This window comes from Chelonoidis abingdonii, chromosome 1 (assembly GCF_003597395.2).
Source record: "Chelonoidis abingdonii isolate Lonesome George chromosome 1, CheloAbing_2.0, whole genome shotgun sequence".
Lineage (NCBI taxonomy): Eukaryota > Metazoa > Chordata > Testudines > Testudinidae > Chelonoidis > Chelonoidis abingdonii.
The window spans coordinates 78,031,865-78,164,883 of record NC_133769.1 but is presented as its reverse complement, the minus strand read 5'-3'; the positions used below and the strand labels follow the sequence as shown (position 1 = coordinate 78,164,883).

At 41.4% G+C, this 133,019-nt stretch overlaps 2 protein-coding genes across 3 annotated transcripts in view; one reads left to right on the top strand and one right to left on the bottom strand.

Annotated features, from left to right (window-relative positions):
* PPFIA2 (PTPRF interacting protein alpha 2) overlaps positions 1–5,718 on the top strand; it is a 647,901-nt gene extending 642,183 nt beyond the window's left edge. Inside the window, exon 33 of the mRNA XM_075066795.1 lies at positions 4,112–5,718. The gene's annotated coding sequence lies outside the window, so the exon portion shown is untranslated. The remainder of the gene's footprint in view (positions 1–4,111) is intronic.
* A 5,905-nt stretch (positions 5,719–11,623) lies between these two features.
* ACSS3 (acyl-CoA synthetase short chain family member 3) lies at positions 11,624–125,069 on the bottom strand. 2 transcript variants are annotated; one of them, XM_032768209.2, is made up of 15 exons: positions 124,989–125,069; positions 112,492–112,680; positions 104,222–104,356; positions 103,796–103,936; positions 100,625–100,705; positions 100,439–100,534; positions 84,587–84,738; positions 74,831–74,934; positions 49,151–49,246; positions 43,490–43,553; positions 25,124–25,205; positions 23,945–24,067; positions 13,504–13,603; positions 13,232–13,407; positions 11,624–12,934 (listed from the first exon to the last, which is right to left on the bottom strand). In XM_032768209.2, the coding sequence occupies exons 2-15, from the start codon at positions 112,657–112,659 to the stop codon at positions 12,866–12,868; spliced, it is 1,587 nt and encodes a 528-aa protein (XP_032624100.2). In that variant the 5' UTR covers positions 112,660–112,680; positions 124,989–125,069; the 3' UTR covers positions 11,624–12,865. The 2 variants fall into 2 exon arrangements, with proteins under 2 accessions (XP_032624100.2, XP_032624101.1); XM_032768210.2 differs by lacking the exons at positions 104,222–104,356; positions 112,492–112,680; positions 124,989–125,069 and adding an exon at positions 102,458–102,621 and having other exon boundaries at positions 103,796–103,870.
* Positions 125,070–133,019: the final 7,950 nt, after the last annotated feature.

The window sequence follows — 133,019 nt, the reverse complement described above, 5'->3', positions numbered from 1 at the left end:
GACGAGAGAATGTCCACAACAGGATCCTCAACTTCTGGAACCTCCTCCGCCTGGAGGTTGATGCTCAATGCAACTCGGCGGAGCAGGTCCTGGTGGGCGCGAAGGTCGATGGGGGCGGGCCTGATGTTGAAGTGCCCGCCACTGCCTTGTCCGGTGAGGAGGAGGAGGAGAGTCCGGGAACCACAGGCTCCTCCTGAGGTTCTTGCTCTGGAGGGGGGGCCGTTTCTGGGGCGGCCTCAGGGTCCCGGGTCGCAGTTGATCTATCGTCATCTTGCGGTGGGTGACTGACAGTGGCCTCCTGCACTCGACGGGTGGCAGATGCACACCGGACCGGTGGGATGAGATCGCCTTGGGCTTGATGGTAGGCCCAAGGCATCCAGAAGGACCACTGCTGCGGCTGTTCCAGACCTTGGTTTTCCGCCACATCCCCATAGAGGGCGCTGTCCGGGCGAGACGAGCCCGAGGGATGTCTCGACGGCCAGGGTGGAGCGGATAGTTCATGAGCCTGGTACCGGGCGTCGGGTTGTGTTGGCGAACGGTGCTGGGAGTCGTGCCGGGCGGTCGACCGGGACCGGGACCTGCGACCAGCACGGTGCCGGGAGGTCGACTGGGATCTCGAGTAGCGACGGTAAGGGCTCCATTGAGGGCGGTGCCGGGAGGTAGACCGTCGGGTTGAGTAGCGGTCCGGTGATCTGGACCGGTGCCGCGAGTACGACCGGCGCCGAGAGAAGGATCGGTGCCGGGACTGTGAGCGGAGTCGCGAGGGAGATCGGCGGTGCGAGCGGGAGCGGTGCCGTGATCTCGATCGTTGTTTGTCCTCTGCTCCGAGGGACAGTGGCCTAAGCATCGCTGGCTTCCCTGCCAACGGGAGGACCCGCACCGGCGGTGCCGGGGGTTGAGGTAGGGAAGGCTCAGTGAAGGCTATAAGTTCCCTCGCCGACGCAAAGGTCTCCGGCGTAGTGGGAACGGTGAGCTCGACCAGGGCATCCGCCGGGGAGCTGTCCTGCACCGGACTCGACGGCTCTTGCCTGGCCGGAGTCGACGGTGCTGGGATAACCGGTGCCGTGACAGATGACGGTGCCGGCCGGAACGGTTTCCCATGCTCAGACTGCAGTGCTGTAGTCGCAGCCGCAGGAGCCTTCAACTTCTTCGCCTTCGGCGAAAGGGAGCGGTGCCGGGCTGGCTTCTGCGCCGGAGACTGGTGACGCGGTGTTCTGGCGGTACCGGTCATCTCCAGTGCCGATGAAGAGCTTCTTCCCGGTGTGGATGGTGCGCTCGGTGCCGGAGCTGCAGGGGTCAGCGCCGCTTCCATAAGGAGCTGTTTTAAGCGCAAGTCCCGCTCCTTTTTTGTCCGGGGCTTAAACGACTTACAGATCCGGCACTTGTCAGTCAGATGGGATTCCCCCAAGCACTTTAAGCAGCGATCATGGGGGTCTCCCGTTGGCATCGGCCGACGGCAGGCCGAGCACTGCTTGAAGCCGGGAGAGCCAGGCATGAGCCTGGGTCCCGGGAGGGGTGAGGAGGATTAAACCTCAGCCCTCAACTATATACAAAAACTAATCTAACTACTAGAACTAACAACTATAAATTAACACTAACTACAGAAGTAACTGTGAACTAGAGATGAGAAAAAACGGGTGAAACGCTAGGGAAGTGGAGGTCAGCAAGCCGCACTCCACTGTTCCAACGACCGACACGGGCGGTAAGAAGGAACTGAGGAGCAGAGGGGTTGGCAGGGGTATATACGCGGTGCCGCAAGGGCGCCACGCCAGGGGGCGCCTGCCGACCCGCCGGGTGTTGCTAGGGGAAAATTCTTCCGACGAACGTGCACGCGGCGCGCGCACACCTACTTGGAATCGATATGAGCAAGCACTCGAAGAACTTCCAATTATCTGATCAGTTTGTTACTGCTGGAGCTCTGTTATTGCCCAAGAACCCAAAATAGATAAGCAGCAGCAAAAAAATCACTGGAGCTGCACCGTGTTGTGTTTTAAACAAAATACATTTATAGAATATTATAAAATTAAGTTTAATATACTCTGTAGGAGTATTGCTGCTACCTTGAGAATGAGTGATGTCTAATGGGTTAATGCCTTTGGCCAGTCATTTGCAATTACATGTTTATTACAAGTCATCTTTCCAGTGAGAAGGATCAATAATTTCTTCCTTTAATTTCCAGTTGCCCCTCCCTAACATGTGAATGACTAAAATGTTACTAATGTAATACTAGTTTTACTGATTTCCAGCCCACTTTTTATAGAGGGAATATGCTACAGTAATTATTCAGATGGTCTCATTTACTGTTATTATATGCAACTGCAAAAATTTCAAGGAGGCTAGGAAATGATCTTAATAAAAATGTATATAAAAGCAAATGTGATAACTGTAGCTACAGACAAGCTATATAAAACAAAGGTGAGGATTCTGTTGCATTGTACTGTTAGTGGTATATTTCTCTTGTAAGGTTAATTAGTCTACATAAAAGGGATGACATCCACAGTTGTACTGACCCAGCAGAGTACCCAAATCCAAGCTAATCATATCTGAGGTGATATACAGTTGGTTCAGAGAGGGTAGAAATTAGAATTCTAGCAACATGTGAGGCAATGGGAACACTATACTAGGGCAAACCAAGCTTCCTAGGGAATGAAGAGTTTCCTCAAGAGAAGGAGATAAGTGCCATTTGGACAAAAGGAAAGACTTCAGCAACTTCAGATGAAGAAGATAACTGGAAACTAGATTCTCATAGGCTCTGATTTGCCAAAGAATACATTTGACTAGGTCAGGATCGGGAACAAAGCTCAGTAGGACTTGTAACCTGGCTCAGAAGACAAAACACTTTTATTAGTCAGGTGGTGAGGACCATTCACAGCGAAGGCTTGCAGCACTTGCTCAGTTACCGGTGGATACTGGATTTTTCTGAGACAATAAAGGGACTTGGTTACAGATAACACCCAAGTAGAGATGTACCCTTTCCCATGATTAGCAATGAGATCTACAAGGATCTTCATAAAAAACTGAGGGAGCAGGAGAGTCCTGAAAAGATGGGTGTGAACTGGCAACAACTGTCTCATAGCTCAAAGCATTGGTAGCCTAGGTGACTAGAGACACAAGGTAAATGTACTCAAGCTCCATTGAACAAAGGAAATCACAGTGAAGCATCGACCTAGGATGGCTACTCATATGCAACTTGGGCAGCTCACTATTGATTAGACAACAGTCCAAGATATGGATGAATGACTACCTCCCTCTCAATGCTTAGTCACATGAAGAACTAGTAGGAGTAAACTAAACATACACACTTGTCTTGTCTCACTGAGACAGGAAATGGGTGACTTGCATGCTAGAGGGTCTCAGACCATGCAAGACCATCCAATCCTCAAGCAAATGGTACCCGAGAGCCCCATGAAATGGGAGGTGAAGTGATGGGTTTTCTGGTTCTCTTTCCCATGGAGCAAGTTCCAAAGCTTGAAACAGGGAATTGTCTCTCTCCCTCTTCTTTTTCTTTCTTCTCAACTAATCTGCAATTCTGGATTTTTGGAATATTTTTTCTCTTTGGTCCCAAAGAGAAGGAACTTGAATTAGGAGAAGGAGCATTGATGTGCAGACTTTAAGCTTCTAGGCAAAAGAATTAGGTTCTGCAGTGGATGGACCAAGACTTCATACATAACTAACAGCTTTTGCTTCCTGGTTCAAGTACGTGGAGCCCTAATGCTGTCCGTCCTTGACTATCTGCAGGATGGAGGACATACAATTTAGTGTGTGTAGAGTAAAGATTTTAAGTGTACACAACTTTTTTATACTGGAAGGCCTCATATGCTAAATCTATAAGTTATTGTTTGAAAAATAATTTCTATGTTAGTAAATGATTAATGTGAAGATTTACAGCTAAATTCCATTCTCTCCTATACATTCACAGAAAGAGATGTAAGATTTACAATAAATGAAAATTTAATCTCTCTCTCAAACTCAAGTTTTGGCAAAACAAGGAAGATGGTATGAAGTGTTGTTATATGTCCAGTGGGCTCACTGTAAATCAAGTCAGGGGAAAAAGGATATAATCAAGAATCTTGCTAATTAATGTTTTGTTTTTTTTTATTTTTGTCTTTAGATATCATCTCTTTCTTCTACTTTACCTGAAGTGCACTACCACTATTTTAGGGGAAAGGAGCAGTAAAGATCTCTTCAGAACAGGGTAATAAGGAAGAGAACACAAAGTTTTATCAAGCTAAAAAAATGTGATGTTCTTTTCATGTATTAAGTTATTGGTTAGTTTAATTGGTTAGAGTAATAAAATACCTAAATCATTTACAAAACAAAAAAAACCTAAGCATCTCTGTCATCATAAATTTGGCAGTAGTGCACAACCAATGGTTTTATCCACTGGAGCCACTCATTTTTTACATTGTTCATCTGTTTTATTGTAATATACTAGCCATCTATGTATTTACTGTGTATTTCTTTTAAAATGTGTATGTAAAGGAATATAAATGATTTTTTAAAAATAAAATCTATGGTACATGGGGTCCCAGTGCAAACACTTGAGAATACAGTGTCAACAATAATGTTTGTATCTTTCCATTCCACCATTTTTATAGTTTTTTGATTGTAACAGTCAAATTAATATGTTTAGCAGAGTTAGAAGCTACAACCTGTTCCTGCTTAAAAATCTGTCAATATTTAAAGCTGAACACCTGCCTCTGATGATGTATGAAAGGATGATTTAAACTGGAACTGGAGCCAAAATGGACCTATAAAGTCAAGCAGAAACGTCAGATACCTGTAGAAAAGCACTGTGATGGCTCTCCTCTTAAAAACAAAAACAACAAAACTGTTTACAAGAGTCAAAAGCAATTACCGAAAAAATATGTATTTAAAAAAAACAAACATTCTCCTGTGTTACCTGTGGACCAAGAAGAACCTTGCTTGACCAAGAGCCATCTTTTTGTTCCAGCCAGCGTGGGATGTAAAAATCTGAACGTTGCAAAGAAGCTGATGTTCAAGTTTTCTATTAAAAAGAAAATTAAAAAAACGCCAAACCCCACCATTTCTTCATTGTAACAGGGCATTAGACAAATTCCTGTCTAACGTTATGCTTTTAGCCAAGATGGCCTTGCTGAGACTTCTTGCAAGTCAGTTTTATCAGAGGAAATAACTGAAAGACAGAATGATACTATATAGTGTATAAAAGAGCAATTATTACCTACTGTGGCTTTATTTGGTGGTGTTAGTGGTGTTTATTCTTTGTTTATATGGGAAGTTCCAAAGTAAAACCTATTTAATAATGTCATTGACCTATCTGCAAATTTTCTGCTGCTTGATACTATCTCAAGATCTGTCTTTTAGTTATTTCTTTTAGCATTTTAATCTGCAATGTTTGCACGTACCTAAACATTTGTTTTATTGTCTATTTTCATTTGACAGATTTCAGTCAATCAAATGGTGACAGATTTTTCTCACCCATTGTCAATAAAAATATTCAGTGCTATTTGTGTTTAATATCTATAAGGCTGGGTATATGGTAGCATGGAAAAGCAGTTCGGATGACTGGCACATCTCAAAGCATAAGAATTTTTTCCAAGGCAAAGATTATCAACATGAGCTTAGTCTGCCATGAGAGGGAGCACTAAACTTGCTTACATGTAGGATATGGTGAATTTGATCAAACTGTCAAGACAGTAAAGCTATAGTATAAAGCCATTCCTCAGCCTTAACTAGTTTTCATGTTAATGTTTTCCCCCCTTTTGATTGTTTTAGTGAAAAACAGTGCAAACGCCAACATTTTCAGTAGTTCTTGTCTCTTTTGAGCAAACCCCTCATTATGTTCCAGTCCAGTATTTATTGGGTTTTTTTGCAGTTTTCACAGGGTCTCAGCCCAAACCAGGAGCAACACACAGGAGAAATCCCTGTGAATTGAACAATAAGTTACATGCCTGTAGAAAACTAACCCCTAAATCTCTTACTGTGGAAGATCGGGGGGCGGGGAGGGGGAAACTCATAAAAGCTTAAAGCTGGATGTGAACAGTTCTGACCCAGAGTCTCTAATTATTTCCCCCTGCTGCTGAGTTAGATTGCCATTCTCAAGAAAAACATTAAAAACGTGCAACTGTGGTAGCCGTTCAGACCCATTCTCAGCTATCCAAGTGTCCAGGGTTTTAGAGTGTTCTTTGGCTGGTATAGTTCACAAAGATGTGTCTACCTTATGTATGATTTAGGCTGGCTAAGATAAATGTTCCAGAATCTAAGATGGCCACGGCTGATGTCACAATATCATTTTACACTCCTTTAGCACACAGACAAAATAGTATAGGGGGTTCAAACAAACAGTAGACTTGAACAAAACTTTGAAAGTTGGTATTCACAGTCTTTTTTTTTTTTTTTTAAATTTTAAATCACTGCTCTCCTAGTTTCAGGGTACTTAAACTTTTGATAATCAGCCAGTAGCCATGCTGTGCAAGGAGCTACATTGTGCTTGGCGGAGGACGTTACCCCCTATACAAAGGGCCCTCACAGGGTTGTGCGTTTCATAGACCACCAAACAGTAGTATAAATGAAATACAGTCTGAAACCATATCATCATGGCCTTTTGTATCACCAGTAAAATTCCAGAAACACTTTATAAACAATTTAATTCCTTAATGCACTAGTGAAAATTATCAATTTTGCATCTCTGAGCACCTATTTATCTCTACATTAATGCACCGCCAAGAGTAGTGGTGCAAGTATAATGCATCTCAACCTTGGCAGAAAAAGGAAAAGCCGCCAATTAAAGGAATTTCATTTAAAGGGCCCATTGCATTCTCAGATTACCCTTTCTTGGAACCAGCCAAGAAATAACCACCAAAAAAAAAAAAAGGTCAAACCGAAACAGTATTGAGATTTGATTTATTGCTTGTTTCCATTATTTGTGCACTTATACTCCCATGCACATTCCATTCATGCTGGTGACAGGCTGCAGAGATGGGTGTTACTTTAGATCTTAGATGACTCAGGCTGGCCAGGTTCCAACTTCCCAGAGATCGAACTGCTAGGCGACGGGAACCCTCGACGTTCCTTTGGAGCTACTGCTTCCGGTCCAGTCCTGAGTGTCTGCTATCATGGGTTACATCTCTCTCCGGCTGCTACTACTGTAGGTTTATATACAGTTCCAGTTACACCTTGATTAGCCTTACACAGTAATATTTTGGTTCAAGCCTTGTGATTGGTTTCTTACACTCATACTATCTTACTCATTCCTTACGTATTGATAAGCATGAATACAGTTGGTAATATAACTTAAGCTAGCCTCTCACATCGGCAAGGACTCCCACTGCCATTCTATTTACAAAAGAAAAAAATTAACCCAAAAGACTATAATTTACTTTTAAATGTTCATCAATTACACAGGAAAGCAACTAGCATACAACTCTACAGTCCAAACTAATTATCTGAATAAAGTACAAACAAAACTAGCCTGCTATACTGAATTTTTCACATTCACAAAAAAATTTGGAATCTGATTTGGTATCATTTTCCCCACCGATCTAAACAAGATGCAAGGCAGTGGTGAAGAAGGCTCTAGGTTTATATTAACAGCTGCCATATTTGTTGTACAGTGCTCTGCTGTTAGTGTCAATAATTTAGATTTTCTGCAATTTTATACTTCAGAGTTTGACACTACTCTTCAGAAGGGGCAACTTTTGGAGCTTTTCATTCACTCCCTATTAGGCAGTACACTTTAGGTTAACATTAGTTAGCTAATGAAGCCAAGGTAGACAGATACCACTGCAGCATTCATAGGGACATCTCTGTCTTCCCTCCAAAGCTACAAAATACATGCACAGAGATCATCTTAGATACCTACAAAGAGCCAGCAAATGCAGTAGAAAGAGAAAAGTGCAAAATGTCATTTTTATAGCCAAACTCAGGAAATTAAGGAGCTGATCCTGCAAACACCTAGGTGAGTAATTTACTGAAGTCAACAGTACTACTCACATGAGCAAACTTACTCACATCCCTGTCTCATGAGTGAAAATTTAAAACCTGTGCAGAAGGCCTATCCCTATGTAAGTCCCGCCCTACCCTTTATTTTGAGGTCTTAGATAGTGGCTAGTCCTTTTGCTAAACCATGCATGGGTGGTGGATTTCACCTGAATCGAACAGGAGAGCAGGATTGTTAATTTATTCATCCTGCTTGGTAAAGCATAAAATTAAATATGGACTCAATTATTATGTGACTCTACTCATTCTAGCTGATAAATATAGTGGTTTCTTCCAACATATTTCATCCCAGTCTCACTATTTCATTGCTTTGGTCCAAGGTCTTCACTGCAAGGCAAAAACTTTCCGGAATATTTTACAGTTCCCAGCTCTGACTCCAGTTCTGCAAATTGTTCTGCAAAGGCAGAGCTCCTCACTCACCCAGCAGTTTGCAGGTGCCAGGCCCAAGAGAACATTCAAATGGGAGTCACCTTTATATATATATGGCAGCCTCCCAGCTGTTATGATCAGCCTGCTGTTTTATCTGGTTCTAGTACTGTGTCACTTAACAGCCTCCTACCTTTATTCCTTAGTTGATGGCTACTTCCTGGATGTCTTCTTTTTTTGAGGAGATACTGCCCATAGCAAAAAATAAGGTGTAGTCTTTATAAAAAGAACGAGGAGCCCGGTGGCACCTTAAAGACAAACAGATTTATTTGGGCATAAGATTTCGTGGGTAAAAAAACACCCTTCTTTAGATGCATGGAGTGAAAATTACAGATTGGGCATTATATAATGACCTCATAAGTGGAGAACCTGATTGAATTGGCCCTGTCAACACTGGTTCTCCACTTGTGAGGTCATTATATAATGCCCACACCTGTAATTATCACTCCATGCATCTGAAGAAGTGTTTTTTTTTACCCATGAAAGCTTATGCCCAAATAAATCTGTTAGTCTTTAAGGTGCCACTGGACTCCTGGCTACAGGCTAACACGGCCACCCCCTGCTACATAAATCCCTATAGATACTCTTTAAAACAAAATATATTCCTCAGCTATGGACCAAACTGGAGATCCCTAAACTTTCTTCACTAAGGGACTCTCCCTTAGTGAAGCTATGCTAAGTGAGTCTCTCATTCATTACAGCAACTTTTGAATTCACATATTGCTTAGTGTCATTTTGTATTTCATTACGCATTAAAAACTACCACTTGAAATGTAGAACACACTCAAATGTACAGGCTCTCTCCTTTGACTGGGTTAGCAGCTGCAGCCTGCAATGACCTCACAAATGCATAGGGGTGTTCAAACAACTCACCGTGCTATTTAGCACCTTATGAGACTGACTGCACCACAACTAAGATGGGGCTGAATTTGTCTGGGGCGTACCCAAGAAGAACAGCTCTGCTTTATTGGGGGAGGGGGAAGAAAAGGGGGTCAGAAACTTCTGTAAAAAAGGTGCTCGGTGGCTCTTGTTTGTCAACAATTAGCCAACAGTTATCATGTTACTGGGTAGCTGCCAGTGTTTCACTGCAAGCCTGAAGCATGTGGTTAGCTCAGCAGCAATATACACACACAGAATCTGTTATCCCTTTCATTATCTTAAGAGCGGCACACACTGTAAAAGGCCAGAAAGTTCCAAATGTCGATGATCAAGTCAACCTTCTGTATCTTATTTCTTTTTAAAATGATACGAATTAAGGCTATAGTGATGGTCATCCATAATCAGATGTTCACAGACTTTAAAGTTGGAAGGGACTATTATGATTATCTACAATTACCTCCTGCATAACACAGCCCATAGAGCCTCACTCAGTAATTTCTGCATCAAGCCCATAACTTCTGTATGAGTTGGAGATATATTTTAGAAAGCTATTCAGTCCTAATTCAGTCTTTGTCTTTCCTTCCTTCTTTCCCATCTATTTGTGACATAACTTTAAAGTAAAGATACATATGAAAAGCATCAGGCAAATTAGCATGCTCCACCACCAAGTCAATGGCCAAAAAGCCGTAAGTCCACAATCAATAAAGATAAAAACTTTGGCTAAAAGCCCATCTTAATTCAGTGGCAAAGTGAAGGCAGCAATTAGGAATAAAAGAAGATCAACATACAACAAATGGAAAAAGAGGAGGAATAGCAATTGATATAAATTAGAATGTGTGAAGTGTAGAAAATGGATAAGGGAAGCTAAAAACATCGGGAAATCCATGGCTGCTAGGGCTAAGGACAATAAGAAGGCATTTTTAAGGTACATTAGTCATAAAAGAAATCCTAGCAATGGTTTAGGCCCATTACTAGGTGAAGATGGTAAAATTGTTAATACTGCTGCAGAAAAGGCAGAAGTGTTAAATAAATATCTGCGTTTTATATTTGAATTCAAGCAAGATTATGCACTTGTATTGTCCAGTCCATTAGTCCAGAGGATGTTAAGCGACATCTACTAGTGATTAACATTTTCAATTCAGTAGGCCTGGATAACTTTCAAGAAACTTCCAGAAGAGCGGAGGAATGTGCCAATATTCAAAAAGGACAAGTAAGATGAACTGGGTAAATATAGGCCAATTATCCAGAACTCAGTGCTGGAGGAACTAAAGGAAAAGCTGACACAAGATTCAACAGATAAAGAATTGAAGGATAGGAGTGTAATTAATGCTAGGTAAAATGGTTTTATGAAATTAGGTCTTGTCAAACAAACCTGATTTCCTTTGAAAAAGTTTACAAGTTTGGTTGACAAAAGTAACAGCAAAATATGTAAGTGATTTTGACAAAGTATCATATGACATTCTGATTAAAACAATTAACAGTATATGATTATCAATAAAGCACAGCTAAATGAATTAAGAACTGGCTAAAAGACATCTGTCAAAAAGTAATTGTCAATGCGGAATCATCATCAAATGGAGATATTTCCAGTGGGAATCCACTGGGATCAATGATACCTGATCCAATTCAACATTTTCATCAGTGAGCTGAAAGTAAATATAAAAATCACTAGGGATCCAATTTGCAGATAACATAAAGATTGGTGAAATGGTAAATAATGAGGAGGACTGGGCAGTCATGCAAAGCAATCTGGATAATTTGGTAACTGGGGACTATGCAAACAAAATGCATCCAAATACAGACAAATGCAAAGTTATACATCTAAGAACAAGTACTCCTGGTGGAATTCTGCGCTACTGTGTGTGCGCACATTTAATGAGCCCCACACAGTTCTAATTTTTCATGTAGAAAGAGCTTCTGCCAAAATATTGTTGCAGTTCCACCTTTTCCCACCAGAGGGTGCTGTGGTGACAGAACAAAGTTGCAGCTCCAGACCAGCGAGGGAAGAGAGAGAGCTGCCTTTGCAGGGCTTCTCACACCAGGTCAGGAGACAGGGCTGTGTGTGTGAGGGGTCAGACAGGGACTCATAAGGGCTAGTGGGGGAGGACTGGGGCAGGGGCTGAATGGAAGTGGAGGTGCAGAGACACATGGAGACAAGGGGAGGTGGGGCAGAGCTGCATAGGAATGGGGAGTGGCTGGGTGAGGGCACAGAGACTGGGGTGGATGTGCCTGACTGAATGGGAGAGGCCAGGGGTCAGCCAGGGTCTGCATGCATTCCCTCCCTGCCTCCCCCCCCACAAACCCCTCCCCCCACAACCCTGTTTCATACTTTTCCCACCCACACCCAACAACTCTCCAAGTTCACATCCAGATTCCTTCCCAGCAATTTACCTCCCTCTCACTCAGCTCCTCTGTTACCCCTGACTCCCCCAAGCCTTTGCTCTGCTTCAGAGGGGTGTAGGCAATATGGTTCTGTATTGTAGTTTAAATGAATTATTACTTAAAGTTCTGTATTAATATGCATAGTAAGGAATGTGTCAAAAAACATTTCCTGAGTCTTTTTTTGTTGTTGTCTGCATTGTTACGGACATACTTGTTGACAGGTATTTTGAAATAAATGACCAAAAATAACTGAAACTGGTGTGATTATATTATTGTGACAAAATATGCAGAATTGTAAAATATTGTGCGCAGAATGTTTAAGTTTTTGGTGGAGAATTCTACCAGGAGTAGAACAAGGAAAGCAGGCCAGACTTATAGCATGGGAGTCTGTATCCTGGAAAGGGTTTAGGGGTCATAGTAGAGCAAATCAACATAAGCTCCCAGTGCAATGCTGTGGCAAAAAGTGCTAATGTGATCTTTGTATATATAAACAGGGAGTAGGAGTTGGGAGGTGATTTTATCTCTTCATGCAGCACTGGTGAAACTGATATTGAGATAATGCATACAGTTCTGGTGTCGCATTTTAAAAAGAAGCTGAAAATTTGTGGAGACATGCAGAAAAGAGACACAAAATTGAATCAAGGGCTGGAGAAAATGCCATATAGTGAAAGTCTTAGCTCAATCTGTTTAGTTTATCAAAAAAAAGGTTGAGAAGTGACCAAGGGAAGTTGTGGATTCTCGAAATCATCTAATCGAGTCTGGATACTTTTCTGGAAGATCTGCTCTAGCCAAACAAGTTATTGTGCTCAATGCAGGGGTTACTGGGTGAAATTAAGAACTTATGTTATACGGTAGTCAGACTGTATGATCTGATGGTCCCCTCTGGCCTTGAACTCGATGAATTTATGAACCCTCTTTACAGGGCTCTGTTAAAACTCTCTACTGTAAGTACTTCTTATCTGTCTAAAACTTCCAATATAATACAAATGACAAAGGCTGTCAAAACTCAAAATGTTTCACTGTCCATGATATGACATGACAGAGAAAGCAGCAACAGTTTTGTAGTAATAAGATTAGCACCAGGTTATTTCAGACTTCTAAAATATGTTCCATAACTATGTTACCAAAATTTCTTCATGTATTCCAGATGTTCGGAAGTTTACCATTAAAAGACACTGTATGATGGATAAAAGTCACATTATTTTTTTTTCTTCAGTACTTCTTCTACATGTTTAAACACACCAGGATCCTCAATGGTTGGAGTTATCTGAGAGAAGAACATATATAAATATATGATAGAGAATTGCCAAACACCACATACAGTAAAGGAGAAATTGGTTCAGTATCTCTTCTAATGCTAATTTTCTAAAGTAATCAAGAAGAAAGCATTGTCCTTAGCCTTATAAAGATTCTGAAGATAAAATATATCAGGCAAAAATAAAATGACATTACAATATTAGATATTATAAACCAATAGTAAAATACATTAAAGAACCAAAAGTTTAAGACACTTCTGCTGATGTGCTAGCGTCCCTTGTTAGAATAAAGAGCACCTGTAGCTTACCTGATAAGGTTTGCCATTGACAAGAGCAGAAAGAGCAGAACGTGGTATTTTGCCAGAACGTGTCTTTGGTATCTGTTTCACAAACACTGCCTTTCGGAAAGCTGCCACTGGGCCAATGCTTTCTCGAACACGCTTAACAATTTCTTCCAAAACTTTCTCCTCCTCTATCTTTATACCTGGTGAGGAATTTCAGACGCTGTTAACTACTTTACAACATTATACAAATCTTAGTGACACAAGACACGAGTCTATGAACAGTAATGAGCTCTCACCATTTCTTAATACACATAGCGCTAATGGGACAAGACCTTTTAAGGCATCTTCTTGGCCAACAACAGCACAATCAGCCACAGCTCCATAGGAAAGAACAGTCTGATGGAGAAAACAAAACAAAACAAAAACTCAAATAGCTGAATATATATTCTATTGTAATTAATACGCAGGGAGCATAGACAATCTAGTGTTTGGATGGAAATAAGAACAATTCCTAGGTAATGCAACATACAATTGAAAAGGTAATAAAATGTCATCTTTCAGCAATGTTAAAATGACAATGTCACATTTTAACACATTCCACAAGACCTTAGCTGGAAAATGTTATGTTGATACAATATTCACACAGTTATGCAGGAAGGAAAGAGCAAGTGAGTGTAGGTACATTCTTGAATAGCTGATCTATCACAATTCAGATACGTAATCTACCTGTAATCTTTCCAATTGTATGGAAAGCAGAGACTTGGAACTAAAGAGCCTCTTCAACCATAACTAGAGACTACAACTCCATAATGAAACACAAACTGCAGTATGTTAATAAGTGTCACCCCTTTGGGGTTTAGAGAGAGCATTGCCCCTTTAAATATTTTTCCTGAGGGGGGAAGTGCTGATAGTTCCAGAAGGAGGAAGTGCTATTGGTAGGTGAGGAAGCAGAGAGAAGGGAAGAGAGCAACAGGGGGTGTGTCTGAGTTCCAGATAGAAGAGCTGCAGCAAGCAGGCCCCTCAAAGAATGAAGCAGTCAAGAACCTGCCTGAAGCCTGGGAGGGACAGAGCAGCTGACTGGGGACACCCCAGGACAGGAGCCAGGAGGAGCACTGTGCCAGGGAGAAATCGCCCAAGGACAAACTGGAGCTGGAACCAGTATCACTGCTGTCCAGAGCTGCATGGGGCTGTGAGTTCTGGGGCTTTTGACTTTGCATTGGGAATAATTAGGGAGGCTGTTAGCTAGTTAAGTGGGGAGGTTGCCGCTCTGCATGGCTTTGCAGAGTGGCAGAAGGGGGCACCGGAGGGGATTGTTGGGGGAAGTTTACTGGCACCAAAGATGACAAGGAGCACCCAAGACTCACCGCTGGACTGGAGCTTTGCCCAGGACTCCTGAGCTCTGTGTGCAGACACATTGCTCAGTGTCTGCCCTTTCAGACTGTGGTACCACTAAGCCTGTGGGGCCTTGAGTTGAATGCAACCCTGTTTTATCGCTCCCCCTATATTTCCCCATTGTTTTTTTCCTTTCATCCCTCTGTAAACAAACATTTCCCTTTCCTATATTCATTGTACTTTTCCGGTGTGTGTGTTTACTCTGGGAGGGTTGGAACAGGTGCCCCTGGGGTGAAAGGGACTTTCCCTGCTGCATCCTGCACGCTTCTCTTGGACCGAGCTGCCTGCAGAGCAGACTCCACTTGACCACAAGGGCACTAAAGTTACATAAGTAATTTATCTGAAATTTTATTATCTGCCAATCCAAACCAGCAACAATAAACCCACAAGTTACACTGGTCTACAATTTTTGAGAAGTTGTCTGCTTCAGAGATAAAAATGTGGTATTTATTATGTATTTTGATGTGCTGAATTCAAATATGACAATTAAAACAACTGATTGGCTACTGTTTCTAAGATATTTAAGTTTTTACAGTTTATGTACTCTATGTATCTTAGGCTTGGCCACTTAACCTTCACGGAATGTTTGCGCAGCAAGGTACTAGGTTAATGAAAGGGCGCTCTTGTTATTGTCAATAGCCCCTTTGACAACAAGTTTTCATCAGAGCCGCAGGGGCTATAAAGATGGGGTGTACAGGGTGGTAACCAAAATCTTTCGCTTGGATTGCAAGGCAAGTGGTCGGACTGCGAGGAATACTGAAGTGGCTAATTTGTGCCCCGTAGCGGGCACATGGGAAGTGCGGCCTCTAGGCGCGAGTAATCCCCTGAGACAGAGTGGCCGCTACGTGAGACCAAGGGTGTGACGCTCGAGTACCAAGGGTACTTCTGATCGCGAAGGTGGAGGGCTGCCCTAGGTGAGGGGGCCCGGAAAGGAGGCCCTAAAGTTAGGGCCACTTTGAAATGGGTTTGGGCCCTAAGTAGGGCCCGCTCTTGCAGGCGAGGAAATGGGGGGACTGGCACTATGGAGCGCCCTTACGGTTACCGAGCCTGAATAGAAGCGAGGTTGGGCCCTGAGGGAGTAAGACCCCGGAAAGGGTAGGCGGGTCACGTCTTGTCCCGGGTTACGTAGCACATTCCGGAAGGGGGTCAGGGCCTCAACAGGTGTGGGCGCCGCACGAACACGGAGAACGCACACTGAGAGGATTGGGGTTGGCCCTATGGTAGAGAGCCGCGGAAACGAGAGACTGGGGCCTCTACGAGGAGGCGCCTCCAGGAATAGGGTATTTGCGGGCCCTGCTAGTAGATGGCCACCGGAAATGGGGTATATTGGCCATAGGCTGGCCCCTGATAGCCGGACGTTTGGCCATGTGTAGAGTCCCTGGCAATGAAGGGTGGATGCCGAGGAGGTCCTCCGGACATACAGGTTTGAGTTTTGCACGCTCAAAAGTTGTTTCATGTGGTCATAGGTTTCCTTTATACGGACTGGCATGACCAACTGGAATTGATGGCAAAACATTCGCCATTTAGCCCAAACAGCTTTAAAGAGCTCTCTTCAATGAATTAATGAACAGTCTCCATCCGCGGATCATGAACGATGTTGCGGCTGGGCCATCTACCCATCGAGATGTTGTTGGCAAGCTACACAGATCACCTTCCTATGAAGAAGGAATAGGGAGCAAGATCGCTTTTGATTTGACGGTCACGATGGACAGGGAAACCCTAACCATCACCTGGCCAGGAGATTCCACCGCTGTAGTCTGGAGCCTAACAGCTAGACTAGAGCCAATCAACAATTTTAAGTATCATTTTCGTTCTCAGTGACCCAGAATTAGTAAAGTTTGACTACATTTATTTCAGAAGCATTTTGGCTGTAGAGCAGTGATTACTGCTTCACATTTGTCAGTCAAGTTGAAGTATCAAATTATCATATACAAAAATGTGTCTCCTTCCCTCCTAGTCACATCTCCTGCTTAGGGAACTTTCCTAATCATACAAAAGAAAACACCATAATGGCCTGTATAATCTCCCCATTATTCATTGGTGACCTCTTAAAGAGGAAAAAGGGAGACTGAAATTGAGGAGAAGAGTGCTCACTGATGGATCACAATCAGAGAAAAAATTAATCTGCTATCTTTAGGGACCTTTAGGTAGATGAAGACTGTTAGGGGGTGCACTAGGTGCTGTGCAAACACATGTGAAGACAAAATTCCTGCCTCAAAAAGCCTGCATGGAGCAACACTATGGAGTGCTATAAGAATTTGCTAATGAGTAAGAACCTGCACATGAATGTTGCAGTTGAAGGAAGCTAAAATGAATGAATGCACAAACCTTCATCTACTATCTTTCAGGTATCTCAGAGTCCTCTCCATAATGTAGTCAAAACTCAGGTAAAATGAGACCTCAATTTGTCTGGGCAAGAAACACTTCAGCTTTCCAAAACAGATATCCTGACTATAGCCCCTGAAGTACTCTGTTTTGCTCTTCATATATAACTAGGGATCTAGGTGTCCAAAATGATTATAAAAACTATAGGATACGCATCCTTGATTTCTCTCCTAAGAAACTCTTTGGATCCACTGGTGTTAATGGTCCAACTCTTAATCAAACCCTTCCTGTAGGAATTATAGTAGTGATATATCCATTAATGCTTTCCTCATTGCTGATAAAATAGTATGCAAAATGTACCCAAAATTCACCATGCGTTAACATTGTCCCAAGCCACTGTTTTTTAAAAGAATTAAAGCAAGAAGGCGAAAGAATAAACCATGAGCATGAGCCAACACTTCTTTAAGAAACAGCCTATTGCAAAAACAAAGATTCGTTCCCACACTAATGACGGATAGTAATCTAAATCCAATAATATATGTCTCAGGTTGCTGGGAAGCTGTCATAAAGTATGTGAAACCTGCTCACACAAACACACTGAACGTTCCTTTGCTTCCTAGTTTGTATGTTCAATTGACACTATTTTTTCAGCACACACGTACATGATATCAACACGCTGAAGCTTTCCATACTTTTAAGGTAGCAGTGATTATATATGCATATTTTGCCTTAACTGGCACAGCATTAAGATAAATATCCTGTTAGTTATGGAATTAGGTTATTTGCAATAATATGAAAAGCAGAGTGCAGAGAAAAGATACAACAGACATAGCTTGGTTGTAGCCATCAATGAAGGGGTGATCATTCTGTGGATGTTTGGATAGTAAACTGACCTGATCCAGGACTGAAGAGGTCTCACCCTCAGTCTGGCAAAGGGTGTGTTATGAGTACTTGAGACCAATCTCAGGCTTGAAAATAGATATGAGAGAGAAATTCTGGAACTTCTCCTGAGGCAGGGATGTATGCCTAGGAATTGTATGGACTGAGATTGAGCCTGAGATTGAACTTTAGAACCAAGTTTGAGAACACATGTAGATTCGATCTTACTGACTCTGAGACCTGTTGAGTTGATCTTCCCTCATTAACTAATTGTGAAGAGACAGGTAAACATAAATCCCTCAATGATTAAGATGGGCAGATACTAACAACAGACATTTTGTAAACACTTGGAGTGCAGTTGAGAGTCTGAACAGAAAGACCTGTAATTGATGATGATTGCGTAGTACTTGGGAAATAAAAACATTTCTTGTGCAAAGGATGTATTGCACTGAACCGAGTGTACAGAACCAATCGAGTGTACTGAACCAATCCATGGGATATAAAGAAGGTATGATGGATTCCAGAGTCACCATGCAGAATTTTGTATGAGTGATGACAGTGTTGAGGAGCCTGTGGTCTACTGTGGAGCACTTGGTCTAGTATACTTTTTTGGTATAAGAAAGTATGGGGAATAAAATCCCTTTCCCCCAAAGGCTACAGGAACCAAAACATTTCCACTAACTCCAGTAGTGACAGCTTTTCTTGATGCATGAGAATGGTCCCCAAAAAAGTATGGGGAAGGTACATGAGGGGGAAAATGGTATGGAATTGGAGGGTGTATCCTGTCTGGATGACCCAAAAGTGCAATGTCATTGAAGTCCAAGCACTCTTGAAAGAAGAAAGGCAGGTCCCAAAAAGGGGAAGGGAAGGGTACCAATCCACATAGTCTAGTATAGTAACCTCCACTGAAGTATCAAAACTGTTGCTTCTGAGAACGAGATGGTTGAGTAGAGAATGAAGAGGACAGTCTTCTCTTTTGGAATCTCTGACTCTTCTGATAAAAAATTAGGATAAAACAAAATACATGGTTGAGATCTCTGCCTTGACGAGAACCATGACTGCAATTTTGTCCCATTGTATATAACTGTATTTGGTTAGCATAGCTAAGTAGTTTGCAATCCTGGCCTGAAGAGATGCCACTGAATAACCCTTATGACCAAACAGATCCAATTTCTTTGTCTCTTTTTCTCATGGGATGGTCTTCATTAGCTGCAGTGACTACTAGAGATGGTGGTGCCAAGTGACATAATATCTTTTATCAGACCAACTTTTGTTGGTGAAAGGTACAAGCTTTCGAACAACACACAGCTCTTCTTCATGTCTGGGGAAGGAAACAGATGATGGCAGCAGATGTCAATAAAAATACTCTAACCCTTTAAGGGGACCTTCATACTTTTGTTCTATTCTCTTTCAGGTTGCTGAGATGCTGGAGTAGTCTATAATTTCTTTTGCAGGTTCAAGAATTCCCTCATTACAAGGAAGGGCTATTCTGCCCTGACTGTTGGGTTTCAAAATGTCAAATTTCCATTAAAGGAAGTCTTTGTCTATCATTTAATGGCACCCCCTGAAGACTCTTTTGCCTGCTCAGTTAGGAGTATTAGTGGACATAGCTGCTTTTTGTATATATCAAGGAAAATCCAAGTAAGTGGGTAAAGAAAAGAATATAACACATAAATGGAGACAACCACTAGAAAAGTGAACACGCACAAAAGGAAAAGGTAAAATCTTAATCAATTAAACCCTTGGGATTGGGATATAAAAATGAAGTCAAAGCAGAGAAAATATCATGAAAAATTCAGTGCACCTCAGGGAAACATAACACACTGATACAACAGAGAAACCATACAAAAAACAGTTGTAACCCTGAACTTGACATTATGGTCCCAGCTCCTGCCATTAGGTTCCTGAAGTCGTCAGCCTCCCATTTTTTGCCTATGGACTAGGCCCTTCTAAACCACTACTCCCAATGCAGTCTTTCAGGCCCCACACCTGGTCTTGGATCAGGTACCCTCCACGGAGTTCAAAAAGTTTATAGATAATTCTGAAGAAGAGTGAAGGGTTCCATATTCATAAGAACCAGATAAGAGCTTTAAAAATTAGTAGAAAGTTTCTAAAAAATACAATAAAATTTTAAAAAACATGCAAAATAGAAATATGGAAAATAGAAACAGCCACAAGTTATTCAAAAGCTGTAAAACTAAGAAACAAAAAAAAATAAAGAGGCAGTGTTTCTAGAATGGTAGTTACTGAAACAGGATGCATTTCTGTTTTCTACAGCAGCAGCAGCCAGACAGTCAGGAGGGCACTAGTCATGCTAAATCCCTTTAGTATTAATCCTTTGCTTCAGAGAAAAGGCGAGCAATGCCAGCTGAAAGAGACACAAACACACTGAACACAAGATGGAAGCTGAAATTAACACAAATATGTAAAAACTACTCATTGAGCCATAGGATAAATGGTAACTTCTGTAGTTTCACAGGGGCCTGATGATGCTTCTAGAAAATCTTGGTGAAATAAACAACTCTTATTGTTGAGATTTATAGTCAAAATCTGAGGAAAAACTTGCTCAACTACCAGTAACTATAATGGAAAGAGATAAATATGCATACTCGACCAGGTGACTGTCATTTAATTAAAGGAAGATTCACTGAGCTTCTAATTCTGTTTCTACTGATCTTACTGAAAAGTTAATTGTGTTGTTGTTAATGTTTTCTCATTTAAATAGCAGTTTGCTCTGTAAACTAACTACAGTCTAGCCTTTTTTAGCTTGGTTTAAAAGGTGAATTGAAAAACTAAGTATTTTCTTGTGATTATGTGTATATTGTTTTCAGGGGAACAAAATTACAAAACAGTAGGGAAGAAGACAGAGAAACAAGTGACTGAAATTAAAGAAAGAAGAAAGCTCACATGGTACACACTGATAAAGTAGTACAAAATTAAACATCAGGGAATTCACACCACCAGCCATTTTATCAACTTCAGATCCAGTCTGAAAGATAAGGAACAACACTTGAATAATTTGTTTAACGATACAAAAGTAAAAGACCAGTGGCGAGATTCTGTGTTGTGTGTCTTCAAACCATCTTTGTGCCCTGCTAACCCTGGGTTGCTCTAGGGGCCCGTATGGTCCCTTGAATAACTAAACATTGAGGGGCAGCCTAAATTAGCACAATCCCTGAAGTGCTGCGCTGCTGCTGTTCCCCCCACTGCTCCCAGGGGTTTGAGGCATGGGTCATGTATTGTATGGCCACATAAATTACCTTGTGCAAAGTCCATACCGGCTGTGTGTGTGTGATTAGATCCTCCCCACCTAGATCTGGTGTTGTGACATCTCTTAAACTAAAAGGCCATAATGGAGGGAAGAATCCCTTCCCAGATGCTGTGCTCATTACAGGATTGTGGAGTGGGAGGGGAAGGTGGCTTTTTGCGACATTTACATTCTCCCAATTCTGAGTCAACATACACTAGCCTAGCACTCTTACATTAAAGAAGCTCTATTTTAAGCCAGATTATTCCCAGATCTAAGAGGACATTCCAGTATCTTGGGAGCACCAGGGAGCAGGGATCCCCAGTAATGTCCCTGGAGGATGAGATGGCATGGTGCAGATCTTTTAATACCACTCTACTCCTCACAGAGATTCCCCTTATATCAGAGGTGGGCAAACTATGGCCTGTGGGACCTTCCTGCCCGGCCCCTGAGCTCCTGGCCCAGGAGGTTAGCCCCCGGCCCCTCCCCTACTGTTCCCCTCCCCCACAGCCTCAGCTCACTCTGCCACTGGTGCAATGCTCTGGACAGCAGGGCTCCGAGCTTCTAGGGCAGTGCAGCTGCAGAGCCTGGCCTGACCCGATGCTCTGTGCTGTGCGTGACTGGCTCCAGCGGGTTGAATGGGGGCAGGGGTTCCCCGGGGCCAGTCAGGAAGGAGAGGGGGCTTGGATGGGGCGGTGGGGGGCCGTCAGGGGAAGGGGTTCCGGGGGCGGTCATGGGACAGGGAGAAGGGGTGGTTGGATGAGGCAGAGGTCCCGGGAGGAGGTGAGGGTTGGATGGGGCGGCAGGGGGCAGTCAGGGGCAGGGGTTTCAGAGGCGGTCAGAGGACAGGGAATATGGGGTGGATGGGGCAGGGGTCCCAGGGGGGGCACCATCAGGGAATGGGGGGATGCTGTCAGGGGGAGAGAAGCAGGGAGGTTCGGATAGCCACGCCTGGCTGTTTGGGGATGCACAGCCTCCCCTAACTCGCCCTCCATACAATTTCCGAAACCTGATGCGGCCCTCAGGCCAAAAAGTTTGCCTGCCCCTGCCTTATATAATGCAAATGCTCAGGAAGGCAGATCCACTGGGTTTATGCAACCCAAATGGCTTGTGCAGCCAGAAAGTCCAAAAATCTGTACTCTGGCTTTTTTCCAGGTTTTCTACGCTTTAAAATCCAAAATGTTAAATAAAATATGCAGGTCAGCATACAGGTTGCAAACAGAATTTTGTAAAGCAAAATGCTACAAAATCAGTTCTCCTTTGACTCAACTGCTAAGTTTAGAGTCTAGAGAAAAGTACAACATGCCTACTACCAAATAAGCAGAATTTTCTTGTACTCCCTACATGGCTTCCTGCACTTGCAAGATCTTCTGGCAATTACAGTAGATCTGGACAGGTCAGTGAATCAGGAAATGAGTCTCAAAATGCTATTTTAAAATGCATAGTTTTAACTTTTGGAGTTACCTGTATATTACATTAGTGAGCTAGGATGTGAGGGTGAAATTTTCAGAGGGTTTACTGTTGGCTTAACTCTGCTCTGACTGAAGCCAATGACAAAACTCCTAATGATTTCAACGGGAGCAGAATTTAAGCCAACACTGAGCGCTTTTTGAAATCCACCCTAAAATTACTTTTAAAAAACGTTCCAAACGTTTTAATCTTAGAAATGTGATATTAAACACCCTACTCCCAAAGAAAACAAAACCAACAAGTACACAGCCGAAAAGAAAAAAAAACAAAACATATTTTTATTGAAGTTTTCAGTCTCTGTGGACACATCTACACAGTGAGCAGCAGCCTTGCAGCCCTGCTCCCTGCCCCCTTACCGCACTGCAGGCAGTGAGTCTTAAAGCCTGGCTTGACAGACATGGACTCACAGGGCTCATGCTCTGTCGCTTAAAATAGTTGTCTAGATGTTGTGACTCGGATTAGAGGTTGGGCTCTGAAGCTCACCCCCACCTTCTGCTTCAGAGCCCAAGCCACAATGTCTACATAGTTATTTTAAGCACCTTAGCCTGAGCCCCACAAACGTGAGTCTGTCAACCTGGGCTCTAAGCATACCCACTTCATCGGATGCAATAGAATGGAACGTATAGTGAGGAGATATATATACCTACAGAGAGCATGAAAAGGTGGGAGTTCCCCTACCAACTCTAAGAGGTAAATTAACTATCAACAGGAAGAAGAAAACTTTTGTAGTGATACTCAAGATAGCTCATTTAAGGCAGTTTGACAAGAAGATGTGAGGATTCCGGGGGCGGTCATGGGGAAATAGATTCAATGTGTGTAATGGCTCAGCCATTCCCAGTCTTTATTTAAGCCTAAATTGATAGTATCTAGTTTGCATATTAATTCAAGTTCAGCAGTTTCTAGCTGGAGTCTGTTTTTGAAGCTTTTCTGTTGCAAAATCACCACCTTTAAATCTGTTACTGAATAGCCAGAGAGGTTGAAGAGTTCTCCTACGTTTTTGAATGTTATGATTTCTGATGTCAGATGTGTGTCCATTTATTCTTTTGCATAGAGACTGGGCTATCGTGATTATCAGTTTTTTTCTCCTGCTGACAATAGCTCATCTTAATTAAGCCTTTTAGAGTTGGTAGGGGGACTCCCACCTTTTCATGTTCTCTGTATGTATATATATATTCTCACTATATGTTCCATTCTATGCATCTGATGAAGTGGACTGTGGCCCATGAAAGCTTATGCTCAAATAAATTTGTTAGTCCCTAAGGTGCCGCAAGTACTCCTGTTCTTTTTGCGGATACAGACTAATATGGCTGCTACTCTGAAACCTGGGCTCTGAGACTCACTTCCACAGTCTCCCTCTCAATGTGTAGATGTACCTGTGATGCCAGCTTTTTTGTACCCATTTTCACTGTTAAGTTTGTGCTCACCTCCTCAATTGCACCTGCAGAAATTCTATGACCTGCAACATTGATCACGTCATCAACTCGAGACATGACATATAAGTAGCCATCTTCATCCATGCACCCAGCATCCATGGTATCATAGTATCCCTGAAAATAAAACCACAAGCAATAAATTGGTATTAATGCTAGGGTCATCAGCAATGTTTACCAGCAAAATGGATGAGTGACTCACTCAAAATGAAAAAAGTTACTAGCCTATTTAATATAGTCACCTCCCACCTAAAGTTTACGCATCAAAAATTATCAACATATTTACCTTCACGGTGCAAAATAGGATCACATCAACTTTAAAACTGAAAAATCTTTATAAACTCTGAAGTTCCTTCTTTTCCCAATTATTATTTTTTCATTACATGGATTTTATTCTGAAACACTTTATTCACTGTTCTTATTTCATAATACAGCTTGAGTTCCCCTCCCTGAGTGAACTTGGTGGGGTCAGCAGGAACAGTATATGCCCTGCAAGTCCACTCACACCTTTTCCAGCCTGTTCACTGCTCCCTCAGAACCCCTGGAAGATGGGGCTCTCCTGAGTCCAGAGGAAGAGGTGGGGTTGTCTCTAAAGGATGGGGCAGCAAAGTTGAACTCAAATTCTCATGATATTTCTGTTTCTTTTGGGAATATCTTGACCCAGAAGCATGATAGCGACACCTTGCCAGACCACAAAATGACAACTTGTCCTCACATAAATCTGTTCCCTCACCTATTTCCACCCTTGAACCAAATCTTCCTTCTTGGTCATGCATAGGACACATACACACTCTCTCTCTCTCTCTCTCTCTCTCTCGTGTAGGGAGGAGATCAGCTTATGTACAATCTCTTCCATGTGCGGATCTGATGGGGAAAGTGTAATTTATTCATCTATTTACTGATTCCCTTCCCTGGTCATGCTCCCCTCCTGCATATGTTACCCCACACAGAAGACAAACTGTATTTTTTAGATTTTCTTAAAAGAGAGTGACTACATTCTAATATTCTGCACAATGAAAGGTTTAACTTTAAATGATTTTAATCTTATGTGGACATACATATCAAAGCTTTCTCATCAAAAGAAGAAATGACAGAATCCTATAACTACTAACTAAGATCGTTCAATGCCATAGCATTACTGGTAGTTTATATAGTTCCTTTTGCAATTCTTACGGGAAATTTTTGGAAATATAACTCCTTGAACGTTTCCTGATTTTTCCAGAGACCCGAGAAGGCTCCAGGAGGCAAAGGCAACCTTACATTAAAAAGGAAAATAGTGCAGTAGTTAGAATAATAAGATACAAACTTAAAAACTTCAATAATGCACAGTATAATAGATAATCACAATGTGATAGAACTGCACTCAGGTCGCATAGTAAGGTAAACATATGAGAATTATGCAACTGGATGACAGTTCCCTTAACACCTACATTGCTTAGTGACAGATGATCCTGAAAGTTATGTATTTCATAAACTATTGTTAAATCACATTCATATAGTTCTAAACTTGAAGATACTGCTAGCTGATACATTTTATAGAACACTACTGCCTCCAACTTCTAGTAAAATAAAGTTTGCTCTAGTAAATGTGAAAAAAGTGCTATAAAAATCTATCATCATCATTCAGTTTAAAACATTGCCCAAGATAAAGCACCTGGCACAAATACATATAATATCTTCTATATGGATACAGACATTTTATAATACATACAATACATACGTACCTGCATGCATGTATGCATGCACACACACACGCACACACACACATGATCAGACCCTCAGTTTATGTAAATTGCCCCAGCACCATTGACTTCAAAGTCATGAGGATCTGGATCACAGTATTTTCAGGTGGTTATATTTATTTTAATTGTACAAAAATGAAGTGAAATTATGCAGATTAAACTGCAGTAATTATTGGGGGGAGGAAGATGGAAAAAGGTAAAAACCTATATTTTCAAAAATAAAATAATTTGGGTTTAATTCATAGAAGAAAAGAGAAATGACAAAAGTTAAAATGCACCATGAGCTGAATTATCAACATGTGCTCCTTTCTGCCACTTTAGTCAGCATCTGAATGTGATGAAGATGAGAGAAGGAGCATTCCACATAAATAATATCTGTCACATGGGAAGAAGTGGCAAAGCTTCTTGGGCTGACAAGGAGAAATGGTGATTTTTTAAATTTCACAGTGTTGACTGTAAGATAAAAAGTTTAAGGAAACTGGGTTTAACCCTATAAGATATAAATTCGGAGGGGAGAGAGGTTGAACTGAGATTCTATAAAGGTTAACCCTGAAAGCAGATTTGCAGGAGAGAGAATGCACGAGAGGAGAGAGCAAGTGTGCATGCATATATTAGAGCGATTATATTGTGTGGTATAAAAGGTCTCCTGGTATGAGTATGGGATGAATGTATTACTCACAAGTAATCCCTCATACTTGGGATCTTCACTTTCATCCTGGCAGTCACCAAACCCTGCCAAATGCCACTATGATTCATAATACTATCCAAAGGACAATATCTCCAGCACTGAAACATTCCCCAGTAGTGTGGCAGTGTCCATATTGATAAAATATAAACTGCATGTCGGATTTTAGCCCACAGGAAATGGTGTTAGCAGGTCAACCATATCTATACTACAGGCATTACTTTTATCAGCACAAAAGGACAATTTCCTTCTTTCTATAGAAAGTATTGACAGAATAAGCCATGGCAAAACAAGCTAAATCATCACTATTCTTCCTAAGATGGTGGGGGCCTCTCAGGGTCAGACTCAGCTATGCTCCATGTGATTCACTTTAAGAGGACCAGAAGGGTGTATTTGGCAACAGGATGTGGTCAAGGGTTCAGATGATGGAACGCTTCCCAGTAAACTGCATGAGCATCCATGGGGTATCTAGCCACTCCCCACATTGCCCATTTTGGCGGGTTTATTGGACAGCTTAAGGTGCCCAGAGTGGGAGTACTAGTTGCTTTGCAAAAGAGTAACTCCATTTTTATGGACATCTTGCTTGAAGAAACCCAGGAATAGATCAAGCCATGTGTTTGGAAATGTGAGAGCTTTAAAGAAAAAATTCTTGTTCAGATTCAAGAGAAACCACGAGAGAATGGTAATTACCATGTTTGTTGCCTGACTGCTAACTGTGTAAGAATTCATAACAGGTATTGCAGTTGCAGATTTTGCACCTTTAATTTATTTAATTGTCTGAGATATCCTTATGATAGAGAGAAAGGATACTACACATTGACAGTCATTAATGATTTCTCCAGAGCTGCATTCAAACGCCCCCAATTAAGTGATTAAATAGAAGAACCCATCATATTTCTAAAATAAGAACCTCATTTTGCTGTTTTGTAAATACGATTTCTGAAAATTAAAACCAGAAGAAATATGTAACATATGACATCAGGGAATCCTGATTTCTTGATTGGTCAATAGCAGTAGATCAGTACTTTACTGATTAAACTACCTTATGCGTAGCACCAGGTCATTTGTATAAGTCATGGTTACTGACCACTTAGAGTGCAAGAATTTCTAAAGACATTAGTAATAATGTCAGGATTGTGTGTGGGTTTTTTGTTTGTTGTTTGAAATCCACAAACAAAATTACTGGCTTTTTTGATCTGCCCTATCCCTCTTTTCATACTTCTTCCTCCTTGTTTTGTATTTATTTTTATTTGTATTTTACGAGTCTGACAGCATATTATTTCTCTGGAACACATTAGATTTACCTCTACACTTTTGCTCCAGCTCCCTCTTCTTTCTGTCTCATCTCCCTTGCTTTTTTCCCCTTCCATCACTCCTTTCCCTCATGCTTCTGCCTTCCCTCTATTTGTCCCTACCATCTCAGTTTTCCGTTATTTTACCTGGGATTCGGTGTTGGTTTAACAAGAATCAGATTAAAAAAGCACAGCTGACCTAAAGGACAGGATGGAAAAAGAACAAAATGACTAACAGTGGCTTGCCATGGCTCTCAGCAGCACTTTAGTCACAGATGAGAACCAAGAGAACTTACCCTACATGTATGCACAGGGAGTCCTTGGGATTATAACACAATTCATTCCTCAGAATTGTGTTATAAGTCGAAACATAAGTCAAAACTGTTCTTCCCATAGGAATCAATGGTATAAAGCGGGGATTGGTTCCTGAACCAAAGCCTGATACACTATTGTCACCACAACAACCCAGATTTTTGTACTAAATGAATGATAGATGTCTAATGTAGCACCATCAATGTATTTATTTGGTAAACAACATTCAAATAAACAAATAAAATCACATATTTTGACTTTCCAGAACTTTTTGAAGGGCTCTTGGCTGGGGGCTTCTCTAAAGTCTTCTCTGGAGTCTTAAAGAAAGTGTCTAAGGAAGTTTGGCCAGATGTTCTCCTCTTCTCCTTGTAAATTTCTCTGTAGCAGCTGTACATGTTGTATATGCCCCTATCCACAGATGCACTGAGTTCAATGTTGGGAGACATGGTGGACAGACAGTCGGGGGTGCGGGGGCAGACAGCAAGGCAGGCAGCTGCTCAGAATGCTGGCAACATACAACGGAGAACTGGGCTTGCTTTTCACAGTGTTTCTTGTAAATAACTTTGTGGTCACGTTACAATGAATGGAGCTGGAAAGAGGTCCCTTGCAATTACTTGTCTGATTGGCTTCCACAGCCAGGGTAGCTTGTTGCCAGGTAGCCTTGATAATTGTATTTGATTGGCTCCCAGACCCCAGCTCAGACAATCAGAAAGCTTGAACAGTGAAATCCATGATTGGCTGAGGCTCAGCATGTGATGTGTATGTTCTCCCTGCTGGCTTTCATCGTAAGGACGAAACAAGTGTTGTGGGGGCGAAACGAGCAGTCAATTGAAAAGCGTTGTAAGTGGCATCCAACTAAGTTGGGCATCATAAGTCCGAGGAGTCCCTGTACGTCATCTTTCATGCCAAAGGATTCCAAAACAATATTTACACTGGAACCACTCCTGTCACCAGTAATGTGTTCCACCTCTAATGTCACATAACAGGACACATTTAGGTCAGGAAAAGAAAATGAATCCCATAAACTACAGAGGAAAGTCACCTGATCAGGATATACATGTATACACTGGAATTTTGAATTGACATCCAAAGAGCCAAATCTCCATCCCATAGATGTCAATGAGCATTTTGCCACAGATTTTAACAGCAGCAGGATTGGGACCTTAAGAGCCAGAGGATGAAAAATCAAATGGTCAAGCGCTCTATTTTGTGTTTCCTCTGAAAGAGCCCTTCACATAATAAAGTGTAACCTAGCACCATGGGAGGGCACCGGTTCCGTTCTGAGATACTGGAGAGAGAAAAGGCATTTGCCCATCTTCCTGTAGCATCCTCGGTTTCCTTGGAGCTCTCCTATCTCAATACAGACCAGGCCTGACCTTGCTCAGCTTGAGAAATCTGACAAGAACATAATCCAAGGTGATCTGATTGAGAAAGTTCAGTTCCAGATTTGTAAATTAAAATAAAACATAGCCTCCCAAACACGAGGAAACGGATGCAATGCTGCTACTGGGAAGGGATGGTTATTAGACCTTTACTACTGCCAAGATTTCTCCCAGGGTGCTTCACAGCAAGGATGCAAAAATAGCTATATAAATATTAGGGGAGAACTACCATACTGAGATCAGAAGCATTGACACAGAGCTGCACGAGAGGCTCTAGTGGGAGATCAGCTGTTAGACACCGCTGTCCGTATGATACGATTGTGTGTCCTCCCATAGTGTTCTGGCGTGATGTAAAGCAGTGGTGGGCAACCTGAGGCCCATCAGTGTAATCTGAATGTGGGCTGTGCAACATCTTGCTGATGTTGACCATCTGCAGGCATGGCCCCCAATAGCTTCCTGTGGCTGCAGTTTGCCGTTTCTGGCCAATGGGAGCTGTGGAAAGCAGTGGCCAGCATGTCCCTGCAACCTGTCGCTTCCCACAGCCCCCACTGACCGAGAACGGCAAACCACAGCCACTGGGAACTGCAGGGGGCCATGCTCTGTGGATGGTCAACGTCAACAAAATGTCTCACAGCCCACAATAGATTACCCTGATGGGCCACATGTTGCCCACTGCTGGTGTAAAGAGTGATGGTAGCCAGGGAGACAGAAGTACTGGCAATTGCCTCTAAAAATAAATACAGAAGGCTTGTGACATTTACAGTCTACAGATACACGGATTCTGAGTTTCCTCCAGCAGTGGAATTTTCACTTGATTTTTCGTTGCTAATGTTCATTATGAGAACAGACAACATTCTGTTTTGCTAATAATAATGGTTACACATATAAGCATGCAGATATATATGCATATTATATATAATCTCAGAAAGGTCAGACTCCGTGTTAAAATGTCGGTCTCGTCATCGGGCTGCCCTTGCTAATGGAAGCTGGAGGTCATTACAACAATCATTTCAAAATGAACCCTCAGTTAATTAACCTTCATGTCCAAAGATTTTAGCTCACAGAAGAAGAAACAGAGACACAAGTTGCCTCGTCCTAATTTCATAAAATCATAGAACTGGAAGGGACCTTGAAAGGTCATCTAGTCCAGTCCCCTGCACTCAGGGCAGAACTAAGTATTATCTAGACCAGAGGTGGGCAAACTACGGTGGCTTGCGGGACCGTACTGCCCAGCCTCAGAGTTCCTGGCCTGGGAGGCTCGCCCCCGGCCCCTCTCCTGCTGTTCTCCCTCCCCTGCAGCCTCAGCTTACTGTGCCGCAGGCACAATGCTCTGGGTAACGGAGCTGCGCGCTCCTGGGGTAGCACAGCTGCAGAGCCCGGCCTGACCCGGTGCTTGTGCTGCACGGCTGGAGCACCGCCAGCCACCAGTGCTTCAGGCAGCACAGTAAGGAGGCAGGGAGGGGAGGAGGGGCAGTTGGCTAGAGGGCAGGGGAGTTCGGGGGCTGGTCAAGGGCCAGGGATGTGGATGGGGTGGGGGTGGTCAGAAGGCAGGGAACAGGGGGGTTGAATGGGGTCGGGGGTTCCAGGGGCAGTCAGAGAGAAGGGGTGGTTGGATGGGGCAGGGGTCCCAGGGGGGCAGTCAGAAAGGAGAGAAGGGGTTGGATGGGGTGGTGGGGGGCAGTCAGGAAGGAGGTGGGGTTGGTTTCTCGGGTATGAGAGGGATCGCAAGCCATTACTACAGGCTCTCTAAAGTTCTGTTCAAATAGTAGGTAGAAAGGCGATTTAGGCTTTTAACTGTTTTGTTTTACCTATTTGCACATGTGGATCGGGCTGTTACTTTATATGTGTAGTTGCTGGAATATTTGGATTTGGTATGTGGTACTGGAGGAAGGGTTCTTCCTTTGTCTGTAAACTATAGGACCCGTAATATTTAATCTTGAGTTACAGAGATAATCTTACTTTTCCTTTCTTTATTAAACATTCTTTAGAGAACCTGATGATTTTTTCTTGTTTTCTGTTTTATCCAGAAGAGTTAGGTGTAACAGGACTGGTGGGGGAGAAGGGAGGGGGAGAGAGGCTAATTTTCTCTGTGCAGGAATACTGTCGCTCTCAGGGAAAAGTCTGGGGGGGAGGGGCAAATGGTTTATTTCTCCTTGTTTTAAGAATCCAAGGGATTTTGGGTCTTGGGGTCCCCAGGGAAGCTGGGAGGTCAGAGGCCCAAAAACTATATTTTTTGGGTGGTGGCAAGCTAGCAGATCTAAGCTGGGTATAAGCTTAGAGGTTTCATGCGAGGTACCCATTTTGACGCTAAGGCTTAGATTGGAAAATATCCTTAGACAGGACAGAGAGCAGGAGGGCTGAATGGGGCAGTGGTGGGGCTGTCAGGCGCGAAAAGCGGGAAGTGATAGGGGGCAGGGGCCGGGGCCATGTTCACGTTTGGGGAGGCACAGCCTCCCGACTGGCCCTCATCAATATCTGAAATCGGATGCAGGCCTCAAGTCAAAGTTTGCGTGCTCCTGATAGACGCATCCCGGATAGGTTTTTGTCCAGCCTGACTTCAAATCCGCAATGATGGAGAGTCACCACCCACAGCATTTATTCCAGTGCTTAACCACTTTCAGGAGCTTTCTAATGTCGCAACCTAAACCGCTCGCTGCAATTTAAGCCCTGCTTCTTGTCTATCCCACAGGTAAGATACATTTTCTCCTTCTCCTTGTTAAAGTTTTATGTACTTGAAAACTGTTATTATTTCTCCTGTCTTCTCTCTCTAGAGAAACAAGCAATTTGTCAATCTTCCCGTCACAGGTCATTTTTTCTAGACCTTTAATCATTTTGTGGCTCTTCCTGGGCTTTCGCCCAATTCGGTCCATCTTTCCTGAATGTGCCTCAGAACTGGACATAATACCCAGTTAAGGTTGATCAGCTGAGTAGAGCAGAAGAATTACTTCTCATGTTGTGTTGCTACAATACTCTGCAAATACATCCCAGATATGGCTTTTTTTGCATACGTAGCGGTTACAACTGAACGAGTTGACTCTAATAGTTGTAGGCTTTTATCCACTATGTTGGCCCAATGATCCCTGTTCCGACCAATTCTCCTTCCATAGACAGCCGAGTCCCTATTTGGTATGTGATGCAATCTGATTGTCGCTTCTTAGGGTGTACGTTACAGTCGCCTATATTGAATTTCATCGCATTATTTGCAGAGCCATGTTCTCTGCCAGTTTCTCCTAGACTTTTTTAATTGTTAACTTCCAATCTCCAATCCCTCCTCAGTCTATCCACAAAACTTTTAAAGTGACTCTCCCATTATCTCTCTCTCTCTCAAATATATTGACATCGTGGACCCAGACCTAGATCACTGGTGTCACTCTCTGACTGATTAATGCCTTCCAGTCGGCGTGACTACCTCTGGAATTGATTTCGACCAGCTCATAGCTACATAGCCCACCTTACAGTAGCCACGATACTTAGGGTGTGTCTATTTTCTAGATTGTATGAGAAGGTCATACGAGACAGAGTATAACAAAATAGCCTTATGATACAGTCAAGATGGAAATGTATATCATTGTTCACCACCTCCTACCATCTCTTCAAGAATCTGTACGCTGGTCAACAAAGCGATATATGTTGGTTAGACATCTGATAACTTGTTGTCTTTGACCAATCCCATAGCTTTTATTTCTCTTTCACTACTTATCATAATACTGGGTGGTCTGCCAAGATTGATTGCTAATTATTGGCATCCATTATCTTTCTGACAGAAGGTATTACATACACAGGCAGGCGTCCCCTATCACATCGCGCCTGGCTTATTAATTATCTTATTCAGGCACGGTCAAGAAGACCAACATCTTTCAGTTTCTCTGCAAAATCAAATGTGGGCAAATGTAATTGTGAACTGCGCTTGACTAGTCTTGTTTTATTGGGTTATTAAATTAATGGTTGGTTATATGGGTAATTGAATAATTATGTGACTTAGCAAAGTATCTTCTTCCCAGTGGACGGATTCGTCTGCTACAATCCTCTTTGTTCCTAGGCACAGCATCGTCTTTCCTGCATTGCTAAATAAAAATACGTGTTTACCAAGTTGACTCTATACATGTTCGTTTTTAAAAGATCCATAAAAAATTAAGACCAGTATCCTCCCAATTTTGACTTACCATAAGGTCTGAATTCTAATACTCATTTTAAGAATAAATTTTTTAATGATGATATTACTCTCCCCTTGATTTTAATGGAGTTTATCCTGATTTGATACTCTACAAATATCACACACACTTTGTTTCAAATGACTGGAGATTTTTCAGAGGAATTATTTTTACCATCTCTTCGTTGTAGTATGGGCAGTACAGGCAAAGTCCGTTCCATATCTGTTGTCATAGGTTTTTAAAAGTTTGACGTCGATTAAATATGTTTTAGTTTAAAAGAACAACCTTGATAGTGATGAGTTTTCATATAGTTTTGACTTCAGTCTGATAATCTCTTGGTTTTAAAGAACTTTTAATATTCTCAAGTAAGCTGCCTAGGTGCTGTAGTCATAATAAATTAATAAACAGTGTCTTGTATCATGTAATTCAAAGACATGTAGGTCTGAAGACCTCGGGCAAGAGGCTTATCTGATCCTCCCCTATCTTGATCCAGGGAAAATAAAATTCCCAGTGCCACTAAAAATTGTGGTGAAGAATGCTTTTCTTCTGAGGAAGCCTTTCTAAAGAATTTACGAATGACCATGTTCATCCTATATTGTAATATAACATGACATTAAGGAAAAACCAAACTAAGGAACTACTTGCTTGGTGCTATGGGGGATACGAAATTACTGCGGCAATCCTACTCCAGGAAGAGGTCTTCTCCCTCAGTCACCTTCTGTATGCCACTTGCAGACACCAATCTTTGAAAGTAAATTTGTCTGTCCTTGAATAATCACCATTTATTTAGGAGATTGACCGTTCCTTTCGATTGGTCTTGCTTACAATACTCCTGCTAATACATCCCAGAATGATGTTTGCTTTTTTGCAACAGCGTTACACTGTTGACTCATATTTAGCTTGTGATCCACTATGATTCCCAGATCCCTTTCCACAGTACTCCTTCCTAGACAGCCATTTCCCATTTTGTATGTGTGCAACTGATTGTTCCTTCTTAAGTGGAGTACTTTACATGTCCTTATTGAATTTCATCCTATTTATTTCAGACCATTTCTCCAGTTTCTCCAGATCATTTTGAATTGTAACCTTCCAAAGCACATGCAATCCCTCCCAGCTTGGTATCGTCCACAAACTTTATAAGTGTACTTTCTATCCCATTATCTAAATCACTAATGAAGATATTGAACAGAACTGGACCCAGAACTGATCCCTGTGGGACCCTACTCATTATGCCCTTCCAGAATGACTATGAACCACTGACAACTACTCTCTGGGAATGATTTTCCAACCAGTTAATACACCCACCTTACAGTAGCTCCATCTAGGTTGTATTTTCCTAGTTTGTTTATGAGAAGGTCATACGAGACAGTAACAAAAGCCTTATTAAAGTCAAGATATACCACATCTACCACTTCCCCCCATCCACAAGACTTGTTACGCTGTCAAACAAAGCTATTAGGTTGGTTTGACATGATTTGTTCTTGACAAATCCATGCTGTTATTTATCACCTTATTATCTTCTAGTTGTTTGCAAATTGATTGCTTAATTATTTGCTCCATTATCTTTCTGGGTACAGAAGTTAAACAGACTGGTCTGTAATTCCCCGGGTTGCCCTTATTTCCCTTTTTATAGATGGGCACTAGATTTGACCTTTTCCAGTCTTCTGGAATGTCTCACGCCTTCCATGACTCTTAAAAGATAATTGATAATGGCTTAGATATCTCCTCAGTCAGCTCCTTGAGTATTCTAGGTTGCATTTCATCAGGCCATGGTGATTTGAAGACATCTAACTTGTCTAAGTAATTTTTGACTTGTTCTTTCCCTATTTTAGACTCTGCTCCTACCTCACTTTCACAGGAATTCTTTATTTTATATGTCCCATCACCACCAATCTTCTCGGTGAAAACCATACAAACAAGTCATTAAGCACCTCTGCTATTTCCACATTGTCTGTTATTGTCTTACCCTCCTCATTGAGTAACGGGTATACTCTGTCCTTGGTCTTCCTCTTGCTTCTAATGTATTTGTAGAATGTTTTATTTTTTCCTTTTATTTCCCTAGCTAGTTTGATCTCGTTTTGTGCCTTGCTTTTCTAATTTTGCCCTACATACTTGTGTTATTTGTTTATACCCATCCTCTGTAGTTTGACCGAGTTTCCACTTTTTGTAGAACTCTTTTTTGAACTGTAGATCATAGAAGATCTCCTGATTAAGCCAAGGTGGTCTCTTGCTATACTTCCTATCTTTCTTACGCAATGGAATAGATTGCTCTTGTGCCCTTAATAATGTCTCTTTGAAAAACTGCCAACTTCCCCTCACTTCAGCGTAGCTTAGTAGGTAGAGCACTACAGTGGGACTTGTGAGATCTGGGTTATATTTCCAGCTCTGATATAGGAATGCTGGGTGATCTTGGGCAAGTCACTTTCCCCCTCTGTGTCTCAGTTTCCCCATCTGTAAAATGTGGATAATGATAGTGACCTTCTTTTGTAAAGCACTTTGAGACTTAAACATAAAAAGTGCTATTGTAAACATAGAAGGGTTCCTACAGTATGAGTTTTGCAACTGTGCACATTAGAGTTCCCAACTATACAGTAATTGTAATAATACTGGGCCTGATCTTGGGACAAGAACCTGTCAAACCTCAAAGTGATAAGTGGGAATCCTTAAGTAATCAATATAATATATAGATTATGTATTAATCAGACTACAACAGCATGAAAACAAGGAACAAACTGCTACATCCTTTTAAAAGGTGCAATACTCCTCCACAGGCTAATGCATTGGAGACACAAGGCCATGACTATGCCTATTCTCCCAATGCTTTATGGTGCTGTGCTCCTTATTAGCCCTGCACTCTCCCAACAACATGGGTTGCCTTTCTGAAGTATCTTTATGGGATCTGTGCGAGGTCAGGGTGAGAAAAGATCTCTTTTTCCTCACCATTCAGAAGGGACAGTCAATCTCTAGCCTTAAATGAAAAAAAAAATTGTAGTGTGCCAGCATTTCAGAGTTTTTCTAGTACACAAAGGCTGTGCTGGAAACAGCAGCAAATGAGTTGAGGATTTACATTCCCTAACAACCCCAAATTTTTAGTTTAATATTAGTAAAACCTGTTAAAAACTGCCAAGAAGATGTCATATTATTAGAATTAAAGTTGGAGAAAAATGCTGAGATTGCTGACCATAATTTCTACAAATGTGTTTCCACTCAGCAGCATCCAAGTTGCAACTTCACAAGCAAGTAGCGTAATGGTCATCATTCACCCTTCTCCACTTCACTAATGTTTTTTCTTACATTTCCATAGTTTCACCTAATAGAATACAATTTAAAAGGGACACTGGATCCAAGTGACTATATCAAAAGAAGAGGGGGGAAAAACAACCTACTTCACAAGCGATCCCATGTTGTTTCCTAAGGATTCTTGGTGTATAATTTATTTTCTGATTCTCCCCCCACCATACTATGAGGGAGTGGTGGGGTATATAAGCCCTGCAACACGGAATAAAGAGTTAACGAGCAACTCTGGGCCCAGATGCCCTGCCCAGTCACATCTGCTGGGCACGATCACAATGGTGGCATAGCTCAAAAGGCAGAAGCCCATCCCCGTCAGGGTGGACAGAGCAAGGGAACTCCTAGGCTTGTAGCTCCTCCAGAGAGGCCACAGGAGTTCCTCAACACCTGGACCAGACCCCACTGTTGAGATGCCGAAGGCACCATGAAGACTGACCAAAGCGGGGCCTGACTGAAGGAGAATAGCCTCCGGATCAGAGTCAATGAGAAACCTCAGTGTAAGTCAATAAGCCAAACCCTGTGGAGACTTTGGCAGAAACCACGGTAGGAAGAGACCCAGGAAAGAGATTTGGTGGTGACCACCCTCAGGGCACATATCCGACCTGCTTGGAACCATGTGGAGCAGGGAGGCCCCAGGGTTCCCCTACCACTGACCCTAAGGACTCTTGCCACCTGGTGATACAGCCACAGACTCTTGCCACTAAGCGATACAGCTGGACGCCGATCCAACCCCCCGCGGCCACCGCTGACAGAAGGCCAAACTGCTACAATAGAGGATAGTGTACTGGCATTCTACCAGGAATTACAGAGTACGAAAAGTATTCAGAATCCCCACCCATGCCTTCTCCACCAACTCATCCAAATGCAGCAGAAGTCAAGATGGGGGTTGGGAGGACAGAATAAAAACCCACAATACAAATACCCTTAGAATCTTTAAAGCTCTTTAAAAAGGGAAACTTGTTAAGAAAGCTCACTTTTGGCTTTACCAAGGCTGGCACTGACACTTTAAATGGTCCCCTACAGTATAGGCCATTAATGACAAGAACCTAGAATAAAAGGTGATACAAATGCAGAAATAGCTGTACATGAATATATAACAAATAAATGTAGTTCAGCTTAACTGCCACAAAGTCACAAAATTCACCAATGAGTACTCCTCCTCTACCACTTTTGGGGAAAACAGTCAAGAGCTTCAAAATATTTTGTTGAGTGTTGGTATTTGGGGAAAAAACAGTTACTAACCTGTTCAGTAATTGTTGTTCTGGACGTACTGCACATGTCCAATCCAATCTTGATGTTTGTCTGCCCAGAGTAAAGTCATTGGAAACTTTTCCCCTCAATAGTACCCACTGAGTAGCTTGAGCTCCTCCTGCTGGCACACACCACTGCATGCAGGTATAAAGGACAGAGCGGCCCCAGTCCCCCCTCAGTTGTATCTTGCCAGACCTCCAACACAGAGGGTTAGGAGGGAGAGTCATGAGTGAAGAACAACTCACTCAACCCTAGCATTGTCTCTCAAATCCTGAGCAACACCACAACAGGAAAAAAATGGGTTGACTGAGGACTAGGTTGCCAATCTACAACTGTGGCTTTGGGCAAAATGCAGATAAGTAAATTGGCTGGCTGATATGGAAAGATGAGATCACCTTTGGCACAAACCTCAAATGAGGCTGCAAGTAAACCTTGTTCTTAAAGAAGATTGTATAGAGAGGGCCATCCATTAAGTCATGCAACTATCCTACTCTTCTGGCCAAGGTAATGGCAACCAAAACTGCCATCTTCATTCATAGATGTAGCCAAAGGCTCATACAGGGAGACCCATAAGTCTGGAAGGCATTAAATTTAGATTGCTTGGGAGAAGATGGTTTTGCAACCAAGGATACAATTTGACTAGCCCTTTCAAAAACCTTGTGAACATGTGGTTAGAGAAAACAGACCAATTATCCACTTTGGGCTGGAAAGCTTATTCCTGGGGGATTCCTGCGCAATGCGGAATTTGCACAGAAGTAATGTTCTGCACAGAATTTAATTTTTTCCCACATAACTGGTGCTGCAGAGCTGCTATTAGGGACTGCTGGACCTGACAGAGCCCGGCTCCCCAAATCGCAATGCACCAGGGCAAGCGGCATGCACGAGGCTGCAGTTCCCAGCATGCCCTGAACAAAGAAGATGGCATGTGAGCCAGGGCTGCACAATAAGCAGAGTTTGCCGGTCCTGCTTGGTCACATGGTGTGGCCAGGCCCCCTCCCTGAGCAACAGCTGCTGGAGTCGGCAACCTGCACCCTCCAGGGAGAAGCAGAAGCAACAGCTGAAAGCTGCAGGGAGGGATCACTGCTTTCCAAGAGGGGAGACTGAAGGTAACGGGGGGGGCCTCTCAGAAGGGGGCATGACTTGACCTGTTCTGGGAGACGACCAAATCTTTACCTTTTGCCTCCCCCATCAATAGATATGGGTTGTCTCTGCCCATAAAAAAACAATAACAAATGCTGCCTGGAGTGGAGACTGAAGCTGGGCTCTGGAGGGAGGGGGTGCGGGTGTCTGGCCCCACAGCTGAACTCTGGGGGGAAAGGGGGTGTAGGTGTCGGGCTAGGAAGCCCTGTGCAGCTAACTCCAGCCCCCCCTCTCAACTGTACCCCTGCAACTCCCTCTCGCCCTGGCAGTGTCCTGTGTTTGGGAACTTGAAATATGGTAACCTATGGAGGCAGGGTAAAAAAAATCAGAATTGACTGAAAGACCAGAGGGGCAGAGTTTTCCCCCAAGCTGTGCCGAGCTGGCATATGTGACACACCCAGACTGAGACGCCTGACAAAAGCATAACCAAGAAATAGGAACTGAGTTGTCATAAGGGTTTCTTTAGCTTTCTACTCCTGAGGGACTCTTTTTTATTGTCTGTATGGTTCAGACATACTTGCTGACAGGTATTTTGAAATAAATGACCAAAATAATTGAAACTGGCCTGATTATATTGTGTTATTTTTACAATTAAAATATTCAGAATTTTGTAGCATTTTAAAATATTGTATGCAGAGTTTTTAATTTTTTTTGGTGCCGAATTTTTTATTTTTTTGGCACAGAATTCCCCCAAGAGTAAATGCTGAAATAGCTGCCTGATATACCTTGACAGAACTAGCAGTCAAACCTCAGTGTTTCAGGTACAATAAGTAATCTAGTAGCTTTTGAACCAAAAAAAGGAATGGTGATGCTGCCTGCCTGATCACAGTAGTAAGAATGCATCTGTCAGGGAACCCAGGCTGTGATCTTGTAGGGAACAGAACTGCTAACACTTTCTGTTGATCCTTGTCGCAAATATGTTTATGGAAACCCCCACCGATGGAAGATATATCTGGCCAGATGTGGACAAAGAGACCACTCATGGTGTCTTGTAAATGATCTGCTCAGGTGATCTGCCAGATTGTTTTGGACCCCAGTAGATAAGAAGCTTCTAGACCTATTGAGTTGGCAGTGCAAAGCTCACAAAGCAGTGTGGCCTCTTGACAGAGCGGGCTCCTCCCTGCTTGCTGAGGTAGAGAATTGCTGCTGTGTTTTCTGTGAGGACTAAAAGGCAGGGCCGCCCAGAGGATTCAGGGGGCCTCTGGTCTTTGGCGGCAGGGGGCCCCTGCTTCGGCAGTAATTCGGCGGCAGGAGGGTCCTTCCGCTCCGGGACCCGCCACCAAAATGCCCCAAAGACCCGCGGTGGGCCTCCCCGCCGCCGAATTACTGCCAAAGTGAGACCTCCGCCAAAGAGCTGGGTCTTCGGCAGTAATTTGGGGGCAGAGGGTCTTCCACTCCGGAGTGGAAGGACCCCATGCCGCCAAAGACCTGGAGAGCAAGAAGCTCCAGGGGCCCAGGCCCTGTGAGAGTTTTCCAGGGCTCCTAGAGCAAGTGAAGGATCCCGCTCCAGAGGCCCTGAAAAACTTTTGTGGGGGCCCCTTCGGGGCCTGGAGCAAATTGCCCCACTTGCCCCTATCTCTCCCCCGCCCCTTCTGGGCAGCCCTGCTAAAAGGTTGTTTCCCTTTATCTGTAGCAGAAAAACTTGGCAGGCCAATCTAACAGCTTTCAACTTTCTGACCTTGATGTGAAAAGCCAATTCCTCTGCAGACCTAAATTCTGAGTCTGTAGAGAATGCAGATGGGTCCTCCAACCAAGGGCAGACACATCGATCACTAACATGAGCATCTGTTGCTGGCAGACAAAGGGACTCCCATACATACGTTGGCTGGAACTGTCCATCAAGCTATGGAGATGAGGGCGTGAGAGGTCACCTTCACTACTGAGTCCAGATGGTGACAGCACAGTGAGTAGCCAACCCTGTAGAATAATGAGGTGCAGTCTGGCATTTTGAACCACGTAAGTGCACAAGGCCACATGTCCCAGAAGCCTCAAACAGTTTCATGCTGTTGTGACTGGATGAGCTTTGTGATCTATAGCAATAGACTGAACCGTCTGAAACCTCAAGTTCAGATCATATGTCTCTACTGCTATACCACAATGGTGCCACTTCGGCACCAGAGAGGGCACCATCAAGTCCAGTGCCGACTTAGGCATTGATTTGGAGGAGAAATGCTTGGATTTCAGATATATTCTACTCAACTCCCTCTCATCCCTCTTTTCAGGCTTTGAGGGTGGATATCTTCTCCTGGTGGGTGCCTTTTTTGAAGACACATGCTTGTTGCTAGGCACAAGGGAAGGAGATGAGTGCCGGGACTCTGACAACGTTGGAGCAGGACAGCTCAAGCGTGGTCTGAGTACCACCTCCATCAACAGGAACTTCAGCCTAGCCTCCCTAGGCTTGAATTTACAGCAAATCTGGCACCGGTCTTTCACGTGCTTCGCCCTGGCACTTAAGACAACAACTGTGCGGATCACTCACTAGCAACAATGACATGGCATGAAGCCTGGCAAATGGGGCATTCCTAAGTGCTGGTGGTAGAACCCCAAAACATGGAAAACAATAAAAAATTTGCACATAACAACCAAACTTATTAACTAACTACAATTATACTTTACACACAGAGCAGAGAGAAAACTTCTGGTAATGAACAGGGATTCCAACGACTGTTGTGAAAAGTAAGAAGGAACTGAAGAGGGGCATGGGTGCAGCTCTGCCCTTAAATACCTGCAAACAGCAGTGCCCAGAGCAGAAGATGCTCGAGCTGCCCAATGGGAAAAAGTTTCTGATGGCCATATGTCAAAGTGTCCATTTTCTGACTGCAAATGAGATTTTAAATAGAGAGAGGAAAAGAGGTAGGATGTCCCACAAGTTAAGGCACTGGCTTGAGATGTGGGAGAACCAAGTTCAAGTGCTTGCTCTGCATGAACCAAAGTGGAGTTTTTCATCCCAGATCACACAATCAGGGAGAACAGGGACTTGAACCTGGGTCTCCCACATCTCCAACCAATGCCCTAACCACCCACCGACAGTATGTCAGTCAGTCATGCTTTCCTTCCCCTTCTCTCCAGATTTCCCAACAAAAACTCAGTTGAAACAGATATGTCTGCACAAAACATTTTGACTTTGAGCACATCTCAAGGAAATTTCATTTAGCCAGAAATCTTTCAATCAGTTCTAGTGCAGGCCAATGTTAAACTTCCAGTATGTTACTTATCAGCCCTCTAAAGAATGTTTTTGACCTAGCACTGCTCTCCTAGTTTTACTGAAACAACAGTGAGTTGGTGCATTGTCATAGGGGCCTGTGTTTGCTGAGAGTCAGACTAGCTTGTAAGTCAGAAAGGGGTACCTGGCTGACCAAAAGGACAGTAACCCCAAGTATTACCTGTAAATCAGCCAAGAAATGCAACAGGCATGTGCCATGGGAGCAGACACAATGGAAGCTCAAGATGATGAGAAAGCAGAAAAGGAGATAAGAGAAAAGCAGTCAGTATTTAGAGAGGTTTTAAGCTAAAAATCTCCTCTGGGGACTAGAGTGGGAAGGTATAAAAAAGGGTGTGCATTTTAAAGTGACTTTTAATGTTTATGAAACACACCAGACTGGAAAGACAAAGGAGTTTGCTATCAAGTGTTATCAAAGAGAAGACACAGCAAGGAGAACACCAATGATTCTCTTGCCTATGGAGTCTTTCAATACATGTTCCTCATCTGACCTGTAGCCATTCTGGGACAAGTCATCCTCTCCATACAAACCACACTTTCAGATAACAGAAGGGCTCTTGCTTTAGTAGGATGAGGAAACCTAAAGAATTTTCAAATATTGCTTTAGGTTGAGCTAGCTAGACAAAGAAGCAGCAAGCAGTCATTACTTCATCCTCCCAGAAATCAAGCATGTAATTCTGTGATTCTCCAGACCTCCACGGAATCAGAAGGAAGTCGGAGACCTGGCAGTGTTCTCTTGTATCACAGTAATTAGGCTTGTTCTTATACCAGCAAATAAGAAACAAGGCAAAGAAGTCTGCCATTAAGGAAAAAAAGCAGTGTAGAGTTTGTTTTAACCCTTTTGTACCAGGTAAGCTGAGTGCTCCCATATCAGTGTTGCAGGATAAAGTGAGAGATTCCTAAAAATCAACATGAAAGACAGCCATGCTCTTCTACTCTCATCCTCCTTACTTTATGTGCCACTGCTGTTTATGTCTTTGTCAAAAAAAAAAATAGTCTGCCCTTCGCAGCAGTTTTCATGTAAAGCAGCTCCTCTTAATTATAAGACACCCTGTACGTTTTGACTTGCTTACTTTACCACAATATTTCCTAAAGTCTTGGCCTTCACTGGTTGCTTGTTGTCATCCAGAACCATCACTGCAAAGTAACAAAGAAAGAGATCATTTTTCTCCCTTGCAAATGGTACTTTTCAGACGGACAAGGACAATCTCTAAAAAGCTTGTCTACCTGGGGAGTCAGTGCAAGGCAAGCCAGAGTGAGAAGCTACAATGCATTAATGACTAGGTAAACCCTAATATGGAGCACTACGGAACATCTACTGAGCAGTAACAGGGTCCACGCAGCAAGTTACTACATTGCAGATTCACACCCTGTCTTGCAGCACACTAACTCACCATGTCTGCAAACCTTAATCTGATGAATGCCCACTTATGTCACACTTCAGTGTGGAGTAGGAACAGGCAACAAAAGGAATTATAGAATTTCTCAGTCCCAAAATAGATGAGTTAAAGATTCCTGTCAGCATCCCTGCCACAAATACCTTAGGCCTTAAACTAAAGACACACAAACTGAGAGGGAGAAACATCTAGTTGGAATGAAAAGAACCCAATTCCAAACTAAAAATTAAAAGAAAAAAAAGCCCTTTCAGAAGTAGGGCAGTGGCCAATGAAAAAGAGCCCATAAGAAATATTAGTAAGTGATAACAACTAAGGTTATTAGAGACTGACCTAGCATCCACTCAATAAATATCATTTGTGGTTAAAAAAAACCGTCTGTTTTTCAAATGCACAAAAACTGTCTCTGATTCGTCAGACTCTGCATAGTGAAATCATCATCCCAAAAGGGAAGGATTGTGTTTTTTATACTACAGAGAGGTGAGCTGAAATAGCTTCTGATTTGCCCAAACTCATGCAGCAGGTCAGTGCCATAGCTTGGAACAGAATCCAGAGACCAACTCCAGTGCCATTTTCAATGGTCCACACTACCTTTGTTACAATCTTCAGTAATTTGGTTATTATTTCAATAGAGGACATTTAGGTTTACAAGGACAGAGCCTGGAATCTCCTCTTGGTTACTGTCTTTATCTAGGAAATCTATTAGAATCAAATTCATGCTGCCTGGGAACAAGGGAAGGATGACAAATAACTTGTTGCCCAGGGCTGTGGTACCCTTATCTGTACTAACTACTCAGAGGCATGAGTAGCTAGAGTTACCTCATTAAGAATGGTTGATGTATGTGAACAGCAAGTGAAGATGGGGAGGAGAGGCATATTAAGCCTTTTAAATCATAAGCTATTTGAGTGTGGCCAAGCAGAGGAGGTAACTCTGACAGATATGGCATTTTCCTGCAATATCCTTGAAAAACCTTAATGAATTAAGTTTATTTGGAGTCCATTGTATTAAACACAAAGGTAATGTATTATTGTGAGCCCTGGGAAATGTTATGAACTTCAAAGGATTATTCTGAATAATGGGCCAGACCAGAATGGACTCTTGGACAGTGTCAAGTGGCTCGCCTGGGGAATCTCAAAGGGGAGGCTGAAGCAATGCCATGAGGAGGGAATCATTGTCTACTGCTTACCCATTCCCAGAATCTGAAGATCAAAGATCCAAGATGTCTAAAGAAAGGACTAACTCCTACCAGAGAGTCTTTGCTGGAGTTGGGGTGATCTCTGTCAAACTTATTAGCATTTGTGTAGGTTCTTTTATTGTTTTTAATGTTTTCTCTGTAATGCTTTTGACTTGAAGAATAAATGTGCTTGCTTAGGAAGAGCTGTGTAGTAATTTATAAGTATGGGCAATCATGTTATTTACAGCCTCTGAAAAGAAAGCAAAGAGTAAACACTGGCCTGTTTAGGCAGTCTGGCATACCAAGAATAACACAGTGTAGGCAGGGAACTATGCAGCCTGGAAAACCCTGACCACGACTGGAGGGAACAAGATATGGATCTCTGCCCAAGAGAGGTGACAGCTAAGAAACAGGGAGCCTAAAAGTGGATGCCCTTGCTGGACTCCATAGGGGAATACAGGTGGAGTTTACCTGACCTGCAACAGTAACATCCAGCTAGGTCCATCCTGCTACAACAGCCTTGGACAATAAGGAAGAAAGTTGAGGTGAGAGCAGAGATACCCACATCTGCCAACAGACCTTTGAAGTATCATTGTGTCTACCTAATACACAGACTCCAAGACTGCTGAAGTTTGATCTTTGCTGTCTGAAACCACTCCTTCAGAAAGGACAGTGATTTTAACACCTGCATAGCCTGTCTCAGACAATGGGTCAGAGGCTTGGCGTAAGGACAGATAAAGGGTTAATTAAACAGACAAAAGGTAAGCTACGAAAGGTTTTGTGAAGGATAAATAGGAACTCAGAAGTCATCCTGTTCCCTGTCGCCCGAGGAAGGGCGAATCTGGGATGCTAACAAGAAGCTTCCATTCTCCTGGACAATGACTACAAATTCTGTAAACACTATTTGTTGCTTGTACCTGTTCAAGTAACATAAGAAAAATCCAATAAGTTAGACTTGGAGAACTTGGACTCATATAGTAAGAGGAGATAGTCTTACTCATACCACAGTTTCAACAACTTACATTTTTTAGTTTGTTTTTGTTTTTCATTAGAGTCCTCAGTTTAATGTAATTTGTTTAACAAGGTGCTAACATCAGTTTTTATATTAGATTTTGTTTCCTGACAGCTAACTATTTAGGTTTCCAAGATTTTTAGAAAAATTTTAAGAACAGCAGCAGTTTAGGGGTATTCCTGAACTACATGGCTACCAACCTATATTCGGGGTATTTACTGCCCTCAGATCCAAAAGTTGCTGTATTTTGTCTTGGATCAATAACAAATAAACTTATAGACCAAGGGACCAATACCAAATGGGTCAGATCTCAGAAAACATCAGAGCTAGAAATGAATGAGATATATTATTAAAAAAATAATTCAGATTTAAATTAGTTTTCCAGCAGTCATAGCCTAACCTGGTCACTCAATGTTGAATCTTCAACTGTGGCCAAATCCTGCTCTCATTTACCACAATGTAAAGCTGGAGTCACTTCACACAATTTACTTTACTCTGTATTTACAATGGTATAACAGGAAAGAATTTGGCCATTTAGGGGGGTAAAAGGGCATTTCTTCCAATTTTACTTCCCCAAATCCAATTTAAAGGTATCATGACTTCAGCAACCATTGTCCAGAGAACTACTAATGCAATTTTATACTATTGGAAAGCACAGAGTCCATCTTTTAAGTGGCATAAAACATTTATCTCAAACTAGATACTAAAGTAGCAGGAGCTAGAGTCATATCACAACTGAAGTGACGAAAAGTGAGATAGTAATCAGAAGTGATTTCAAGGTCCTGTATTTCATTAACAGCAGGGTTACAGGGTTTGTAAATTTTTCCAATAAGTGGTCCTGAACCATTGGTTAGAAAGGAAATGTGATATCTGTTCCCTTACGGAACATACCTGAATGTACATTCATTTTATAGTCTATTTTAAAGTACAGTAGAACCTCCGAGTTACGAACATCTCAGAAATGGAGGTTGTTCATAACTGCACAAAACATTGTGGTTGTTCTTTCATAAGTTTACAATTGAATATTGATTTAATACAGCTTTGAAACTTTCCTATGCAGAAGAAAAACGCTGATTTCCCTTTATTTTTTTTAGTAGTTTATATCTAAAGTAGTACTGCACTGTATTTGGATTTTTTTGGTTTTTGTTTTTCGTCTCTGCTGCTGCCTGATTGCATGCTTCCAGTTTCAAATGAGGTGTGTGGTTGACTGATCAGTACGTAACTCTGATATCCGTAAGTTTGACGTTCTACTGTAACTCCTTTTCATCCATTTAGAAGGAAGTTTTTAGATATCCTAACAGCAGGTTTTGCAGAGTTCATTTAAAATCTCTGCATATGTGTTTCCCATGTATACTTGCTAAGCCTGACTACCATAGCTTTGGGAACAGGTTTGATGCAATTATATTCTGCCACTGTTCCCTGCTTATTAGAGCTCTGGTCAATCTTTAAGCCTTTTCTCTAACTTCATCTTTCATTCATTGTTTGTCTTCAATAACTACTGGTGCCAAAGTCTAGGGCAGCTGAAAACGTTTATTTTTTTTAATGTTCATGTTCACTTCTACTTGTTAGAAGAAAAGTCAGCCAACTGTTTCTTCCCAGGAACGTGAGCACTTCTCCTGTAGATGGCTTGACCTCAAAAAAATCTAATTGTGTGTCCTTCTCAAAGTAATTCCTGAACACTCTGGGTCAAAATCAGAGTTCCCAGGCATAAAAATATTTTAGAATTCTTCGTCTCATGGCTGCACACTCTGCACGCAAATACCGTCCACACGATGAAAGCTCTCACCTTTTATGTCCTATGCTGGTTCACAGACAACAATTTTGTACAGCTAGAAATAAAAATGCTGCACACGTATTGAAACATAACGTGTTTAACAACTCTCTCAAATATGAGCCCCTGTACAAGTCTGAACACAAACACTTGTCTTCTTTGATAAAACGAATGGGGATGTGAGGCAGGTACAAATAGACAAGATTTATACCCATACCATGTTGATTTTTAGTTCATCATTACATATTTGTAGAGGTCACAGACTTCAGGAAGAATTATCTTTATACACTTAAAATCAGGTGAGTTTTTATATTACATTGTTGTGCCAAAAAAGATTAGATTAGTGTGTTTCTGAAATATATATGTACAATGTATACACCAAACAAGCAAAACCATTTAGCCTCTGAATAACATATGTAGTCATATATGTAAGGTATAGGTATGACAATACGTTCTTAAAGCACTATTTAGCTACATAGTTTAGCTACTATTCCCTCTCCACAATTATAAAGATGATCACTATTAACACTTTTTCCTAACCGCTAAAAAACAATGTTACTGCTGGTTATGGTTTAACACTAGATTACGGTTTGAAGCTCTGAATGTTTCATAATATCCATTGTCCCTTTGCATGCAGGCATTCCAGACCTTCAGACTCAACAGTTCACTGACAACTACAGTAGCCAGTTTCTTGTGCACTTTCAAATCTAACTGTATGCCTGAGAAATGCTGGGTACATAAGGAATGTGTAAGACTAACAGTTGAAAGATGGAAAGGAATGCTTGCTAATAAGGCAGATTGCTACGGGTCTGACCGTGTGAGTTTTTGAGCACCTCCTGAAAAATGCAAGCATCTTCAAGGGATACAGGGTAAATTAAAACCCATCTGATTAAGTGCTTGCTGTAATTTTAATGGTACTGGATGCTGTAGTCTGATTGTAAGAACTGATGCTTCTGAACCTGACACAGGTCAAAAAGTTGCATGTGTGTATGTGAGAGAGAGAGAGAGAAAAAAAAATGGCTTTAAGTCAATCCTGGAGCCACTAGACTGGTTCCAAGGACAACACTGAATTGCGCCAACATACACAATGGCATCTCCAGGATGTGTCGGCTCTCAAATCATGGTTTTTTCCCCAGCCAAACTGGGGAGAAGAAAAAATAAAGAAACACTGGTGAGGAACTACTATGTTGACTCATGGACATTCACCCAGTTAAGTAGCCAGTTAAGCCAAAGAGGTGCAAAGCTGATTGAGCAGAGACCAATTTTGGCCCTAGATTGTTAAACAATAACTGTAATCTTAAACCCTGATCTTGTGAGATTCTGAGGTCTCTCAGACACGTAAGCAACCTGCTCCCCTATTGATATACACTGCACACTCTTACCATTGTATCCTGGCACTGATTTTCCTGCTTGTCCTGGTGGAGGAGTTGTAGAGTTGCCCAAACCAATGCAGGAAGCAGTAATTGCAGATCCAGTTTCTGTTATGTAATAGAAGGAAAATGTGTCAGTTAAGGCTTATACTTAGTGTAATTAAGTACTTACTGATGCCAAGCTTGGTTTCTAGTTCGGCACATCAAAAATACAAATACATTCCCAGATGTGCAATGAAAGATTTAGAATTCAGAAGATTCATATATAATTGTAATGAATGCAAATTCACCACAGAAGTCAGAGTGCTCTAAAAGGCCATGTTTCCATTCAATAACAGACAATTAAAAAAAAAATCTCTATTGCACTAAGAAAAAAAGGAACCTGTAGCTTATTCTGCTCCGGACCTAGGGGAGTCAGAGAACAACAAATTACACGTTTGCAAGAAACCTATAAATGATAGAACTACTACATAAGATTATTTTATGTATATTTTAAGAGTTGTCCCATCAACCAGAATCAAGAGGAACAATCTCTAGAAAACACACTAGACCAGACTTGTCTTACTATTCTATCTCTCTGTTTAGACTGTCCTAGTGCTTTCTGTGTAAGGTGTGTATCACTAGGTGGTTGCATGTTTAGTAGTCTCTGTAGGCCGAGCTGACTGTACACATCAGCATTCCTCCATTCTACTCCACAAGCTCCCAGTGTGCCATCCTCCCATCCTCCTTTATTTCATGGACTCCCAGTAACTTCCCCCACCCTGTCCCTCATGCCTGAGGCTCTGTGTGTCCCCTATCCCTCCCTCCGCTCTATGCAAATGGCTCTGTGTGCCCCCATCCCCACCCTCCCCCGTCCATGTCAGAAACTCTGTGACTCCCCCCTCACCCCTATTTCCCCTCATGGCAGGGACTCTGTATGCACCTTCATTTCCCCATACCAGAGTCCCCAAAATTTCCTCCCGCCATGAACTGTATGTTTCATTCCCTCCCCTATACCAGGGTCCTCCCATTCCAGGGGCTCTGTGTATGCTTCCATCCCTTATTTCCTCTTCCTCATCATTTTTATTTCCATCTGCGAGATAAGTCATTTAGGGTGTCAACATGTTAAGCTACTGGAAGGATGAGCAGAGATGAGATGGGATGCTGTTATGCTGGAAGATATTAATGGGTGCCTTCAACCAGTTTGATTTATAGACAACTGGAGGGAAACTGGAAGCTGTTGTGCTAAACAGATGACAGTGGCTCCATGTCCCTCATTTTCCTCCTTTCCGTTTTTCAATTTTGCCTGCAAATCGGTACACTGATACCTAGAATATTCCCTGGAATTGATCAGATGTGGCATTTAAAATTTATGGTGTTATATACAGACAGAGGAATGCAGTTGTGCAAAGCCTTCTCAAGGCTGAACAACTGTACGCAGAATTCTATTTTGGGGCTCAGAAATTCTCTCCCTTGAGATGCTCAGTAAGCAGACAAGTGCAATATTTCCCAATTTCATGCTGCTGGGCAGGAAGACCAGAGAGTAGTCTCTGTTACGAAGCAATGGATCATTACTTTATCTGGAACTATTGCTGACAGTTCAGGAATATCTATTTTATAACTCATAGGGTTCTCACTGAGATACCACTTTGGGAACTATTTGCAGCTACACAATGAAGAAGAAAGGAAAAACAAGGTAGTATAAAGTATGTTGTAGTAGTAGTAAAAATAAGTATGGCTGTGCTGCAGTCATGAAGTGCTAGATTAAAGCTTGCTCAGGTACATTCACACAAGGGGCAATCAAATCCTATGACTACAATGTAGACATATCTTAAGTTTCTGAAGCTACTAGAAAGAAACTTCATGGGAGTGCTGGGGGAAGAGGAGTCATTCCTTCAGTATTTCCAGCCCCAAGTATTCAACAAATCATGAGCCAAGCCCCCAAAAGAATGAGATTTGATAAGCAATACACTGAGGTGTTTTTTTTTTAACTTGCTTTCTAGCTTGTGAATCTTCAGTGCTCATATATTCAAGCTTATCGCCACACCCGGGATGGCTAGGAATTTACTTTCATTAAAATGAAAGCTGAGGTTCTGATGAGCTCATATAACTCCAGGGTCTGGAGGAGGGGAAGGGTTAATGAAAAAAATTGTAAGACTCACAATAGAACTGTGAGAGTTGTCTGTGTTTATAGGAGTATTGTTCTACAGCAGCCATACTTCCCTCTGGAAGGAAGCTAAGTCTGTATTTTTGCTATGGAAGCTTTTCATGTTGGTAGATTCTTACAGGAGTTAACCAGTCAGTGGTAAGATTAATACAGAACATTTAATAGGGTCCTTATTCAGTCTACTGGCTTTACCATATATGCAGGGCCCAAAATGGGCTGATGTGCAGTAGTTTTGGCCAGTAACACTGATGGCCTTACTAGAATTTCAACTCATCCATTTTTCAGACTAAGCAAGCCAATGCAGGACCAGAGATGGCCCTTGAACTTGCACCAAGGTCAAGCTGTGCCAAGCAAGAGAAGCATGCCAAGTTGTGAAAAAATCCCACCTTAAGGCAGCCTGTCTCAGATGCTGGCTGCAGGAGGCAGATAACAGCTACACTAAGAAGAGCCACAGAGGTCAGATAGAATAGCGGAAAGGCAGTGGACACAGCTTGAACTGGAACCTCAGGGATCTCCAGTGGGAGGAGGCTGAAATTGGCCTGAACAGGAGCCTTGAGGGTTAAAGGGAAAGTAGGAAAGAGAAAAATAAACGGAGACAACAACTAACTGAGCAGAGGGAGAACAGGTCAGAAGAGATTGGGAGAAAGACTGAGGGCTGCACCCAGGTTAAGAGAAAAACTGTCGGGAGGGGGGCAGGCGTGCACAGATTCACAGGTGAAAAGAGAAAGGGGGGAGAAAATGGTTCAGAGTTATAATAAGAAAAGGAGGAAAGAGTGTGGAATAAATGATGTGTGAAAACTAGAAAAAATGATAAGGATATAGCGTTACTGTACCTCTAAGCCACAGTTTAGATAAAAGTGAGGGTTATGGCAAAGACTAATATGGGCCTATTTCCTTGAAAAAGAAAGAGAGAGACTCGTATTGTGCAGGCAGAAAAAAAAAGGTAAGGAGTTCCTGCTTCCCTATGATGTAAATGAAAGGAGCCTCGTCCCATTTAACAATGTGTGTGAGGATATTTGCCAGGGTTCTTTTGCAGTAGAAGCAGGGAGGCAGTAGCAGAAGGTAACAGAGCTGCAGAAGCAGAAACCCTGACAAATGTTATTCAGCAGGCTTGGAACTGCATTTTCCCCAAAACACTGATATTGGGCTATTATGTGCCCTAACATTTTTTCCCCATTCAATTTTTTTAAACAGAATGAAGTCAAATTGAAAAATAAGGGCAGATACAAGTAAATACATCAAATTTCCATACAGTCTGCATTTCCCTGGGGGTGGGGGGAGGTGTCAGAAAGCAAGGGGAAAGGGAGAATCTTCCAGTTGATTGCAGGAGTTTCAGGGAGGAGGCTACCGAACCCTCTGCAACAGGTCTGTTGAGAAAGGCCTGGTCTACACTACTAAGTTATGCCAGCATAACTATGTCAGGTAGGAGTGTGAAAAAATTCACACCTTCTAGGCCAGTGGTGGGTCTGCGGACAGTCAATGTAAACACTATCTTGCAGACCACCAGCTGATTACCCTGATGGGCTGCAGGTTGCCCATCATTGTTCTAAGCAGTCTAGCTATGCCAGCGGAATGGAGTAGTGCAGATGCAACTAAGCCAACAGAAGCCAACTCCTTCTATCAGCACATGCAGTGTCTACACTAGCAGTCTATGCCAGCACAGCTTTACTGAAACAGACTCTTGTAGTGCAGACCTGGCCAAAAGGTAGTATGTGGGGTTGGCTTTTAGATTAGAGCTGAGAAGAGGAAATCATGGGACACAATCAGTCTCCTTTCAGATGACCTGGACTGCTCATTTGTTTGTGGACATCACTTGTCAGTGTATTTAAAATTTAAACTTCTGACAAGCTGATGCCCAACTACCTGCTGCTGCAGTGGGTGGCACTGAGGAAAAAGCTCCCCTTCAAAACGCCACTCTTCAGCCTGTTAATGTTCTCCCTGTGAGGCCCTCCCGCCTAACCTGACTGCTTCACTATACCCCAAAGAACTGCTACTCTACACAGCTCCTTTCTCTAGTGCCTCCTGTGCAACTCCATTAACTTCAGCTTAGACCAGCAACGGACATAGGCCCAGGCACCAAACAAATGTGAGGGGGAGGCAGCATGCAGACTTGAAAGCCTTGCAGTACAATGCAGCAAGAATGAAAAATTTGGGGGGGAGACGAGATGACACAGGAAGGAAGTAGGAGGATAGTCACAGGGAGCTAGGAACTTAGGGCTGGGAAATCCAGGGCCCCAGACAGTATCACACCCCTATAACACAACATCCATCACAAATCTCCTCTTAGGGCAACCTGGGCCTCCTCCATTCCTCCCCACCTTCAGGAAACCCGGGGTCCGTTCCAGAAGAGAGAGGATTCAGTATTTACCCACCTGAGTAAAGGACTTTGTGGGAGTCAGGATAGCTCTGCTGACATCATCCCATGGAGTGACTGTAGCCAAGAGAGCCAAAACATATTGTCCCCCTCCTATGATAATAGTGGAAGACCTCCCCACCCCCATGTTGGATTCCCGAATCAGGAAGTCCATGTAGGACCGGTCTAGTTTACAGGAAGAATATACTCAGTGTTAAGTCTGGGACTAGGAAGTGCGGAAAAGTCTGGTCATGAAGATCCTGGAAAATTCTTGGTTTTAGGACTCATTTTGTCTTATTCCACTTCTAGGAGTTGGCCTGAATCTGCTAAACTCAGTTCACGTGCGCTGCAAAGTAGTTCTGTCACTGAAAATTGTTACAGTACCTATTAACCTAAGCCACACTTGAACTTGTAACAGACAGCCATTGCCAAAAAGCTGAACTGTCCCATTATGAGTTTCATTGAAACCATCCAATACACCACTTTATCACTGTTTTAATGCAATGTTGTGGATGTGACTCTCGGTAACTCAGCAAATCAATTTATATTTCTTATTCACAACATTGCCAAGGACAGAAATATTAATAAATTCTACATTTAGTATCATTGTTGACAGCAGTTTGTGAACTCCAGCCAATTTCTCTTTATACACAAGTTGACAAGAATAGGAAATGCCTTTGACAAGGAAAATTACTACAGCTGCAAAGCAATGATTCTGTCAGAAAAATGGAATGAGCATAGAACATTACAGTAACCTAATCCACAAATATGATTAGTATGCACTAAGAACTGACATAAATTTGTCACTGAAGAGTCCTGCTGTTCAAAGGTCTTGGACGGGGGGAGATTTGTGAAGTCTTCAAGGATAAGTTAGGATCCACTTTGTGCTTTTTATGCACAATCTACTAAACTAACAATGTGAACTAAAAGTGAACCATACTATTATATTGATTTATATTTCTGCACTTACTCACTACACAATAAAAAAAATATATAAAAAAGACTGAACTGTGTTCCATCTCTTCTAAATAAGGAATATATACTTCCAAAACAGCGGCTATGCAATTTCAGTAGCAGCTACTTTGTGATACTGTCTCGCTAGTTACCACTGTGAATGTAACATTTTTAGTATCGACCCTACCATAGGTAGGTATGCTGGTCAAACGTTGGTCCCTGATGTACACACGTGGTTCGCATGAGACAGTGGGAACCTAACAAACAACCCTGTAACCTGGCCCAACTAGCCCTGCATACCGTGTTTCAACAGTGGTCAGTGTCAGATGCCTCAAAGGGATGAAGATAAGAGGGCAACTATCATTCAGCCCCATATTCTAGAAGTCAGAGGTTTAAAGAGAGAGCATGAGGCTGTTTTCCCTATCTTGGCTAATTGTCATTGATGGATCTAACCTCCACGAACCGATATAATTCTTTTCTGAACCCAGTTATATTTTTGGCCTTCACAACATCCCCTCACAACTAGTTCCACAGATTGCCTGTGCACTGTGTAAAGAACTTTCTTTGTGTTTGTTTTAAACCTGCTGGCTATTAAATTAATTGGGTGACACTTCGTTCTTGTGTTATGTTAAGGGATAAATAACACATCTGTATTCACTGTCTCTATATCATTCATGATTACACACCCCATCATATCCCCCCTTAATTATATCTTTCCTAAGATGAATAGCCCCAGTCTTTTTAATCTCTCCTCATGCGGAAGCTCTTTCATACCCCTCACATTTTTGTTATCCTTCTCTGTACCTTTTCCAATTCTAACATATCTTTTTTGAGATGGGGCAACCAGATCTGCATACAGTATTCAAGGTGTGGGCGTAACATGCATTTATATAATGATATTGTGCTATTTTCAGTCTTATTATGTATCCCTTTCCTAACGGTAAAAATTAGTATTTTTGACTGCCGCTACATATTGAAATGTTTTCAGAGAACTACCCACAGGGACTCCAAGATCTCTTTCTTGAATGGGAACAGCTGATTTAGACTCCATCATTTTGTATGTGTAATTGAGATTATTTTTTCCAATATACATAACTTTGTATTTATCAACATTGAATTTCATCTCTCATTTTGTTGCCCGCTCACACAATTTTGTGAGATCTCTTTGTCACTTCTCACAGTCAACTTTGGACTTATCTATCTTGAGTACTTTTGTATCATTTGCAAATTTTGCCACCTCACAGTTTACCCCTTTTTCTGGAGAACTAATGAATACAGTGAATGGCACAGGTTTCAATACAGATCCTTGGGGACCTGACTATTTACTATTTTCCACTGTGAAAACTGATCCTTTACTCCTACTCTTTGTTTCCTATCTTTTAACCAGTTGTTGATCCATGAGAGGACGTTCCCTTTTATCCCATGATTACCTACTTTGCTTATAAGCTTTTGGTGAAGGACCTTGTCAAAGGCTTTCTGAAAGTCCAAGTACACTATTCGAATGGATCACTCTTGTCCACATGCTTGCTAACATTCTCAAAGAATTCTAATACGTTGGGGAGGAATGATTTCCCTTTACAAAAACTGTGCTGACTCTTCCCCAACATATCTCGTTCATGTGTCTGATAATTCTGTTTTTTACTATAGTTTCAATCAATTTGCCTTGTACTAAAATTAGACTTACTGGCCTATATAATTGCAAGGATCACCTCCGGAGCCTTTTTTTTAAAAAAATCAGTGTTACACTAGCTATCCTCATTAGCTATTAGTCATCTACTATACAAGCTGATTTAAGTGACAGGTTACATACCACGGTTTGTAGTTCTGTAATTTCATATTTGAGTTTCTTCAGAATTCCTGGGGACTTATTACTGTTTAATTTATCAGTTTGTTCCAAAACCAGTTTTTTTCACACTATGCACAGTCAACTCAGAGGACGTTGTGAAGGCCAAGACTATAACAGGGTTCAAAAAAGAACTAGATAAGTTCACAGAGGACAGGTCCATCAATGGCTATTAGACAAGATGGGCAGGGATGGTGTCCCTAGCCTTTGTTTGCCAGAAACTGGGAATGGCTGACAGCTGATGGATCACCTGTTCTGTTCATTCCCTTTGGGGAACCTGGCATTGGGCACTATCGGAAGACAGGATACTGGGCTAGACTGGACCTCTGGTCTGACCCAGTATGGCCATTCTTATGTTAACCTCCTCTGAGGATAGTTCCTCAGACCTGCCACCTAAAAGAATGGTTCAGATGTGGGAATCTCCCTCATATCCTCTGCAGTGACGACCAATGCAAAGTATTCACATAGGGCTTGACAACACTATCACTTTTGTCAGTATAACTTATGTCGCACAGGGGTGTGAATAAACACCCCTGCGCAACATGTTATACCAACAGAAGCACCAGGGGTGGACAGTGCCAACACAGCTACTGCTGCTTGTGGAGGTGGTTTTATTATGTGAACAGGAGAGCTCTTTCACATTGGCATAGAGAGGCTACATGAGCAATCTTACAGCAGCGCAGCTGCATAGATACAGCTGTCTCGCTGTTAGTTCGCTAGTGTAGACATGGCCTTAGCTTCTCTGCAAGTTTTGTCTTTCTTCAGTGCTCCTTTAACATCTTGATTGCCCTGTGGCCCCATTGATTTTTTGGCAAGCTTCCTGCATCTGATGCACTTTTTTAAAAAACACTGCTGTTTGTATGTTTTGTTGGTTACTCTTCAAATTCTTTTTTTGACCTTCCCAATTATGCTTTTACACTTGCCAGAATTTATGTTCCTTTTCATTTTCCTCCATAGGATTTGGCTTCCAATTTTTAAAGGATGCCTCTCTCCGCTCTAACCACCTCTATTACTCTGCTGTTTAACCACAGTGAGAGTTTTTTGCACCTCTTATTGTTTGTTTTTTAATTTGGGCTATACATTTACTTTGAACCTCTATTACTGTGTTTTCAAATTGTTCCCATGCATCTTGCAGGCATTTCACTTGTCAAAGGGGAGGGAAGATTAGGGAAACAATAACAAAGATATACATTCATATAGGTCATCTACTGACCTGTGACTAGCCACTTTACAACCAGGAAAACAGCTAGTGAACAATTACACTTAGGAAAAGTTATTTACACTTTGGTGCCTATCACTGGGAGAAGTTCTTCATCCCATCCTCTGCCCCTCTTCACACAGTGGGTCAGCAAATGAAGTAAAATTTACTGGCAAAGATTCAATTTTCTGAAAGGCTAAACTCCATCCTAGCACACTGAACAGGATGTTGCCACAAGGAAGATCAACAAGATTCAGTGCAGCAAAAGAGAAACCAACAGAAGAATCTGGAGGAAGACACCTTGAAAGATCCTTTGCCTGCCCAGCACCAAATCTGTCAGAAAGCTGGTCTGGAATTAAACACAATTTACTCATTAGACACTATTAGATGAGGTGAGGTAAGGACACACTTTCATTCTTATCTCTGAATTTATTTTCTATTTTTGTTTCTTTGAACTATGATAATTGTGTCAGAGGCAATTTTATGTTTAATTCCAGACTATTTATGAGATTTGGTATACACGGATCAAAGGATTTTGAAAGCTGACAGTTATATCCTTTTTTCTCTATCTATGTCCTCTTATTTATTAGATATGCAAAGTGCCAGTATGGTGCTAGGTCCCAACAGCCTGCTAAAAATAGGATTATACGCACTACAAAGTGAGAAAGGGTGAGCAGCAGGATTCTGCCCTTATAGCAAGGGTCATCATAAATACTATATTTAAGGTAATACTCAAGTTGACTGTTTCATTTGATTTTAAATCAAATTTCTGACAGAGACTCTTTTCATTAGTTTTTCGTGATCTTTTTAAAATTTAAAATTAAAATTAAATTTTAAAATTAAAAAGAAATATCATAATGGTAGGACAAAGTTTTCCCAACATATTCAGAATATCCAGCAGTGAGACTGAACCCCAACCAGAAAAGACAGCCCTTTTCCCCTTCCTGCTCTGGTATGCTGTAGTCAGTAAAAGAGAGACTGCCATACACTAATTAATTTTCTCTGAAGACAACTTGGAAAACTTTTGATAGCGAGAATTACTTGACTCTTGCCAAGTGGAGACAGTCTGCATTCACTGTGCTGCCCGTTACTCAAAATGGATCTACTTGGCAGAGAAACAGAACAGAAATGTTGTCATCTTCAGGCTGGATTATGGTAATGCACTCTACTTAGGATGATTTTGGAAAGGCACCATGAAGTTTCAGCTATCTACAATGTGGATGACTGACTTTTAAGTAGGTTAGGCTAAGAGGAGCATACAACTCTAGTGCTCCACCCTGATTTCCTATCTATTTCCAGGTGCACTTCAAGGAGCTGATTCTCAATAAGCTAGCAAAGGAATAGGATAACTTGGTTACCTCAGTCCAGACTATTGCAATGTACCTGCCATAAGGCTACCTTTAAAGAATCCTAGGAAGCCTCAGCTAGTGCAGAATGTGGCCACATGGCATTTAAGTAGCACAGGTTGACATGACACCAGATTTCTACGCTAAGGTCCTACCAGGGCTCCACAGATTTTTATCCCACCTTGAGTCTACAAGATAAGTGAAAAACCTTTAGAGAAGCACAGCATTAGGCTCCTGGACAGAAGTTCTGATCATTTCAAGTTTTTTTCCACACAAAACTGAAACTGGAATTTGACCTGGCTTCATTGGGATGAACTGTATGTGACATCCTAAAAGGCACCCAATTTATTTGCAAAGGTTATCCTGATTATCTCCATTCAGAAACTGAAACACAGAAATTTAACCCATAAAACAAAGAAAATAGATAGAGGAAAGGTGATATAGAACACAGAATGGAAAAGAGGAAAGATACAAAACAAGAAAGAGCAGAAACAACAAATGATGGAGGGGCTAAAGACAGAGAAATTGGAAAGTCTTCAGTTCCAAAGAGATTCCTTGATATACATAAACTCTCACAGTACAGTCCAGTCCCTTGCACAAAATCTGCATGTAACATTCCTGCTGGCTACGGCCATATTTGCAGTTCATTGTGCACTCCTACTCAGAAGCTCTTTGTAGTATCATTATTAATTTGTATCATGGTAACACGGAGAGGTCTCAGTAAGAATCAGATCCACCTCCCCCTTGTGCTAGTTGCTGTACAGTCACGGAGTAAGAGTTTACATCCTAAAAAAACACAGAATCAGACAGATGGGGCAAAGGGATTGTGACACGACATAACCCATACAGGTGGCTGCCACTGTTTCCTTTATAAGAGTAAGGATGACCTTGAAGTTAAGATGCTAAATTGGGACTTTCTGTCACAGTTTCCCAGTGTGATCTTCAAGTCTTAGTTAAGATGAGAATACTATTACTTCCTCTTTCCCAATTTTTCTTCATCTAGCCTATTTAGTCCCGTTAAGGAACACACTTAACTTTAAGCCCTGTGTTTAAATCTTACTGAAGTCAATTGGACTTAAGCACATGCTTAAGTGCTTTCCTGAACAGAGATGCTTTTCTGAATCAGAACTTCAGACTGCAAACTCCCTGAGACACAAGCTGTCTTTCTGCACTCATCTATACACTGATTTAACTATATCTGTTTCTAAACCAGTAGTTAAGCTCGGTATAACCCTCTAGTGGAGATGCAGTTATTCAAATATGAGAATATTTATAGCAGCATTGCTTAGTTTGGTAAATAAGCTACACCAGTACAGAACCTATAAATTGGTATAACTGCACCCACACTGGGAGATGCACCAATTTAACTATAATAGCTTTTAAACCAATATACTTAAATCAGTAAAAATACTGTAGGCAAACAAGCCCTTATTATGTGCTTTTACAACACGTAGTACAAAAGGGGCCTGAGTTTGACTATGGCTTCCTGGTACTACCATAATGAAAATAAACTTGGTCTTGGACTCTGAAGCCACAACCAGCGTTTCTGTAACAGCTGGGTACAGGTAACCTTGATAACACTATTTCTGCCATTTCTTGCAAATATACAAAATCCAGAGGAAGTCACAAGACCTGTTAAAATATTTAAAATATGATTTTGTCTGGAGAAACGTGCTTGTTTCTTTATAAAATTACAAAAAAACTCAAGTCCATTCAGAGAATTTGTGTTTCTTTTTTAAATGTAGTCACAAGAGAAATCAACAACTCTTTCTTCCTATAGCCTCCAGTCATCAGTAGTCACCGCACACCTGCTTTCATGAACACGTGTTTCATTTCTGAAAACCATACTCTCATGGTAATATAGTTGTTATGATATTCAATTTAATAATAAAAATATATAATTCCCAAGATCTTTGCCAAACTCTCTCAGTCCAGTGTCTAAACATTATGCAGTAAAAGCTTTGTTATCCGGCATGTTGATGGAATTGGGGGTGCAGGTTAATCAAAAATTCCGGTTAACTAAGAGTTATACTTACCAATGGAATACCAATTTTCAAAGAATTAGAATACAATCAAATGAATAAAGTATGAAATAGTAAACAGATACCAATCCAGTAGTAGCACTGCACTGCAGAGTGGTCGGTTTCTTGAAGCACTTAAGTGTATACAGGTAAAGTTTTCTATACAGTAGGTTATCTTACGACACTACATATCACTATGGGCAGCGCATGGTGTACACCCAGATCACTAAAAATACACTTAACACTAAAACTATACTGAACATAATTTAATCTTTCTTTGATAATTCAGAAGGCACTTTAGGATCCTGCAGTGCCTCCGAGTCATTATCGACATCAGTTATCATTGTCGATGTACAAGAAGGTGTAGGAGATAGGGTCATTACAGATTCAGTCCAATGACATACCCTGGAAGCTGCTTTTTTGAATAAATCCCGGATACCAGCTTGTTTACTTGTCCTTTGCCTAAAAGTAGAGTGCAGAATGTGCAATTGCATAACCTCCTGGGCATTATACTAGTCCTGGTTACTAGACTGAAGATTTGTAAGGAGATATCAGAAATACCAGTTAATAGAGCTTTCTGACTGATAAAGTGCCAGATAACACAGCTTGTACTGTATATTTATATACTGTATTGTGCACTATTTACACACACACACACACATACACACCTGCCCGCCTCTGAGGTTTCAAACAACACCGAAAACTTGCAAACCTCGGAAGTGTGGCTGCAATTAACTGATCTTATTGGGAAACACTCATTAGCTTAACTGGAATCTAGTTGCCTATGACAAGGATTGAAATAAAAGTCCAGTGATCTTATAGTGCTCCAAGCCAGTCACAGTGCAGCTGAAGTTTATAGATGGAATTTGCAAGTGGAATTTGTAAGAGCAGAGTGATTGTTGAGATATTCAGACATAAGGCAATGCTTTCGGTCTTACTTTGAAGATTTCAGATAATACGACTAAAGATTTAAAGATGCAAAAAGTAATGCAATGCACATGATTATAAAATGTGTTTTCATGCTTTAATTGAAACCCATTTTTTAATTCTCTTCCTGTTGTAACACTATAACTGATACACGATGAAATAGTAGACACAAATGGATGTTATAAAAAGTAATTACACATCTCAGTGCCAACCATTTACTGTTTAATCATTTTGAGAAAGCATTATATATTTAATGCAGAGTTATACTGTAATGATGGAAGAGAATGATTAGGTTATTAGTGTATAATTTAGGTAAATTTCTCTACAGCAGGGATTAACATTTTATAAATTGTTTCTCTCCTTCTCTCCCCCTTCAGGAAAATCTTCATCAAGGCTGCCTTAAATCTTGCAAAGGATTATTCTTCCCATAAACTAGATTCATGGAGCTTAACTCTGGGCTTCCTGTTCTCAAACCATCAGTAAAATTGTCTACTTGACACTAAGGAGGACTCTGTTCTAGGAACTAGAGGGAAAAAACAGTTGCCAAGCAACAAGAATGACATCAGCAACCTGTAACATTTTCACACAAATATACAAACTGGGGGCGCTGTCACAGCTGCTTTGCCTCACACAGCTGAGACTGTATTAGACTTAACTCACTGTTTCTTACACAAACGCTCCCCTCCCGCCCCTACATTCTGCTATCTAATGCATCCTAAAAATAGCTCAGAGATGAGCTCCATGACTGAAGATCATTTTACAATTCCTTTGTTTCCAACCATCAAAACTGCATAAAGGAAATTTTAAAAGGGGTGGGCATTTATAATGCTTTATTTTTATTACTGCAGATCCCTTAACTGCATGTTGAATAACAGCTGGAAATGACTTAGATTATACAGCACAGAGAAACTAAAATTAGATGGAAACAAAAAATCTTAAAATATGCTAAACTTATATAGAACGTCAGAGTAGGTGACAAGTTGGATACAATAAATGAGAATACAGAATTATAGAGAAGCAGAGGTGACCACTGTGAGGAAACCAGTAAATCTGTGCAATTTACAGAGCACAAGCTGTTTGCGCTTTAATTTACTGAAACAGACCCCAGTACTGGCTCCCTGAACCCATAGGCAAACCTTTATCATTTCTAAAAATAAAACCAAAGGGATTAGAAGTTTTTTCACGACACAGCTCTCCTTCCCTCAGTCACTGAACCTGCACCATCTTTGCTGCCTAGAGCACTTCCCATGATGCAGAGGAGGATTGATCATCTGTCAAATGCATATTTGAAGTAATTCATGTGGGGTAAAACATCTTTGGAGGAGAATATAGAAGCCACATCCAGCAGGATGATGGAATGGATCAGAGTGAGTAGCACTGAATAGCTACCCATGGCACACTTAGGTAGCTCTAACAATTTTATTCCAACTATGATCATTTTAAAGAATAAACATAATTAAAGCAAATATTCTTGAGTGCCCAGTGGAAATGAATTAAAACTTTTCTGCAGGAAAATAATCCTCAAATCTGAGTACATTAATGAAGCAGATGCCAGCTAAGTGTCTGGATTAGAATCTTCTGCAACCAGAAAAGAGCCTCAGAAATCCCGTGAGGATACAAGATTAGAGGAGGAATGTAGACAATGGTGACTCTGAATTACTACAGGTAGCAGAAAGATCAGTCCTAGTGGTCAGTTCAAGTAAGACACATCACTAGTCAAAATGTGAAGGATATGCTAAGACTGCATTAATAAGGTGATAGATACTACGCTTGATCTTAGCTCACAGAGAGGTTACCATTATATAAATCAATAGTCTGTCACCTGGCAGTTACACTAATTACCATACAATCAAAATTACTAAGGCTATCAATCCTTAGACCTCAGGGGAAAAACTGATCACCAAATGGATTCAGGAAGAGCTCCCCACTCATGACACAATGTTTGCATAAACAGATAGGAAAAGGAACAAAAATTTAAAAAGTTACCATGTTCCTTTATCTGAAATATCCTGACAGGCCACAGTAGAGGATGGGATACCTAGCCAGCCAGATTATTAGTTAGATATGGTCATGGCAATGACTATGGTCCCTGTGAAAAACTGCTTAAAGAAAGAGGCCACAGACAATGCTGTGTACTTCTAAATGGATGAGCTCAGACTACTAACCCCTTCAAAAATAACTTCTTAAGTAAGATAGCTACTTACCTGTCCTATCCCCAATATGAAAGTCTGAGACAAGTCCAGATTTTGCAAAACACTAAGTTCAGTGACCCAAGCGTTTCACCGCTATGGTATTTTCTGCAGAATTCACCCCCTTCTTCCAGAATTTTGATGCAGAATCTCGGCTTCCAATTTAAAAAAAACAAAACGTTTCTAGCCTTTTTTGTTGCAGAGAAGGCCTCAAAAGTATGAACAGACTGTAAACTGAAACAATAGCTCTGAGACAGCACTTGCTTCATTCATCTTAGTCAGGACCCTGTAGGCTTCATAATTTCACAATGGTATAATTTGGCACTTTCTGAAGATTCCATGAAATTCACCATTTTACTGCAATCAGAAACCCAACATTCTTTTGTCTACCTGTCCTGATGGGACCTGCTAGCAGCTGCCTCTTGCTCTGCAAGGTTCCTCATATTGAGGAATTAATCGGATTACAATGCATACTCCCAGCACTGTTCCACAAAGCTAGGTAGCAGGGGTTGGAAAGAGAGAACTGGAATCTAACGCCATCATCCCTGAAACATGTGGGAAAAAGAAGGATCTGAGACAGGTCACATGAGCATTATGGGAGTTGAAGCCTATGGAGTATGTATGGAAAACAGGGCTGTCAAGTGGTTAAAAAAATTAATTGTGATTAATCACACTAACAATAATATAATACCATTTATTTAAATATTTTTGGATGTTTTCTACATTTTCAAATATATTGATTTCAATTACAACACAGAATACAAAATGTACAGCATTCACTTTATATTTATTTTTATTACAAATATTTGCACTGTAAAAATAAATACTATTTTTCAATTCAACTAATACAAGTACTGTACTGCAATCTCTTTATCATGAAAGTTGAACTCACAAACGTAGGATTATGTACATGTGACAAGGCATGACTCACCTCTGTTCCTGGACCCATTTCACTCCCAGGACTGCAGCGTCCTCTTCATGACACTGCCCTCTGGCTGGGTCATACTCCATGTACCCCCCTTCTGGGAGGACTGCAGTCCATTGTCCAGCCACTTCCTTCAGTGGCAAGTGCAGTCTACTCTTTAGCCTCTTCGCCAGTGGTGAGGAGCACAGGAGAGGGACCCGGGCCCACCCACTACTCTGGGTCCTGGCCCAGAGACCCTGTAGATAGCAGTCACTTACTACATCCCCTCCGACTCCTCTGCAGATCTCCCTGGACCACTTCCCCACAGTCCCAGCACCTTCTTTGCCCTAGCCTTAGGGCCTCAGCCTGCAGCACCAGCCTATAGCATTGCTATGTCCAGGGTGCTTGCTGAACTCAGCCTGCAAGGCAGCCAGTCTACCTCCCTCCTCAAGCTCCAGGGAGTGACTCTGCTCTGCCCTGAAGCCTTCTTATATGAGCCTGCCAGGCCATGACTGGCTGCTCTTCTCAGACCCTTTCCAATAGCCTGCCTCTGGCACAGCCTCCTTATAGCTGCTTTTAACCCCATTTCTACTAGTGTGGGGCAGCTGCCCCATCACAGTACAAAAAAGTAACTGCATTCAAAAACAAAACAATCTAAAACATTAGAGCCCACAAGTCCACTCAGTCCTATTTATTGTTCAGCCAATCACTCAAACAAGTTTGTTTACATTTGCAGGAGATAATGTTGTCCACTTCTTGTTTACAACGTCATCTGAAAATGAGAACAGGCTTTTGCATGGCACTGTTGTAGCCGTCTCAAGATATTTACATGCCAGATGCCCTGAAGATTCATATGTCCCTTCATGTTTCAACCACCATTCCAGGGAAAATGCGTCCATGCTGATGACAGATTCTGCTTGATAACGATCTAAAACAGTGCGGAGTGACACATGTTCATTTTCATCAATTGAGTCAGATGCCACCGCATCAGAGTGTAACTCTTTTAAGACTTCTGAAAGCATGCTACACACCTTGTCCCTCTCAGATTTTGGAAAGCACTTCTGATTCTTAAACCTTGGGTCCAGTGCTGTAGCTATCTTTAGAAATCTCACATTTGTACCTTCTTTGTGTTTTGTCAAATCTGCAGTGAAAGTGTTCTTAAAAGGAACAACATATGCTGGGTCATCATCCGAGACTGCTATAACATGAAATATATGGAAGAATGCAGGTAACACAGAGCAAGGTACATACAATTCTCTCCTAAGGAGTTCAGCCATAAATTTAATTAAGACGCTTTTTTAAACAAACATCAGCATGGAAGCATGTCCTCTGGAATGGTGGCCGAAGCATGAAGGGGCATACAAACGTTTAGCATATCTGGCACGTAAATTCCTTGCAATGTCAGCTACAAAAGTGCTATGTGAACACTTGTTCTCACTTTCTGGTGACATTGTAAATAAGAAGTGGGCAGCATTATCTCCCGTAAATATAAACAAACTTGTTTGTCTTTGTGATTGGCTGAACAATAAGTAGGACTGAATGGACTTGTAGGCTCTAAAGTTTTACATTGTTTTGTTTTTGAGCGCAGTTATGTAACAACTACAACAAAATCTACATTTGTAAGTTGCACTTTCAGGATAAAGAGATTGCATTACAGTACTTATATGAGGTGAATTGAAAGATATGATTTCTTTTACCTTTTTACAGTGCAAATATCAATATATTAGAAAATGCAGAAAAACATCCAAAAATATTTAATAAAATTTAATTGGTTTACTGTTTAACAGTGAAAACTGTGATTAATTGTGATTAATTTTTTTAATCATGATTAATTTTTTGAGTTAATCGCATGAGTTAACTGCAATTAATTGACAGCCATAATGGAGAACATAATGAAAACCCATCCTCTCAAATTATCATGATCAAAAACAGTCAGTAACAGTACTTGTATCAATGAGTATAGTCAACTACGAACCACAGCTCTAAGACTGCTAAGCAATTTTGGAACAGTCTCTTTGTTGTACAGTGCTTAGGACAATGGGGTCCTGGTCTATGACTAGGGATCTTAGGTACTACCTCAATACAAATAATTAATAACAGTAGTAATTATAATAATAGTTCTCTGTGTTTGAGAGAAGACAGGGACAGGAACAGGAATGAAGGATATTTCATAGTGACAGAGTAAATTAAATTTTGCCATGGAATATATTGGGTTGCTGACAGAGAATTTGGTCTCGTGTTACAGAGTACTCAAGGCCCTGATTACGTTATACAAACAACAGCCACCTTTTGAGCGGCCACCACAATATCTATCTTGATACCTAATGCTCAAACTGCTTTTACATACTTTACATACTCCATTTATGGCAGATTATTTCCACAAGAGTAGATTTGTACAATTCTCTTTCAAAGTACATCTCTACCCCAATGGAACGTGAACTAATATAACACAAATTCAGATATAATGTGGTAAAGCAATGGGGTGCCCCGGGCCCTTTAAAGTGCCACCTGAACCCGGCTGCTTTACCGTGTTATATCCGAATTCGTGTGGCTCCCCAGGCCCTTTAAATCACTGCCTGGGCATGGCTGCCGGAGCCCCGGGGCTCCAGCAGTCAGGCTCGGGCGGTGATTTAAAGGGCCAGAGGCTCTGACTACTGCAGGGAGCCCCAAGCCCTTTAAATCCCTGCCTGAGGCCCACTGTCAGAACTCCAGTGGGGATTTAAAGGGCCAGGGGCTCCCCACAGCAGCTGGAGCACCGGGCCCTTATAAATCCCCGTCGGGGCTCCAGCATCTGGTCTCGGGCAGTGATTTAAAGGGCCAGAGGCTCCAACCGCTGCAGGGAGCCCGGGGCCCTTTAAATCCCTGACTGAGCCCTGCTGCCAGAGCTCCGGCAGTGATTTAAAGGGCCCGGGACTCCTTGAAGCTGCTGGACCACTGCCCCTTTAAATCACCGCTGGGGAAGCTGGTCTAGTCCAGCATAGCATAGTGGCTCTTGCCGGTACACTGTACTGGACAGTACCCTATATAACGCGATCTCACCTATAAGGCGGTGAGATTTTTTGGTTCTCGAGGACCACGTTATATCCGGGTAGAGGTGTATGTGTGAATAAGTTGCAGACCCCTTTGAGCAGACATTACATTTGCAGTTACAGAGATTTCTTTAAGAGATTATATCATAGAATCATAGGACTGGAAGGGACCTCAAGAGGTCATCTAGTCCAGTCCCCAGCACACAAGGCAGGACTAAGTATTATCTAAACCATCTCTGACAGGTGTTTGTCCAACTTGCTCTTAAATATCCCCAATGATGGAGATTCTACAACCTCCCTAGGCAATTTATTCCAGTGCTTAACCACTCTGACAGTTAGGAAGTTTTTCCTAATGTCCAATCTAAACCGCCCTTGCCGCAATTTAAGCCCATTGCTTCTTATCCTATCCTCACAGGTTAAGAACAACAATTTTTCTCCCACCTTCTTGAAACAACTATTTATGTACTTGAAAACTGTTGTTATGTCCCTTCTCAGTCTTCTCTTCTCCAGACTAAACAAACCCAATTTTTTTAATCTTCCCTCACAGGTCATTTTTCTAGACTTTTAATCATTTTTGTTGCTCTTCTCTGAACTTTCTCCAATTTGTTCACATCTTTCCTGAAATATGTCATCCAGAACTGGACACAATACTCCTGTTGCGGTCTAATCAGCGCGGAGTAGAGTGGAAGAATTACTTCTAGTGTCTTGCTTACAATATTCCAGCTAATATATCCCAGAATGATGTTTAATTTTTTTGCAACAGCGTTACACTGTTGACTCATATTTAGCTTGTGATCCACTATGATTACCAGATCCCTTTCCACAGTACTCCTTCCTAGCTGGTCATTTCCCATTTTGTATGTGTGTAACTGATTGTTCCTTCTTAAGTAGGATACTTTGTATTTGTCCTTATTGAATTTCATCCTATTTACTTCAGACATTTCTCCAGTTTGTCCAGTTCATTTTGAATTTTAATACTATCCTCCAAAGCACATGCAACCCCGCCCAGTTTGGTGTCGACCACAAACTTTATAAGTGTACTCTCTATGTCATTATCTAAATCATTGATGAAGATATTGAACAGAACCAACCCCTGCAGAATCCCACTTGTTATGCCCTTCCAGCATGACTGTGAACCACTGATAACTACTCTCTGGGAATGATTTTCCAACCACTTATGCACCCTCCATCTAGGTTGTATTTCCCTAGTTTGTTTATGAGGAGGTCAAGTGAGACAGTATCAAAAGCTTTACTAAAGTCAAGATATATCACATCTACCGCTTCCCTCCATCCACAAGGCTTGTTACTCTGTCAAAGAAAGCTACCAGGTTGGTTTGACACGATTTCTTCTTGACAAATCCATGCTGACTGTTATTTATCGCCTTATTATCTTCTAGATGTTTGCTAATTGATTTTTTAATTATTTGCTCCATTATCTTTCCAGATACAGACGTTAAGCTGACTGGTCTGTAATTGTCCTTATTCCCCTTTTTATACATGGGCACTCTATTTGCCCTTTTTCAGTCTTCTGAAATGTCTCCCCTCTCTTCCGTGACTTTTCAAAGATAATTGCTAATGGCTCATATATCTCCTCAGTCAGATATCACAGGTATCTCCTTGTCTGGTCAAGACAAATGAGCATTATTTCTTACACTTCATAGGAATAGAAGGAAATCTTATTTGTTAACCTTTTTTTGAAGACAGAAAAAATGATTGGACAATTTCACTTCATATCTTTCTTTTACTAGCACTGAATAACTAACAGCTCAATGCAGAGGAGGCTCTCTAATGCAAACTTTCACAAGCATCACCTCTTCAATTACAGCAGTGAAGAGGTCCTGGAGTGACAATTATATTCCTCTACTAAAATCCAGGTTCCAGCTCTAATGGGAGTAATCCATTCTCAGTATTTCTTCATGTATCCATACTAAGGAAAATGGGTACTTCCTTGAAAAACTGGACATACCAATTATAATTCCTGATTTTAAAAGATTTAGGATACTTCAAAGATATTTTTATCAAAGTACCTTACATGATATTTATTTGGAATGCTTAACTAGAAAAACCTGGCAGAGGCAAATTATATTCTCTTGAAACACCAATATACATGTAATGCTGGACCCCAAATGTACTGTTCTATTACCCACCACTCACTCACACTAACACATAGAACAAAACATATGTAAGCATGACAGGAAACTTTTTCTTTGAGCACAGGAACTTCTGAGCTCTAACCTTGCATCTGTAATGACTTGCTGTGTGGTTTGGGGCAAGTCATCTCTCTTCCTCAATTTCCACATCTGGGAAGGTGGGGTAACACTTTACCTACCTCACAGGGGTGTTATGAGAATTAATTAGCTCAACCACTTTGAATATGAAAAGTGCTATTTAAATGCAAAGTATTATTTTTCTATAAATATGCAAAAACCAAGCACCTGCACTAATATATGCATAAAAACAAAACAGAACTATCTCTTCTCTATATATAGATGAACACAATGTTCAAATGCACTACTCCCATCCATAGGCAGGTCTCTCAAACCTCCCCTACTCCAAACACATACAATCATATCTTCTAAGATACATAAATTATATATTTAATGCTTGTTTTTATAAAATGTGTATATATTGTGTCATAAGACTATCTATAAAAAACAATTAAAAGAAAACAAAAAATGTATTATTGATTAAATGACCCAATCCCTAGATATCATCATCCTCCCTGGCTCCATTCTAATATGTCATCATGGTTTACAGGTGGTCTCTGACAAATGAAGTGAGAAGAAAAGATGTCTAGAGTACCAAATGAAAAAAGTGGGCTGGATCTGACCAATAGCACTATAACAATTTTAGAGCCTTTTTGCAGTTGTTGTGCATGAAGCAAACAGGAGTTCATTTTTTTAGCATTGGCTTACTCCTGATCAGCAGAGTTGTTTCAAGTAATGGACAGCTTTGGTTACTCCATCTGAAGCGAGTACCTCTCATTGTGAGGAAATTGCATGTTATTTTGAAGAGAAAATTGATTGGCCTGAAATATCCACTTCAGCAGATGCAGAGCAATTAAGCCTTTTCTGGCTAAGTTTAGGCCAATGATGCTCCCTGAGATACTAGAGACATTAGGAATATTTTGTGCTACAATCTGTGCTTTGCAAACAAGTGCTTCTTTTCTGAGCAAGGCAAGCAGGGAAGAACAGCATCCCCAGCTGGTGGAGACTGCCAATGACTTATGTAGAACAGGTTGCTGATTTCTGTAAAGGAAGTTGTTGTGAGGCCATCACTTGGTGCTGATGATAATAGCCAGATTTTTCTCAGGATCGCAATTTTCCATTTTTGGTTAAGATTCCTGTGGAAAAACAATTCTCAGAGCATTTTGACGTACAAAATCTTCCTGATCCCTGTTAATCTGGGTACAGACTGTGGAGTATTCTGGGTGCCTTGCTAGATGATCTTCTGATAAAGATCAAGTGTCCATACTGACACTGAGGAGTCCGATGGCACATTAACGAAAGCTTATGCCCAAATAAAATCTGTTAGTCTTTAAGGTGCCACCGGACTCCTTGTTGTTTTTGTGGATACAGACTAACACAGCTACCCTTCTGATACATATTGATACTGTCAGATCTATCGGCTCTCATAAATACCATTGGCCATGAAGCACTGTTGACTTGCCTCATTTTCTTCCATTAGGGTTTACAGACTTCATTTCTATCTCCTAAAGAAGTTCCAGATGGTCATCGCTGGCAAATGCTTTTCTGTCAAAGAGTGGTCCCTCAGGGCTTCATCTTCTTTCTTTCTACGCCATCCAATGTGCATACAGACCAATTAAGGAGATATGTACTATGGTGTTTTAATATGCCACTGATAACCACGCTTTCAAATGCCTTACCTAGCATTTGATAGATGCTGCCCCATGGATAACTGGCTGAAGCTCAGCCTAGGCAAGAAGAAAGTGGAATTGGTGAGACTGGGGAAACAACCCAAACATATGGCAAGAATTATATCTGGCCATACAAATGAGGGTGGGTTTCTCTATCATTTATTACTCAAGTTTGCACTCTATGGGTACTGATGTAACCCCAAGTGCTGTTAGATGATCGCACAGCAGCGGTAATCAGGACATTTTTTCATCTGCATCTGGTCCGGAAGGCATAACTATTTCTTTCAGATGTGGCCTTGCTATTATGGTATCACATTGTCACTTTCATATTACACTACAGCAATGTGCTGTACATGGAACTTCACCTTAAGTCATCTAGGAAACTGAAGTTAGTGCAGAATGTGGCAGCTGTGAGCACACCATACTTACCGGATTGGGGATTCTACCCTGGGAAGTAGTGACTCTGAAAAAAACATGAGACTCTTGGTGGATAATTAGTTGAATATGAGCTCCTAGAGAGATGTTGTAGCCAAAAGAACTAAAAAATGATCCTGGTATGTATAAAGAGGGGAATCTTGAGTAGGAGTAGAAAAGTTATTTTACCTCTATATTTTGCACTGGTGGGACTGAAATACAGTGTCCAGTTTAGTGCCCACAATTCAAGAAGGATGTTGATAAATTGGAGAGGGTTCAGAGAAGAGCCACAACAAAGATTAAAAGATTAGAAACACACAACTTATAGTAACAGAATCAAAGAGCTCAATCTATTTAGTTTAACAAAGAGAAGGTTGAGAGGTAACCTGATTACAGTCTATAAGTACCTAGATGGGGGGCAAAAATATTTGATAATGGGCTGTTCATTAGAAAGGTACTATTACAATCCAATGGTTGGAAGCTGAAGCTAGACAAATTCAGACTGGAAATAAAAACCTTACCTTTTTAATAGTGAGTATAATTAATCATTTGATGAATTTACTAAGGGTTACGGTACATTCTCCATCGCTGAATTTTAAAGTCAATATTGGATGTATTTTTCTAAAAGATATGCACTCAGAATTATTTTGGGGAAGTTCCCTGGCCTGTGTCAAACAGGAAGTCAGACTAGATGATCACAATGGTTCCTTCTGGCCTTGGAATCTGTGACTGCTCTTATCTGCATTGGCTGCATGTTGGTTTGTAGGTAGAGAGTAAGGCGTTGGTATTGACCTACGAAGCCCTAAATGGCAGACCTGCCTGTCTGAGAGATTTCCTCTCTCTCTATGCCAGATTGTCAGTAAATTCATAACTATTAGATTCTTTAGCTCTGTAATACTTTTATAAAATGTACTTTGATTCATAGGACCAAACGAACTGTCTAACACCTGCTTAAATTACAACAGACATCCAGCATTATCTGGCATGAACTGTCTTGCTCCAAAGCTCAAAATTTTCAAATGTAATTGAATGGATCTCCACAGGGTATGATTTAATGCACTGAAGACTTATTTAGTATAGGAATCAGTAATCTTTCACAGCAATAGAAATCCACTTAATAAAATGTTCTTCAAAGTGACAACAGACTGATATAGGATCATCATAAGATTTCTCCACATTAAAAAAAAAACTAATATGAAACACATTCTCTTGCTAGGAATGACATATGTTTGTTCTCAGACATCAAAGAGCCTTTTCTTTAAGCCTGGGTGCACTAGCTGTATAAAATGGCACAAGTTTTATTCAGATCTATCAGAAATGAAAAGGGATTGTTTTATTTATGAATCTACCCTTCAGTATTACTAAAGTTGTACTGGAAGAAAAAAAATAGGTTCTCTCTCCATGCTGTAACACTTTTATTTTTATCAACTAATAGGCGCAAGGATTAAGTAACAGGCAACACCACTATCTTTCGAATATCTCACACAAGTGCTGAAATGTTTATATCAATAAGCTGCACTTTAAGCCCACTAGACTGGTTTTACTGTATATGGTAAATCAGATCAAATCAGAACTAAAGAAACTTCTCTATTCCAGTCAATTGAATCCTTAAATCACATTTTTCTGCCTAATGCCCATTCCATACACCACCCATCATGGATTAGGCAGAAAGCTTTCTGCCTCATACAAAGATCTGTGAAATTCTGTAATCAAACAGTGATGCACAGAAACAGAAAGGAATATTCTTGGCACAAAGAGATCCAAAAAAAACAAGCACAAAGCTTTTCTAATGTATTCTGATAATTTTATATATAAATTATATAGAGACACACACGTCATTCAGAGTTATGGTAAATAGCTGTTCTGTCTAACTGCCAGAAAAAAGCTGTCTAACTGTCACCAGAATTTGTGACACACAGTTACACATACACTGGTGCTTTTGATTCTCCCATTGTGATCTAAGGGCTCAATGCAGGTCCCACTGAAGTCAACAGTAGTCATTTAATGGGTGTTGGATCAGGTCCAAATGGAACATGACCAAAAACTGAGGAGCCTATAGTGTGCCATATTTTTTCATACATAAAATAGACTGAAAATGTATAAAATAAATCTAAAAGCTTCTCTAACAGATCAAGTTTTGCGTGAGGGGATAACACATGTACATATATAATATAGTTACAGACAGAAAATATAGTGATGATGATAATGATGTTAAATCTTTTAAACACAGGTATCAGAAAACACTATATTGTGTTTTCCACAATAGCAAACCGTGTGTTTAAAATAAATATGTACTGCTTTCCACCCCGACCCAGAAAAGCATAAGTGGATCCTTAAAGAAATAGGATCCCATGCAAACGTAAATAGAAAGTCATGTAGATAGAAGGATCCTCCTGTAGTGACTGCTTTGCAGAAAACAGGAATCAAGTCTGTAAAGCTTGGTGAGGGGAAGGGAGAGGGAGAATTTCAAACAATACTGCAAAGTGCTCACCAGTTTGCCACCAGTGATCCAACACTGGGACCCTGAAGACTTTTTTGGACCATTCTAATGTCTCCACATCACAGCGTTCACCAGCTACAAATAATGTTCGGAACCTAAATAAAATGGTAAAAATTTTAAATGTTAATGCTTGATAAGGAAAGGTAAAACAGAATATATTTCTCTATAAACTTTAGAAACATGTGTTCTATGTCCAAGATGTTGAAGAGTGGAAAGTGTGTTTCTGTTCCAGCTTACTGAATGGAAAATGCATTCCTATGAATATTAATCTATACTACTTAATATAATACTTTAAAATAGCCTCTTTTTCAAAATGTGAAGGCTTTGGGCACCATGACTAGTTCATCAATTCAAGAAAAGTAAGCAAATATAAAAATGTATTAAAAACAAAACAGGCACAATATAGCAATTGTGTACGGTGTCAATAGCTACAAAACCAATACAATATACTAAAAAGGAGCTCTGATTGTGAGCCCGGAGATTGCTGAGGTTTTCATAAGGGTATAAAGGAGACCAATGGATGGCAGAATGTTGAAGATAGAGAGTAGGCTTGTGTGTGTTATGTCAGCATATGTTCCTAAACAAAGTAGAACTATGGAAGAGACAGAGTGCTTTAGAAATGATCTGGCAGAGTTAGTGGTCATGGTTCAGAGTGGTGATTAAAACTGCCATGCTGGTGAAGGGTGCCCAGTAGACGGAATGGTGGGTAAATCTGGCTTTGGTAAAAAAAAAAAAAAAAAAAAAAAAAAAAAAGGCAGAAGGAAAGGAATGCGTTGAGCACTGTTTGTTTAATGGGTTCTCAGTGGCAAATACATGGCTCAAAAAAAGAGAATCCCACCTGGTGACAAGCTACAGTGAAAAAAGCATGCCCCAGCTGGACCATATTTTGATAAGAAGAGAATACGTGAAAATGGTGAAAGACAAAAAGGTTATATTGACAGATTATGTGACAGAACAACAAAGTATTAGCTAAAAAACACTGCAGCCTGAGAAACCAGGAAAGAAGATGATGCTGAGGAAGAAATTGCATTGGTGGTTATGTAAATGGGGGCGGGGGAGAGAAAAAGAGTTCTGCCAAAAAGTAAAGGAAGACTTTCATGCTTTGACAAGAACAGTGAGGGAGAATGGAGGAAGTTTAAGGAATATTTCATCAAAGCAGCAGAGGTAATGTGCCAGAATGAGTGGTAAGATGGGGTGCTTTCAGAAAGAACAAGCTGGTGGTAGAAGTCCGATATAAAAGAGAAGTTAAAAAGAAAAACTGAATAATTCAGAGAGTTTGAGGAAGCAGCTCGGGATCATGAGAATCAAAAATGCAAGCAAAAATTAAGGCTAAAAAGGCAGTTGGGTAAGGTAAGAATGGTGGCAAAGAGGAATGATACTGAAAGCTGGAGGAAGATGGTGGCAGGAAATTGGTTTCGGGGCTGGACAAACAGAAAAACAATGCAGCATATGGTATGAAGAATTCTTTATGTGAGAAGAATGAGAATTGTGTGGTGAGTGACTCTGTGGAGATGGTAGAGGTATGGAAAACGTATTTTCATAGGCTGTTAAATGAGAAGTGAAAGCTGCAAATGCAAGCACCAACAAGTATCAGGAAGTCTCAGAAGATACTGATCTCTACAGAGGACGTAGAAGCAGCACTGGATAAGAGGAAGACTGGTAAAGCAACTAGTTAACATAAATATTGTTGATATGATCAAGGCCACTGGAACTACTGGAATAACATGGCTTCACAGATACGAGATTTATTAGACCAAGGTAGGATACCAGATGACTGAAGAATGGGATTGATTGTGCCTTTTTGAAAGGATAAGGACGATGCAGAGTATCCAAACACCTATTGGGGCATCATCCTGTTCTCAAAGCCCTTGAGAGAATTTTGGAAGCAAGACTGAGATGTAAGATATAGGAAACTATAGGAGCTACATAGCTTTTCAGAAGGAAAGGAGTACTATAAACACAATATTTGTAATGAGACATAAATTTGAAAGTATGATAAATGAAGAATTTACTTGCTATGCAGTACTGACTAATCCTGAGAAAAGCATGTGTTTTGGTTCCTTGGGAACTGGTGTTTGGAATATTGAGATGGATAGGAAAGGGACTTCAAGAAGTGGAGATGACAAAAGAACTGTACCAAGGATCACAAGCTAAGGTGGTAACAATACATGGAATTTCAGAGAGTTCTGAGGTGATGTGGGAGACAAAACGGTGTGCTGAGTCCACTTCTCTTTCAGTTATGGAGTTCATTAGTAGAAGAAGCAGGACTGTGGAGCCACAGAGAAAACTAATGTATGCTGGCCCTTTTGTCTGATAGCAAAGAGGAACTGGTAAATATGGTATCAGAGTGAGCATCTGTATTTGAAGGCAAACACAAAGAACACTGGAGTTATGCAAGTAGGAAAGGTGGAAGAAGAGAGGTTGACTGACATTTCAGGAGAAAACCTGAATCAGAAGAAAGAATGTGTACTTGGGAAGTACATTTAGTGCCTTCAGAGAAAGAAGTGGAGAAGTGAAAACAAGAAACTAATGTGCATGGGCAGCAGTGAAAAAGGCAACAGAAGTACTATGGGATGGGCAACTAAGTAACTAACTGAAAGGAACAGTGTATGTTGCATGGTTGTCCCACCTGCGTATGGTTTGGAAAAGGTGGGTTTTACAGAGATGGAAGAAAAGGAGGTAAGTAGTAGACAATAATATACTGAGGAGAATGACTAGCGTGCAGAGGGTAGACTGAGTGTACAGGGAAGAAAGCAGGAGGAAGATTAACTTGGGACTCTCAGTGACAGATAAGATCACTTCAAATGTGCCAGCCTGACATGTGATGAGAATGATGACTAACAAAGAAAAGGTGGGAGGAAGCAAACAGAAAGAAAGGAAGACTGAGAATATGTTGGAAAGACTCTGTCAAGAGAAGCTGAAAGAAAAAAAGCCTAGACCTGCAAGCCTACAAACCTGTACCATGGACTGCAAGGAATAGCAAAGAAACATGGGCATCTCTGACCCTGTGTAAACAGGAAATGAAGTCAAGAAATGATGGGAAAATACCAAAACAGGAGCAGAAAAAGTATCAGAGACAATAAGAAACCAATTACACAGAAATTAAGATGTTTTATGGAAAGACCAGTAGTCTCTCTATAATTAAAGTTGTAAACAGTGTTCCAATTTAAGGTTGGTTTTCAATAATTTTCTAACCTTAACTGAACCAATCATTTCAAAATGGGATTTCTAGCAACTACTGAAGATAAACCCCTTCCCAGAAGTACAACCAATGTGCATGAATAATCTTAAAGCAAATCTTCTAAGTTATATATGAAATAAAAATAATGCTTGGAAAATTTGTAAATTTTGTGAGACACGGGAGAGAGACAGAGAGAGAGACTGGCCTAAAAGCAACCTGTAAATTTCAGAGGCAAACAACAATGGAGACGATATATATAGCATTTGAAATCCTGTTGAAGGTTCCATACTCTAAGAGTTTACAAATCATTTAGATTTCCAAATAGTACAATAAGGTAGCACACTTATTATAGCCACCTCTTTGCTGAACAATATGCTGCATGCACATTAAACACTCAATTGATGCTGTATGTACTTGACATTATAGCATGTGTTAGAATTCTATTCATCTGGAGGATGTTCTCTAGCAAACTGCAGCAGAAACAGATGCACCTTTTGGCAGCAGCAATAGGTGCTATTTGCATTTATATTATCATTACTGGATTACACAGTGCTATATAACCATGTATTAAACCCACACAATCTTTTAACATCATGTTTCATCATATACTTTGTCACAAGCTGTCATGCCTCATGAAGCACTACAAATTCATTTCACTCCCCCTTCAGCATGGTAAGGACTTGAAAGTGAACTAAAGTGTTTTTTAAATAAGTCTCTACAACAAAAAATATTATTTAGGATCTAGAACTTAGAACATACTAGCAGACTACAGATCTTATGCAAATTCTTACACAGTAACTTTACTCACGTGCATAGTCCCATTGTTATAATATATCACATCTATTTCTCATTTCCAAATAATTTATACACCACTTTTCATGTGCTTGTTTTTATACCCCGTATCTGTCCACAGACAATTAGAGTATGTCTACACTTACCACCGGATCGGCAGGCAGCGCTCAATCCAGCAGGGGTCGATTTATCGCGTCTAGTCTTGATGCGATAAATCGACCCTTGAGCGCTCTCCCGTCAACTCCCGTACTCCACCACCCATCCCCTGTCAACTCTGCCTGTGCCTCTCGCGGTGGAGTACGGGAGTGAAGACACTGCGGTGGGTAGGTCTAAGTACGTCAATGAGAGATACATAAAAGATAAATGAGAGATACATAAAGATAAATGACTGCGTAACTGTACTTACATGAGTAGCCACATTGACCTTGATAGGATACTTGTGTGAATAAAATTACACACACGTTTGTGCAGGATTAGGCACATAAACATTACAAATACATACAAAATATCTGAAAGTTGTTTATCTTGTACTAATTTGGTGAACATGAATTCAGGGTTCTGCATTTCTCCTGAAAATGTTTTTGTTTGTTTTGGTTGGTTGTTTTTTTTGAAAAGTGAGCAAGAGAATGTGTGTGATGTTCATCATGCATGACCTACTGACGTAGAGTATTTTAATCAAATAATGAAGTCACATGAGCATTATGCTTCATGTTTGAAAAATATGGTTTTGTGTCAAACAATGTACTATTTTCATAGACATTTCCCTTACAAAAAATTGACAATCAATTATATACATTAATGAGCACTAAGTTTGTCTGGCACTATAATTCTTTATTAGTCATCGTTCAGTGAGTTTCACTGTAACACACTGGACAAAATGTCTCGTGTACGGCAACATTTCCTTTATTGTCAATGATAACAACCCAAAAGAGAAAGGAGGTTGAGATGATTCATAATAGTATTCCTTTCTTTGCAGCATTAGCAGGATCCTGCTGTGAGGAAGCTTATAGCAATGTTCCACCCCAATAGATTTATAATAAAAAATTAATTCCTTCACAAATTAAACTGAGCTCACCAAATGAGATGTTATTCTTCAAAATTATTTTTTATTCCAGTTCAGTGGAGCAATCTAATTATTTGCAAAAGAAAACATCTCAGGAGGCACAAAGAATAACAAAAGCTGTATTAACTAAAACAATTAATCTTAATTGTATTAACACTATTGGCTGTAACAGTGATTTCCTCTCCATGGACATGAGTCTTTGGCTCCATTCACAGCATAGCTCTACATGCTAGGCAATATTCTAGTAGTAGCCAAAAGTTAATAGGGTGGGAGAAAAACAAAAAACAAACAAAAACAGCTTGTGCAGTTCTAAAGAGACCACTGATTATCAGTTAGGGGTCAGCAATGTCCATCCTCTGAATTAACAATGACTTGAGAGAGTACTTTACATAGCAGTTCAAGATAGAGAAAGATGACTATAACTGCCACAAGGATCAGAGTTAAGTCTAATTTATATATATCATTTTGCTCCCATGAAAAAAACAACCTGTGGTAAGTTGAAGCAGGCAAACAGAGGAGGACAGATGAAGAAGTTTCTAAGTTGTTCAAAAGAGGCAGGCAATACAAGACAGCATGAATGGATTAAAGTAGAAACAGACCAAATGTTTCAAACTTGGAAACCTATAATTAGGCACCTAACTCTATATTTTGGAACCCAAGGGCTAAGAAGAGGTGGAGAGTTACACCACCTCTGAAACCTAAACATGGGCACCTACATTTATCAGCCTGTGTTTATTCTGTCAAACTTCATCCATGCATCTTGGGAGTTTTATAATGAATTAAAATAAATCTCCCAGTTATACCGTGAAAACACTAAAAAACTAAGCGCTTGTCCACCTGAGCAAGCCCACCTGGAATTAGAGCACTGGTTTTCAACATGTGGTCCATGGACACCTGGGGGTCCACACATTACGTCTAAGTGGTCTGTGAAAGGCTGTCATTACCATAGAACAGTGGTTTTCAACCTGTGATCTGTGCATGCCTGGGGGTCTGCAGACCATGTCTAAGATTTCCAAAGAGGTCCACACCTCCATTCGAAATTGTTTAGGGGTCCACAAGGTTGAAAAAAGGTTGAAAACCCCTGAATTAGAATGACCACACTCAAACTAAAACAGACAGACTTGATTAGCAGCACAGAGTGATTCAGCTAAAAGCTGATGATTTGTTATAACTCTAACTACTGCATAACTGGAGCCTCAAGCATCCCTGCTCAACCTCTTGCATCCTTCCCTGAATGGGCCAGATAGTTTGAACTTAAAACACCATGTAGCTTAAGGTAGACTTGTGTGTGTGTGTGCACGAGAGTCAGGTTAGGGGCAAAACTCAAGTTATAGCTTGAGCTAACAATACAGTGAGGACAAGCTCTTAAGTGTCACATAGGTATCCTCATTTTACAGATAGGGACATAAATGTACAGAGAAAACTTTACAAAGACTTGCCTAAAGTTAGAGGGAAAAGGTGAGTGAGGTATCTTTGACTGGACCAACTTTTGCTGGTGAGAGAGACAAGCTTTACAGCTAGAGAGAGCTCTTCTTCCTGTCTGGGAAAGGTACTACAAGTGTCATAGCTAAATCGACTAAAGCAAAATAAATATGGAATTAATTATTTTCTCCTACTGAAGAGTAAATCAAAAGTGTGTAAGTGATGCAGAACACTATATATGTATACATATGAAAAAAGTCCTGATATGAACAATTTTATATTTTTAATCACACCTAAACCTTAATGGTTACAATATGTCAATGCATTTATTATTACAGTCCTGCTCCTTGAACTAGATATGCAAGAAATCTTGTGACCGCTGTGTTAAGTGAACATGTCCTAAACCGTTGTTTCCAAAACCTGGATTCCTGACATTATAAATCAATGTAATTAAGCTTTTAGGACTTCAATCCTAAATGCACTGAAGAAGAAATAAGCCACATAAAGCTTTGGATCAGTGCATTTAGGATCCAATCTTGGAAGACAGATACAGCATGTACTTTTTTGGCATTGTTCCTGAGTACAAAAGAAAACATTCTTCTCTATTTATTTCCTGAAAGCCTAGGTGTTTGACCTGACAGCTCTTTAAGTTTCACCATTTAGGGTGTAACAGAAGACAGAATATTTTCAGTGGAGAGCTGTCCACTCCAGAATTTGTACTCCAGTTTTACCTGACAAGGGAGAGTGGTGTCCCTAGCAAGATCTCCACCTTCGTCTCCAAACTGTTGTCTGAAGGGGTTGGCTGGGGATTTAGTTTGCATTTACTAACATAAATTGGTGGCTATATTATGGAGTTTTATTAATTCTTTCTAAATGTTCCTTGAGACTACTGACAGGTATAATATAGTATATATATTAGTATTCATTAAGTACAAATATTATTGTAGTTAAATAGCCTAAATTGGCTTACTCCTTTTCTATAATCCTATTCTATATATCCCATAACATCTGCATTACTTGAAGTAATTTTTGGATGAAGTAGATAGGAAACGTGTCAGGATCAGAATTTATGAGTATTTTACCATAGCAACAGGTAGGGAGTTATCCTCAAAGGCCAGTGCTGGAATACCCCAAAGGAAGAGGACAAGATATATGATTGTTCTACCATGGTATAAACCTAGAAGGTATCTTCAAGACCAATACCTGGAATGTTTGTATTCAGAACAAAAATAAAGAAAGGAACAGAACAACAAGTTAAGGAACTGGGCCAACTGATGGATGTAAAGAAATGTGTAACTTGCAAAATCATCACAAAAATACTACCAATTGAAATGTGTAACTCTGGGAACACGCCTTCTGCATGAGGTGAATGTAATGCCGGTGCGCAAGACGGCTTCCCAGAGATTAGTATCCTATAGAACCCTTTTCCTGAATTATATTATTATGGGATTGTATCAATAAACCTGACTGACACTGATTATGTGGTCTCTTGAGTATATTTCATAACAAACCAAAGAGTGGCTAAGCAATTGACTATACAATTTATCATCATCTAATATTATCTTGACAACTGAAAGATAGTGCCTTACTAGCTCTAAGTGTCTTCCCCACTCTCAACAACATTAATTTGCCCTCTTGTGCACATGTATTATGATACAATCTTTAATTACATGATCACATACTATTTTTTCATAGGACCCCTGCTTCATTCAGTGCACAAGATGGACAGTACTCTAGGAATCAATCAAGGCTGTGTAGTAAAGGAAACTTGTCTGTAGGATCCCTGCTTCATTGGTTGCAGAAGTTGGAAGGTTACCTGTAAGTAAGGCTATGTTTATGTCATGGAGGTCTTGGAAGTCATGGAATCCCTGACTTCCAGAGATATCGCCAATATTCTCTGCTTCAGTCCCAACAGCTGAGGGAATCTGGAACTAGCAGCCAGTGGGGTTCCAGGGACAGGCGACAGCAACCACAGGCAACAAGGTGACAGACTCCTGAGGGGGCCCAGCTCCAGGGTTCCAGTGATGGGTAACAGCCTTGTGCAGGGATGGGGGAGAACATGGGAGGGGAAGGCAGATGCCTCGGGCGAGAGACTGGGAGTGTCACATTTTCTCTTTGGGAAATATGGTCACCCTGCAGCTCCCAACAGCTAAGAGGGGGAACTAGTCCCACAGCTCCCAGCCACCATAGTGGCAGGGAAACCATGGAGCAGCAGCAGCAAAAGTCACAGGCAGGTCATGGCTTCTGTGAATTTTTGTTTCTTGTCCATGACCTGTCTGTGACTTCTGCTAAAAATAACCATGACAAAATCTTAGCCTTACCTATAAGTGAATGAGGCAGGGGATTGCAGGAAGAGAAAGGAAAGTCTCATGGTTAAGGCGCGGTTAATGTTGTTCTGGAGATTCTATCCCTGCCTCTGCAAAAGAGTTCCTATATGGTGTTAGACAAGTCACTTAAACCAAAGTTTTCACAGGTAGTCATAACCGTGTGTTCCTTAATTTTGGGTGCCCAACTTGAGACTTCAGTTTGAAGAAGTACTGCACACTCACAGCTGCAACTGAATTCAGTGCGAACTGTACTTTGAACATGAGAGTGCCATACAATGCTAAGAACTCTGAAAAATCAGGTTTCAGCCTGCTCAGATTGTGCACCCAAAATTAGTGTATACTTATTATTTTAATCTCTCTGTATCTTAGCTCCCCAACTGTAAAATGGGAAAAGTATCACCTCCTCCCTGCACAGAGACCATGTGAAAATACTTAGCATCTGCATGCCTCCCAAATGCTATACTGATGAGCACCACAGAAAAGCCCATCAGGAAATTAATAATTCTGTCCTCAGAGCACGTTTTGAATAGTGTGAAGTAAATAAGGCCTAGGACACCACAATGAACACAAGGACAAAACAACACACTGATTAGCTGCTCATTAAGTGAGCTCTGTTCATGCTGTGCACTGAATGATGCCAGGGTCTTGCGGAAAAAGCAGTATGTGATGACATAATTAAAGTCCAGGAGGTTGCACAGGCAACTTTATCTGAGGCACTCCTTATTTTTTGCATGCCTGACTTTGCAATCTTAATATATTTTAATGTAAATTTTGTCTAACATATGTAGATTATTTATATATCACACATGCTCTATACACATTTACACATATATAAATAAAATACAGTTGGTATTTTATATATTTATATTCTACTGCTTAAGTGTTCAAAGCTCTAGACATTATACTCTCCTCAGTCTATCAAGTCTATTTCTATAACAATTTCCAACCTATCCTTAGCTCACCTTGTCAAACGGTATTGTTTTCCCAAGTCTGCCTCAGGGTCCTGCTGACGGATTGCTCTAATTGCAGTTGGTGCAGTAAAAAAGGCAGCCACTCCATGCTCTGCTAGCACACGGAAGTAAGCACCAGCATCTGGCGTTCCCACAGGCTTCCCCTATGGAGAGATAAATATAAAATGTCATAGGATAAAAATATTTCATAATTCCTTGACAGCTCACGACTTGAACGTGTAACAATAGCAATCAACACATCAACAACTGTATTTCAAAAACACTTTAGAAATACCTTTGTCAATAAACAATGAGCTTATTCATTTGCTATACCATTAATCTCACAAGCTGCAGTCATGTTCCAGAGTAAACTCAAAAGGTTCTGAGCTCAATCTCCAACTGTGCCCAATAAGTGCTAGCTGCAGCTAGGAAAAGTTGAGAGATGGATGTGTGTTAAAAGGAAAGCCACGAAAAAGCTGTTTCTACAATGGAGACATTGACAGTCAATTCTGCACCAACTCTGGTCCTGGAACAGTGTAGAACACCTCTAGAGTCCCAATGGGCTGCATAGGCGGCATGTAATGGAGGCTGGGGGAGGCTAAGTGTCCCCAAATCTCTGCTAATGCTCCCCACTACAACCCCAGCCACATTGCGGGGCTTGGAGCTCTTCTGGCCCGGTGCTCAAGAACAGGGGGTAGAGTGGAGACAGGACTTCGGACAGAAGTGGCAGGGCCTTGTGCAGAAGGGCTGGGGCAGGGAGCTAGACTCCCCAAACTGGGGGTTCACACGCCACCCATGATGGGCTAGTTCAGCACCCAGAGTCCCTGGAGCACAGCAGCACTCCAGCCACATTCCCTTTCTCCCAGTTACATTGTCAGTGCAGAGGCACAGAAGGTGGTTGTGATATTTTGGGGTTCACCCAGAGCAGTAAGGGGTTCTGCAACTGCCTGCCCAGTAACTTTGGGGTGTCTTAATGCTGTCCTGCTATGGCTCAGATCTCTGATCAGCAGCCTACCCACAGGCACAAGGCCTTACCCTGACCTCCATCAGCCTAGTTACTCCTTGCAGAGTGATACCACAGACCTTCCAGTCCCAAGTCTTACCAAAGCATCCTCCCCAAATTCTAAAGTAACAGACACTAGGACTGTTCCCTGCTGGTTTGTCACCCCAAAGGCATGAAACCAACCCCCAGTTATCCGTTCACTGTTTCACTCACACGTCACACAGTTTGCACAACAGAGACCTGCTAGGGGGTAAAAGGTTTATTTAACAAAAAAACCACAGATTTAATGATGAAATAGTAAGGAAAAGCAAACACAGATAAGTCTCACAGAAAATATACAAAGACACCTTCTGGCTTTGCACTTCCATATTAGATCAAATCACTTTTCTAGAATAAGCTACCTTTTCTCTTTGAACAGTTTCCCAGCATGTCCCTAGCCATAGTGGGGAATCCAGTCTTGACAGACAGCCTCCTGCCTTCGAGACTCTCCCTCAAATTAAAGATGGATTTCATTTCAAATCAGGGGTAGTCAATAGACGGATCATGGGCAAAAACTGGACAGTCAGACACTTTTGAATGGACCCAAAAATCTTTTTATTTACTTAGTATTATTATTGGTATTATTTTCTCTGGAGTCTGGACCTTGACTATACCTTGACCAAGAAATTTGGACTTTGACAAAAAAATAAATAGTTAACTACCCCTACTTCAAACCCCTTCCATTTTAAAAGGGTTGGCAGGTTTTTCTCCCTTCAGTCACTACTGCTATACAAGGTGAGGAAATACTCAATTGTCTCAATGTCTTTCCATTAACATTAATGGTCAACCATTGTCATTTCCTGGGCTGGTCATGGTCACTTGAAGCTGGTTTTAGGTAAAGAACAGGCTTGTGTTCTCTCCCCTCTTGGCTGCTCCTCCGCCTTATTGTGAGGCAATGATAAAACTGCAGTACCGTTCAGGAGCACAGTTTTCTCTGTCTTTAAACACCTAGATTCATAACGACAGTATACAGAGCTGTATACATAGTTCATAGTGACCAAGTCCAGAACATCACAAGTTTTCATAAAAGACCCCACTCAATTCACTTCTATAGTACAACTATGCAGTATGCAACCAGTTGGTCCCAACTGCTCATTTTGGAGGTTCAGACCTTCTGTTCCCCCATTGGGGTGTCTGGACACAGATTGTCATGGTGGTAACGTAGAATTCCATAATGCTGGCTCTTTGCTACCCAGGATTCCCCTCACCTTGAAAAAATCCGCAGCTGGCCACTCATACTGGCTTTCTGGCCTCTTCGTGCCCCTACAGCAGAACAAAAAGACTGGAGAGGGGGCAAGGATCTGTCCCTTTGTATTTTGGTGTGCTACAATAGCAGCTTTTTACTAAGCACTGACTTTCCATATCTCAAAACATGCCAGGGGAATAGTAATCAACAGTAACCAGATGTGACAGTTTGCCCAGCATGGCTAGGGATAAAAAGCACCAATCATTTTCTACAGTGCTGTAAATAAGGAAACCAGGTGGCACACGATCTTCTAATAAAATTTTTATTGCTCCTGCCAGCTACAGGGAGTGAAGGTCACCATACCTGTTTATTTTTAATGATAGAGATTAAGTAAAAACAGAGTGTCTTTTAGGCAAAGCTCTACAGCTATTGCCAGGGCCTTTTCACTAGAAAGATCACATTCAGAAGATGAACTTTCTGTATCACACAGAGCTTATAGCCAAGTCAGGAGGTATATACAGCTTTCATACTGAAAATGCCACTTGCATAAACATTGGACAAGAAGCCACAAGCGTAGAGCAAGCATTTGATTGTTGCAAATGTCACCATATTGTCACCATGCTGCACTATGGCACTCAAACAAATGCACATTACAAACTCAAATCTCCACCATTTGGTATAAATGACAATTTAGAGTGCATTACATATATACGTACATATTGTGATTACATTTAACTAGACGATCAAGTCAACTGTGTTAGTCTAAGTGTCTTAACCGTTCAATAGCTGACTGAAGACCATTATGCAAGTCTATGACAAAGTCATAGCAGCCCCTGTTAATGGATGCAAACTACAAATGTGACCTGCATCTTTTAACTGGCCACAGGAGCAAAGGGGGAGTTACAAAGATCCCACTTATAGTCATCAGCAGCACATCTGATTCCTCTATGTCTGAAGTGATTGAGTTTTACCCAAAGATGGTGTGGAAGGTCAAAACCACAGGGATGGACTGTTGGATCAGTCATGAGATAAGAACAAGTTTCAAACATAACCAGTGCCTGTCACCTAATATGCCACCCAAAGAGGATATCAAGGTCCTTAGGGGAACTGTCCAAACAGCTGTGACTGTGAGCTTAGTAGACTAAACACATCTTTAAACAGGGTAGATGTGGCACACTTTTTACCTTATGGCGCATATTCTGCAAAGCGACTTGTTGCCCGATGTTAGGAGGGTTGAGGCTGAACATGACTGGAAGCTAGGACAGGTCAGTCAGTTTCGTGGTATCTGTTATTAAACACATGGTTTTGTTCAACTGAGTGACTACCAGTCACAAATGAGAATAGCTGAGCCACACCAGGGAGCAACATTCTGTTACATAACAGCACAAGACAAGCCCAGAGTTTCTTAATGTTTGCACATTGCCTGCCCAGGAACCAGCTAGTTTGCTGATCAGGATGTTTCTTGTCTTTCATTTACAGTGTGGCCTTAGTAATGTGTTGCTCAAAAACTCAAGTTACGGTCCAGTGTAACACCTAGATACACAACTGAGTCATGGTCTAGCCCAAGGGTCGGCAACCTTTCAGAAGCGGTGTGCCGAATCTTCATTTATTCACTCTAATTTAAGGTTTTGCTGCCAGTAATACATTTTAACGTTTTTAGAAGGTCTCTAAGTCTATAATATATAACTAAACTATCGTATGTAAAGTAAATAAGGTTTTTAAAATGTTTAAGAAACTTCATTTAAAATTAAATTAAAATGCAGAGTCCCCTGGACTGGTGGCCAGGACCCGAGCAGTGTGAGTGCCACTGAAAATCAGCTCACACGCCGCCTTCGGCACCTGTGCCATAGGTTGCCTACTCCTGGTCTAGCCTGAGTACATTCACGAAGATGTGAAGCTGTTTGTTGGCCTTTGTGTGGTATAGACAGAAGCAGCTAGAAACTGTCCTTTTTCTGTTAGTACTAGGTGTGACACTCCGCACCCCATAGTCATCATAGTGGTATGGTTAATGATATGATGACGTAATTATGATGCATCTTGGACAAATTGCGTTGTGTGGTGTCATTGGAAATGTTACGATTTGCTGAATATAATTATCCTACTTGTATGCATGCACCATTTTTGTATCTGGAGTTATGAATATTGACTATCAGTATTTCAAATGTGGTTGCACTAAGGTGAAACCCACAAACCAAGATGCTTCCAGTCTAAATGGTCGATAGTGAAGAATCTACTCAAGGTAATGGGCCATTAAGGAAAACAACAGGCCTTGGGAGAAACTTATCCCCCACCTGGTGAGCCTTCCAGGTAATGCTTCAGTCTGCCTATGAATAATGGCTCCTATGACTCAGTGAAGCATGCAAAGGCATGTGACTAGACCATATGATACTCACCTCCATTTTGGTACACCTCTACCTCAATATAACGCTGTCCTCGGGAGTCAAAAAATCTTACCGCGTTACAGGTGAAACCACGTTATATCTTGCTTTGATCCACCAGAGTGTGCAGCGCCCCCATCCCCGGGTCACTGCTTTACCACATTATATCTGAATTCGTATTATATCGGGTTGTGTTATATCGGGGTAGAGGTGTACCTGTATTTTTCCACAAACTGGGCTGGCAACTTGGCTTGGAACAAAGGTGTTCCTTTCATAGGGAAGAAACTATAAAAGGGAGGAATGACTTCACCAATCAGCCTCACTCAACACTTGGAAACACCTTAGGGCTTGGCTACACTCGAAACTTAAAAGCGATGCCGCGGGAGCACTGCCACGGCAGTGCTTTGAAGTGTGAGTGTGGTCGCAACGCCAGCTCTCCCAGCGCTGCACGTACTCCACCTCCTCATGGAGATTAGCTTGCAGCGCTGGGAGCCGTGCTCCCAGTGCTGCGGCACTGTTTACACTGGCGCTTTACAGCACTGTATCTTGCAGCGCTCAGGGGAGTGTTTTTTTCACACCCCCGAGCGAGAAAGTTGCAGCGCTGTAAAGCGCCAGTGTAGCCAAGGCCTGAGAAACAAATACTGAACTGAGGGAAGTGCTAGTCCCAGGTTGAAAGAAAGGCTTCCTGCCTGTGTATAAAACATCTACAAACTGCTTGTACTATCTAACAGGGTCAGACCTTGTTTGATTCAAATCCTGTGTAGTGTATGAGATTGTGTTTTGTTGATTTCTTAAGTAATCTTCTTTGATCTGTTTACTATCATTTATAATCACTTAAAATCTATCTTTCTGTAGTTAATAAATCTATTTTATATTCTTTACCTAAAAGTGTGGTTTGCGTGAAATGAAAAATCTCAGCTCAGTTAACAAAGGCTTTGTGCATGTCCTCTCCACATCAAGGGAGGGGCGGACTGGGTAATAAATTCATACTGGTTGAGCTTTTGACCATGGCAGAACAGTACACCTCTGGGGTTAGGGACTAGGGAGCTGGGGATATTCTGGCTGGAAACTGTCTATTGTTGGTTCATGCAATGACTAGCCAGAGCATTCATGAACACAGCTGGGTGTAGTCCCTGCCTGTGGATGCTGGTGAGAGTGCAAGCTTGGAGGGGGTTGCAGCTTGTCACAACATCACTGCGTGAGAGGGAACTCAGACTGGTATGGCAGAGGGATCAGCGGTACCCCAGTTCTAGTCTGCATTCTGGGGGGACCTCTCACGCCAGGTTTATGTCTCCACTTTTTATAATAATGAGTCATCTCTTTCATATCTGCACTCAGAAAGGAGTGCCAGAACCTACATAAAAGGGGGGGGGGCTCAGTGCCGGAACAGTGGCCTCACCTCTGTCCCAAGGTCCCACTCCTCCTCTTCCCCTTGACGCCCCGCCCCCTGTCCAGGCCGGAAGCTGGAACCAGGCTGTAGTAAGAGCTGCTGTGGGGAGCCCCCGAGCCTTCACCTGCCCTGGGTGGGGGGCCAGGGTGCTTAAGAGCAAACCCCGGTCCATGTCCCCACCTCCACTGCCGCCCAGGGCAGATGGAGGGCCTGGAGCTCCCCATGGTGGCTCAGGTTTCCTGGGCGGCTCTTACCAGGGACCGGCTCCCAGCCTGGCAAGGGCTTTGGGGGGAAGAGATGCAGCAGGGGGCAGAGCCCCATGATGATTAGGAGCTAAGACCAATCTCAGACCCCCTCCCTCCCCCCTCACACACAGGAAGACGCTGGCGCTGCCGTGAAGCACCACCCCAAAAAGTGTGTGAGCATGGCCCTCTCACTATTTAAAGTGAGGGAGCCATGGTTTTCCTAACTCCCCCCTGGTTCTGGCACCCCTGCACTCAGAACTTCTAGGTGACAAATCCTGGTCCTGTACTGCCAAGCAGATGACACCTGTGTAGTTAAAACAACTGGCACTGGTATTAGGAAGATTGTAGGATAAATATAAAATTAAAGAATTAAAGTTAGCTTATTGGTTAAGGAACTATGTAAGTGTTTAAAGAAAGGCCCTGACTAGTAAGTAGAAGGAAGGCCATGAAAACAATGAGTTATAAGGCCAAAAGGAATGAAGTAGGGACAATGTCTGATTCAAAGACTAAATAATGAGATAAGGGAAAGTTTCTAAAAAAACAACCTTTAACCGACGCGGGTGACTGCAGATGCTTTTAAATCAAATAAAGAGAATCTGTCTCAAAATGAGCTAATACAGATCTTCCCACACTACATACGAGTCTTATCCCCTATGTGAACCCAGGTGCAACAGGAAAACAGTTGAACAGCAAAAAGGAAGAGAGGAAAGTGATAGACAGGAGATACTGGTCTAACACTCAGCTCAGGACACAAGTTCGATAGCTTTTCAGGCAAGGATGCCACTGAATTTCCTCTGGGAACTCTCCACTATCCGTTCTTTTCCATCTTATCAATTTCTCTATATCAGTATCTTCCTGTTCACTCCTATGCCAATCTATTATCCTGCTGACCTCTTCTGTCTCTCTGAGCATTAGGACTCTGCTCTCTTCTGGTTTCCTTCTGAAAGCGCCACTTCCTCCTTGGGCATTCCCTCCAAAAATGGTCAGGGCTATCACAATGCCAGCATCCATCCGCTTCCTCACTTTGATCCCACATCCTTCATAATCTGGGCTGCTATTTCCATGGAAACTTGCACTGGGCCTGAATCCTCACAGCCTCCTTAAGCTTATCCAGTTCACCCCATAATTCTAACACTCCCGACACTGTCTACATGACCCGTGATTCATAAGATGGTGTCTCAACCTCCCTTCTCTTCTTCCAGAGAATGGACATACATCCTAGCACCAGTACCTTGAAAACTAAAACTTCCAGTCTCCTCTCCAGTTCCATCTCTATAGAGACTTTAATAGTTTCATCTAATCTTTGGGTCCTCCCCATCTGGAGCTGTAGTTGCATCTCCCCACTAAAAACATAACTGACCTCAGGCTAAAGCATCTTGCATCTCAGAGCCTGCATATGGGAAAGTGTTCAAACCAATCTCTGGCTTCTTCCTATAGTTGAGAAAAGCTGCCCAGTCTCAATCAGTGCATGCTGCAGGCTCCAAAGAATGTGTAAGGGCATCTGTTAAGACACTCATAGTCCTGTCAAACCTTACTGCTAAATCCTCATCCTCCCTGTCTTTCCCTATGAGCAACAGGCTCAGGAACTTCAGCTTAGTGTATTCAGCTCACTCATTCAGACTGGCTGCCATTCAGAACTGTGCATGCCAGTCACTCCACTTTTGTTCCTCTCTACTATATGGAGCTAGGTTAAATACAGGCCATGCTGCCCTTCTTGGAGGTGGCATAGAATCATAGAAGATTAGGGTTGGAAGAGACCTCAGGAGGTCATCTAATCCAACCCCCTGCTCAAAACAGGACCAATGCCAACTAAATCAACCCCGCCAGGGCTTTGTCAAACCAGGCCTTAAAAACCTCTGATAGAGATCCCACTACCTCCCTAGGTAACCCATTCCAATGCTTCATCACCCTCCTAGTGAAATAATTTTTCCTAATATTCAACTTAGACCTCTCCAATTGCAACTTGAGACCATTTCTCCTTGTTCTGTGATCTGCCACCACTGAGAACAGCCGAGCTCCACCTCCTTTGGAACCCCCTTCAGATACTTGAAGGCTGTTATTAAACCCCACCCCCTTCTCTTCTGCAAACTAAATAAGACCAGTTCCCTCATCCTCCTTCCAAGTCACTCATTTTCTTCCCTTCAAATGCTAACAAAAAGAAACCTCTCTACAATTAACAATAGTTAATCTTTTAAATAATGGTCCAGATCACAGACTTCCACTTGCCTCACTTTTAAGATAATCACCACAAATCAAACTGTGGCAACAAACTTTGTGCTGCACACATGTGCTGGTTGATGTCTTAGGGTAGGAACACCTTCATAATTTGTTGAGGAATGAAATGAGAACCTGCTTGTGGTCTCTTTCCTCTTATGTACGTATGCACAATGAATGTCATTAAATTGGTGATCAAAAGTCTCGAAAAGGCCTACAAGTCAGCAAAGCAATGGCAAAAATGTCCTCTTCCAAGTCAAACCAGACACCAGCCCCTCACTGCATATAATGCAGTTAAATATCAAGGGTTTATCCAGCACAAAATGCAACTACCCCACAAAGATCCTATGAACTGATAAAACCGACTGGAGGAAATGTAAGTTGAGTGAAAAAGCCATCGCTCCAAGATCAACAGATAAAGCCGTCTTAGCAGTCTTCCATCCAAAACAAGGCCTGGCAATCTATCCAAAGGTGATGTGAAGAACCCTATACAGGTACTCCCTAACACGACCCCTAATTCCGTCGCCATCCAGGTCAGCGACTTGACGTTGGTGAATGTCTATAAACCTCCATTAACGAACTAGCCCTCTCGCAGTGCTTCCACCTTCAAGCCACCCCACCATCACACAGGCGATTTCAATTGCAACCACAATTTGTGGGGCTATGACACCAATGATTGTGCAGAAGAAAAACTGTCATCACAGGTAGTGGCAGAAGACCTTTGCCTGCACTACAATGCAAAGGAGCACAGCACTTTTAGGTCAGCACACTGACAAAATGCTATATGCCTGACCTTTGCTTCGTATTGCAAGAAAACAACAGCCACCTTTTGCCATCAACAAGGACAGTATTTGACAACTTTCCCAACAGCCAACACAGACCCCTTGTGATTCAGGTCAGTCTCCAGATCCTGCTACTTCGAAGTCTCAGTTGAAACTTTCAGAAAGCAGTATGTCCAAAATACGGCAGGCATAAAGAAATTTGTGAAGCGCATGCCTCCGACCTCTGCCAATTATTATCGCTTCATTAGTCTAATAAAAGCTGCCAAAGCCAATATTCCCAGGTGATACAGAAAGGCTGTCACCACCTGCTGGACATCAGAGAGCAAAGAACTGCTTTGGCAGTATAAGGCAAAAGAAAAACTGCATACGGCAAAAGCCTTTGGCCTTTCCCTCCAGCCATATTAGGAGAGCAGCAGCCATAAGCCAAGAAGCTGAAAGTCACATCCTCACATTCCTTCTAAATTCTATCAAAACAATGTAATATCGGGGCTGGTAAGAAGGCACCCTTGCTAATAGTGCTCACCATCATCAGATAAGCAAGGAATCTCTTAAGAGGTTTAAAGAAAACAACTTTGTTTGATAGCACTCTGTCTGGCAAGGAATCTCTTATCAATGTTCTGATTGTAACACCCATACTTCCATTGTTTTTGCCTTTACGGTTCCTACTTTTATATTGTTTATCTGTATGGTCTCTGTCTGGTTCCTTCATCTGTTGCATAATTAATTTTGCTCAGTGTAAATCAGCTATGGTGGTGGGATCTGATTAGTTAAATAATTGTTTCATAATGGGCTAGGATTGTTGAAAATTACCTTTTTATACTACTTTGGTTAAGGTACAGCTAAGCAGGACTCAAGTTTCACTATATAAAACGGGTTCAAAAGGAAGCTCTTTGGGACCAACTCCAGGACACAGCCTCAAGATCAGAGCTGCCAGACTTCACCACTCTGCCAATCACACCATGCAGAAGCTGGAGTCCTCAGATGATCTGATCCTGGCTGGCCAGCAGGAAAAGTTCATCTGCCTTATTGGGATTGGTAAACATTGTTGGACGCATCAGTTGGAAGCGACGGAGGAGGAGAAGGACCTTGGGGTATTGGTTGATAGCAGGATGACTATGAGCCGCCAATGTGATATGGCTGTTAAAAAAGCAAATGCGGTGTTAGGATGCATCCGGCGAGGTATTTCCAGCAAGGAGAAGGAGGTGTTAGTGCCGTTATATACGGCGCTGGTGAGACCCCACCTGGAATATTGTGTGCAGTTCTGGTGTCCCATGTTTAAGAAGGATGAATTCAAACTGGAACAGGTTCAGAGACGGGCTACTAGGATGATCCGAGGAATGGAAAATCTGCCTTATGAAAGGAGACTCAAAGAGCTTGGCTTGTTTAGCCTGGCCAAAAGAAGGCTCCGGGGGGATATGCTTGCTCTATATAAATATATCAGGGGGATTAACGTTAGGGAGGGAGAGGAATTATTTAAGTTTAGTACTAATGTAGGCACAAGGACGAATGGGTACAAACTGGATATTAGGAAGTTTAGACTTGAAATTAGACGAAGGTTTCTAACCATTAGGGGAGTGAAGTTCTGGAACAGCCTTCCGAGGGAAGTAGTGGGGGCAAAAGACTTATCTGGCTTTAAGACTAAGCTTGATAAGTATATGGAGGGGATGATATGATGGGATAGTTTAATTTGGGCAATTGATCTTGGATTATCAGCAGATAAGTCTGCTCAATGGTCTGTGAGGGGATGTTGGATGGGATGGGATCTGAGTTACTGCAGAGAATTCTTTCCTGGGTGCTGGCTGGTGAGTCTTGCCCACATGCTCAGGATTTAGCTGATCGCCATATTTGGGGTCGGGAAGGAATTTTCCTCCAGGGCGGATTGGCAGAGGCCCTGGAGGTTTTTCGCCTTCCTCTGCAGCGTGGGGCATGGGTCGCTTGCTGGTGGATTCTCTGCAGCTTGAGGTCTTCAGATCATAATTTTGAGGATTTCAATAACTCAGTCATGGGTTAGGGGCTGTTATAAATGTGTATGGGTAGGGTTTTGTGGCCTGCCTTGTGCAGGTGGTCAGACTAGATGATCATATTGGTCCCTTCTGATCTAGGAGTCTATGAGTCTATGCTTAGCGTGTGCATTCTGTTTTGGTAATTGTTAACAAAAAGAGGTTAAGGATATTACCTTGTAAGACACTTTCACTGGTAAAAAGATCCTGCAAACCCATAGCAGAGTGCACTCTGAGCCCTAGGAATTGGATATGGGTAGATGCCTTTCCCCCAGAGCCCTAGGAACTGGGAATGGGTGGGGATGCCTAAGTCAACCCTTGAGCCCTAGGAACTAGGTAAAAGTGGATGCCCTGGAGTGTGTGGGTATCAGTGTCTGATTTTTATAAGGGAACAACTTTTACCACATACTAAGCCTACATGTAGCTAATGTTTGGCTGAAGATGATGATGGTTTTAACAGCGTTAAACATAACATGAAGACAAGTAGATAATGTGATGATAGTTACATTATATTTGAATTTTTGTGTCTCAGTATTACTGAGGAAAGTCCATAGCCAAAACATATTACTTGTTTTCAAGTGTTAGTAAATGAAAGCATTAGGCCAGGGAAACTACAGAAACATTTAGAAACTGAACACCCAGAATCTGAAAAACAAAAGCAGCAATTTTTCTTTTGGAAAAAAGAAGAATTAAAGCTTGGGGGAGTGGCAGGGATGAGAGAAGTCATGTATAAAGAAGCAACTGTTCCTCAAAAATGCTTTAAATGATCTTGTGTTGTGTCCAGGTGAATTGCAAAAGGTAAATCTGCACACACCATTTACCAAACAATTTAACTTCCAGCAACAATAGACGTGTAGAATTATGACTGGGGAACAAGTAGCCATGGCACTGATAACCATTTTTATGTCAAATAATACCATCCACCGACACAATGATTATCTTGCAGAAAACATCCAGAAGCAGTTGACAAAACAAATTAAGAAGAGGCAATTAGGGTTGGACGAGACCTCAGGAGGTCATCTAATTCAACACCCTGCTCAAAGCAGGATCAACGTCAACTAAATCATCCCAGCCAGGGCTTTGTCAAGCCAGGCCTTAAAAACCTCTGATGGAGATCCCACCACCTCCCTAGGTAACCCATTCCAATTCACAGACATCGCCTACATGGCTCAGCTTCTGATGCATATGCAATTTGACAAAGCAGGTATAATAGTTGAAGACTTATTTTGCAAAGAAATCCTAAGCTGAACAACTAGTGAGGAAATTTTCAAGATCCTTGATTAATTCATACTGGTTGAAGATCTTAACTGGGCTACATCTCCTGGGCCGTGCACTGATGGGGCAGGACCATGATCCAAAAGAAGAGTGGGACTGCAGGACAAGTCAAGATGCAAAACTATCTGAACCATAGTGCCCTGAACTCTTGAATCTAGTACCTAAGTCAATTAAAAAACAAACAAACAAACTGTAATAAGCCTCTGTCCCAAATCTGGACCTTAGCGTCCAAAATCTGGGTGCTTAGCATGAACCTCCAAGCTTAATTACCAGCTTGGATCTTATCTCGCTGCCACCAATCAGGATAAAACACGCAGGAAGGCAGTGACAAAACAAAAAGTAAGACAATTTATTGACGAGGACCTCAACGGTCATCTTTAATGTCAACACCCGCAAAGCGCAGTCAAACGTTTTCAACAAATCAGGGGCCCAGCCAGCTGTTCAACCCAGGCCTAAAACCCTAAGAGCCAAGCACCATTATCCTAAGTAACCACATTGTCCAATCCCACTAACATCGGTGTGTGGGCTCTACAGGGCGCATCACTTCTGGATGCATACAATTGACCAAAGCAGTATACTAAAGCGTATAAGTTAATGAAGGACTTTGGCGAAGAGAACTAGCTGACACTAGGGAGGAAGAGTCACCGATCCTTTCACTTAGAGTCCATGCACCTGGAAAAGGATCATAACCATTAAAGCTGTGCAATCTCCGTGAATGAAAGCAACCTCAATGCACATGGGGATCATGGGATTCGCGAAGGACCATAGAACCAAAGAAGAGATGGACTCAGTAAGGGCAAAATCATATGCAAAACTCAATCTTGAGTATTGCATGACCATAGGTGTGGCCTACAGCCATGTCTGAACTCGCCGTATTCATGCGAGTATCTAGATAACCGTGGTAGAAGGGTTCCAATGTAAAAATACCGGAGACATAAAGCAAACGGATACGCGCATGTTAAAAAAGTAGTACCTTGAGCCTTCGCCGCATAATCAGGGGATCCTACTTACGTCCAATGCTGTGCTGTTATCGAGCATGAACTACTCCAAGTCTTAATGTAACACGGTAGCTGCGTTAGGGATTTTTACATTTCTATTGCCGTCTTAATCCTGACGGAGATTCAGGTAAGGCGTACCTCGGCTGCCAGCATGTCCTACCACAAGCATTCGGATTATATACCACACTGATAAGCTGCTCCAAAGGAACTTTCTGCTTCCCTCATGCTTCCCAAGAACCTTTCCAGGACCTGTCGGCGGCGGCGAAGACTGCCTGCCGCAGCTTTATCAGATCCAACTGGGATACCTCCAACAAAGGAATAAACCCGATCTTTCCTTCCGCTTCTTTACCCAATGCATCCTCCCAGGATAATCACCCTGGGAAACTAAGAATTCCGCCAATCCCATTGACACAAAACAGAGAGGACGATTACCTTCCACTTTCCTTCACTCAGCCATAAGGGCAGAAGCCACTTCCAACCCCTCCTCGCCTAGTGCTCCGTCCCTCTCAGAAGACTCGTTGCCCCTCCCAGTCTTTCCCTGAAAAGACAGTACTCCTGCACAGAGAGCCTATCCTTGCTACTTTAGGATAATATGAAATATCCAACATCAATGTTTTAAAAAAAGAAAGACTATATAAAAAGAAAGGAAAAGAGAAAGACACGACAAAATGGAACGATGACACATGCATGCAAGATGAGCATAACACAGGGCCTATTGCTTAAAAGAAACATAGAAAGAAGGCATGCCTTATTTAAAGAAGATATCAATTTAAACATTCCACAACTGCGCCAAGTAATACAAAATACAAGAATATAAACCTAATGGCGGCTTTTCCTTGTACCACTCCTGGGAACAGAAGGGTAGAAAGAAGCTGGCAAGATAGAAAACAAAACAAAAAGCTCTTCCCTCATAGCTGAGAGAAAACAAACAGGCAGAACAAAGACAAAACACACCCAGAAGTTCCCTCCCTCACTTTGAAAAATCCAGTTTGCTGATTGGTCCTCTGGTCAGGTGTTTGGTTCCCTTTGTAAACCCTTTACAGGTAAAAGAAACATTAACCCTTAGCTATCTGTTTATGACACAAACAAACAAACAAAAAAACCACTGTACTTGGTTGTAGGGAGCCACCAAGTTTTAAAACATCCGTATGGGAGCCATAGCACTAAAAAGCTTGGGAACCACAGCGCTAAACATCTAAAGCCAATTCTCCATTATCTCCATGGTTAAGAAAGTGTTTCTTCCAAAGCAGTCATTCTTTGCTGGCCCAGGATAACAACATCCCAAATTTCTTCCCAAACTTACGTTTATTTCATGATAGCACACTATTTCCCACGATCATGCAAAGACCCACAAGCATCTAACTTAATGCAAAGACATATATGTATTTAACTGTATATATGTATGTAATCCTGTTGCCTTTAATGGAATTATGTATGCCAGCGTTTCTCCAACTGGGGTCCACGGATCCCTAGAAGTCCCCGAGGGTAACCCTGGGGGTCTGCTAGCCACGGTGATCAACTCCTCCCTCTCTCTCCCAGCGTCTCCTTCATGCCGGGGAACTGCTGTTCCTGAGCGTGAAGGAGGCACTGGGAGGGTGGAGAAGGAGCAGGGAACCTAGTTCCATGCCGCTCCCAGAGGTGGCCAGAATGTCCTTGTAGCCCGGTGGAACAGGGAGGGGGGTCTCCATTCACTGCCCCCAGCCCAAGCGCTGGCTCTGCAACTCCCATTGGCTGGGAACTAAAACCAATTGGAGCTGAGGGGGCAGTGCCTGCAGGCAGAGGCAGCACATGGAGACCTCCAGGCCCCCACCTAGGAGCCGCTGCCAGAGAGTAAGTGCCAGTCACCTCAGCCCCTCCTCCACCCACTCCCTTCCCCAGCCCAGAGCCCTCACCCTGCACCAAAACTCCTTTTCAGAGCCTGCACCCCAACCCCCTGCCCCAGCCTGGTGAAAGAGAGTGAAGGTGGGGGAGAGCGAGCGACGGGTGTGTGTGGAGTGAATGGGGGCATGGCCTAGGTGAAGGGGGCAGGGTAAGGGCTGAGCAGGGGGGGGGAATTGTGGGATCCCAAAAAAATTTTAAATCAAAATGGGAGTCCTTCGATTGCCAAAGTTTGAGAACCGCTTATGCACGCAGTTAAGGTGCAAAAGTCTTTGCAGGATTAGGGTTCATGCTAGGTTCAGTTAATTTTATTTTGAAGTAGTCTCAGGAATTTTAAAAAGCAACACATCTAAACATAGCACTAAGATGGTAAAATGTCAAACCTGAAGTAGAGCCCTGTGTAGCTCCAACACGTGTACCTCCCATCAACAGAAGTTGGTCCAATAAAAGATATTCTGTCTCTTTCAAGCATTTACCTCATACAAAACAGTTGTATTCCCATGCAGGAGAGGTGCATAACAAACGTAGGAATGGCCAACTACCCAGCCTAAGTCAGAAGCTGCCCACCATACCTAAAATAAAATAAAAATTAAATTCAGTTAAAAAAAAAAAGAGTTCCAAAAAGTTTTAATACATGCAACTACAATTTAAATAGCACTTACCTCTCCAGGTCTGAGTCCATATATAGCTGACATTGTCCAGTTCAACATAACCGCATAGCCACCTGTTGGTCTAACAACACCCTAAATGAGAAGTAATTTAAAATTAAGATCACTTAAAAGGCAAACACACATTAAATCGCTATTAAAAAAATCTCATTACTATAAATTAGCTAGAATATTTTAAGTTGTCTAACTTCAACTTTGACATCCCTGCCTTATCAGGATAATATAACAGCCCAATCCTACAAATATTTGCTTATACAAGTAGTCCCATTGAAGAAAGGCCAAGCACAGATTAAAATTAACTTTTGCATTATTACCTGGAGGATCAGTTCAAAAGACAGAGCAAAAAATAGATCTGATCTCAACTATTTACACAACACAACCATCACTCAGCTAAAATTCTCTCCTTAAAATCAGTTTTCCACACATTTACAAACAAATGTTATAAAACATTTAAAATAAAAGAAAATTTAATGCAAGTATGTACAGAAATTAATCCTCTCGTTCTCTTCAGCAACAGAACATAAGCACCATGCTATGGAATTATACATATATTGCTGTTAACAGCATCTTGCAGTCAGTTATGTTAAGAACTAGAGCTGATTGAGAATTTCCAACCAAACTAGTTCAATGCTGATTCACTGAGCCCAGAATGTTTCACAAAAACATACTGAGTCTGACAGATTGGCTATCTGGCTGCTGTTTCACCAGTGCTGTACAGCATAGGGCAGAAGAAAAACTGACAAGAATCACAATCAATTTCATACACTAGTGGCAGGATCCTGGGGAGCCTATTTCACTTTGGAAACATCATATATCGAAGTTTTCAAAGCAAAATTTTAAATAGAATGTGTGGGTTGCAGGAAATTTTGAAAAAAATATGTTTTATTCCAGTCTGAATCAAAACTAAAACAAATTTCAAAAAGCGGAAATTTTCTCCTAACTGGAAATTACGAGTTTTGGCTAACTCTACTGACATCTAAACGTTGCTTCTGAGATGCAGTTAGCACAGCAGTCGCTAGAAATTTTGGAAGAGTGGGGATCACAGGACCTATCTGCACCTACTTATATAAGCTTAGCTGCAATACCCCACAAATAACTGTGCCATTTCATCTAAGTACTTTATTTTAATTCTCCAAAAGAAGCATCATGCATTTGACTCCTCTGTGCTTTGATTAACTGGATTGCTATCTGTTTGTTAAAAGCTCCTAGTCACTGAGGGTAAGTAGCGTTCCTAGCCTTTTTAGTTATATTTCACCTCAAGATGAATAGGCACCTAGGAATCCCTTCCCCCTCTCTCAACCTATGTCCGTTCATGCCAGTCATTGCCTCTATTTTAAGATTTTCTTTTCTATTCTCTGCCCCCATTTCTCCGTCTTATTTGGTTTTCTTCTTGTTGTGCAATTGTATTTTTAGCTATTTTTCCCCGGTTCTGCTCACTCAATATTTTCCTCCACCTACTAGGCCATTCATTATGTATTCCACTGACCTCACCCAGTCACCAGCACTACACAGCTCTCTTTCCAACTTGTTATGATATAGAAAAATTTTTGCAGTACCAGAATGGGGTAAGTGAAAGGGATGGAAAAGCACATAGCTGGCACCTCTGGACCCAGATTTCTCACTGACATGCTCTTACCTACTCCCAGCCATCTCCCACACTCCCTAGAATCAGTAAACCAAAAACAAATTTAGAGTTAAGTGTCATGATATTAAGTATCAGAGGCTAGCTATGTTAGTCTGGATCTGTAAAAAGCGAAAGAGGGTCCTGTGGCACCTTACAGACTAACAGACATATTGGAGCATAAGCTTTCGTGGGTGAATACCCACTTTGTCAGACGAATGCAGTGGAAATTTCCAGAGGCAGGTATAAATATGCAGGCAAGAATCAGTCTAGAGATAACGAGGTTAGTTCAATCAGGGAGGATGAGGCCCTCTTCTAGCAGTTGAGGTGTAAACACCAAAGGAGGAGAAATGTCTCACTGAAAGGTGACCTAGGGCCAGAAAGAATTAATTAACTCACAGACTGACAGATATTAAGTGTCTGTTTTCCACAAAGATAAAATGGGCTTTCCACTTAGTCTTTTAGATGCTTCCTCCACCCTCCCACCGCTCTCCCACGAGGGGAGACCTTTTTACTGTATTTGAGAAGATACTTAAATCTGCATCATATGTGATTAAATGGAGTATTGCTTCAAACATTTTACTGAAGAAATAGTCCTTTCCTTTGCGGTAAGAAAGTTCTAACACAACCCTATGGGCTGCTGCTTTAGTAGTGTACAGTTTTAGACTGCTCTTAGCAAGAGTCAGCCAACAGGCAAAGGTGAAACAGGTTTGACATTTAATCTTAAAATAATGGGGGACAGCAGACAAAATGTAAATTTTCATTAATTCTTGGATACCTTAAGTTTTTGGCTAAAGTTGCTGGGGATTGGGGGCGGGAGGAATTGGAAAAAATATACAAATATACACAGGAAAATCTTTTAATATAGGAATAAAGTAGCCAAGAAAAAAGTTTGGGGCATTCTGTGTTCTGCTCAGCATATCAGAATTCTTCTAAAGATATATAACTGACTGAATTTGAAAAGCATATGCTGCCTTAGTTGTCTAACCTTATTCAATCTCAACTTCCTCCATTTAAAAAAAAAAAAAAAAAAAAAAGGAGCGTATGAACATTACATGTGACATTAGTCAACATTACACTCTGATTCCAGTTAAAATTCACGGACTGTTATCTGATCCCGCTTTATTCAGTATAAAACAAAAAGTGATCACAAAGTAAACACTGTTGACCAACCTATCACTAAATTATTATATAAACATATCACATATCACACTGCTAATATAGAGGGTGCATACATAGATAAGAAATATGTCCCTTCTCCTAAAGAATTTATATTAAACAAACATTTAGATTAGATTGCAGTTTATTTTATGTCATTCACATTTAGATCCACTAATATGATTTACTGGAAGACAATGAACTTTAAATCTTCAGAAGTTAAAGCAATGAAATGTGAGTAAATGAGATCAAAGCAGTTCTAACAATGCTTATCATTCACTGAGGTGAGCTTTGGCAAACATTTTCAGCCTTTTAATTAAATGCTCTTTGATATGGAACAGAAAATAGTTTGGTCACAGATATTTATACTAAAGATAGTACCCTACCTTGGGCAAGCCAGTCGTTCCTGACGTATAAAGAATGTAAAGTGGATGATCTGAACGAACAGCAACACAATCATGCAGCTTGGCTTTTGCTATTTCTTCATCCCAATCAAGATCACGACCTGAGACTAGAGGAACAGTTCCCTATACACCAAGAAACATTCAATGAAATTTAATCAGATGGAATACAAGACAGTGGCTCAAAAGATATGCAGCATCCAGTCTCTCATATGCACACGCTGAACAAAGCTAGTATACCTAATCTCTCAGACACAGAAGCTCCACTAGCTAATTAAAAGTTATTTAAATCTCATGACATGAAAGATCTCAATTAAAATGCACAGCAAAACATATTTGATTAAAAAGGAAAAAAAAGGACAGGAAGACGACACGTAAAAAGTTAATAAGCAAGAACAACTATAAGTTTACCAAGTGAGGTCGACTGTATATGAGAACTTTCTCAGGCTGGTGCTCTATCATCTCCAGTGCTCTTTCTAGAAGTGGCATGTATTCCACTCTCCTTCCTGGTTCTATCCCAAAAGTTGCAGTTACAACAAGTTTGGGCTAAAGTAAAGAGGATCATAGTATATTAAAAATGTTTAATAAAATTATTCAGTAAATAAAGCCCTTACACACAATACACACATTTACTTCATTTTTAAGAGAACATTGTATTCTTCACACATACAAGTTTCTACTTTTTTAAATGATTGTTTAAATCACGTACTCTTCATTTACACTGGGAGTGAGAACATTAAACTGCACAATTTAAAGTCAGGGCACCTCTGACTTTACAATAACATACAAAATGTTTTGACATGACTTCCAAGACCTTGCCTCCAAAAATTAACTAAACCAAATGTATATTAGTCGTATTCCAAGAAGTAAAAGCCAACTAATAGTCAGACTCATCTTATTTAGAATAGAACCAATCTTCTCTCCTCTGAAAAACTGCAAGCACAACAAGAGTGCTCTTAGTTTATACTGTGCAATCTCACAATCTGACCAAGATAGTTTACTGTGTATATTACCAGAAATTTCATGATGGAGGCAGTGGCCCCAACTCTATAGTTACAGACGAGTTGAGCTTTGAACTTAGAATGGGACTTGAGTAGCTTTCTTATGTATGAATAATACAGTGTACCATCTCCAAACTTCTTAGTAAAGGAAATTCATTAATTAGTCTGAGTTAAAAATATTTTTAAAATCTTTTTGAAATGAGCTTTTTAAAAAAAATAAGTTCAGCATTTATCATCTCTCTCTTTTTGACCAGAATAACCTCAACAATAGAATAAGATAGAATCTTCAAACTTTCCATATAGTTCAGCTTAATTAAAGTCATAAGGAGGCTACATTTGAATAAATTAGTTTGTAATTAATCTAAAATACTAACAACTATTGTCTCCCATTGTTATGTTTATAGACTAGTCAGGGCTAATTTTGCTGAACTTGCTGTTTAAAGGGTCCCATGTGATTACCTTTCCCCAGCCACTCTGTATGCTGCAAATCTAATCTCAGACAAGATCAAGTTAATTGGAGTGAAACTCATGCTAAGCAAGATGAATATTTTCTCCAGAGTATAGGGGCATTGTTTGCGAGTGTCATAGATGGCTCCCCCATGCCTCGCCCCCTACCCTTTCCTATCTTTGCTCTCTCTCACTCCATATTCCTGCTAACCCTGTCATGCTTCCTTCACATCTCTGCTCACAACCTCCTCGCATATAGCCTTCTTCCCCATTACCTTTAGCTCTCCTGTCCTGCTTTCTGGTGTTGAGGTGAGAAGGATATGCAAACTTTTTTTCCGCTGAAATCCCCATTAACTACCTTCAGTGTAAGCTACACACATTTCTGCTTGTCCCCAATGCATCCCATCTTGCCTTCCTGCTGTCCAATTTGTCTCTGGACTTTCACACATAATCAAGATTTTTAAAATTGAATAAAATCAATTTTCTTTAAAAAATCAAAATCTGAAAGTTTCATAACCTTCAAGCTTACTTATATGCTGATACTTTATTTTTAAAAATATTTATGCAATGTGTTATTATGTGTTTGTAATATTACACAAATGGCAGCGTTAGTACAGACAAGGCATCAGACGACACCAGTGCTTTAACCATCTTGTCATCCATATCTGCTCTCAGTCAGATTAAAAGGCCTGCACAACACGTGGCCCATGTGGGCTCACTGTGCGGCCCGCGGGAGGTAAGTAGGCAAGCGGTGGGTGAGGGAGAAGGGCTGAAGAGGCAGGCGGGCAGTGGTGGGGGCTGAGGAGGCAAGCCGGGGGTAGGGGGCTGAGGAGGTGAGCGGGCGGGCAGTGGGGGGGGCAGGTGAGCCGGCAGCAGGGGTGGGGAGCTGAGGAAGCAAGTGTGCGGGCAGTGGCAGGGGGTGAGTAGACGACCCAGAGGGGTGGGGGGCTGAGGAGACGAGCGAGGAGTCAGTGGCTGACCTGTTCTACTGATCTGGTCTGGCTCCCATCCCCTATCCAAGGGTTGCAGCTGTCTGGAGGTGCTGCCTTCCACCCCTTCCTCATTCACACCTCATTCATTCAACACGGCAATTGACTATAACGTTGGGGGAAGATCTTCTTCTACTTCTAGCAAAAAGACATTTTTCTTTTACCTTAATTTTACTACCTTAGGGGCCCGCTATAACATATTACCAAGGTTCAATACCGCTGTTTCGGGCTGGGTAGCGCTGGAGGTGCTGTGTTTCGGGGGGGGGGGGGCTTGGCAGCACAGGGGGGGGGTTCGGCCCTCAGTTGTCTTCTTTGGAGTAATATGGCCCTCGCCGCTTTACGATTAAATGAAACAATGATTGAAATCCAGCATCTGTTCTACCATATTTCAAAAGCGTCAATTTTCTTCTTGTCAGCAGCATTAGTTTCCCAGAATTCACAACCATAAGTTGCTATGAGAAAAATAAAAAGCTTATTTTTTTTGTAATGACTTATGGATGGAATTCCTTGGAAACTAACTGACAAGAAGAAAACTAAAGTCTTTAAGATGTGGTGCTAGCAAAGACACTTGTGCATCTCCTGGATGGAAGAGAACAAAAGCTTATTTTAAAAATATTACTGAAGAGAAGTGAAATCTGCTCTCAGAAATCAACAGGCATAAACTTATGTACTTTGGTCACATCACGCATGGAAACAGAAATAATGCAAGGAAGTTATTATGGAAGGAATGGTGTTGGGTCATCATAGTAGGGGATGACCAGCAAGGAGATGGATGGGTGGATGGTGTGTGGCAGATCATTGGGAAGTCAGCTGCTGAGTGTGCAAAGTTAGAATGCCTCAAAAAGGCTTTTGAAAATTCTATGCTGTCACCACTATTCAGACATAAATAAATGGACTTTACTGCTGCTACTACTATCTGAGCTACACTAAGCACTTTTGCCATAAGACTTGTGCTTATTTGTTGTTCTGGAGTAAAGTTGTCACATGAGCATGTCAGCTTTATTTTTTTTAGTAAGTTTCTAGCCCTCATGGATGTGGAGAACAGCATGAAAACATGAATAGAGAATGATAAGGATTAGAAAACAAAAGAATAATGAACAGAACCCTCACGTTAAGAAACTCATTTTTGATTTTGTGGTTCTGACTAGTAATTTGGGACTGGCAATACTACACGCACTCTGTTGATTCCACTAGTGGAACTGCATTGGTGGTAGTGCAATGGTGGAAAATTTTAAGGGCGGGGGGGCAGGAGGGAAGACTAATCTTTACATAGTTTTACTAGCCGGACTAGCTGCCACTGTGTGGGCATATAATCCATATGAGATAGGACTAAGGAAGAGTTGCAGTTAAGTATTCTGTAACATTCTACATAAAAGCAGATAAATCATACTTAAGGCTATGATTTTGTCAGAGAGATTGCAGAAGTCACAGAATCCGTGAGACCTCTGTGATTTCAGCCCACAGAGGCTGGGAGCTGCGGGGTCCCCCCACCACCAGCAGTGGCCGGGAGTTATGGGTACTCACACTGCCTGAGGTAGCGGGGGCCCCCTGCAGCTCCAAGCCACCACGGGCAGTAGGGACCTGCCCTGCAGCTCCTGGCCTCTGCAGACAGTAGTCTTGTTCAGAATAAATCAGGCCCCTTATTTTTGTTTTTTTCCACCAAAAACCTCTGGAAAATTCCTGTATTTTGAAAAATCCAATAATTGTATTTTTCCAGTTTCTACTCTGACTTTGTCCCTGCTTGAATTCTCTGGACACGGCTCAGTCCTTGGAGACCCCACAGACTTCCTCAGCATGCCCGCGCAGGGAAGGTTAAATTGCTCTGTTGGTGGCTGCTGCCACTGCACAGTGACGGAGTGAGACAGGCAGGGAGCCTGACAAGACAACCAACTGCTGCACAAATAGGCCACAAGGAACAAGAGGCTGCACTCATGAGCAGTGGCCCCCCTCCTGGCCAGCTCCCTCAGGAATGTAAAGCGCCTCCCTTCCCCCATCCCCACCTCCAACATAAAAACAGCCATACTGGGTCAGACCAAAGGTCCATGTAACCCACTATCCTGTCCTCTGACAAGGACCAATGCCAAATGCTTCAGAGGAAATGAATGGAAGAGCCAATCACCTACTGATCCATGCCAAGACATCCACTCCCAGCTTCTGGCAGTCAGAGGCTAGAGAGACCCAGAGCATGGGATTGCATCCTTGACTATTCTGGCTAATAGCCATTGACAGACCTATCCTCCACGAACTTATCTAATGCTTTTTTGAACCTGGTTATAGCTCACAATATCCCTTGGCAACAAGTTCCACAGTTTGACTGTGTGTTATGTGAAGAGGTAATTCCTTTTGTTTATTTCAAACCATAAGTGCCCCTGTGAATAGCTGGGCCTCAAAACCCCCTCCCTGTGCCTGCTCCTCCCCATGAGTGCCTGGGCACTCCCCGTCCCTGTAATAGCCCCTGTGAGTCGGTAGGCATTACCACCTGGAGAGGAGCCCCAAGTCACAGAGTCCCTTCCACTTCACTTGCGAGACATAGCCTGCTCCTGGGTCAGGAACAGGTCACTCCAGTCCCCCTGTGGCCTGGTGGAGCAAAGCTGAGCAACTCATGGTGCAAGGAGGAGAGCAGTCGCAACTCCCTACTGCTGCTGGTAGGTCTGTGTATCAGTGTGAGGTAACCAGCAGAAGGACAGGCTAGCCTAGTGGTTGGAAAAAGTCTCAAGCCTAGTGGTCAGGCATCAGGACCAATGTTAGACCCTGGGACTAGGGTCAGAGGCAGAGGCAGAGGCAGAAGCTGGAGCCAAGGGTTAAACCAAAAGTCAGAAGCTGGAGAAAGCAGGAAAGCAGGCAAAGAGGGGTTCAAGGTAGTGGCAGAATTGAGGCAAGGCTGAGTGCAAGGCAGGAAGATAATACAGAAGCAGTCACACTGACAGACATGAGCACTGAGCAGCCAGCGAACTGCTTTTGTCCTAAAAGCTGGCCTACTGGCCTCTCCAGCCAATCAGGGAATGGGGCCAGTCAGGCAGCCTGCTGCAGCACAGCTGTACTGACGAGGTTGCCTAGAGACTACTCTGCTGCAGGCCGTGATTGCTGACATTCAGTGACCAGAATCTGCTCTCTACTAGCACCCAGCCCCTGTGCCCCTAGCTGTGACAGGAAAGATGATGATTTTGAGACATGAGTTTTGTTCAAGTACTGTTTTTGGTCTGTTCTTTTAAGTGTCCATCAGGTGATAGCACTCCATTTTTGGAAGAAGCTTCTCTGAGACACAGTGATGATCCCATTTCATGCTAAAATGGGTTGAAAATGAAAAACTGCATCTGAATGTCTACACTGCAATTAAACACACTCTTAGCCGGAGTGAGCTGACATGGGCCAGCTATGGGTATTTAATTGCAATGTAGACATACCTCAAGAGGCTTCAGTGATTTAAAGCACAGCATCTATAAGCTGTACATCCGACCACATCATATTTGAAGCGTCCTTGCAGTTTTCGTTTTACATTTTTCAAAGTATTAAAATAATATGCTTAAACAAATAGTGTGTTTAGATCTAACAGACATTTAATGGCCATCAGAAAAAAGTATCTTATTTCAGTGTAGTGAAGTATATATATGCTCCACTTCAAGTGAGATGAGGTTATAACAAATGCCTGTACTCCCATTCCATATCACTTCATCTCAGTTGACTTATGTCTATAGCACAGTTAATATCTGAGAAGACTAACAATCATCATGGTCCATGCAGCATTTCCAGAGCTATTTAAAATTCAAGACAAATTAAGGCAAGCTGGTACCGTATCTGTACTTTTCTATATCCAACAGAAAGTTCTTGTTATTTCTTATATTTGGGGTCTTATGATAAGATTTAAATTGTGAACTTTCTCCCAAAAGAACTTCTCACGGATTGATCTCTGTTCCAAAGATGCAACTCTTTCTAGCATATCATACCAACATGAGGTTTGGTACTTCAATGTTCAAAAAGCACAAATTATAGTACTAACTGGGGCAATTGCTAAAGAATATCTTACTGACTTTGAGTTGAGCACAGTGCCATTTACTACACAATTATTTAAATGCATACGCTTTAAAATAGTCAATATAATTTATACTAAATTTTTAAAAAGCTGTACAGAGTTCTGAAATCTGGACAAATCTTGAAATTTCAGTATGAATGTGGCTCACTTCATCTTACCCTTTGATTTCATTACACATCACTTTGTTCAACATGCAAGCTAGCTAAAGAAAAATTCATCAAGAGAATAAAACATAGGTCAATTAGATTCGCCTTTCAAGTTTAAAACAAATGACAGCATAATCTAGCACAGAACCCACGGCATGCAGCTCTTAGTTCTATGCCTGCTTTGCCACAGACTTGCTGTGTGGCCTTGGAAAAATCACTTAACCTCCCTCTCTGTTTCCTCATCTGTAAAATAGGGATAATTATATACTGTGTTCTCTTTCTGAGAGAAGGACCATTAGGATTAATTAGCTAATATTTGCAAAGTACTATGAAAATGAAAAATGCTAGCTCTGTGCTATTACATAAATTGACCTTAAGGTTTTACACTCCTACTTGGTTCCTTTCACTACATGATTTTGCCAATCAGTAGCATCTGAGGCTTAAAATTCATTCCTCTAGCTTGCTGAAAAAGCATAAATAAAATTTCGAGAAATTGTTGCGATTTCCCCTTCTCTTTTCCAGCTGTAATTCCCACAAAATAAATCATCAGAATTTTAAAAAAATAGAGCAGCACTATTCATTTCTAATAGAAATTGCGAGGTATTACTTACAGTATATAGTGTCAGACATGCATAATACTTTATAACCATATAGAGTACTTGAACATAATCTGCAGCAGAATAGCTCAGAACATAATATGGACAGATGGAAAACAAACAAAAGGTAGAGGTACAAGGTTGGCAGTTTGCAGAATCTTAGACAATTAAGGAAAGGCTGGGTGAAAAGTGGGTTTCAAGCCAAAATTCTGAAGTGTAGAATGGTTACCACAGTGGAGGATGTTTGTGTCATAAGTAGATAGGTAAGGGTTAATTTTCTTTTACCTGTAAAGGGTGAACAAAGGGGGAACCAAACACCTGACCAGAGGACCAATCAGACCTGGATTTTTTTTAAAAAGTCTGGGAGGGAACTGGAAACTCGGGGACTTTTTGTTTTCCTCGGCTGTGAGTAAACAAGCTTTTCTTCTAACTCCATCTTCTTTCAAATATTCTACTATCAAGTGTGAGTACAAAGGAAACAAAGTAATAGGCTGTTATGTACTTTGGTTTGTAATTACATGTGTGTTGATTTTGCTGGACTGGTTTAATTGGGCTATCTTTTAAATCAGACTGTTTATTCCTATTTTCTTATAAGCCATATCCCTGTATTGAGTTTCTTAATGCAGAGTTTTTGTTATATGTAAGTTCTTTCTTTTTATATAAAGTTTTCTTTTTAAAACTTGTGGGAGTTTCTTTTCCTAGTGAGGCAAAGGGGAGAGGAATTTCTGTGCCCGGAGCTCTGTCTACCTCTGTGTGACAGGCTAGGGGGAGGGGAGCCCATGCTCTGTGGTTTACTTTCCTATTGTCCCAGGGCGGGAACAAGCTACGGGGAAAAAGTTATAGGGGAAAGAGGGAGAATCAACTCTGTTCTCTGGTGTTTAAGGCTTGTCTCTTTGTGGAAGACGGAGACAGGTTTTCTTGGTATTGTGATGTAAAGAGATTACATCAACTCCCTCAGGTTGCTCAGAGCAGAACGGCTGAGAGGGAGGGGGGAGGGAAGGTAGATAATTCCCTTGCCGGTAAGACTCAGACTTCTGAGTCTTGGGGGTCTTTCCAGGGGAAGTTGGGGAGGCCAGAAAGGGGGTCCCCCAAGGAATATTTGGGGAACCCGGGCTGATAGGAGCCAAAATTCTATCTGGTGGCAGCGAGATAAGAGCCAAGCTGGGTATAAGCTTGGGGGGAGAATCATAGTAAGCACCCAGATTTTGGACGCTAAGGTTCCGATTTGGGACAGACACTTACCACAGTTTGTTCTAAGCATAGAGAGCAGCATGATAAAAAGTCATACTTTTAAAGGTCAAAAAGTTAAAACTCAGTACTGCCATAAAAATATAACATTCTGCATAAATATGTCTGCATTTTGCTACTATGTACTGTCAACAAAACAGGGCTATTTACCATAAAGAGGAAATATAACAATCAATTATTTTCTATAATTTATGATGAGCTTTGTTTTTCTGAATGTTTGTTACCTTTGCATGATCAATGCGACTAGAAAGCTCTTTAGATGCAAATCCACCAAAAATGAGGCTATGTATGGCTCCTATTCTTGCGCATGCCAGCATGGTATACATTGTCTGTGGAATCATGGGCATGTAGATAACAACACAATCTCCTTTCTTCACACCGTATTTCACCATAACATCAGCTAACTTGGAGACCTGTATAGGCAAAATTTTCAAGTTAACGATAAAGAGATGTATAGAGCAAGCACCTCAATAAACAGATTAATTGCTTTTCCAGTTTAGGTGGCATCTCACAAAAAGAAACACAGTCAATATTAGATAATAACTGGACAACATACTTGACCATTTTATCATTGATCTTGCCATGAATCACTGGTACGGTTTACTTAAAAATTAATGCTGCTTATCACTTTAAGCACCGGAATGCTACATAAAATTAAAGTTCCAGTACAAGGTCAATGAATTTAGTCCTGATTAGAAAAAAAAATAGAGAATGCAGCAGCATCTTCTGTAAAGTTGAAAAAGCTGATAAAAAATATCAGCATTAGTGGCTTTACAAAGTAGACCAAAGAAAAAATACTCGAGCGATTTCATTTTAATTAGCTATTGATATTGCTGTTACAATTAACTAAAAAAATTCTATGTAAGACATACAAAATAAGACCACGTTTGCAGGCCAGGTTTTTTTTACTGAACTAAACAGATATGAAAAAAGCCAGGAAAGTATCAGAATTGTTCATAATCCAAGTTTCATTAAAACATAGCAAAGTCGGGCACAGGTCAATAGAGGAGATACCAAATGTTTTCCTAATTTTCTGTATTCTCTAATTTCTAAATCCTTTGGATAAGAGTTCTTCCACATTGTGTCTGTCCCAACATCCTTGTGATCCATTTAATTTCAGAGATCACTTTTTCCTCCCCCCTCCAGATTATTTAGGCATGTAGACAGGTTTAACAGATTGAGCATCAGACTGAAAGTCGGGCCCTCCTAAAAACTAATTCTGACCCTGCCAGTGACTCGTACGTTCATGAGCAAATTATTTACCCTTGTGAGGCACATAGTACTGAGAGGTTATAGTAAGTATTCATGTTTACACAATTCTTTGTACAGTATAAAAGAAACAATTAAGTGTTAGGTATTCGTTATCCCCAGCTACAAGGATCATTGAGGATAATTAATATAATATGCTAACCAGAAACAGGTAGGCATCTTTATCTTGGTTCATTGGTTTTAATTTTTTTTTAATTAACTTTAGTGGTTAATCTTGAAAGAAATGTCTCCATCATTCTAAATATAACTAACTCCACACCATTAATACACTGTGAAAATCGGGATGCACTATTAAAGAGCAATGCAGTTGCTGGCACTGATAAATGTATGATAACTGGTAAGAACATAAGAATAGCAATATTTGATCAGACCAACGATCCATCTAGCTCAGTATCTTGTTTTCTGACCACAGGGCAATTATCCAATGATCCATCTCCTGTCATCCAGTCCCAGCTTCCAGCAGTCAGAAGTTTAAGGACAGCCATAGCATGAGGATGAGTCCCCTAATCATCGTGGCCAATAGCCATTGATGAACCTATCCTCCACAAACTGATCTAATTCTTTTTTGAAACCAGTTATATTTTCAGTCTTCACATTATCCCCTACGATGAGTACTACAGGTTGACTGTGTATTGTGTTAAGTACTTCCATTTTGTTTTTAATCTGCTGCCAATTAATTTAATTAACAGATCCTTGGTTCTTTTGCCTTGCAAATGGGTAATATCACTATCCTATTCACCTTCGCTAAAGCATTCATGATTTTATAGACTATCATACTCCCTCCTCTCTTAATCATCTCTTTTCAATGTTGAACAGTCCCAGCCTTGTTCCATATATCTAATCATTGTTGTTGCCCTTCTCTGTACCTTTTCCAATTCTAATATTTTTTGAGATGGGGAGACCAGAACTGCCTGTAGTATTCAAGGTGTGGATGTACCATAGATTTATATAGAGGCCTTATAATATTTTGTCTTATTATCCACCCTTCTCCTAATGATTCCAAACACGGTTAGCTTTTTTGACTGCTATAACACATTTTCAGAGAACTACGGATGATGACGCCAAGATCTTTCTTGAGTAGTAACAGCTAATTTAGTTGTGATTATGTTTTCCAATGTGCATTATTCTGCATTTACCAACTCTGAATTTCACCTGCCATTTTGCTAGCCAAATAATTGGGTATTCAGAGAAGATTTTAGGTGGGACTCTTGGGAAAAGTAATTATAGGTGGATTTGTCTAATACTTTCCATTATAAGACCACATTTTCAGTTGCTTACAACTATGCCACAATGTAACTGTAAAACAAGGATAATACCACCCGCTCACCTCACATGGGGTTTTGTGAAGATTAATCCTTGTAATCAATGCTTGAGAAGCACTTATTCTATGGGAATGAGTACAATAAAACAGCCCAAGAGGCTATTAATAACATTTAATTAATGGTTCTGTATTCAGTGCGGGGGTTAGGTGGTGTGTGGTACAAAAATATAGGCCTACGCACTGCATGAGGATAAAAAGAAATATCAACTAATTATCCAATTAGTAAGCAGGATGCATCCTGACGTAGGGGTTCTGTGCAAAATAAAGCCTGTGATCTTGTCATTAAAGACTATCGTAATGCACACACAGCCTTAATTCCAGCATTTCCTACCTTTTGAGTGCTTGATTTTTCAACCTTAAAAGCCTTTCAACATAGGTTTTTATATGTAAAAAATTACAATCTAGACAATTTTGGACCTTTATTGAAGCACTGTAGAGCACAAACCTATGAAAAGGAGAAGAGGGCATGTCATAGCAGGAATCCCACCATATTTGCCACATGTACCCAGTTATGTTTGGTCTGCACCCTCTGGAGAGATGACTGTTACTGAAGGCAGTAGACTACGACAGTACCTGTATGCCTCAGCCATACTATAGCTGGTCCCTGAGCTGTTGCATAGCAGCACAACTGTGAGAATACTCTTTGCACCCTCTCTCTCTCATCCCCTCCCCCCAGCCCAAACGCAGCCAGAGTTTAGGTCACAATATCCACAGAAGCATTTTACTTGACTGTAGAAGCCTAGAAAAATGCAGAACTCGATGGAGCAGGCTTATTTGGCTCTGAAGATTGCTTGAATGATTCAGGATTGCCATATCAATCACTCTTTTTAAAAGAAAAAAAGAACTGGGTAAAATGACATGTTCATTTCTTTATTAAAAGTTCTGAAGAAGTTTTCCCATATCCTTTTTATCTCAGATTTGTTTGATGTTTCATGCAGGGAAAGCTTAAATCGTAAGAATGAGATCTCCAATCCTAGTCTGGATTCACTCTGAATATGAACATTAGACTATAACACGTGCACCAATTCTGAAAGAACTCCTTGCAACTATGCAGATCACCATCTCTATTATGAATCTAACCTTAGAACTATACTCATATCTGTATGTATACTAATCTTTTAACCAATACACTCACTCTCTTCTTTTTTAATAAATTTTAATTTAGTTAATAAGAATTGGCTGTAAGCATGTATTTGGGTAAGATCTGAAATATTCATTAACCTGGGAGGTACTGTGTCCAATCCTTTGGGATTGGTAGAACTTTCTTATACGATGTAAAAGACGTTCAGTAATCCTCGTCATATTAGACTTCGGCATCTAGGTGGAGGTCTAAGGCTGGGTTATTTTAAGGGAACTATGTGGCTGGCTTCTGGATAACCAGAGAGGTATTACAGAAGCTGTTTTATGCTGTCTTGCAAAATCTAAGTATTAGAATATTCACCAGCTTTGGGGATTGTCTGCCCCATTCTTTGCAATTCACCCTAATTGAGTGACCTCGGTTGGCTCCCACAACTCTGGTCACACCCTCCTGGAAGTGGTGAAATACTGGGTTTTGTCAAGATCCGCTGTGGGCACTGTGCTAGTTGTTCCTTTCTTGGGGCAGCTGGGGCTGGGAAGGAATTTTTTCCCTCACTGCCAGATTGACCAAGGCAAAGTAGGGATTTTATGCCTAAAGTGGATTCTGGGGGGCTTAGTGGAGTGAACATGAAACTGGAATTAAGCTATGATGTCGCAATCCATGGCGGATATCCAGAGCAGTTATACAATAGAGAAGGGACACAGTGATCAGATAAAATGGATTGGTAAAGGATTTAAAGGCAGTATTCTTTAAAGCAGCAGAAACACTGAGGAGGGGGTTGGAGGTTACTATGACTGGTATTTCAAGGGGTCAGTCCCCCTGAAACCTCATTTGAGATGGGAGAGGAGAGATGACGAGGTCACAGCAGCAGGTTGGCTGGGGGCCAGGATGGCTAAGTGGGAGGGCTCATGGAAGCCCCTGGGTATATGGTGAAATGATTATGGAATTACCGGCACTGTCAACTTATCTGCTGGGTACTCCCAAACATTTAAAAATAAAGTTGAGACTTAATTAAAACCACATCCAGTTTCTCCTATCCTTCTTCAGGCTTAGCCAGACAATGCAGTTTAGTTGATGTCCTAAAGGTTAGGAAATAAATCCTGAACAGAAGTGGCAAGTTTTATATTTCTTCAAGGCATCACTCAATTTTTACATCAAGACAGCGAAACTATGAATAAGGCTAGTTTCTAGTGGCACTTTTATCTCTCCCTTAGCTTTTTTCCCCTTACTTCTTCCTATCAGTACCTTAGTACTGGGCAGATATTTTTGACCGTTTCTAACACACACGAGATAAAACTTCTTGTCTTCATTTCCGTTCCTCTCTCTTTTCTGATTCAAGACTCTCAATCTCAGTATAAAAATATTCAACTGTTTAATCCATTAATCTTTCCATAGCAAGGCTCTTACCAAATCTTTTTACTAGATACTAAAATCTTTAGTCTATGGTGCTGGCATCTGTCACTTTAATGACAACTCACCTTCCAAAATAGGCTTTAAGGGGCTCCCAGTGGTTATTACATCTTGCTACTGCCTGGCAGAGACTGAGCCACCCTGTTCCACCTTGTCATATTAGTTGAAGCTCGTCTGCATCACAGCAGTACTGGTATTGCTTGTACGCATCTTTTTGTTTTGTGCTACCATTACAATAATGAAAAATGTCCAGATCTTCTGCAGGTTTTGAGACTGCTTAAACAGCATCCTTCACTGAAGGATGTGCAATGTGAGAAACACAAGGCAGACAGTACACAGACATAAGTGCTGGAACTAGAGGTGCTGTCACACACCCTGGGTTGAAGTGGTTTCCATTATATACAATGTTTACCGTTTGGTTCAATGACTCTCATCACCTCTACTATAAAAATTGTTTAGCACCACATACATGGAATTGACTGCTGTTTTATCTGACTTTAAAACATTGTTGTTATTTTTTCCTATCATGAAAAAGTCAGAAGATCACTAATGCTGAAGTACTTTTTTTGCCAAGCCATTGCAGAATATGGATTACCGACTGACTGCATCTGAAGGTTAACAAAAAAACAAAAAAACACCCACACACAGCCACTCAAGTTCACGTTTCCCAATTCAAACATTGCAAAAGAATTTCCAGGTGGGTGAACAAAAGCCCACTGCAATAATAAAAGCACTTTCCAACCACCATTCTGAATGGGAAACAAGCCCAAACACTGTAATGGCGGACGACAGTAATGATGTTTGCAATGGCAAGGAGGTTTGCAGTATCACTAGGTACTTTCATCAGACTCAAAGTTGTGAGAACAGACCTCTTGCCCATTCAAATATTTAATATAGTAAATGCAGAAAATCTGTTAATTACAATAAATTCTGGGTTTTTTGCTAACCACCACATTCCATGGGAGAATGTTACTTGTTTCTCTTCTGACTCTGCCAATGTCATGATAGGAAAAAATAACTCTGTTTTAAGTCGGATAAAACAGCAGTCAAGTTATATGAAAAAATTACCACTAACAGATAACATTCTTCAGGCGTTGAGATTGCTACATCTGCCTAATAACTGCATTATGATGAAGACACAATTCTTAATCTACTGACATGATTTCCATCTGCAATGAAATCTGAGGGTGAAAAAACAAACAATTATGTATGAGTGGAACCAGTATCAAGTAGGGTCTGAACTGCCTGATTTCCATCCGGGGTAACAAAACTTAATGAGTGGAGGGAGGGGGACAAGTCCTGGATCTTAACAAAATGGAGACACAAGAAAAGCGGTATCCAGCTCTTTCGAAACTGATTGCTATGTTTCTGATTTTCCCTTATGATCAGGCTAGAGTGGAGCATGTATTCTCCCTAATGCAGAGAAACACAACCATTTTTGATCTAGAATGTGCAGCAAAGTCTTATCTATTTTACTTGTAACAAAAACAAATGTTCTGGCCTACTATGAACTGACACCTTCCCAACAGCTACCAGAAATTGCTAAATGCACAGCACTCCAGCAGATGCTGTCATACCAATCACTGTCATTGTAACTTTAAACTAAGATGCATAGCAACACGGGGATGACAACAACAGGTAGGGTTTTTAAAAAGTTGTTGGTAAAGCATTTTCGTATGCAGTAATATTGTAGGAGCAGGATTTAATAATGTCCCATAAGAATTAATGTATGATTTGATTTCATCCTGTCAGCCACCCTTTTTGAATAGCAGAAAGGAATGACAGACCAGAACAATCCTTATGACTGATTTTTGGTCACCCTTTTGTTTTAGGATAAGTTATAATGTCTGCTATGGTTTCCTATATGTATTACAAATTAGGCATTCTAGTTAAATATATATTTCTTTGTTTTTAAGGTTTAAAACGTAAGAGACAGGATTTTGTATTGTGTCTATGTTAAGGAGATTAGAGGAACATTGAAAGCCTGGGCCACAATGTAAATGGTTTTGATTATAAGATTTAGCAAATCTTAATTTACAATGCCTTTTCTTACTCAACATAAAAATTGCTGTATACCTTTAACTGTAAAAGATTGTGTGAATGAGGAATGTATGCATCAGGAAAAGAAGAAGGTGTGAAGGCCATTGTTAAAGCCAAATGGTTAAGGAAGAAGGAGTGAAGCGACTTAAGGACACCATCAATTTGCCTCCATAATGAAGGAAGGGCAGACCGATGACCCTGAGGTGAAGGCTGGCAGCCCTAAGGACAACTGATTAAATCTAAACCAGGACAGAATGACCCTCTCCGAGGTGTATTGAATGTTTATACCAATTAAAAACCAGTCAGAAACTAAGGCTATGGCTACACTTGAAACTTTAAAGCGCTGCCGCGGCAGCGCTTTAAAGTGTGAGTGTGGTCGCAGTGCCAGCGCCAGGGCTCTCCCAGCGCTGCACGTAAACCACCTCCTCATCAGCTGTAGCTTGCAGCGCTAGGAGCCGCACTCCCAGCGCTGCGGCACTGTTTACACTGACGCTCTACAGCGCTGTATCTTGCAGCACTCATGGGGGTGTTTTTTTCACACCTCTGAGCAAGAAAGCTGCAGCGCTGTAAAGCGCCAGTGTAGCCAAGGCCTAACTCAGCAAAATCCATCGATTTCAACAGAGAAAAAAGGACTAAGAACAGGATGCTTTGCCATGGGTTTTGGGTTCATCTTGCCACAGTCCAGAAGCATCAGATCGCGACCAACAGAGCCCGGCTCCCCTCTGCGACCAATCTGACTGGCCACTAGATTTATCCAGACTCTGGACTGGTAACTATAAACATCAACTGGCAGGAAAGAGAGAGTGTGAGTGACTGTGTGTGTGAGAGAGACTGAAAAGCATATGCTAACTGCTGTATTTTCAATAAATGCAGCGTTTTTGCCTTCTCCTCTACAAAAGATCCCGTGTGCTTTGTATAGCATAACAATATCATTTTTGTGAAGAGCTCTGACCTGTTGGAAATTAAATAAGCCACTAATGAGGTTTATAAACCAACTGTCTATATAAATATAAGTTTATTTATGTTTGCCAAAAAAAAATAGTAACTTGATTTATATACCAAATCTCTTGATTTTTGAGACCGGGGGGGCGGGGTGTTGGTAACACTGCATAATGGGTCAAAATGGGGAAAGGATTTGTTTTTCATTATAAGTTTATTGTTAAAATATTGTCCTTTTGTAAGAAATACAACGGGAGTAAAATACAATGCAAGATAAAACAAACAAAACAAATACAAAAAGATAGCATGCATAAAACAGAATATTTCAGGGAAATCAGGTATTACAAAATACTCAACTCAACAGCTTCAAAAAGGCTTAGCAGTAGACTAAGTATTTTTATAAACTGTAGTGTATATTAATCTGACATTCTCTCCTTCACACGACAGAAGAGCATGAAAATGTGTAAATTAGAACACATGCATAAGCTGTACAGAATTCAAAGACAATATTTAGACAGGACTCTACTACAGACAGCATTCCATGACCTGCTGACTTCAGAGTGTGTTTGGTTACATACTTGGGCTGGTTAACTAGTGCTCCCTGTTAACTTGGTTTGTTAGAAAGAGGAGAAAATGTAGAGAGAGGATGTTTAAGTTAATTTGTGCAGCTCTCTCATTCTTTATAATACTATTATTTATTACTACTGTTCTCTCCCAAAGCTATTATTAGACCTGGACAGAATACACAGCCACAAACCTAGGAAACTGAACATGAGTTTCAGGTTCCAAAAGGTAAAGAGCTGCATTTCAAATGATTTTTCAAAGTAAATTACTGCAAAGGGGGTATACTGGACAGGATTTACACAGGGATATTACATCATTAAGATAGCTATTTAAAAACAAACGAGACATACTTTATCAATAAATGCTGAAGTACATGAATAGCTGCATCACAACACTATAGTGCAGGAGTCCCCAGTGTGATGCCTGCAGGTGCCATGCGCCTGCATCCTGGCCGGCGGATGCTCGACCGCCACCACGGTCCTTCGTCTGGCACCCACCAGATGAAAAAGGTTGGGGACCACTGCTATAGTGTATGTTGGTTAAAAAATCTTGAAAGTCAATCAATAAAAATGAAGGGTTTCTGCAGATCTCATTACAGGGTTAAAGAAGTGCTGTGATGTGTACTAATGTTTGCAACTACACAGTTTTTCCTTTCCTAAAGCCAGTAACAGAAAACTCACAAACTGGACTATTTTAATGTGAGTACATTATACATTTGTAAACATATTCACACATTTAAGAACACTACACACAATTATGCTGTAAATATCTTTTTCCATGGAACAATTTCACTGCAACAGTGACCTGAATTGCACTTTGGACACTGCAATCATTAAGACAATATGGGAGTCTCATTCTACCTCACTGAAGTTTACTTTAGAGTTCAGCACAGCTGATAAAGATAATTGAACAAAACAAAATGGCTAAAACATAGTACTGGAACACGAAATCCAGTTTGATTACCAATTGCTGTATACAAATCTGCACATTAACTACAGAATTTATTAATCAGACATTAGCATCCACACTGTCGAAGTACTTTCCTCACTTAAATAAATGTACCATAATATTTAAAACTCTTACAATAGAGGTTTTATCAGGGGCTGACTGGCCAAAGCAAGGATGCTATGCTATAAATATAGGCCACAGTGGACATGAATTCTCCCAAATATGGAGCCTACCTTCAGATCCTCAACCAGCCTCTTTTCTAGGGTAGATGCAGCCTTTTCTCACTATCTGGTAAGTGGCCTGTATTTTTAACTAAGGGAGAGAATTCAAATTTGTTCCTAGCTAGGTAAAAATATAGGTCATTTGCCAGACAGGTCAGGATGCTTTCAGCACTCCAAGCACTCAGGGGCCATCCATCTTAGGTTCAAAGAAAACAAAAACAAACACAAACGAACAAGATTCTAAGAACATACACACCTTTTTAAAAAGTGAACGAACCTACTGCCATAGTACAATCTAGATATTACTCATACCTACGGTGATGAATCGGAGTTATACCTGTAAACATAAATTCAAGGTGTTGTCAAGCTGTCTGGAGTAGCTCACGACTGTGATTGCCAACCTCAGGGGAGATAGTTGTCAGTTCTATTCTTAGATTTCACCAACCGAGAAACAAGCGTGAACTCAAGAACTACAGCAGCCTAACCATGGAGTCATAGCCTTGGATACTCTAATCTATCTTGCCATGGAAAACTTGCTTTTGTGATAGATGATCCCTTATACCAAAAATCACAAAAATAATCAGGTTATTCCCAGTTCCAAAGGAGCTGTCACTTATCCCATGTCAATTTCACCTTATACCTTACACTAAAGACAACACCTGTAGACAATCCTGTGATAAATTAGACTTATTTACAAGGTTGAAGCAGATAAACATAGACACATAAATGAGTTACAGTCTTAGATTCAAACACTAATAGAAACTGCTGTAATATGCAAGCTCTATTTATCCTTTAGGGCAAATCCAAGCTAAGTAGTTTGGGGATCCCTTGCTTCTGCTTAGAAATTCCAAATTTCAAGAAGCGTGTTGATATAAATCCTTCAGGTCAGGGATTTTTATTTTTTATTCCCTTCCCACAGTGTTCAAACTGTGCTGGGATGAGTGATTTTGTCCATCTCCTTTTCATGAGTCTAGGGGGAGCAATCAAAGTCTGATATCCCATAATGGTTTGTCCGGTGTCTATGGGCCTTCTGTTTTGGGCAGGAGATGACACCTCAAGTGGTAAACTAACATTTCACACTTGTTAATGCTTCTCTCCTCACTGTGGGTTTCCTAGCAACCACTTTTATAGTTACAAAGAAAATATTTACATATTACTTTATAAACACGTGATACAGATAGTATAAGTGAGATTAATGCATGCAGCAACTCACAAGGATTTCATAAAATCCAAAACTAATATCTCTCGATAAATCTAATACCCATTTTAACAATACTAACACACAGGTCAGCCAGACTGGCTTCCAGCAATGCATTTGTCAGTGTTCAGTGAGATCTAGGGTCCTTCGTATGAGCTGCCACCTGGTCTGCCGGTGCCACAGTTGTTTTATGAAAAACACCCAAGTCATGAGTGCTTATATGTATACAGACCCACTGTTGCCAACAGGCCCTGTGGCTGGTATGCTGGTATGCAGCAGATAGAAACAATAAAAGGTGTCTAAGACAATGATTCTATTGAGGTGCAAACACTAGGGACAATGAATGAGCTGCCGCTTTAGAAATGCAGTTTAGTTGACTCCTCTGAAGGGAGCAGCACTGGAAACTTCCAGGAGCAGAACAAAAAAGAGAGCAGGTCACCAAGTAGTGTTTAAAAAACCAACAACACAGGGAAAGAATAGGGCTCACATCACAGGAGCGGAATAAGGGGTTCCAAGAGGGAGAGACCACCCATTACATAATTGCCTGCATGAGGGGACACCATAACTCCCAGGGTACAGTTTGATCCCCAAGGATTTCCAAGGGAAAAGTGTGATAGAAAGGGATGTGTGTAACATTTATTGTTTTGTATAATCTCTTTCACTTTCCATGACTAAGTATAAGACAGCATAAAGAGTGTGTTAAGAGTGTACAAAGTGTCTGTGTGCTAAATGCTTCACAACTAATGCATGCCCCTGAGGCAGACTGTAAACTAGAAACTTCACTCCTTTTGGGTGGAGTTCTGGGAAATGGGGGTGTTTAAGTACCGGCGAGTCTAAACAGCCAGCACTATGCCATGGGCTAGGCAAGTGGAGAGCAGATTCCGACTCTCAAAAGGGGGTGCCAGCCAGATAGAAGATCTGTGCCCTGAGAGTGCACTTAAGAGTCTCTGATATCAGGGCAATGGCTGAACACCATACAGGCTTCACGGATCCAGCACAACAGAGGCTTGTATTCCTCTCACAGCAGTCCAAGTGGATGAAAAGGAGAGACCCTCACTATGACACCTACTAGTTGAACTTGGAACACAGATATTTTCTGCATATGTACAGCTCTGTGGCACCATACACATCTCCATGTGCATATGCCAATTTTCACCAATTATTCCATGTTAACTGATTTACTAGGTAAACACATGAAAAAACCTTCACTTCCCTGATGATCTAGAATTTGGTGGATGAGGCACATTTTAGGAGTTCTGTCCTTTTAATGTTTAAATTCTAATTATGATGTTTTGTTGGTGTATTGGGTCAAGATATACGCTTTTCTTTTCATAAGCTTATTGCTATCACTACTAGAAAAGTAGTTTTGTTGACGACAGTAAGTTAATTTACTTATACTGTTTTTCTTTAAGATGGACTATGGAAGTGGTTGGGGGTGAGGGGGAAGAGAGAGAAAGAAATCTAAGACGTTGACAAAACAGGACAGCAGCTGTTTGGCCTAAATAACCAGTGGAGAAGAGAAGCGAGAGAAACAATGCACTATTGAGTAAAATTAGTGAGGTTTATAAATCAGAATAGAAAAACAACTAAAGAATAAAATGCAATTTGAAAGGCAAGATATCATATGGCTATGTTATTTCTAATTCACACATTTCAGTAATATCTGTGTATCACGTAATGAGACATTATTTTCTATCTGTTTCTAGAAAACAGGATTCTATCATCAACCTTACCTGTTCAAGAACTTCTTTGTAAGTGATAGCCTGTTTAGTGTTTGTTACAGGACTATCATAGATAATAGCAATCTTGTCTGCATGTCCACTCTCAACATGACGATCTACAGCATTATAACAAATATTCAGTTCTCCATCCACAAACCTAAAAGAAAAAAAAAGTACAATATTAGATAATAGTCTTTCCAAACTAACTAGACTAATCTATGGGGAGGAGAGAGAACATTCAGTCAGACAACTGATGAAACACTGTCTTCAAATTACAAGGTCCCTGCTTTTAGATTACTTATATTACCAACTTACGTTGGTATAACTACGTTGTTCAGGGGTGTGGAAAATCCATACCATAAGCAATATAGTTATACTGACCTAACCCCCAGCATAAACAGCATGTGTTGGTAGGAGGGCTTCTCCCACCGAAATAGCTTCTGCCGCTCAGGGAGATGGAGTATCTACACCAGTGGTCCCTAACCTTTTTTGTCTGGTGGGCACCAGACAACTAGCCATGAAGGACTGTGGCGGCAGACAAGCATCTGCCAAAATTCCACCTACAAGCGGCAACGTCAATGGGCGTCGCCACCGAAAAGCCGCCGACAAGTAGCATCATCCAGAGACATCGCTGCTGAAATACTGCCGAAAATCAGCGGCGCCGCCTCTGGATGACGCAACTTGTTGGTGCCATTTTAGCGGATGCTCATCCACCGCCCAGTACGCGGGCGCACATAGAGGCCCCGGCGGGTGCCGTGGCACCCATGGACACCACGTTGGGGACCCCAGATCTACGCCAATGGGAGAAGGTCTCCTTTTGGCATAGGTAGCATCTTCAAGCGCTACAGAAGCACAGCTGCAACTCTGTAAGTACAGACAAACCCCAAATCAAAAAGAATGTGCTCAAAAATGGGTAAACGAGGCTATTAACTGGTTAGTAAAATGCTGTACTTTAACTGTATAAAGACTAGGAATCTGCAAACAGAACTGTCATTGATTAAAAACTGTTTCACAAACTTGGGATTTGTTTTTGTTGTAATTTTACACAGAAAAGATTGTTCAAAATGTAGTATGATGCTGAAATACAAAAATATACAGAAGTGGTGTATTCAAAAGGACATAACTTCAAAAGTAGACAAACATCAAAAAATGTACGTCAAAGAAGAGCTTTGAATTTTAGTCCTATTCCCCTGCCTGCCATCTCCCCAGCGATGGTCCCCTTTGTGTGACTTGGCTTGTATATCCCTCTCCCCATCTGTGCACATACCCCAATACAAGAATGAAAGATGAACAGCTAACAGAGCAGAAGGAAAGCATTTATAAACCCCGTGATCCCATGAGGATGCTCTAGACAGTACCAGGGTGAAACTGCCCCATAGGAGGAGAGGGGTTTACAGTGGCATACCTTTGCCAGAACACCCTTGGTTGGGTACTGCACTGGACACAACTCAGACTCAACAATTAGGTCCATTATGAGCAAGAAAAGAAAAGATTAGAGTCCCTGTTCCCCCAATAAAAAGACTGATTTAAACAATATTTGCATGCATGTAACATCTTTCATCACAGGTTCACAACTATTAAATCTAATCCAGGTTGGTAATGACCTGGAGATACCACCTAAAGACCGTTCAGTTCCCTACCTGAAACAAGTTTGATTTTAATTTTGTTCTTTGTGCATTCCACAGAAAAACAGCATCACAATTAGCACCCTATTCTATTCCTGGCAGATTCAATATAAAGAAAAAGGACAGAGTGGGTATGGAGACTGAAATACCCTTTACCCCTAGAAATGGTTCCTCCAAATTATCATAAATATTGTTACCAGGGTAATGTCAGGTAGTCTGTGAATAATGAACTTCTGTCTCCAGGCTTATTAGACCAACAGCTTTCACACGTATAAAACTAACTCCCCCTCCTTAGTCCTAAACTAGTCTGCCTTTCCATCTGCAAAACAAGCCTAGTTTTAAGGATGTATGTGTTCTTAACCCAATTACAATTAAACTGAATACATTAGACTTACATTCACATTGCAATAAGGATACATTTTAAAACACACAAAAATAATTAAATGACAGAGAAAGCTAAAATGAAAAACAAAAAATATGTTTGTAACCTTTTTTTAAAAAAAAAAATTGTTTTTTTCTGATGTGATTATAACATTGCAAGAGACTGAATCCAGACTTGGAGGTTCAACTTCCCAGCTGATGTTTAACCTACTGTTGACAACTTTTCTTGTTGCTTTTGATAAGAGTTTAGGTTACATCACTATGCTGAGAGCAAAGCAAACAAGATACTTTCACTTTCTGTGCCTTTTGCATTAGCACAATGCAACAATGTATGGATTTTAAACCCTGAAGAAATATGTTTACATATAAGTAACGTTAGTTCATTTTTTAAATTTCACAAAACTTTTTCTAATTAAAGTTGTGGAAAGCCTTTTATTTAAAAAAATTAAAACTCTGTTTTAGAACGAGCCAGCTTTTATTCAGATTTGTTACCTATCTGAATACATTTACTTTAAAAAAATTATATAAATGTTCTGATTCCATAGCTATTTCTTGATGAGTTCAGCATAAACTTGTAAGTTTGTCTACACTACAGACCTTACAGAGGCATACCTGTACCGCTGCAACTGTGCCGCTCCAGTGACAGGCATTCCATAACCTCCCCTGGAAGCCTATTCCTGTGCTTAGCTATACTTATTAGGAAGAATGTTTTAACTTTATCTAACCTACATCTCTCTTGCTGAAAATCAAGCTGATTACTTCTTGTACTACCTTCACTAGACATGGAGAACAAATTTATCACAGTTCTCTTCGCAATAGCCCTTAACATAGTTGAAGACTCATCAGATCTCCCCTGAATCTTTTCCCCGAAGATTAAAAATGCTTGGTTTTGTTTTGTTTCCTCATAGGTCAAGTAGATATCATTTTATCATTTTTGGTGCTCTCCTCTAGACTCTCTCTCTAGTTTGTTTACATCTTTCTTAAAATGTGGCTCACCATACTGGATACAGCATTCCAGGTGAGGCCTCACCAGTGCTAAGTAGAGCAGGTCATGTCTAGTTACAACTGCATTGAAGTTTTCAAGCAATCATCTTCCTCATCCTCCAGCATATCCTTTGATGTCTGATGTAGTTACTATTAGATTCTTTTTTGATAATTGGCACTGCACCATATTTTTTCTCCCTATCTTTTCCCACAATAGTGAAAAATCAAGTGTTCTTCTGAGTTTCTTAAAAGTGGTTTAAGAGAAGCCTTATTTCATGATTAGGGTTCCGTGTCTGTCATGGAAGTTGTGTAATCATGGATTCCATGACTTTCCATGACCTCTATGACTTCTGCAGAGGCCAGTGTGGCTGGCTCTGGGGACCGCCTGAGCAGCGGAGACTAAATGGTAGCCTTAGTCATGGTGTAAACTTATTATTAATTTTAGCAACTTGTGAACCTATGAATCATTCATACATCAAGATGAAAAATTCTCACCAACTAGTGTAACAATGGTATTATTCAAGATGATTTAATACCCAGTTGAGGAGTTGACCACTTGTATATATAAAAATTTTAAAAATAAGAAAGAGCGACTCCAAACACAAGAATTTTTCTTGGAGCAACTAAGTATTTTAGAGCATATAAACTAATGACACAAAGTAAATGCTTAACTGTTGTATTTCCTCTTGTACTGAAATGTCTTTAAGCTTTATTTAAGGGTTTCTTTTGGCATCATTAAACTAAGGATAGTAAGTGCCATTCACTCCTCATTTAATGTTTTTGGCTTATGTGAAAGCTTTCTGAAAGAAATTCTTCCCAATTTGGGATTCCGTTTTTGCCAGGTTACGAAAACTTCTTTAAAATTTTAAACTAATGTTGCCCTTTTTCTCAAGTAGGTTCACTGTGACCATTTAAAAAGAAACTTTTATGCTTGATGAAGAAAAAAAAAGAACAACTTATTTTGTGCAAGTCTAAATTCCATTTTCTAAATAAAACATTGAAGAGAAGGTAATGGCTTCCCATCCATAAGTCCATTAGACTAAGCAACTCTTCTGTGAGAAAAAAGCAAGTCCCATTAACCTCTTCACTTTATCAGACAGAGACTGCTGTCAGCATCTGAGAGAGATAAGGACTCTATTTGCTTGTTCGCAATAATTTTCAGTACATCAAATCAGAGTATATTCAGACTTCTAGAGAAGCTGACCCACTTATCAGGCTCCAGAGGCTATTTCATTCATAACTTCCAGAATGAAAAGTTCATTGAATGCTGATTTGTTACCACTCACAATGATTCTTTCATCCAGCCTTCGAATGATGGTATATTAAGTTTTTTTTAAATGGCTAATGACTGCCTTTCATCACATCAGCAAGAAGGTTAACAGAGATTGCTGCAAGTAAGTTAATCTAATTTACAGAAGTTTAAAAAAAAAAAAAAAAAAGTGACCAGGAGCCTTATCGCAGAATATTTCTGCAATCCCAGTAACTTTTAGGAAGAGGAGGTTACTTACCTGTAACTTGAGGTTCTTTGAGAACTGTGGTCCCCAACTGTATTCCACTGCGGGTTTATGAATGTGCACCATGCATCCAGAGGCAGAGATTTTGAAAGCAGTAGTGTCCATTAGTCCACACATGGTTCTGTCCAAGATGACAAAGGGTGGGGCGGAACAACCGCACTGTCAATTCCTTCTCCACCACAAATCCTCAGATCCACAGCAGCAGGAGGGCAGAAAGTGGAATTACAAAGAGGACCACCCACCTCAATGAACCTCCAGTTACAGGTAAGTAACTTCCTCTTCTTCTATACTGTATTCTACTGAGAGTAATTAACAAGCAGTACATAAGTCAGAGGAGGATGTGAGGACAAAGTTGGAATGGTTGAGTGGAGCCAAAGGAGCCATCTGCCACTGACTCTTGCACCAAAGCATAATGTGTAGCAAAGGCATGTACAGAACACCACAGCGTCACTCTACATATGCCCCTGGTGGCACATCATGGAGGGAGGCCATGTTCGAAGCCTGGGCTCTCATGGAATGCACCCACACCTCAAGGGCCTGGAAGCAGTCATCATAACTGACAGCAAAGCGTAATGCACCCCAAAATCCACTTGGAGATTCTCTGTGTGGAAATTGCCATAGCTGAAAGAGTTAAAGGGCAGGCAAACAGTCTAGGAGATTTCCTTATCAGTTTTATCCTCTGCAGGTAGAAGGTCAAGGCCCAACGGACATCAAGGGAATAGAGTCATCATTCCTCTTCCGAGGCGTGAAGCTTCAGAAAGAAAGCAGGTAAGTGAATGGGCTGATTGAGATGAAACAGAGATGACATTTGGCAGAAATTCTGGATGCAGGCACAGGGAGACTATCCTTTATTGAAAGTGGTGAAAGGAGGGTCTATCATCATGGTCCCAAGTTCACCTACCCTTCTCACTGAAGTGATAACCACAAGGAAGGTGACTTTCATGGAAAGAAGGGACAGAGTGTACAAAGCCAGCGGCTCAAACGGCAGTTTCATTAGTGCCAAAAGAACTAGATTGATGTCCCACTGGGTAGCACGGGTGGGAAGGTTCTGATGAGGCCTTTCCAAAACTTAGCAGTCAGCAGGGGTGTAAAGACAGAATGTCCTTACACTGGGGTCACAGGGATGGAAGGTGCTAACTGCTGCTAGGTGTACATTGGGAGAGTTGAGGGTGAGACAAGGACAGGAAACCTAAAAGTCCACCGCTTCTGGGGAAAGCCCCTTCTGTTGGGCCCAAGAGATGAAGCCTTTCCACTTGGCCCATTAGGAATGCTTAGTGAACTTTTCCCTATTGCTCGAGAGGATGTTTTGCACTTCTAATGAACACGCCTGTTCTAGAGAAGTGTCCATCCAAATAGGATGTGCTGACATGAAGCATCTGCAGATTGGGATGTCTAAGCCCGCTGTTGTGCTGTATCAGTAGCCCGGTGAAAGTAGGGATGGGAACTGGAGGACAGGTGGATGTGTGGAGGAGGTTGGAAAACCAGAACTGTCTGGGCCAACAGGGGGGCAATCAGGATGACAGTCACCCTGTCCTGTCTGTTCTTGTGGAGTACTTATGGCAAGAGTGGAACAGGAGGGAAAGCATAGTTGATCAGATCTGACCAGCTGAGTATGAGAGCATTGCCCTGAGAGTGGGGACCAATACCCCCACCCCCACCCCACGAGCAGTATGTGCTGCATATTTTACTGATTAGGGAGGTGAAGAGGTCCCTGGTCAGAGTTCTCCATTGGTCAAAACTGTCACGCACTACGGTGTGATGAAGTTCCAGTCATGGTCAATCACAAACCATCTGCTGAGCAAGTCTGTGATCATGTTCTGAGTCCTTGGGAGATAGACAATGCATGAATTCCAGAGGTTTACAGCCTCTGTATATAGAGCAGTTGACTTGCTGTCCCCCCATCTGTTGACATAGTAAATAGTGGTGATGTTGCCAGATATAAAAAGATGATGGGAGAGAACAGATGAGAGAAATGCTTGGCATGACCTCATTACCACTCAGAGATCCAGAATGTTGATGTGCATCCTGGATTTCCAAGGAGTCAGTGCTCCCTGTGTCATGTGGTCTCCCATGTGTGCTCCCATCCTACGAGGGACAGGGAGGAAGGGAGAAAGGGGGACTCCCATGCAAACCTGCCACGGGTCTGTCGACACTGGACGGAAGAACTATCAGCATAAAGGTGTACGGTGCGGCACATGGGTGAGTAAACTCTCTGGAGCCACATCCGGAAGCAGCAAAGGTGGAGGCAAGTGAAGGCAGCAAGATATATCCACAAGACCATGTGGCCAAGGAGGAATAGGCAAGTCCTGGCCAGGACTGTTGACTACGTGGGCTATTATTTCCTGCAGAGTCTGGAACCTGTCCTTCAGCAGGTAAGCTTGTGCTGTGACTGAGCTGATGGAAGCCCCTATAAAGTATAGGGATTGCATGAAGTCCAAAGCGGATTTTTCTACACTGATGCTGACAGAGAGGAAAGGAGTCCAAGCAGCATGCAAGCTGAAAGTTGACCTTTGTCTCTGTACTCTGCTGCTAGGAACCAGTCACCAAGATAGGGGAATACAAGAAATACAGCTGACAAAACCTTGATGAAGACCCTGGAAGCAGTGGCGAGTCCAAATGGCAGGACCATGTATTGATAATGATGTGGGCCAGCCATGAATCTCAGGAATCGTCTGCGGGCTGGATGAACATCTATGTGAAAATAAGTGTCCAGCATATTGAGAGCTGTAAACCACATGCCTTATTCTAATGATGGGATGATTGCTACTGAGGTGACCGTACAAAACTTGGGTTTGTGGATGAAGCGACTGAGATAGTGGAAATCCAGAACTGGTCTCCATCTGCCTTTCTTTTTGGGTATCAGGAAGTAAGTTGAATAGAACCCCATTCTTTGATAGTCTGGAGGAACCCGCTCTATCACCACTCTTTGTAGTAAGGAGTCCAACTCTAAGGTGAGAATGTTGTCTCTGAGATGGGATTGGAAAGGGAGCTGTCAATGAGGTAGCATGATGCACTTGACTGTATAGCCATAGTGGGCAACATTTATTCCCATTTGTCCATTGTTTTTGCACTCCAAGCTGGTAAGAAGAATACAAGTTGACCCTCAAAGGAGGTGGGGTGGTTGTATGGCTGCAGGCAATGTGGTTGATGGCTTTCCAGGGTTCCTCAGAAATCTCTCTTCCGTGGGGGTTGTATCTGGGAGGAGGAATGTTGCAAGGACAGGCATGAAGACAAGATCTTTGAATCTCTTGACGCTTCCTTGGTGGTCCATATGGACGCTGATAGAAAAACTGTGAGGTTCCATAATGGTGTGTGGGTGGCAGGCGGTACAATTTATGCTTCAGTGCAAGTATTTAAATACCCAAGGAATGAAGTGTCCTAAAATCATTGAGAATGTGGAGAGAGTTGTCCATTTTCTGTTTGAAAAGACAGAATTAATCAAAAGGGAGGTCTTTGATGATATCTTGTACCTCCAAAAGAAAACCAGAGGAAAGGAGCCACAATCCCATCCTCATGACTATGTCCAAGGCCATGGAGTG

What these genes read in the sequence shown, in the direction of transcription:
- ACSS3 (XM_032768209.2), bottom strand. Translation starts at nt 112,659, where the DNA reads ATGGTGAAATACGGTGTGAAGAAAGGAGATTGTGTTGTTATCTACATG. An exon ending in GTCGCATTGATCATGCAAAG is followed by an intron (nt 104,357 to 112,491) that starts GTAACAAACATT and finishes TCTTTACTTTAG; the next exon opens with CCCAAACTTGTTGTAACTGC. An exon ending in GAACGACTGGCTTGCCCAAG is followed by an intron (nt 100,706 to 103,795) that starts GTAGGGTACTAT and finishes CTTCTCATTTAG; the next exon opens with GGTGTTGTTAGACCAACAGG.